Below are 115,970 nucleotides of genomic sequence, written 5' to 3' on the forward strand. Positions count from 1 at the left end.
AGTATGTTTAAATGTCACTGAAAAAATACATAAAATGTGAAGAAAAATATGATGTTCACTTTTCAAGCTTTATTTGTAAATATGCATTGCTACAAATAATTTCTAAAGACAAAACTCCATAGAAGCTATGCATAATCATTGAATAATGGTATATATATATATATATATATATATATATATATATATATATATATATATATATATATATATATATATATATATATATATATATATATATATATATGTGTGTGTGTGTGTGTATATATATATATATATATATATATATATATATATATATATATATATATATATAGTGATTAAAGTTTGTAAAAACTTTCAATTACATTGAAAGCTAAAATTATAGAACAAAGTAACAAAGTCATGATATCAATATTTAAGCAACTATATCTCTATGATTCAGTCACGATAGACATAATCCTTGAATAGAGTCCAAATAATACAATATGTAATACATCATTATTCAGTTAGACACAGCAGACATTGCTATGCCAACCGAATAACACTGTCACAAAACTAAATAGCTTCTTTTGAACATACTATATAAGACAGTGGTGACAAATTATTTTTCTATACAGCACAAAATATATAACAAACGCAAGGCATATATGATTTTGCGTACTAAGATTACGCTTTATACAGTGCAAATTAGTATTAAGTGTCTAACCATCCTGCACCAAGCCTATAAAACTACCAATTAAGCACTCCATGTCCAATTCCTACGCAGTCTATAATGTGGTTAATCGGCATTTCATTAGAATCTTTTCAGTGAATGGCTGGCATGCGCTGAAAGGAAAATGTAGAATGATTATAATAAATTCCCCCTCCTTTTTGCACTTCATTATCTAATAAGGTCATTATTCTCAACTGAACCAAAGCTTCACAAATAACATAACTAATTAAAAACTATAATTTTAGCAAGCTGTATAAAGTCTGTATTCTCCAACAAGAATTAAACGTTATTGACAAAACGGATTAGGCGAGGAATTAATATATAAATTATAGGAGGTAACATAATCATGTAACAGTAAAACGTCTTAAACTCAAAAGGACCTATGTTTCAGGCTTTGAATGTTGAACTTCTTGATTTTAGATGCCATAAAGAGTCATTTTAATGATGTAGCATATCTAAGTTACTGAGTTCCAATTAAGGGCTAATTCAAGCAAAATGAAGTATAGACCCCGTGATTACAAAGGAGCAAAGTAAAAATTATTCAATAAATGAATATTTCATCAATGACATTTTGTTTACTTCTCAAGTTCGTTGACATAAAATCAAAAAAAGTACAACAAATGAAATTGCGCATGGGAAAAAAAAAACAAAAAAGTGTATACAATTATATATACTGTTAAAGTTTGTAACTGAACTTAAATGAATGATGAACTTCCTGAAAGCAAGTGACCTAATGTTGAGCAAGACTTTTAACTGCATTAAAAACATTTTGCCTGGAAAGAGATAAATAAGATTTCTCAACCACCTGAAAACCACTAAAGAGATAGAACGTATTCAGAAACAAACTCTACTCAGCCTTAAGACTGTAAAAGTAATTAATTGAAAATATTGATTAGATGCCAGATGCATGGGAAGTTTTTTTTAAATCTTATCCAAGCCTTGAGACCGCTGTAAGCAATCTTTCACTTAATTGAAAATCTTTAATAGAAGCCTGATGCACGGTAAAGGAAAAAAGAAATTACAGTTTTGAAATCAATGAGTTATTTCTCATCACAGCGTGTGCCTATAAAAAAACAAAACAACCAGCGTATCATATCAGATAACTGACAATACCGTCAGAACTAATCGAAACATACTTCGTAATTGTTCAGAGCATAAACGGTGGCATCTTGATCAAAGGACGAAATGTAAGTGTGCGATGATATCTATGCTTGTTTTCCTGTTATGACGTGGTATTGATAATGATACATTGGAACTGGCACACATTTCTAGTAAAGTTGTGGCTGTAACATAAAAAGGCATATACCACCTACCCATAATACGGTGAGGGTAGCATATACAGATTAATGAAGGAACATGTACATTGTTATAACATTGACACTGACATTAATATACACATCCCAACCCACTTTAATAAATTAAATAGGGATGTTGAATTTTGTTTCCGCAAAGCTGGTTATTTTAGCAATGAATTATAAAAAAACAATCCAAAAACAATTCAACGGTCTCAGATTGAGATGTCTAAAATGAATGAATGATGTCAAGTCTATTATTTGCTGAAGTAAATATGGTAAAACCGTTATCATGTTGTGAAAGAGAATGCAACAAAACAGCTTTAAAAATCTTTGAAAATGATTCGTAAATTAGCCACCATTTTCAGAATATGTGGTTAAAGTAATTTAACAACGACAGCGGATAATGTACGAGGTCAATGATTTTTCGTTCCTAGGCCTTCCAGTCTTTGACAACGATACATAAAATAAGTAAGTAATAAATGAAATGTTTCATAGTGAAAAAGTAGATATCAACACTCACTATCATAAAAGATGTGAACAAGGAGTTCAAAGGACTTGTCACTTTGGATAAATTAGAGCTTGTTTTATAAGAACCATCATTATAACACTAGTGTTCAGAGGTAGCATGCGTAATACGTTGGAATCTGTGGAGGAAATCGAGCACCAAGAATAGAAAAGAATAACACGTGATTGCGGACTCCTTATCCTGTATACTTTTTATAATATCTTCCATAATAAGCATATTCTGCTTTGAAAACATGGTTTGTATATGATGAATCAACAACTATTTGTAAGTTTCATTTTTTACAAATATTCCAAATAATTATAAGAGCGCAAACTCAGCTGCTAAGACCTTACTTTGATAATCACCATTTTGGAACACGCCCACTCTGATTAGTAACTAGTATACAACCAACAGTCAACAGTAATTCCGCGTTCTCTAAAAAGTCTAAAGGAAGCTTATGCTTAAGGAAAATACAGGATGCTTATTGTCCCCAACAAGCATAAAGCATGAATATACTTATAATCACTAATCAATCAATGTATCTACCTACCTACCTACCTACACACACACACATACATTATATATATTGTTCCCAACAAACATAAAGAATCAATATACTTATAATCACTAATATATATATATATATATATATATATATATATATATATATATATATATATATATATATATATATATATATATAAAATTCCCTTGTTTTGACAAAATCGCTAAATTTTACATCAGCGAAAATAGCTCGCTCTAAGGTCAGTATGAAAAGAATAAACAAGAAAATGTACATAGTATTTAAAAAGTAAAAAGTGACCGGTTAGCAAATATTACTCTTACTTTTCATCTAAGTAGTCAAACACACAAGTATAATGTGAAAACTAGATTTATGTAACTAAATTATGATGGAAGAAGTTTACCGAATTCCAATAACAACGATATTTTCTGGTTTCAGAATTCCATATATTGCAGAGTTAATAAACTTAGAAAAGTATGGCAAAAGAGTAGCCTTTGCAATGAGCCGGATCTGAGAAGTTCTGCTATTCACTGAAGATAGAAGCAGTGCGGCCAATTTGAACAAATGGTGCAGAACATTTGTTAGGCATCAGGATCCAATATATGCTTTATTTATATTTCATCGAGTCAGCGCCACAATATACGTACGGACAAAATGTCCTTCCTATCAAAGCCATGGAAATTAGTTCTCGTCAAAATACATAAATTCAGTACTGGTCAATATCTTTTTGGATCATAGATCATATGGAGAAAAAAAACATCCTGAGAAATCAAGGTGGCTTTATTCATTCTTTCAATCGATATGGTACCCAGTGCAGTGAAACTACCAGTCTTTTGCACGCTACCTTTCTCTCATATGTATGATTTTGCGTATTGCATCTCAAAAATGCTAAATAATTAAACAGTAGCCATAGTTGGCCATATAACTGATTTTGCATTTTGTATCAAAATGGTGATTCTGATGTTACTATTATTTATCCGTCAATTTATCAACTGCATAATTCAGTAATCCACTAATGAAGTTGCATATTTTGTGTAAGGATTTTAATACCATTTAATTATATTCCTCACTTTAATGCTTCGTACAGTATATCCATAAGGATTTAATAATCTAATTGATTAATGATGTATTACATATTGTAATATTCAAGGATTATGTCACATTTAGATGTCAGTAAAAGGCTTTTATCAAAGCCGATTCTAGTAAAGTTAAAGATTAGTGGAAAAAGTTTACTTTTTCTAGAAATATGTCATTAACAATATTTTCTTCTTCTTCTGAAAAGTGTGCTGTATATTAGGTTATTTGTTAATGCATTGGATTCGCACTAATGTTTTTTTTTGTGTGTATTTCAGCGACAATGCACATTGAGTACTGAGGCATTTATCATGACACGGTAGTGAAATCTGTAACCCAATGCATGGCGCTTTGTTTATATTCCAGCCTCTCAAAACAATACAAGATAACCTATGACGAACACTTCAACGTGAATTCATTTTTGAAGGTACTTTTGAATAAGGTATGACATTATCATTTGGACACAAAGGAAAGTTCAGTACTGAGAAACAAATATAGATAATGTATAGTAAAATTAATTATGACTTTAGTCCATATACATATTCTGACCTTTAAAGGGAAGCATCTCCAACTTTACGGATGTTCACATTTGTGAGTACCGCATGTCACACTAAAGTATTCTTTTGAAAAGCTTCTAAATTTTCATTTGTTCTGGTTAAAAATGTTAATACTATTTCCTCTGTGTATTTTTGTTTGTTGTATTTTATCCCAATATTTAACAATAACAACAATTGTTCCCTGTTTTTTTGATAGTTTAGCTGTTGGCCATAACATTGCAGCGGAGTACGTATTTATCATCGTAAGCATATACATACATTATCCCAAGATGAACATTTATATCTGAGAATTATCGTCGCCATTATCTTACAGACATATATATATATATATATATATATATATATATATATATATATATATATATATATATATATATATATATATATATATATATATATATATATAATGTAATATGATATTAGTGAATATTCGGTCTGACCAAGGCAATTCAAAAACCAATATATTAATGTCTGACATTTCTAGATTAAATTGAAATGTAGTACTTAAAAATGTGGGTATTAGTAAAGATCGAATTTCTTCACCTTTGTATTATTGGTCGTACAAAGCTACATATATAGAATGACACTCAAAAACGGTAAGAGCCGAAACCATTTGCAGTCTTTAATTCTTCAAGATCGAAATTTTGAATCAGTCGAAAATAGCATTTAAGTTCTAAAAGAGACACATATTCGCGCTTCCTCCATTTTACTATTCAATTTTTCCCAATCTGTTTGCAGTGTTTTGGGAAAGTGCGACTGCGGCATGCCGATTGTGTTTGTTATTACGTACAAGAACACTCACGCGAGCTGATTGTATTCACTTAAATACATAAATGGGAATTGTCCTTTTTCGTTGCATGTGCTATCGAGAATGAACTATATGGAGGAATTACCAACTGCAGACGTATTTAAAGATTCAACTCTGCCAGGATATGGCCGTAATGATATATATGAAGCTAAATTCGTTCTTGTTTGCTTACGACGGATACACGTTCTTGACCTTTTAAGCAATTCCAACTTTACGGATACACAAAATTGTGAGTACCGCATGTCATCAGGGTTTATATAAAATTCTGCCATGAATATGTTGATATTAATTGACATCTTCAGATCTATTTGTCACAAATACTAAAATCCATTGGATGAATAGTTGTGCAGGTCACTCCTTAACACAAATCGTTTAACAATAGAATTTCAAGATTATATTTTATTACTAAATGGTGAATTCATGTCCATTTTAGCCATAAAGATCTTTTTCTTACGGCTCTATTTGTCTTGATTTATGTACACATCCAGTTCAATTGTAGATAACCGGGTCAATTTGTCTTGAAATGCAGTTATAATATATATAATTTCCTAGCCTCTCTACTTCATCGTCATCATCATCATCATCCTACTGTTATATTATTATTATTATTATTATTATTATTATTATTAAATTTATTGTGTTGCTGTTGTTTTTATGTTCCAAAACTTTCTCTTAAATAAATTGATATTTTCGTTTCTCGAGGGGGATGTATATCTGTAACGTAAGCCTAGAAGCAAAATATTAGAGAATATGTACAGAAGGCGCCCAATGAAAATAGATCTCCTCTATATGTCGAGGATAACTTGGTCACGTCAAGCAGTTTTACACTATAAAATGGTAGCTTGCATCCAAACGTTTTCTTCTTCAAATTTACATGAGCAGTCTCTAAACAGATTATCATATTTTGTGTGTGCTTGGACTGCAGTGACTGAAGGTGATCCTTTCAACATCTTTTACAGTGCCTTTAAAACTTTGTCCAGTCTCAATCGCCAATTAATATAATATTGTTACAAGAGCAGGGACGACAACCTGCTTCTTGTATCTACGTAAGTACAGAGCGTGCAATAACTGCTGTTGCTGTTAGACTTTTCCATTGGGATACCATTCTAGGGAAGACTGGAGTGTTTATATGAATGTTGGCTTGCTTTGATAGTTTGACATCTTAGTGGTTGTATAATGCTGTCTTGGAGTACTTGTGTATCAATATTTCATTGCAACAGACGACAACCCGGTGGTATACAGTTTTATACAATAGGACGAAACTTTAAGGAAGCCACCGTTTATCACGAGTTGGCCATTTAAGTATATTTTCATGTCTGTTACAGAGCTTGTGTTAAGATACTTATTTACCAAACTGTATGATTTCTTGTTTTAAGTTTTTTAGTTTAATTTATTTGGTCGCATTCACTATTTCTGTATTCTACTTTAGGTCGTCCGATAGTCGGATATGTATTTTCTTTGGTTCCTAATGACTGTATTTCTAAATTCCTTTGACAATCCCAATGATATTTTGTGTTTATAGTGATAACGTTTATGGTTGTGCCTCATTTAAGAGCTGAATTATACTGTTACACTTAAATATCTAGTGCAATCTACTTTTATAAGAGGTTGGATATGACAATAATACGTTTGTTTACACAGAATTTTCGGAAGGTTGCATTTATAGGGGTGGAAATACGTAACCCATTGTCTTCCTTATTAGACTTATCATGACTGTGACCTTTGGCCTTTAGACCCTGAATATATACGTGTCTGTATGACCCCAAATGTAAATCATCCACATTTTGCGGTATTTGCGGATGGGACCAGGTGAGACACTGTATCGACGTAGAGAAGAACACATAGAATGCAGATATAATTTGCCTGCATCGGCCTTCCGTATCATTTATATGTACGTGTTACCTAAATTCAGCTTTTACTAAATGGAATTCTCCGATTTGTAGAGAGTAAGAAGGAAAATAGTAATTATAAAGATTGCATTATCATGGTTGGCTAATTATTGAAGAATACCTAAAAATTCGCAACGTTAACATAAAGTTCTTCGTGAGTGATTAGGTACAAAATGAATGATTAGGTACTCGATAAATTCCCAACAATGATATATTACTGCTATATATATTATCATTAATAAAAATTAGTATATAAAGGCATGACAAAAACATTATTATTGTCTCTGACAAACGACGACGACACGAATATGTTGACTCATTTCAATAGCAGCAGCATGTATATCGTATCAAGGACAGTTTTTGATATATTCAGTTATCGAAAGAGCACACTCCCGGACGAGAATGATGATGTAGTGATCATTATTCTCCTTTTTATTTAAGTAAAAATGGACTCAAAGGCGAACAAAGATGGTTCACGGTGGGAGGGCATGAACAAAGTGTTGATAGTCCACTTAAACAAATTCATTACTGATTGTTATCAGCTTTTTCCTTTGATATTTCTAGATTTGAAGTCTCATAACAAATTATGAGAATAATTTATTGCAATGGTCAAGTTTGATTTTTGCTCAGGATATATGAAGGTCTGAAGACCTACGGGTTCTAAGCTGTTCGTATTCGTTTAGGATTCAAGACTGTCAGTCATAAATATCGCCATAATTAGAAGTGATGGCTGTGCACTGAAGCCACCAGCAGCATACAATACTATGTTGCATATGTCACAGAGCTAATGCCGATTTAAGTATATTTCCAAGCACTACTGCTACTTTTATCAATAAAATGAGAGATATAACAAAGTTTCATTTACTAGTTTTGAGCACGATTGTCTTCATGTTCAACAATCAGGGGCACTTCTATTCACATTTTCTATTTTAAAAAACAGGATTCATGCCTGACCTAACATTATAAGCTGGTTCGTGAGTTATCAAAGGAGAGGTGTATTAAGCATTGTAATTCTCATAAATGTATAGCCTAGAATCTATATTCCGGATGTACAGATAACTTACACAGCTGTTACAACACATACAGCGCAGAATCTATATGCCGGATAGACATGTACAATGTTGTTACAAAATTATAACCTTCAGTTTATATTCAGGATGGACATGTACTACACACTACTTTTACAAAATGTATAGCCTACAATCAATATTCAGGATGGGCAGTTCCTACATACTGCTCTTACAACATGTATAGCCTAGAATTTATATTCAGAATTGGCAGGTACTGCACACTGCTGTTACAACAGGTATTTGAAGCCATGTTTATTTTTGGATCGCTTGTATTAATATTTATCTATCATAAATAGCAGTACTCAGTGCACAGTATTTTAAATCTACCCGTATTTCTTCTGCTGGAGCTGTTAAGGAAAGAGCAGTTTAGGTTACATATTTTACTCCGCACTGCTCTAATGACGTTTCCTGAAGAAATGATTGGTTTATTTTAATTGATGTATTGTTCAGTTTAAAATACAGAAAGAAACTATAAAAGGAATTAAGGAATTCGACAACATATGAGACAGTATATTCATTGACAGGACAGTGACAAGCAAACTCATTTGTACTTCAAAGGCAATATACGTTTGACAACCCAGCATGGCATAAACACTGCCCATCCTTATATGTATTATTTTAAAAGGATATTTGGTTTTATTCCAATCCTTAAACACTAATGTGCACCAATTGTTTTGCTCATTATAAATTGAATTACGTATTTTTGTTGTGCTATCAAAAGGAAAATAGACTGTGCAATACAGTAACCATTGCAAAGAGTTACTTTCTCTGTTTTACCAATGTCAAATCAGTAAGTATTAATGGAAAGGGGTCGGAAATTTAAATCTATTATTTTCACATAATATTACTTTTAACAAAATCTTGTCCATATTTTCCAGTATTAGACATTTGTAATTTATCAAACGTTCTGGACACTACCAAACGAAAATAAAGACATTATATTGAGGTTGTCAGCATAAAAAGCTAATATAAGTATTACGGTATCCTTTATGGGACCAAAGTATTTGGCCAGTCTGCAAAAATAACTAAACTTAGAGTGGGACAGGTCTAGGAAAGTCTCATTGTGTTTCTTATTTTATGGGATATATTATTTTACAATGCGTTCCTTAACATAATATATATATGTATTATTTCATATTTATAATGGTTGAAACTTACATGTCTAAAAGGATAATTATAATAAAATATTCTTTCTAAAATTTAAGAAATGATAAAGTGACCCCCCCCCCGAAAAATCAACTTAGAATGTAGAACTAAGATAACTTTTGGTTACTTTGGCAAATATACGTTTAACAGCAGCGTATTCCAGTGATAATGAGTTCTCTTTGGTACAATTCCTTACCACTCTCCAACTTTTTTAAAGGGATTTCTGGAAAAGAAAAAGGTTCTGAACCCTAGAATCACTGTTGTTCTCCTTCAGAGTATTAATATAAACTTTTATGTTAAAACTAATTGAAAGTCTGCTATGTAAATTAATGCTAAGAGGTGAAGGAAGATATATCCCCTAACTACAGAGAGATCATCTACAGTCCCCTAAAGTATGTGAGACAGTTTCATTGATAACATGAATGGAAAACAAGCTCCATATGTCAGGAAGTGGCTGCGACGGGACAAAATGTTCAGTCCCGCAAACCCTGCATAAGTCTTTAAAGCTGTCTAATGACCCAGGGAGGTAACCTTCTGCACCACGGCTGTAGGTCACACTTGACGATTTGAGCCTTTTAGGATGAAAAATATTTCAGTTAAAAGCTGTAGAAGTATACCTGGATCTATATCACATGGCATGGATAATAAGAGAACAGTTTCATTAATATGCAGTGTTTGTGGTTATTGTCCTAACTTTGTGAGTCGAGATGAAACAAAATTTGAACTTTATCCAGGATGAAAACTCTGTTGATATGTCATCCTTTCCCTCTATGAGAGCAAGAAGAGGCACGATCTAGACTTATGCAATAGCTTGGTCTTCTCCAAGTACCATTTCACATTTCACACTGGATCCTGCATATGACCTCGAGATAAGACAGGAATTAGTACCAAAGTTTGATTACCCTTGAATGGTAGCCTGTTCTTGGCAACGAAACTGATCCATCTATTCGGAACTGCAGGTAGACTGATTCATCAACAGGACATGTTGTTAAAAAATGCAGTGAGGAGGCAAGACTTGTGCACCAATGAAATTGTTGAGAGCAGTTCAAATTGTGTATTGTTCAGCCAGGTTCGTACACACGATAGATCCCACTTTGGAAAGGATTCAAAACCCCATCTGTGATGCAAAATGAACAAAAGATCAGATAGGTCTTTGCTTTGGCTTGTCCTTTACCCTCTCTTTAATGATAATGCAGCATGACATTGTAGGATTTATTGTGATTAATGCTGTTTCTCATCGAAGAGCGATTGGAAGGTACCTACTGAGATATGGATGCTGCAGTCATATAAAAAAATTGTGCACACCACTGTAAGAATATATTACATTGCCTTAATGTGCTTTAAGATCAAATGGCCATTTCACAAGAGGGATTCTCTACCAGTTGTGAGAACTGTTTGTTCCTAAGGACATATTTTAATAAGATCCGGACATACGAGTTCAGGAACTCCGGGCTGTAATGAAACAACTGATCTCATAGTTTGATATAACAAACAAAGAATATCTCCATTTCTGGTGATTGTGTTGCAAGATTAATGATGATAATCCAAGATTTCCCATATGAGTTGCGTAATCGGAATGAGAAGACACTCCAATTCATTTGCTTCTTTTGGCACCTATGGAATCGGAGGTTTTGGAAAAGTATATACATTTTCCATTCTAATCTAAAGAAAGAGCATCTGTTATCTAGGTCTTTTTGATCCAGGACTGGAGAGACAAAGCTTGGGAATTGGGCATTCAACCATAATTGCCAATAGGTCCATCATAGGTTGACTGCATTGGGCAACTCATGAGTGATAAACTGAGGGAAGAAGAAACCATTCCATTTGTATTAATTGCTTATTGTGGAAATATGCATCTGCCAACAAATTAAATAGCCCAGGAAGTGTCATACTTGGACGTGGATTTGTTGAGGACACCGCTTTAGAAAATCACAAACAAGAATACATAGGTCTGGGGACATGGTTCCACCTTACAGTTTGACACAAGTTACCAGAGTGGAGCGTTCAGACATAATGAGAACTCCATTACCCTGCAAATTCTCTATCCTCCAATGCAAAGCATCCTGAACGGTTTTCATCGCGAGAATGTTGATATGTAATTAATGATCCTGATTGGGCCACACTCCAATGGCATCCCCAAATCGTAGGAAACTTGCTTTTCCCAGTCCTGTGTTTCCATCCACTCAGATTCTAATAGCTGGAAGTAGCTGGAAGTAGTACCTGAAGAGAGATCCCAAACACAAGTTCAGTGAGGTTTTTATACTTTTGAGATAGAACCTCATATTAATCACATTGCATGCTGCTCTTCCTTGAAGTTGTTTTAGTATTATATATTTGGTAAAACTCAAGTTGGTCTCGTTCAAATTTTCTGAATTCGACTTTAAGTCATATGACAGTTTGTTTTTTGATGACTATTTTTAAATACCCTTATTTATTTATTTATTTATTTATTTATGTAGGTAGTGATATCGTTTATAGCTGTCTCGTAGGTTGCATTTATATATATATATATATATATATATATATATATATATATATATATATATATATATATATATGTGTGTGTGTGTGTGTGTGTGTGTGTGTGTGTGTGTATGTGTGTGTCTTGTCCCTGAGGAAGACATTGCCTACCCAATAACTTCAGGTCAAACACGTCGATTGCGCAAATAAACTCCTGGCTCTGTAATGTTGTAAAACTTGGCGAAAATTGAAATAAAGCACTAACTAACTATGGTGAATTATACATAAGCAGCAGATACCAGTATAATAAATATACTTATCCTGATACTAAATTTTCTGCATCCTTTTTAATTGATACTATTATACATTTTATTATCGAATACGGGTACTGGAATTACAAGAATTGTTACAAAAATAAACAGTTATATGTGTCTTTCCATCCCTTCTGTATAATTTCCACTTGAGTCTGCCAGTTCGTAAACTACCAGATGACCTGAAATAGTTGCCTAATGTTGAGTATATCCTCGGTGATATTAGGAATGGAGCCATTTGAACAAGGTGTTTAGCACTTTTAAAAGTGTTACTTTTTCAAATGTTTTTCATATGCATCATTTGTCATATAACCGAAAAGACTGAGCTATTTGTGCCTAGCTCGTTTCAGCTGGAGTCGTGTGTATTAATGTGCGATGAAGGCGATTTATCCATTCACGTTAAGGCAAAACGGGCATTTAAATTCCAATAACACTGCTTTGCTGTCGGTGATAATATAACGATTTGGGGATGTCCCGGGTGCAGATATCATTGCCAACAATGTGTCCATCGAGAACACGCTCATTAGATTCACGGATCACCGGCTCAAACAATCCACCCCAGCAGCATGGCAACGTCGACTATGATTCACACGGGGTTAGCTTTTCTTTTACCACAGCATCCACTTTAGAAAATGGGCAACAACCCATCACTGAAGCTATTAACACCATAAGCTGATACCATGCGTCGTTTTTCTACTTGGTCTTACATTTGCTGATAAATTCTTCCAATTTTTGTTCCAAACTTTTGTCCATTGTCACAATTCTCATAGCGGTAGTCCAATTTTGAACCATTCGGGTTGAGAGCAACAAAGTTTAGCTAATTAGCTTTATTGGTAATATAACATTACAACAAGAGATTCCTCATAAAAGTGTTGTCAAACCGGTCTTTTACTATACTACTAACGATTGTTTGTGCCTTTTTGTTAAAAGGATAACTAAAGAAACGATGAAAAATGTTTTGAATTAAATCAAACTGATCCTGCTGGTTACTTCGCATGCAGCTTGACGTCACAGCACATATTATGTCGTTATATAACTTTTCGTACTCTTGATGTAATAGTTATCTTAGTTTGTGTACCTCACATATATGTTGAGTTGGGGAATATATGAATGACTCGTTTACCTGTAGATAATGCCAACTAGATTAGAACGATATACCACATGCATGTATGTGTTTTACACTTAGAATGTAAAATCTCGACCTTAAAATGTGTCCTTCTGCAATCATTGCGTCATTTGATCAATTGGGAAGTACCGTGTAAGACCACTTACCCGGTAGGGGACGACCATTTTGCCTTTGTCCCTACGACGAGAGACTAATGCTGTCGTCAAATGACCAGAACTCTTGTTTATCAGTTGACAATGGTATGGTACAGTGGATCACACCAAACAAACATAAAAAATTGTATTCCTTTATATGTATGTATGCATGTATGTATGTATGTATGTATGTATGTATGTATGTATGTATGTAATTGCACATCATTTCTGTACCATTATCATGTCAGTATCTTTTTTTTGTGGCGCGATAAATCTCCTAAAGGAGGAAATAAAGATGGTTCAGGCCTTTGAAAAACTCGGTACCTGCTCTATGTCATTTGAGGCCTTTGCAAAACTCAGTACCTGCTCTATGTCATTTGAGGCCTTTGCAAAACTCAGTACATGCTCTATGTCATTTACTTTCGATAGCATGGTAAGTATGAAAGGAAAATAGGTCAGTGTGATGTTTACGAAACATAGCCCCATTATGGTAGCCTTTATACTTCCTGAAAATACCTATGATAAAAAGGGAACAAAACTCTGTTTCTTTTATACTTTACTACGACTGATTGTCCGTTTTAAAACCGAGGATTAAAAACCTTTTAGTCTCAGTCTATATTAGCGATATATATGTTGTCATTGTTACATGGAGATTATATATTCTAATAGTTTTGGTCTATAAATACTAATAATCTATATGGAAGAAAGTCCACTTAACATTTCTTCTTTGAAAGGAAGGATTATTCGTTAGACACACTATCATATAGTCGAAGGATACAAATATACTTTGTGACGCTCACGCTCAGCCCCCTTCTTCCCCAACAGAACTGACAAACTGACACTTTTTACCTTCGTTTTCATTTTTCTGTAACGTACAATCTGTGTTGGTTTTTTTCTTTATTCACAGTGTAAAAATTAAAGATACATGCATAGACGCATTCAAAACAATCAAAGAATTTAAGTCACACAGTGACCAAACAAAGGTTAGAAGCCTGAATGTTAAAGTTTATCTAATGATAATATGACTGATAGTTTCAATGCCGAGTACCTAACCTTTGGAGTGCATTATTGCTTTTCCTTTTACCAGAACTTATGGTCAATGAAATCGGTCGATCATAGACGAACCTCGTACTCTCCCAAAATAACAACGCATTTGGTCCGACATTATCGATAATTACAAATTTTAATGCCTACAGAAGAGTATATCTGCACAAAATATATCTCAAAAAGTTGTTTCCAAAGACAAAATGGTTAAATAGGTGTGGCTGAAATATATTTATTGTGATACTAATAGGAATGGTAGAAGACTATTTGTACTTACATACGCATGTGAGTAACCATGGACTAAAGAGAGCGTGAAATGGTTGAATCTTCACATATTTGCATTATGGCTTGCGTACATGTTATAAGAATCCTTCATTTTCCACTGACAAATACATAAAGACAAAATTGTGTTCCTGAAACCTGACAATTAATGAGAAACTAATCTTGGCACAAAACTCGACCAGACGGACTGATGGTCAAGGGCAACAGTATATGTCCTTGTTATCTTTGTATCGGAGCAGGCATAAAACAATACTTGCTTAAAAACCAACAAATTTATGATTGTGTCTTGGTCTATACATGCTTACATAAGCAAAATAAACTATAAAACCAAACTTGAAAATTGTGCTGATATTTTGCACACATTAACGTAGGACGGGTGAAAAATAAAGAGCAAAAGGATTCGTACAAGTATGAAAAATGTTGGAATAAATACTCATGGAAAGAATGCCTTAAGAAGTTTTGTACGATTTGTTAACTGGAAACAAATTAGTATACGCGGAAATGGTCACGCTTTATACGCTGCGTAGTGCAAACTATAGGTAGATGTTCTGCTTTAAGGACATAAATGCACAAGCATAGCTCTATATGTATAAATATATGATAACCATCCTACACAAAATGTATTCATGTACAAACACACCTCCACATGTGTGATCACATAATAACCATCTTACATCAAGGTTATACATGTACAAGCATACCACTTCACCTGTGATTACATAAACATCCAACACCAAGGTTATACACGTACAAGCATAGCTCTTCGTGTGTGATTACATGGCAACCATCCTGCACCAAGGTTAGACATGAACAAACATAGCTTACTATGTGTGATTACATTGTAACCATCCTACACCAAGGATATACATGTAACAACATAGATTTCAATTTACGATTATACGATAACCATCCAACATTAAGGTTATACATGTATAAGCATAGCTCTCCATATGTGATTACATGGTAACCATCCCGCATAGGAATATACGTGGAAAGCATAGCTTTCCATGTGTGATTACATGACATGTTGACTCTGAAACAGCCTAAAATGCAATCAGTCTACAGTTGGTTAGAATTTGTTCCATGATTGACTGACTACTGCCGTAAGGAAAACGGAGATTGATTTTAATTAATCGCTCCCCTCCTAATCACCCCACCCGACCCACTCCTTTTTATACCTGATAACCCATAATCAAGCCTGTGAAAAATGAACTTCTAACTCCATTATCAATTTTGCTCGGTTCAAACAATGGCAGTCATGTAATCCATTGTACCTGTTGGTTTCATTGGCCAGGATGAAAACTGACTAATATGCAGGTCTCTTAATAATTTGCACAACCAAAATAGAACAATATGTTTTTTGATTGATACAGAGACAAATATATCCTAGTCATAGGGTACAATATTTTACTTCTGCCAAGCTCCGCCAGACAAAAAAATAATATATATATATATATATATATATATATATATATATATATATATATATATATATATATATATATATATATATATATATATATATATATATATATAAAACTCGGAGACAGTGGTTTCTATGTTAAAAAGCCAAACCATACGTAGATGATTTCATATCCCCCATTTGCTCTTTCAAGAGAACGCTTTAATTACAATCAAGAACATCCTGTTGAACATTATAATGTCATCAAAGTGTCTCACCAGATTATAATTTCATCATACTGCCTCATAACGTCTTACCGTGCGCTCCACATATATTAAGTACAGAGTCATAGGTATAAGGTAAAGTTGTTTGTATTTGCAACATGACCAATGGAAAGAATGTTGGCATACTGTTATAAGTCTATGCTCTTAAAATAAGTAGCATAAAATAGTGAAGACAACAAGCTTTGTAAAATTTAACAAATAATTTATTTTCCTAGAATACAAAGTGAAAAAGAGAAAACAGAACATACGGTATTGCAAATTAAATTCTAAATAATCCACGAATTATAAATACAAGTCATATCAATGAAAAGTTCTAAGTGAATCTCAGTTCAGATCCCGATGAAATTTAAGATGGAAGGCGATGACATCTGTAATAACATACAAAGTGCAGACGTGTCAACAGTCTCTTGCTGAATCACATAACATATTATTCCAGTTATAAATTCAGTATAAATTCCAATGAACTAAGACGCAAAACAGGTTCCCGGACGAGGGTAAAAAGTTCATTCTTCTGGACAAAAAAGGAATTTTATTGCCAATTGGTACATTATACTTGTCACGCAATCCATGTATGATCTTGACTCAACTGAACGATTCTTACTCTGAGAAAGTTATAATAAATAAAAAGTTGTTTACCAAAACTGTCACTGATTTTGAAACAAAGTCCGCAACTAGTTACATTATTTCTTGAAGCTATTATTAGTTGTTTACATCAATTAAATTTAAAAAAAAAGTCAATCAGGTCAAACAGAACTGAACTAAATTCTGGACAAGGTCAAGTCCAGTAAGCAATGTTACATTACAATATCAAGAAATGGAATAAAAGATTTAAAACTAACATACGACTAATTAAATAAAATATACATTACAATACCTGTATGCTACCTTTCCTGTACTGTGGCCGAAATTGCTCGAAGTTTGTAGTTGTGGAAATCTTGCACGATTGAAGCACACAGCTGATCGAAATGGCTGTTCTCATGTGTTCAAAAAATCAGACTGAACTTGCCCAAAGTACACCATTGAGAGCAGTTATTGAAATATGAAAACCAATAATTGCTAGAGTAGGCGATACCAATTTCGGAAAGTGCAATGAATTAATTACAAAATACATAATTAGCAAAAATATTTATCGGCTCGTGTTATACATATTACCTTTAAGTCCTATAAGTGAAATGACCAAGCGGAGCTAGTAGTTTATATACAGGTACACAACTGAAATAAGGCCAAGATGTATACTTTATAAATCAAATTATATCCATCAATCATACATCATAAAAAGGGAATTAAAAGTTCTTTGAAAATGCATAATATACAAAAATGTATATTTTAAATATTCGTAATAAACAGTGACGACAATATGGGAAATTCTTTGTTTTAACAAAGCTAACCCTAAGTAAAGTACGAAATTGAAAAGAATGATCTTACCAATCACATGACAGTACGTAGTCTGTCACATGGATGGGAATGCTTTATTCAATATCAAATAATTCACAAATTACATATTCGCAATGAATAAAAAATATTTATTTATAAGAAAGCCTAACAAAATCTTTACTATCGCACAATAACAAAACACTGATATTCACTTTACTCTTGAATGAGAACTATTTAAAATATAAGCAGGCGAAAAGAACACTGATGTACTAGTAAAACTTCTAAAACTAAAAGTGATGCAAGCCGTGAGGTTTTGGGTCTTCAAGCTGTTCAGGTCACGAGGAGGATTAGAAAATGTATTTACGCCAGAACTAAGGTAGTCATTTAAGTGGCGCAGAGTATCCGAATAGCTAATAACTGAATTAAAAAGTTTTAGTTAGATCCCTCTAAAGGCTAAATATAAGAAAATCAAACCAAATTAAATTAAAAGGATACAATGAACTAATTTTCGTGGATTTAAAACGATGTTCAAAATGAATGACATTTTGTTCATTGCTCTGGACTATTGATATAAAATCATAAAGGGTACACAAATTGACTAATAAATCAAACAAATAAGCATTATCTAGTTACTATAATCATTATTACATTACTGATTCCAATAAAATATAAATCAATGCAAATCATTAAAGTAACTTTTACCTCTAACAGTGTTTACAATTTCATGCAAAAATACGAGAATATGTACACAAAGTTATTTTTGTCTTGACAAATACATACACACATATGTATATATATATATATATATATATATATATATATATATATATATATATATATATATATATATATATATATATATATATATATATAGTGTGTGTGTGTGTGTGGATGCGTGGTTTAATTGTATCATACATTAACCAATATATTAATAATTATTCATAGTAAATCACACGTGGCATGTGATTGCACCTGCTGATATTATGTACATTACGACAAAATTTAAAGAGAAACCTGTAGAGTTTCTGTCCCATGAAATTTACTAGTTGAACAGGGTTATACCATATCACTCTAAAAATAATGAGAAAGCGTGTTCGTCTTGATTAACAAGTAAATCAAACTGCCATACAAGCAGTATGTTTAATAATTTAAATGATGATTAGAATCGTGACGCATGATAAAGTAAGAAACAACGTACATTTTATACGTCAGTGATTTTGTTAATAGGTTAGCGTTATTTAATAAATGAATGCATCAAACAATCATCAACACAGGTAAGATGATGGAAAACCAACTACCTAACTATTGAAAGTATTTACTGGTATCATTTAATTATGCCTTCATCATTATGAAAGCATGATTTAAATTGAAGTGCAATGTGGATATTTTAGTGATTTTAATTTAACAAAATATTATTTCCACTAAACATTGGAATTCACATATTTCCAAGGGAGGTGTTATGTAAGGTTTATATGTAGCTAAAATTGTTTGGTAAAGCTTGACAACCAAATGAAATACAGTAAACTAGAGACAAATTGCTGAATTAACTGAGAAACTATATAAGGTGACATCGACATCTACAACAAATGTTCCCTCATCAGACGACTATTTTGAAATTAAAATAGAAATGTTGAATTTGACGACCGTAAAGCGGATTATATTAGCTATCAATTTTTTTTGGCGGTTGGTCGGATTAAATGAAGTAAATGTCGATAAATGTTTGATCATTTTTGTCGAGCTTCGAAATAGAATGCGACAAAACGACTTAAAAATGTATTCAACGAAAAGGTTTATTAAATAAGTTTCTTCTTAGAACATGCTGTAAAAGTGATTAAGCAATGACTTCTGATGATACACGAAGTAAATGTTTCTTCTTTCTTGAGTTGTTACTAACTACGATACAGCACTGTAATACAACAAATCTCTTAAATATAAAATAAATTCAATAGTTTATTGTCAAAAAGTAGAATCCATTAATCACTGTCAGAAATGTTAATGAAGTGTTCAAGGGACCTATCCTTTACTATAGATAGTGAATGCATATTCGGTAAGTACTGGTCTCAAGACACTAGTTATCTTTATTAGCACGATCGGTAGGTTTTAATTTTAAGTGCAAATCGACCGGAAAAAAAACCCAGAAAGTCTTCATGATTGCCTGTATGATAAAGAGAGCTGTTATATCTTCTCTAATTTGTAGTCAATCACATGACCTATTCAGCTTTGTCAGGCATTCGAACATCGAAAGCATACTTTCTACACGCCGAATCAGCAAATACTTCTGGTTATTATTTTTTAAACTTGTACAAATTGTTAAAATGCTCAGAGCAGAGCTATCTTACATCCTAGCTACTTACTCCAACGGTGGCCAGTTTGGTTAGTGAGGAGTATACACTCTACACTTGTGTCAAATTCACAATGTTGATTCTAGCTGTTCGATTAGTCTGGAACGTGTAACACAGTTTGCCTACGGGTAACAAACAGGATCAAAAGAAATTCAAATAGTGTTTATAGTCTCGCAGGTTAACAAAAATAATCTAATATTACATTGCATCTAAACATAAATGGACACATAGATGAATAATCGATTTTAAAACTCAATTATGGAGGCAAGATGTTCCTTAAATTAAATACAGATTTAGTTTATTATATTACATAACAGAACATTTGCTGAAGTGGGTCAAGTTTGCATATGAGTCACAGTGTCAGTGGTTAGGGTCCAAAAAGTCTACCTACCTATCTATCTTAGCATGACTATGGCTAGTAACAGCACCGTAATACAACAAATGTCGTAAGATTCATGGTTCTTTAAAGGTTGTTTTGCTACTAATACGATACTTTTCTACACACAGTTAAAACAAATTGCCAGTCCCTTTCGGGTTTAAGTATTGAACAATATTGTTTTTGGCAAAGCTACAGAAATTGATATTCGTTCAAATTAACGATGTCACAGTACTGAACAACACTTGATCGGGTAAATATACAAACTTAAATCCCCAGATACATCAATGTTTATTTAAGTCAACTATCGCGATAGCGTAAATAAATGCACGTGCACTTTATCCAGCCGTGAAATTACCAGTCTTTTGCAATTTACCTTTATATATTTTTACGATTGAATGACATTACCAGAAACCAAGATAATAAGCTTTATAAAAGAAATCGAAATACTGAGAAGAAATGCATTATTATTGTATCCTCCAAACGTATATTTAGTACCTTGGTAGCGAGACTATATTCATGCTTTTGTGGTGTTTCTCTGTAAAGACTGTGTATAACCATATTAATACCCAAACCGTCCTGTTTTCCTCGATGTTATGTTTCCTTCAGTTCGAACAATTATGTCCAACGTATACTTAAATATACTAACGAAGTCAGAAATTTATATGCCAACTAATTATCCATTTTCAAAACAGATTTTGCACACTTTAATGGCTCGGTGGTCAAAGACTATGTCATTGGCAATGCATGTATAGGGTTTGCAACATTTGGAAAAGGTCAGCTAAGTTTGTTAATTCTCCACTTGTTCACGTTTCATATTTGTCATTCTACTTTCTATACATATATTTGTTGTAACTTTTCTAAATGTCATTGCAATATTTTTTTCTTTATTTTTTGTTTGTTAGTTGCACTCTTACAACTAGAAACAATGGGGGGGGGGAAGCCTTTTATCATCCTGAACATAATTCAGGATTCTCAGAAGAATGCCAATACGGTGTTTACGTAAGGTCGAATTTCATCCAATAATTTCTTATTCGCAAACCGATTAAGTTTCACTACCTGGACGTCCGCCTATGAACTAGTAAAGCTTATGGATAATTGATGATCAAAAGACGTTTAGCAACTAACATAGGCTTCCCTCTAATATGAATTTACACAATATAAATTACAAAATAATATGGCAGAAAGTTAATTAACATTAAAAATAGGACATTAAGGTTAGTATGATTCATGCAAAAACGTATATATATATATATATATATATATATATATATATATATATATATATATATATATATATATATATATATGTGTGTGTGTGTGTGTGTGTGTGTGTGTGTGTGTGTACTGCAAGGAAACGTATGGGTTACATCGAGCCAGACGAGTCTCACGCATGTGATATTCCATAGACTCTCGATTTGTCTGGTTATGCAACATCTATTTTCATCGGTTTTATTCTTGACAATTGTATATAAATGTTGTTGACGTCATAGACTCTTGCATACGAAACCGATTTGAAACACATATTGATAATTACAGTAAATATAACTGGAATCCTTTTTGAGAAAACGATATACTGATTAGCTTTACATTATTTTTTGTGATTTGACTAGTTGTTCGCTTGACATTCCTTCGCATAGTAGAATAATGAGTGACATTTGTGGAAACTCTCAAGTCTTTTGCTTGTCTGAAGCAGATTTTAACACCTTTCCGTACGACATGAATTCTGTTGCATTTTACGTCTGCCTGTAAAATAAACGTTATAAATAGGAACATTATGACTTAAATACTGACCTGTTGATACTAATTGAACAAATCAGGCGTATTGACAGGTAACTATGATGGAAGCGATATACACTCACACCCAAAGGCTCCAGGTTAAGAGATTTGCATCAAGTAATCTTAAACAAGAATTCGAGTTTTCAGAAGACAACAAAGCTCCCTGAATATATTTCTACAGGCATCATAAGTTTGAATTTATCAACGCGCATGATTATAAGTTTGCTTCTGCTTCAGGTATTGTAGTGTAGTACTCCGCAGTACGTAATAACAAACCGAGTAGTCTTATTCAAGATAGTCACCCTTAACATAAAAAGGTGTACATGTGGATAAAGTATCCAACTAGCTCGTGCGATATCGAGCAGACTAGCCTATGCATCAATGTAGAGAACAACAAAATATATTTAGTATACATTTTATGAGATACTATATTACAAAGTAATAGTTTAAGACAAAATTGTATCGCAGCAGTAGCATTATTAGCTATGGAACTTCAATGCTTTCCCATTCCTGAAATAGATCAGCTCCGACGTGTGGTACATATCCATATTCAAGTCTACATTGTTTCTCTTTCTCTCTATTTCTCCATCAGGAAGAACAGATAATGTACATACCAACGCTGAGGAGGTGCTATAAAATACATTTTAAACATACATACAGCAAATAGGATTAAAGTATTAGTTTATTTTAAATAGTTCCCACACGAATCGTGCAAATTGCCATTGAGTTAATTCACATGATCTGTTAATATTCAATATCCGGTGTCACTCATAAACTGTTATACTCAGTGACAATAGGTAAAACATTTATGGCAAAGCTGCAAATTAAATATAATAACAATTGTAAATTCGCTATTTTAACTCTCATCACATTCATGATCATGTTTGAAAATTATTTAAAAGTCTAGGATGGGTGAGTGTTGATTGCAACGCAACATTTTGTTACTATCGAAAAAAGTGTGCAACATCATACCGAACTAAACTACTGCTTGCCATGAACCACCTATGTCATATTTGAATGCAGACAAAAACAAATTCAGTAAGCAAAATCCAACAGGTACCCTCAGGATCACTAAAACCTTCCTTTAAAATTCATACTCTTCAAAGACTGTCTAATCCCATCGATCTGTGACAAATCCACTCCAAGACCAACAATATTTATCATAACATTCCGCGCAACAAATATGTTAGCGAAAATGCTGAATGCTTCCTTTTTATAATTTTAAGCATTATAGGAGATAAATGTGTTAAAAGTCCTGTTCTTTATGATTAGAATACTGAAGCTATTTGAATCAATGTAGTAATAAATGTATTCGTGTACAGAGTTAACCGCATTGGCACAGAATGGAGCAAACATCCACGTAAATTGACGTGGTATGCCCTCAAAAATATAGAATAAGAATAAAATCTACGGAGTTTTTATAAAACATAAAGAAATATTTCATAGCTGCTTCTCCACTCATAACAATACAATGTTTCCGTTCACTCGAGCAATATTTCGTTAACTATATCATAAACAATTCTTTGATATTGTTTATGTATTTTACATGTTAGTTGGTGATTTGGCCAGTCTCTCTTTTGGCAGCTCCTCCCACAGTAGAATACAGAATGGCATCTTGTACAAACTTTAAGGTCAGAAGTTTGCATCGAGCAACTCGAGCATGCCCTTTCAAGGTTTTGTAATTCTTCTATGGCAGATGAATGATATCTACTTGTCTCTTTGTCTTTGATACCTGTTAAAACAAAATAAAATGTGTCGCAAAATTTCCAATACGCACTGTTTCCAAAGCAGGAGAAAATAAGTTGTTAACCTGTCTGACTTTTTTTTTTTTGCAACTGTGAAGCCTGTAATTTTAGTTCGATTGAAGAATATATTTTAAACGCTGAAGAGTGTCATCGTCACACCGTGTGCTGGAAGAACAGATTAAGGCAATTTCCGGTATCATCAAAGTTAGGAAAACAACTTTTAATGCAAATGTGATGTGTTATAACATATTTAAGTAATGCAAAGCTATACACTCAATACTATAATGTAACACTTTGGCGATTGTGTTTTGTGCTTTTCCCAAAAGGTTAAAGTTTGAACGTCTGGGATTCAAATTTTAGATTCATTTTCATAAAAATGGGGACAGTTCTGTTCAGAGATTTCAAAATCATGCAGATACTGCTTAAAAGGCTTGTTTAAAAAAGAATTAGTTTCAGAATAAGAAATTATTTACTTCAGTTCCGGATATAGTGAAACGACCTGAAAATAACTGAGAAGATTCAAATGCTATGAATATTTACACCGAGAGCTAAATAAACCTGAATGAACAATTGCTTAACATGGTAACTCTAGATTATATAAATTCAAATTGGTTAAATTGCCTTAGTTGTCATTGCTAAATGCATTAAAAAATTATAAATAAACAACTATCGCAATATAGACAATCAAGATATCCGATGTTTTACACACAGGACATTGTTAAATTCATATACTCTTTCTGTTAGACAAATAAACTCCGAATATTATCAAATCAGTCCAGAAAGGAAGACCATAACATTACTGGAGAGGAATCGTGCAGATTGATGGCAGACAAATAGACAAATTGTTCAAATCTACATGAATGCTAAAGATTTTACCAATCTCTTGCACGGCGTAGTAGAACTCAGATCGACATCTTATGCTGGCTATCATGCCGGGAATTTTGTAACTCATTTTCGGGATTCATCCTTTTGTGTGTGTGTGTGTGTGTGTGTATGTGTGTGTGTGTGGGGGGATCGTCTTTCTTTTTTAAACGAATTTTCGTTTTGTATCCCTGCTGCTTCTGAGTTTAATAACCTTTCTTCCATAGTCGCAAATATTTTTGCAATCAACGTAGTCGCAATTGAATGAATTGTGTCTTATACTTGTTATTCTTTGTTAAATGTCAAATTTCATTCGATGCAGCCATTCGAAACATCAAACTGTTCATATTGTTTTGGAAAAACCTGCAGTTAGATGAAATAAAACGCATAATTCATTTTTAAATTCAAACGTTTAACCAGTAAATCAATAATCTCGTACTTTGGTCGAGTTTTACCACAAGTAACCAATCACTTTTGCAGGAAATGAAGAGCATGTCAGGAATGATTCGTAGATCTACATAATATATAATACATGGTCATTAGCATTATTAGCATTTTTCCTGAGTCTAGGGTTTCATCAGGGACCTCTTTTGCAAGCAGGAATCCTTTACGAATTGGTACTCCATCCAAGGTGCGGTGGGATCTTTGTAACATCTTCTGATATGAATTACCTATCCAATGATACACAGTTTTTATTATGTATATCCTCTGTCAGTTATTTGTACCATTTGATTTACTTTAGAAACAAACATCGATTTGCAAGTTAAATACAGGCAACAAAGTGTCACAATGAAATAAATTTATCATGCCGGTTTAGAGAATATTTGAACATATCGATCTTTATGACTATGCAAACAAGATTAAATGATACACTGACCTGCAAGCTGTATGACTATGCAACAAGATTAAACAATACACTTGTATACAACTTGTATGACTACAAACCAGATTATAAAAACACCGACCTGCACATAATAGGTATATCTAGCCACATAACCTTGCAATCAGGTTAGAATCAAATGCTTTCCTTGCAATGGTGCAATACTTTTCGTGATGCATGTATATTTTGCATTTAATGGAAACATTAACCTACATATTTAGGATGTGTTAATGTCAATTAAGACTAGAACTACAGCTGGCACTGTGTTGCATAGGGGACACTCAAGTTCTAAAATGCATGAGTAACATAAAATATACGTACCCATACATGTTTCTTTGTGATTTGGCCAGTCTCTTGTTTGGCACTCCCTACCACAATAGAAGGAAGACTTGCATCTTGTACAAACTTTCAGATCTGAATCTTGTCTAAGACAGCTCTTGCATACCTTTTCGAATTGTGTAAGTGTCTCAATAGAGGAAGAATTGCGTCCACATGGCTGCATGTAACGTGTGCCTGCAAAAACAATAAAACATGTATATCGTCGAGTTCTGATTACGCAACTTTGATGAAGTGATAAAATTGCACTTAAAATAAAATAAAATTCAAATTGAGCACTGACCTTAAAGATATATAGAAGAGTACTGTTGACATAAATCTTTGAAAAAGGAACCTTTTAGTAAATGTCATATGGAATTCATTCAAAGGGACTGACATCTTGTACAAGCTCTTGTCTTGCGCTTCTCTCAAACAGAACGAACATATTTTCTTCACTTTACCCCCTTGTAAGCGGCACCTACATTTGTATACACTTAGCTGCACTTATCTTGGACCGGCCTCAGACAAGTGAAGGTCTGTTACTCCATCTTAGTGTGCGATATATATATATATATATATATATATATATATATATATATATATATATATATATATATATATATATATATATATATATATATATATAATACTTTCATCAAAACCTTTATAATGATTACTTTATCATGAAAATAAATTTGAAGATTATATCTGGCACAAAAAAATACTTTTTGATCACATGCACATAACAAAACATTCTCTTGGCAAAGCAAATGACCGATTTTTACACAAGGGCCTCTAGATGTCACAATAATGACTGTTTAATTAAAACATTCTCTATACAAAATAAATGACCGACTGTTACAAAAAAACCTCTAGATGTCACAATAATGACTGTTTAATTTAAATAGTTTATAGTAGGATCCATGGATTGAAAAACATGGATACAAAATACTGGCGAGAAGTGTTACGAGTCTTTCCTCTTAAAATTAGTGAGGAAAAGAGTGAACACAACAGGATTTGTAAAATTTAACACATAATTTATTTTCCTAGAATACAAGGTGAAAAATGAGAAGAAAAAGAGAACATACCGTATTGAGAATTAAATCCAACATAAATTCAAGAATTAAAGACTCAAGTCCTAGTAATACAAAGTCCTGAACAAAACTTAGTTCAAGTACCAAAGAGTTCCAAAATTGAAGGCGATGACGTGTCTGTTATAGCCTAAGATGAAAATATATGTCAACAGTCTCCTGCTGAATCGCATAAATTCCAGGTTTGAATTCAGTATAAATTCCAATGAATGTCTTTATCCAATATTTTTGTCAGCGCACTTTTGTATTTCCAGATAATATAATCACTTGAATTCAATATTTTGAAGAAAATAAAATTCAGCAGAAACTGGTCACAACATGATACAACTTAAAGTGCTAGATGTTAAAGCACGACTAGTAAAATCCTCACAGTCTCAATAGATAATGTAGTTATCTGCTTGACCTCAGGTCACAACTTACCATTTTCTACAAACAACCATTACCTAATGACAAATAACCTTTAAGAATGATCTAATGAGCCTTATGTACTTAAAACACTATAGCCTATAAAATTCAGTTCAGAATTTCTAAAACCCTGACCCTAATCAACATGGTTACCTCAATAACAATTCTGTTAATAAGTTCATAAACATGGAGAATATTGAAACTATTTTTAGTTGTTTACATAAATGAAATTAACAAAAGTCAACAAAGTCAAGCAGAAATTAACTCCATTTTGGACACGGTCAAGTCCAGCAAAGAATGTTACATTACTACAACATGAAATGAAATTAAAAAAAAAGATTTAAGACAGACAAACAATTAAATTAAATATACATAACTGAAGTCACAGATCGAATAGTATGAACATAAATGCTTGTTTGTGTGATATATACATTCTTTCGTTTGATGTTATCCGAATCTCATACACGTGTTTGGCTTAAGCAGCTTATGTAGATTTTCTCGTACTTTGTTTTGAGTATCAATTGCTTGATGATGTACATTACTGTGCGCAAGACCCATGTATTCCCATATTCAGATTTAAGTATACATGTCACTTTCATCAAGTCTTCACCGTTTCTTTAGGAAGAAAAAAAAATATAGTGAAGCTATATTGTGGCTACAATCCTGGAAAAACAACCCGGTATGTTATATCTCCATCAACGCTTAACAAATACAGAAGCCAATGTTGACGTCTTCGCATTTAATAATTTAAAGAACGATTTACGGAGTTTGCTGAGGCTGACTACAGTAGTAAAATGATATGAACTACAATTTTTGGAAGAATATTTCACCATATTGTTGATAATATCTGGATTTCTGTACTTACATTGATATATTTATACTTTCAAGATGCTCACGTATTAAATTTCTTCTTGTATGATAAACAGTTACGTATCGACAAAGTGGCTTTAAATATCGTATCAAACTGCAAAGTATTGACATACAGTAGACAGGAGTGAGATTTAGATATGGTAATTTACTTCCAGAGTTAAAGACCTAGAATGTGTGCTTTAAAATACATATCTTGATTGAAGTTAGGAAGCATAATACAATTAACCATTCATATATACATGATTGTTTGTGATTTGGCCAGTCTCTCATTTGGCATTCCTTTCCGCAGTAGAATGCTGAATGACATCGTGTGCAAGCTCTCAAGAGTGGTGCTTGACATGAGCAGCTTGAGCAAACTTTCTCAGACTTTGTTTGAACTTTCTCCGTGGAGATCAAACTTCGCTGCGTGTCGCTTTTGCCTAATAAAAGATGTTGAAAGTTGTATGCGTTTATTATAAAATCCAAACATATGCGTAATTAAAGATTTACCCAGGCAATTACTGAGATGAGACTGCTTAATTCCGACAACAAGAGATATTAAACGGTTTGAAGACAATAAGACAGTATATGCTACAGAATAATAAAGTAAGGAAATATATCTTGCATTATGATATGCTTATGTATTCTCCGTTAACTTTACGTTGTCAGAATCGCTCAGTATATTACGATATTGCACTCACACATACATCATATTGCGCTCACGTGTGCCCACTAGTGTATGAAGAACTACTTTATAAGCAAATCATATACACTCACATAGTAGGCTCTTTACTTTGTATATAATCTAGCAGGTCAGTGAGTTCTAATTTGTTCTAAAAGCGAATCGAACTCATGCCGTAAGTAGCTATCGTCGAGCTCTTGCACCAGCGTCTAAATCCGCATGGTCATGCACTCGTTACCTAAAAGGGATGGAACAGGATAGAATGCAAGAACGCAGATGCAAGAGGAATCACTAGCTAGGCAAGCAGAATTTAAAACTCGTTTATTTTTAACTCAGCTATAAGCACAAAACCCACTGGACTTATACTGAGAAATACAATTTTTTATTCAATAAATTATACTTACAAATTTATATCTATGTACTAAATATGTTCATGAAACCTTTATAAATAATGAATATAAACTCATGAAAATAAATTACCAAATTTCGTCAAGTCTGCTCCACCGTTAAGAAAGAACACAATCAAATCCCTTGTTATTACAGCAAGTTGCATAACATATTCGATAAACAATCATGATAGTCGATTTTTGACATAGAGTTGCTAGGTTAATAACGGTTAATTCGTCAAAACAATCTTTAACAAATATTTACTAAAAGTTGCATATCAAAATAGCCAGTGTCTTGTCTCTAGTTTGATATTTTTACTGCAGTTGAAAGCATTACAAGATCTTAAGAAAAGCATGTGTGTTGAGTAGCTTACGCAAATCTCCTCACACTAAATGTTCGTTGCTTTAGTAGCAATCGCATGAAGATGCACATCATTTGTCGAGTCTTCCCCCAAATAATAGATTCAAATATACATGCCACTTTCACCAAATCGTCTTATAGATGATTTTAGCAAGGAAACAAATAGAACTGTCACATGGGCGTGGCTGAAATCATGCAAATGAAATCATTTCAGCTTCAGCTGCTCGAAAAGTCCAATTTTTACAAGTAAAGATTGACTTTTGCATTCGATTTTCATGTCAGCCAATACTTAAGAAAAACACATCTATAGTTGATGAAATCTGAATAAAGCACAAAAAGCTTTCTAATTACGAAGTGAGGAAGCCTGTTTACCATATTTACGATGTTCGTATTTTTGTACCTTCATTGTGACAGTTATTTTGCCGACGATGAGTTTATAATTTTAAGACGTTCATATTTTACATTTCTCCGCGTATAACAATCACTTACGTATCTACCAACTGACTGCGTGTATCATGTAACATTCTATACACTATAATGGCAAACCTTTGACTGTAAGAATCAAATTAAGATCAGCTAAATTTACATACTTCAAACAACATCGACCTCGTGTTTGGGCATTACAAACACATCACAAAAAATCTGAATGAAACGTCTAGATCTATTCTTGGAAAAATAAAACAATAAAGAATTTAAGCATACATGATTGTTTGTGATTTGGCCAGTCTCTTGTTTGACATTCCTTTCCGCAGTAGAATGCCAAATGACATCGTGTACAGGTTCTCAAGTGTGGCGCCTGTCTTGAGCAGCTTGAACAAACCTTCTCTGACCTTGTTGGAACTATTTCTGTGTCGATCAAATGTGGCTGCTTATTGCTTTTGCCTTTCAAAAGACATTGAAATTTGCATGTTTGTATCGTTAAATCTAAACTTATTCATAATTAAACATGCGTTCTTTCAGACCCTGGAATGAGACTACTTCACTCCTTTTCCAAATAAGGGTTTCTTTATTTCATGCTTTTGGAAATATCACTCATGTGTGAAATACAGCAATAGAAGATTAAGACGGGCTCAATGTAAAATATTTTATTTCGGAATTCCTGGACAGGCGAGATTCAAGAAAAAATAAAAATATAAATTCTAGACTTTTTGTGGTAAACAGAACTTCACAATTTCTCTATGCATGACTTCACGTGATTTGGGACATTAAAAGTTAACATAAGAATTACACCATAAATACCTATCCATATAAATGTAAACCCAGAAAATGCAATCAAGAATTTTAAAGAAAAAATTCTTAATTTTATAAAGACCACTGTAGCAAAATATATTGTGCAATAGAAATAAAAATTGTTTGAAATACATAATGTTCATATGTTTGTACCTGTATCTTTTTCGGTACCCTTACGCTGGTATCGTGATGACATGCCGTTAAACCATATTAACAAATAGGTATATCAACACATTCATCTAAACCTTCATAGTGAATACATGTAGTAAAAATCAAATTGCAGAGTGTATCGTGTATGATCGGCCACTTTGAAATGACACAAAACTATCGTTATCACACACCAGAAACATATAACATATTCAATCGACAATACGTATAAGCAAGATTTGACTTAGAGTTAGGAATCACATTAATAAGGACTAATTAGTAGAAACAATAGTTGAAATATAGTGACAATAAGTCACGGTTGAACAATGTGAACACAAAGTAAAGCACTTATACATGCATGCTTATTTGTATTATCTAGCCAATCTTTTGTCTGATACTCACGTACAGGTCTACAGAACTGCGTTTGTTCTAAGTGCTAACTCAAATCATTGCGCAATTTGGTTTTGATCATTTTATTGTACAAGTCACTTTCACCAAATTTTCAAGGAGTTGTTTACAGCACGTAGAACCATATTAAAGATATATTGTGAATGAAAGTATGCTAATGCAACCATGTTCATGGAAAAGTAAAACCAATAACTAGTAAAGATTGTATTCTTTACCCGATTGAATTCAGTTGACATAAAATAGTTCAAAGAATGACTGGATATGCTGTAATTGTTTGAGATTACAAAATAGTGAAGTAAGTTTTATTTGCGATATACAGATTTATGTACTTAATTGTAACTTTTACTGCTATATGCTTCAAAGACATATTCATTTTTAGCCTGTTAAAGTATGATACAGTCACCTGACGAGAAATCGACCACAACTCTCGCATATGTATTATATCCCGCATTATATGAACTATCAAAACGTTAAACGTTTAACTTCCAGAAAGGTGGGAGCCAGTGGAAGACATCGACTGTGTTTTTCTGAACGAATCGAGACAAGAGAAACAACTACATAATCTATAATCATTGTAAGAAAACAAATACAATAAACGCTATATACCTACATAATTGTTTATGATTTGGCCAGTCTCTCATTTGGCATTCCTTTCTGCAGTAGAATGCTGAATGACATCGTGTGCAAGCTCTCAAGAGTGGTGCTTGACATGAGCAGCTTGAGCAAACTTTCTCAGACTTTGTTTGAACTTTCTCCGTGGAGATCAAACTTCGTTGCGTGTCGCTTTTGCCTAATAAAAGATGTTGAATGTTGTATGCGTTTATTATAAATCCAAACATTTGCATAATTAAAGATTTACCCAGCAATTCCTGAGATGGGAATGTTTAATACCGATTACAAGAGACATTAAACGGTTTGAAGACAATAAGACAGTATATGCTACAGAATAATAAAGTAAGGAAATATATCTTGCATTATGATATGCTCATGTTTTCTCCGTTAACTTTACGTTGTCAGAATCGCTCAGTATATTACGATATTGCACTCACACATACTTCATATTGCGCTCACGTGTGCTCACTAGTGTATGAGGAACTACTTTATAAACAAATCATATACACTCACGTAGTAGGCGATTTACTTTATATTTAATCTAGCAGGTCAGTGAGTTCTAATTTGTTCTAAAAGGGAATCGTACTCATGCCGTAAGTAGCTATCGTCGAGCTCTTGCACCAGCGTCTAAACCCCTATGGCTATGCGCTCGTTCCCTAAAACGGATGGAACAGGATCAAATGCAAGGGCTCGAATGCAAGAGGAATCACTGGCTAGGCAAGCAGAATTTAAAACTCGTTTATTTTTAACTCAGCTATAAGCACAAAACCCACTGGACTTATACTGAGAAATACAATTTTTTATTCAATAAATTATACTTACAAATTTATATCTATGTACTAAATATGTTTATGAAACCTTTATAAATAATGAATGTAAACTCATGAAAATAAATTACCAAATTTCGTCAAGTCTGCTCCACCGTTAAGAAAGAACACAATCAAATCCCTTGTTATTACAGCAAGTTGCATAACATATTCGATAAACAATCATGATAGTCGATTTTTGACATAGAGTTGCTAGGTTAATAACGGTTAATTCGTCAAAACAATCTTTAACAAATATTTACTAAAAGTTGCATATCAAAATAGCCAGTGTCTTGTCTCTAGTTTGATATTTTTACTGCAGTTGAAAGCATTACAAGATCTTAAGAAAAGCATGTGTGTTGAGTAGCTTACGCAAATCTCCTCACACTAAATGTTCGTTGCTTTAGTAGCAATCGCATGAAGATGCACATCATTTGTCGAGTCTTCCCCCAAATAATAGATTCAAATATACATGCCACTTTCACCAAATCGTCTTATAGATGATTTTAGCAAGGAAACAAATAGAACTGTCACATGGGCGTGGCTGAAATCATGCAAATGAAATCATTTCAGCTTCAGCTGCTCGAAAAGTCCAATTTTTACAAGTAAAGATTGACTTTTGCATTCGATTTTCATGTCAGCCAATACTTAAGAAAAACACATCTATAGTTGATGAAATCTGAATAAAGCACAAAAAGCTTTCTAATTACGAAGTGAGGAAGCCTGTTTACCATATTTACGATGTTCGTATTTTTGTACCTTCATTGTGACAGTTATTTTGCCGACGATGAGTTTATAATTTTAAGACGTTCATATTTTACATTTCTCCGCGTATAACAATCACTTACGTATCTACCAATTGACTGCGTGTATCATGTAACATTCTATACACTATAATGGCAAACCTTTGACTGTAAGAATCAAATTAAGACCAGCTAAATTTACATACTTCAAACAACATCGACCTTGAGTTTGGGCATTACAAACACATCACAAAAAATCTGAATGAAACGTCTAGATCTATTCTTGGAAAAATAAAACAATAAAGAATTTAAGCATACATGATTGTTTGTGATTTGGCCAGTCTCTTGTTTGACATTCCTTTCCGCAGTAGAATGCCAAATGACATCGTGTACAGGTTCTCAAGTGTGGCGCCTGTCTTGAGCAGCTTGAACAAACCTTCTCTGACCTTGTTGGAACTATTTCTGTGTCGATCAAATGTGGCTGCTTATTGCTTTTGCCTTTCAAAAGACATTGAAATTTGCATGTTTGTATCGTTAAATCTAAACTTATTCATAATTAAACATGCGTTCTTTCAGACCCTGGAATGAGACTACTTCACTCCTTTTCCAAATAAGGGTTTCTTTATTTCATGCTTTTGGAAATATCACTCATGTGTGAAATACAGCAATAGAAGATTAAGACGGGCTCAATGTAAAATATTTTATTTCGGAATTCCTGGACAGACGAGATTCAAGAAAAAATAAAAATATAAATTCTAGACTTTTTGTGGTAAACAGAACTTCACAATTTCTATATGCATGACTTCACGTGATTTGGGACATTAAAAGTTAACATAAGAATTACACCATAAATACCTATCCATATAAATGTAAACCCAGAAAATGCAATCAAGAATTTTAAAGAAAAAATTCTTAATTTTATAAAGACCACTGTAGCAAAATATATTGTGCAATAGAAATAAAAATTGTTTGAAATACATAATGTTCATATGTTTGTACCTGTATCTTTTCGGTACCCTTACGCTGGTATCGTGATGACATGCCGTTAAACCATATTAACAAATAGGTATGTAAACACATTCATCTAAACCTTCATAGTGAATACATGTAGTAAAAATCAAATTGCAGAGTGTATCGTGTATGATCGGCCACTTTGAAATGACACAAAACTATCGTTATCACACACCAGAAACATATAACATATTCAATCGACAATACGTATAAGCAAGATTTGACTTAGAGTTAGGAATCACATTAATAAGGACTAATTAGTAGAAACAATAGTTGAAATATAGTGACAATAAGTCACGGTTGAACAATGTGAACACAAAGTAAAGCACTTATACATGCATGCTTATTTGTATTATCTAGCCAATCTTTTGTCTGATATTCACGTACAGGTCTACAGAACTGCGTTTGTTCTGAGTGCTAACTCAGATCATTGCGCAATTTGGTTTTGATCATTTTTATTGTACAAGTCACTTTCACCAAATTTTCAAGGAGTTGTTTACCATAGAACCATATAAAAGATATATTGTGAATGAAAGTATGCTAATGCAACCATGTACATGGAAAAGTAAAACCAATAACTAGTAAAGATTGTATTCTTTACCCGATTCAATTCAGTTGACATAAAATAGTTCAAAGAATGACTGGATATGCCATAATTGTATGAGATTACGAAATAGGGAAGTATTTTTTCTTTGCGACATACAGATTTCTGTACTTAATTGTAACTTTTACTGCTATACATGTATGCTTCAAAGACATATTCATTTTTAGAATGTTCAAGTATGATAAAGTCACCTGACGAGAAATCGACCACAACTCTCGCATATGTATTATATCCCGCATTATATGGACTATCAAAATCGTAAACGTTTAACTTCCAGAAAGGTGGGAGCCAGATTATAGTCTTCGAGGGTACTCCAACAGTGGAACAACAGTGGAAGACATCGACTGTGTTCTTCTGAACGAATCGAGACAAGAGAAACAACTCCATAATCTATAATCATTGTAGGAAAACAAATACAATAAACGCTATATACCTACATAATTGTTTATGATTTGGCCAGTCTCTCATTTGGCATTCCTTTCCGCAGTAGAATGCTGAATGACATCGTGTGCAAGCTCTCAAGAGTGGTGCTTGACATGAGCAGCTTGAGCAAACTTTCTCAGAGGTTGTTTGAATTTTCTCCGTGGAGATCAAACTTCGTTGCGTGTCGCTTTTGCCTGATAAAAGATGTTGAATGTTGTATGCGTTTATTATAAATCCAAACATATACATAATTAAAGATTTACCCAGCAATTCCTGAGATCAGAATGTTTAATTCCGATTACAAGAGACATTAAACGGTTTGAAGACAATAAGACAGTATATGCTACAGAATAATAAAGTAAGGAAATATATCTTGCATTATGATATGCTCATGTTTTCTCCGTTAACTTTACGTTGTCAGAATCGCTCAGTATATTACGATATTGCACTCACACATACTTCATATTGCGCTCACGTGTGCTCACTAGTGTATGAGAAACTACTTTATAAACAAATCATATACACTCACGTAGTAGGCGATTTACTTTATATATAATCTAGCAGGTCAGTGAGTTCTAATTTGTTCTAAAAGGGAATCGTACTCATGCCGTAAGTAGCTATCGTCGAGCTCTCGCACCAGCGTCTAAACCCCTATGGCTATGCGCTCATTCCCTAAAACGGATGGAACAGGATCAAATGCAAGGGCTCGAATGCAAGAGGAATCACTAGCTAGGCAAGCAGAATTTAAAACTCGTTTATTTTTAACTCGCTATAAGCACAAAACCCACTGGACTTATACTGAGAAATACAATTTTTTATTCAATAAATTATACTTACAAATTTATATCTATGTACTAAATATGTTCATGAAACCTTTATAAATAATGAATGTAAACTCATGATAATAAATTACCAAATTTCGTCAAGTCTGCTCCACCGTTAAGAAAGAACACAATCAAATCCCTTGTTATTACACGCAAGTTGCATAACATATTCGATAAACAATCATGATAGTCGATTTTTGACATAGAGTTACTAGGTTAATAACGGTTAATTCGTCAAAACAATCTTTAACAAATATTTACTAAAAGTTGCATATCAAAATAGCCAGTGTCTAGTCTCTAGTTTGATATTTTTACTGCAGTGGAAAGCATTACAAGATCTGAAGAAAAGCATGTGTGTTGAGTAGCTTACGCAAATCTCCTCACACTAAATGTTCGTTGCTTTAGTAGCAATCGCATGAAGATGCACATCATTTGTCGAGTCTTTCCCCAAATAATAGATTCAAATATACATGCCACTTTCACCAAATCGTCTTATAGATGATTTTAGCAAGGAAACAAATAGAAAAACCACATGGGCGTGGCTGAAATCATGCAAATGAAATCATTTCAGCTTCAGCTGCTCGAAAAGTCCAATTTTTACAAGGAAAGATTGACTTTTGCATTCGATTTTCATGTCAGCCAATACTTAATAAAAACACATCTATAGTTAACAAAATCTGAATAAAGCACAAAAAGCTTCCTAATTACGAAGTGAGGAAGCCTGTTTACCATATTTACGATGTTCGTATTTTTGTACCTTCATTGTGACAATTATTTTGTCGACGATGAGTTTATAATTTTAAGACGTTCACATTTTACATTTCTCCGCGTATAACAATCACTTACGTATTTACCAATTGACTGCGTGTATCATGTAACATTCTATTGAATGTAATGGCAAACTTTTGACTGTAAGAGTCAAATTAAGACCAGCTAAATTTACATATTTCAAACAACATCGACCTCGAGTTTGTGCATTACATACACATCAAGATAAAAATCTGAATGAAACGTCTAGATCTATTCTTGGAAAAATAAAACAATAAAGAATTTAAGCATACATGATTGTTTGTGATTTGGCCAGTCTCTTGTTTGACATTCCTTTCCGCAGTAGAATGCCAAATGACATCGTGTACAGGTTCTCAAGTGTGGCGCCTGTCTTGAGCAGCTTGAACAAACCTTCTCTGACCTTGTTGGAACTATTTCTGTGTCGATCAAATGTGGCTGCTTATTGCTTTTGCCTTTCAAAAGACATTGAAATTTGCATGTTTGTATCGTTAAATCTAAACTTAATCATAATTAAACATGCATTCTTTCAGTCACTAGAATGAGACTACTTCACCCGTATTCCAAATAAGAGTTTCTATTTTTCATGCGTTTGAAAATATTACTCATGTGTGAAAGACAGCAATAAAAGATTAAGACGGGCTCAATGTAAACAATTCTATTTCGGAATTCCTGGACAGATGAGATTCAGGATAAAAATAAAAATGTATATTCTAGACTTTTTGTGGTAAACAGAACTTCACAATTTCTCTATGCATGACTTCACGTGATTTGGGACATTAAAAGTTAAGATAAGAATTACATCACAAATGCCTATCCATATACATGTAAACCCAGAAAATATAATCAAGAATTTTAAAGAAAAAATTCTTAATTTTATAAAGACCACTGTAGCAAAATATATTGTGGGATTGCAAGCAAGGATGTATAATTAACCATACAATCTGTACAACAAGGAGGTTTTGCTTCTTCAATATCGAAATAAATAATTTTTGAAATACTTAATGTTCATATTTTTGTACCTGTATCTTTTTCGGTACCCTTACGCTGGTATCGTGATGACATGCCGTTAAACCATATTAACAAATAGGTATGTAAACACATTCATCTAAACCTTCATAGTGAATACATGTAGTAAAAATCAAATTGCAGAGTGTATCGTGTATGATCGGCCACTTTGAAATGACACAAAACTATCTTTATCACACACCAGAAACATATAACATATTCAGTCGACAATACGTATAAGCAAGATTTGACTTAGAGTTAGGAATCACATTAATAAGGACTAATTAGTAGAAACAATAGTTGAAATATAGTGACAATAAGTCACGGTTGAACAATGTGAACACAAAGTAAAGCACTTATACATGCATGCTTATTTGTATTATCTAGGTAATCTTTTGTTTGATATTCACGTACAGGTCTACAGAACTGCGTTTGTTCTGAGTGCTAACTCAAATCATTGCGCAATTTGGTTTTGATCATTTTTATTGTACAAGTCACTTTCACCAAATTTTCAAGGAGTTGTTTACAGCACGTAGAACCATATTAAAGATATATTGTGAATGAAAGTATGCTAATGCAACCATGTTCATGGAAAAGTAAAACCAACAACAAGTACAGATTGTCTTCTTTACCCGATTCAATTCAGTTGACATAAAATAGTTCAAAGAATGACTGGACTTGCTAAAATTGTATGAGATGACAAAATAGGGAAGTATGTTTTATTTGCGACATATGGATTTCCGTACTTACACTGTGACTTGTACTGCGACACATGTATACTTCAAAGACATATTCAGTTTTAGCCTGTTCAAGTATGATACAGTCACCTGACTAAAAATCGACCACAACTCTCGCATATGTATTATATCCCGCATTATACGAACTATCAAAATGTTATACGTTTAACTTCCAGAAAAGTGGGAGCCAGATTAAAGTCTTCCAAGGTACTCCAACAATGGCACAACAGTGGAAGACATCGACTGTGTTATTCTGAACGAATCGAGAAAAGATGAACAACTCCATAATCTATAATCATTGTAAGAAAACAAATACAATAAACGCTATATACCTACATAATTGTTTATGATTTGGCCAGTCTCTCATTTGGCATTCCTTTCCGCAGTAGAATGCTGAATGACATCGTGTGCAAGCTCTCAAGAGTGGTACTGGACACAAGCATCTTGAGCAAACTTTTTCAGACTTTGCTTGAACCTTTTCCGTGGCGATCAAACTTGGCTGCGTGTCGGTTTTGCCTGTCAAAAAGCATTACAATTTGTATGCCTTTGTTGTAAAATCCAAACATTATCATAATTAAAGATTTACTCCTGCATGAAATGATTCCGTGTGAAATTAAAATGTTTGAAGAAACACCTTTTCATCTCTGCGAGTTGGTACGTGACTTATTTGAAGGATTATTAAGTGTATCGAATTTTTGTTTCAGACTTTAATTACTGTTCAGATTAAGATATTCTCAATGTAAATAATTCCCTTATGATAGTAAATTTCTTAAACTGAAAAATCAAGCCAATTCAGAAAACAATGAAATAAAAATGTATAGATAGAATTTACTGAATATTACAAACATCTTACATTAACATTGTTGCTTGTGATTTGGCCAGTATCTTATTTTACGATTCACATCCGCAGTAGAAGACTCAACGGCACCTTGTGCAAGATCTCAACATAGGCACTTGTCTTTAAGTAAACTTTCTCACGTCCGTTTTTACAATTTCATTACCAACAAATTGCATGCCATATATCCTATCCTCAAATCCATCCAATCTTGCATAGAGCATTGCCCTTAAATCATCAAAACTTGTATGCTTATAAAGCAACTTTCAACTCACCTTTTGCATTAAGAATTCGTCCTTATCTAAATGCACCAAAATTATATTTTCCCAAGCAACCACATTGATTATCAACACCCTCCAATTCAGTAACTTGATCTTTGCCAAACAATCATCAAAACATGTATAAAGACGGTTTTAAAAATGGATGCAATATTGGAACTGAAAGTCTTGTCAGACCTTAAGATTCCAAACACCGATTTAAAATATCATAAAAATCTGGAGTTTCTATATACTTCGCAACTCTTTGGAATGAAATCTCTATAACAAAGTTCGAAACACATCGGAGCGTTCCATTCCTCGCATAGAACAGAATTGCAAAGATGAAGGGTGACGTTCTGCTGATCTCGTAGAGGACTCACATTACTGATTCATGCATAAATCCAGAAGTGTGAAACTCAGACAGAGCATATTCCCTGAAAATATCCACTGAATGTGGATCACATTTTGGCTGTGTATAGGTTTCCCCCCTGTGGGACAGAAGTCATGTGAACTCAATGAATTGTACGGTGACGTGCCACCAGACATAGTCGTACAATTATAAAAGAGTATGGTTTATTAACATATTTTGACAAGATATTGTTTGGATTTTATATTTGTAACCTTTATCTTTTATTTTATATACGTTTGAGTTTAAATGGTTTATTTTGTAGTACTTACATTTAAACTTAACTGAATGTTATTTTTTTTAATTCTTTAAATTGATCTTTTAAGAACTTTGCCTTTAATTTGCATCGTATTGCCATTATTGTGTTGTCATGTTGCTAACATTTCAATACCTACCTACTTAACTACATAATGACCAGTATTCTCTCATATGATAGAAAAATATTCAATGGACTTCAAATGCGACAGTAAAGAATAAAATCTTGACAAATATTGAAAACACTTTATATATTCCTTGATGGAAGGCAAAAAGGATGAATGTTTTACCTTTGCAAGATTGCTTGTGATTTGACCAGTCTCTAGTTTGGCATTCCTTTCCACAGTAGAATGCTGATCGGCATCGTTGACATGCTCTCAAGAGTGGTGATGGTTTTAAACATCTCAGGCAAACCTTTTCAGATTTGTCCAGTTTTTCGTTGGTCGACGAATTTTGCTTTGCATATTTTGTGCCTGTCAAAGTTTAAATAAACCTAATATGTTATCATATAATGCGCCTCATGGCGTCACATCTGTGAGTCCAGAGTGGCTATGGGGCTAACACAACTAATTTCGATTAATACTTTGTGTTTGCAACAGTGGCTACAATCAAGTTATTGGTCCTTGTGAGAAATTTATGTTTGAAATTCGTCGATATCAACTTTATGAAAGTTGGCACGTGAATTTAAAAGGAATTCATATTTCTTGGAATAAGTGCAATGTGTTATTTTTAAAAATAAAATTTAAATTAACTTTGATATTAAGGATTTTCGACTTTTTAAGAATAATATTTTATTTTCTCCGTCCTACCAAAAGTATCCATACTATTTATGTCAGGAAAAGAAATTTATGTCAGTAATTGTCCTCTTACGTATGGATTTATAAACAATATAATATCATGTAATATTTATAACCAAGATAATAGATATATTTTGTAGTAGAAAGGAGATATGCATTTTCAAATGAGAAATAAATTTTTTTATGTAATTACAAATTCTAGTCAAGAACTAAATGCTGTTCGATAAGGGCTAAATGTTTCGAACTCCCAGTTTTAAAATTGAAGATATTAAGTAACTTTAAAAGTCAAATATCGATATTTAAGTTAAAATATTAATATCTCATAAGCCCGAAAACCCTGCAAAATTGTATTCTTTACATATTTAAGTAAAAAACCACTGATAATTTTACATGCATTAAAATTGACACAGGAAGAGGAATATTGGGGAAAACAAATAATTGTCGAAGTAGAGATGTTAGCTAAAGGGAATAGCGGAATGTAATAATAATAATAATGATAATAATAAAAAGAAGAAGAAGAAGGAACTAAATTGACTTACGCTAAATATTCAAATAATTTAGTCATCGATGACTAAAACTGAAGGCAAGAACATAAATCCGGACAGAAAAGAATTGCGAATATAATATGCATTACAATACGTTAATGGAAACTTTTGCGGGATCCATTTTCTGTGATATTATGTAATTATACAGAAAGACGAATTATATCACGCCCCCGATTTCTGAAAAAGTTATGGTCAATAACGTTTAAGAAAAAAATACTAGCTTGAGATTTTAATGAGAAAAAATTCTTTAGCTGTCAATCCTATTTAAAAAATATACTTATCCTTTCTCTGCCCGATATTTAACGTTTATCTTCAACAATCGGTAAAACTAATGTTAAAATTACAAAATGTGTTAATTTATTTATGCAATGATAGAGAATGGGTTATTAACGGAAGCTCGCTCTCTTTCTTTTTATTTTCCCTTAAACATCTCAATTAAATATACACTTGTTGCTAAGATCTAGTTCTAAATTATTTTTTAAAATACTTGTAAGAAGCACCAAAGCAAATTAACATTTGGCAGACGTTTCACATCTCATAAAGATATCTTCCTGTTGGACACAATTTAATGACCCTACATGTCACGAAATTATGTAAAATGCTAATTCATTACATATGAGTGAAAATGTATCCGGGTTTCGTTGCCACTTACAGAGTTACCCGTGGGTGGTCTATTTTTAGACCTAATTATTGTAAAACACTGAGTTTTGTTCACCATTGGTAAACCAGATTACCTGGGAAGAAAGAAGAATCAAAACATCTTGGAAGACTTAAGAATCAAAATGCTTAATTAAGAATGAATAGTGAATTAAAATAATCAATATGTGGAACCTATGTTGATCCGCTACCCAGATTATAATGTCCATCACAAATACAATTATTATAGATAGTCTGCAGAAAACATATCGGCAACATAAAATTTTTGATTATTGTCAAAATTGACTTTCGAAAAATTAAATAATACTTACCAATTTCGGATAGGTAATGGAAAAATGTTTCTAGAATAAAGATAAAATAAATCAGACAAAAAAATTAATTTAGCATTTCTGTAGAATCCAATTACCAAAAATATTCACTCAGTCGTAAACAAGTCGAAACATGAGAAGTAGATCAGGGCCATTTTCTGACTAAATTCAAGGTAGTAGTGGTTGTACTCTAATCAAGCACACAGGATAACCAGGAATTGTCCCAACTGACGACGAAAGGGAAGTTTTAAACAAAAACATTTAATGCGGTGAATTTTCAGAACTCAAAATTCTGTAGTTCACCTACATAAACGAAATATAAATTCCAGTAACTGGACATTATGAGTAATCAGAATATTATTTATTTTGTCCGTGTCTCTGTGATGGGTAAGCTAATGTGTTTAAAAAGCGGATATTAATGTAAAGAAACATTTAATGACAGTAACGAGAAACGAAACTTAGAACACAAGTGTGTATTAATAATATGTATAAGTATTTTAAGAATGTACACGTACGGTCAACATATCAGCAAACTGACAAAGAGAATTAACAAAATGAAAAGAAAATTCAAAGATATCAGACTCTAACAAATCGAGGTAAAAATTAGGTGATTTTTTAAAAACACGACAATGATGAAACGGTTGAGAAGTATTACAAAGTGTCAATACACTCAAATGGCTGACAGATATAAGTTCCGGGAGCAGATGATGATGACGTAATCATTCCTATATAACATCAGATTTAAACGTAATACATTATATCTAAGTATATGGAACTAGGAATTGCATATATTATATGTTATTATGACATCATTCGGACATCGCTCTGTTATGAAATACTGTAAAAGGCGTTATCTCGGTATCAACAATAAAATATATAAGGTTATACATAAAGAAAACTTAACAGACAAATTATAGTAAATGAAACCTATTGAAATTATCAGAATTGTTAGACCTGCCGTTAATCGGCCACATCATCGTTTTGCTTCATATTTCCGTAATGACCTGAATACAGAGTAGACACATGTAATCATAACGTACAGGTCTCCGTATGAAGTAAATATAAAATAAGACAAATACATGATCTTCAGCTAGTGATAGCTTCCCGAGCTTAGAAATATTCTTTGGGATACTAAGTAAGGGCATGCGAAAAACGGTATTATTGACATAGTTTCCCTTTTTTTGGAGGCATGTTTTACAGAACCTAATGCAAACCGTTGTTCAGCACCCTATAAATTCCATTTCGTTTTTAAATTCGTTTTGCTTTTAGTAATGTACCAAATATAGATCTTGCTACAGAATTAAATGAACTGAGATTTCGTTGGCGATTTCTTTCTTGACACGACAGTCTTAGCTTCGCTATCTGAACAGGAAATTCGATCATGGAGATCTTTAATATCTGTCTTAATAACGACATCGATACTACTCTATACAACTCGATGCTCACGAGGACTGGTTTGTAACAAATTTTTGCCAGTGATCTAACATCCTTTCCCAAGAAAAATGAAGTGAATGTATACCTGCGGTAATTCCACCCACGAGTCGTTTCATCTCGACATAAGGTTATGAAAACCATGTTAAATTAATTACCCAAACTTTGTTAATATCAATGTGATAGGGTTGCCAAAAAAAATAGCGTTTTCTAGCACCCATGGTAGAGAGAAAAATACAAAACTACACAATCTATGTCTGTTCCTGGCAAATTTGCTAAAACAAGTGTCAAACGCCAATAAGGATTAAATGAAAAATATTGTTTGACGAATTAAATAACATGTCGGATAAGAAAATTTGAACATATATGCGACCACTCAGATGGCCTAATTGGTTAGAGAGTCCGCTTCGGATGCGGGAGGTCGCGAGTTCGACCTCCGGCGAGTCATACCAAAAACTTATAAAAATGGTTCTAGCAGCTACGTCGCTAGGCGCTCAGCATTATGATGTTACTGTTAGGACTGGTCGGCCTGGTGTCAGAATAATGTGACTGTGTCTGCAACATGATGCCCCAGCGCTGGACATCACTATAAACTGCCACACAGCAGACATTGTAGCGACATTACTGAAAAATTGTTAAAGCTACATTAAAAATCCAAATCATACACAAACACATACATACATGTACACACTGAACTTAAATGCCACATAGAACTCTGAACAGGCATATAAATTCAAAAGTACATTTCTTGATGTATTTCATTAGTTGTATCCTTGAAGCAATACGATTTTTGACTACGTCTTTACGCTAATATCTACTGACACCAGTCGCCTAAAAACTCTCTTCTCCTATATACCTGCCATAGCCTTCAACTGTGTCTGATCGACATTGTTGTTATTGATTGTGAACACTGGTTGAAGAAAGGAGTTAAAAACCCATTGGTATCTCTGACCCTCTTGTCGCTGCTTGGACTTCATGGTGTTTAGGATCAGCCATTTTCGTAGCAATAGAGCTTCCTTGAGAAATCAATAATGTTGGAATAATAACAATAGTTAAAATTGAGGTATACGTGTGCATACTGGTATTATGTTAGTTTAAAACCATTTTTCTGCTTGAAAATGAATTATTAAATCATAATGCATAAAATAAATAACAGACAATTTTATTAGAGTTTTACGTCCTTTGTATTCTACTTGATATATCTTTTTCTGCACCAAAAGGATGATTACAGGACCAAAAATGTAAAGAATATAAGTAAATGAAGGAATATGTATTTACATGACTGGTGTCCGGATGACATTATCTAGCCCGTGTCGATACTAACTGATGTTGAAAGGTCACTGTACCAAACATTACGCCTTGAAATGCCTTCACTTAATATATTCATTATGGCACAAGGAAATCGCAGAGTTAGTTTGCTAGCTTTCAAACCTTTCTGTAAATTAAATAGTATACATGCATTCTTTCTTCCAATATAAGATGAACACGACAGGAAACAGGGTTTCACGATTGAGACAACAGTCTAACTCACCTTTTGTGTAACGTCAAAGAGGTGATGTGTCGCTCCAGATTGTCCGCCATGTTTATCGCAATATAAATCCACTTCCCTCTTGGAAATTTTGCCTTCTTTAATGTATAGGTTGACTTTTTCAAAATCAACCCAATCTATGTCAAGAGTCAATATTCCATGCACGATGTGGCATTCGCGAACATGGATGAAAATATCATTGGACACAGCGCCAAACGTCTGGCCATAATGCCTTTCTTTGACACAAATGAAGTAAGCTCTTAGCTGAGATGGGATAAACAAAGTGTCAGAAGGTTGCACAAAAAGGACAATGCCTTGAATCTATATCTATCTATCTATCTATCTATCTATATATATATATATATATATATATATATATATATATATATATATATATATATATATATATATATATATATATATATATATATATATATGTATATATATATATATATATATATATATATATATATATATATATATATATATATATATATATATATATATATATATATATATATGTAACATTTAGTAGCATTCCTTATGAACCATTGACAGTTATTATACAAATTACAATGATAACATTTATGACACGTGTAACTGAGATGCAAGATTCTTTATTTGGTAATTTAGGAGACTGGCCCATATACAGTTTTATATACAGTCATAATCCATCACATGAAACCCACGTATACATATTATGGTTACATTAAATACTGCATCCATTTTCTTACTGACGCTTCAAATGGTATATAAAAAAATCAAATGTGTGAATAACTAAAGCCATACGCCATTCTAGAGATAAATTAGTCACGTTTTATCAAAATACTTTTTTCTTTGATTTTGATAATGGTTACACATAAACACTGCATCATATTCATGTTTATGATAGTCATATGGACAACGTTCGTTTCCATACCAGGGCCCAGCAACGTGGAACGAATTGCCCACTGAACTTAGACACAAAGACACAGTGATCTCATTTAAGAACGCACTTAAAACTCACATATTTCGACTGCAGATTTAAAGACCTAATAATGTTTCCTTATCTTAAATATTTTCAGCATGTTTTATATTTTCTAATTTCATGGTGATTGTTTTTTGTAATCATATCATTATATAAGATTTTTGTAGTTGCTGTCTAATGTTGTAATGCGCTTAGATCTTCTAAAGATTAGGCGCTATACAAAGTCCTCATTATTATTATTATTATTATACAAATGACGAATTCCTGCGATAACAAAAGTTTCATTAACCAGATGATGTGGTAATACCGTCATGTAAAACAGTCTAAAAATAACTTGTTATGACTAGAACATCGGAATCTCGAAAGACCTTTACGGCCAAGAAATGGTAATCGGATGGAAAGAAGTCTCAACATTTAATAGTGTTTTATAATTTTGATAATACCTACATTTTTACATCCGTGTGATATTGTCATACAAGTCTGACTAATGGAATTCGATTACTCTTTGAAAAAATGTTATACCACACCCATTAATATTTCAACATACCAGCGGTCTCAAAATATTTCCTTGTTTGGATAGCAGCGTAGAATAAAACATTCGGTTAAACCTTTGTTTGAATTCACACATAATAGAAAATTACGTACATTGAATTACAAAAAAAATTCTCATCGATACTCTGACACTCCCACAATATACTGTGTTTAATCTTGTCAAACGCTTTAGAAAAATCTACATACAAACAGTAAAATCTCATCTATTGTATACCCACCGTGTCGGCCTATTCTGCGCGTAAGGTAATTCTGTGCAACAATTCATCATTTCTGTAAACATTGGATAATGTCTTGTTTTGGGTTGAAAATCCGATTTTTATCAAGAATGAACGATAGTCCATTAATTGAGGAAAGTGATATTCACAAAGTGGTCAAAAATAATCTACATTTCTATTCTATATGCATATCAAAATGTGATTTCTAAACGTCAACAAGAAGACTCACTCTATGACCTTCTTGAACTTGTAACCCAGAAAAACCTATTTAAAATTTCTCTTTTGAAATCATAAAATTAATGAATTTGTAAATGATAGAAATGTTTACCTTAGAACAATACTACATCTTAATCCAAGTTTCTAATTTTGCAAAAAGTTGTCGCATACCTACTTTATCGTCTGCTATCCAACTTGTCAACTTGCCGCTCGAACGGATTTTAAAAGAAATTCAAGGGTTTATGGCCTGTTTCTAAATTATTTAGAAACTTTTTTAAATAAACGAGACGTTGTAAACACATTAACTCATATTCTTTGCTGTTTTTTACAAACATATTAGCTGATTTTGATAAAATACTGATCTTTTACTAATTTTGTTTTACAAGATCGGTTTAGCTCGCTTAATATCCCTTGCCATTTAGTGGCATTGTTATGTTGAAGTTTGTAAAACTAGCTATAAATCCGATCTAGTTTCCCGGTTGAAATGCTGACAGAAAGAGTCCAAAAATTATGTGTTTGTTTTCCATACCCCGATGTATTAACAGTACATCTTTTCAAAGCCATGCGCAGAACAAGCCGATATATCGCAAGTCGTATGTCCAAAATTTGTATTATTTTGAACAGAATGTTCTTGCGACAAGTGCCTCTTTTCAGATGGAAAATATTGTTGTATTTTATTTTCGTAAATCGGTCGAATTTGGTATGCTTTTATGCTACTATTGGTGACAGAAACCTTGAATGCGGAAAAAAGCTCGACAGCGATATATATATATATATATATATATATATATATATATATATATATATATATATATATATATTCTTTACCAATGGCTTTAATGGATGTTTAATCATTGCAAGTTCCAGTATGCTTAGCAAATGATTGGCAACATTGAAAAGAGGGTCATTCGTCTCAGTTCCCATCCTTTTCCTGCAAGAAAAGGAAAGCATATTTTACTTAGTTTTCAAACCTCGAAGTAAACTTCGAGTTATCAGTTATAATTGTTGAGAAATGGAAAAAAGAAAATAACGAAAGAAACATTCGCTTAAACGACAGCGAAATTTGTTTGGTCAATGTCTTGTCGATTGGCCTAACATAAAGTAGAACACTGAACAATGCGTTCGGCTATTTATTTGGCCTGAATTGTGTATTACGTTCTACGACCATTTCCAGCGAGAATTCCCCGCTGCCCGTGTCAGGTAGGAAGTTTTCTCGTGCCTTTGTCCCTCTGGGACACCTAGTCACCTCCGGTGATATGCACTTTCTGTACAACGCATCCAGCGCAGAAGGCACGCTTGGCAACTGTAGCACTATAATGCTTTCGAAAGTACAAAAATAAAATACGTGACATTTTATTAATGCTCACATTTTAAAAAAATATATAACTAAATTTTCTTCAAGCTGTATAAATATCGAATTAACTATATTGTAGCATAAGCTTTTGTGTTCTTGTACTTTTTCTTTTTTGTAGCACATATCTAAGCATTGTTTTACATATTTATTTTTCTCTTTTGCCTGATGCCTATTTACTTGTGATGTCACCAATAAGGAAAAAGATTGTACCAAAAAGCATCAATTTAAGCTTCAAATCAAGCTTATTTAGTTAAACTCAAGCAATTCTAAATAAGTATACATTTTATAATCTGATAACAAATTAAAAAAAAACAAATGCAAAAATTAAACAGACATTGTCTCATAGGTAAATTTGCTGGAAAGAATCTTCCGAATCTGCTCAGGGGTCTTTGTAACCGTGGGATAGTTTCCTATATCCAAACGTCTGTACTTCAAGATTATTGGGCTGTTATGGAGGCTGAGGTCTTTCGTGGCTGTAATCTTCCAAAAATTATGCGATATGGACCACAGAGTTTGAACCTCTAGTAATGGACAACGGACTCTGCATGTTAATGAATCGCTACAAAAAAAGTTGTAAAAATATTTGTAAGAATGAGAATTAGAATTTAATGCTGATTGGATAAAACTCGTTGAACTTTATTATTCATGCGCATTTACGTGTATTTATGTTCAGCTTTCAGTTTTATACAACAAACACGCCACAATGTAATCAACAATAAACTGTATGTTCTGTTTCGACATTCAGTGCTCTCAAGTAGTGTTCTACTCTGAAATTAATCATCATACACGATATATTTTGAACGATTCACTTACCTTCCACTTCCTATAAGCAACTCAGTCGGATCCGAACCACGTGCAACTTTCAAATTCGAAAGTTCTCCAAGACCGTCGTGCCATTTCAAATGTATTTCATACCTGTCTTCATATTCCGTCACTCTCTGGAAATACAAGAGATCCATATTCCATAACATATGCAGTAACGCGATCGATATCAAAGAAAAGGAATGCCTTTTCGTTTTCTCTATTTCTGAATTTGGATGCATTCATCTACTATACCTCAAATTAACGAGGAAAATAATTTTAAAAATTTCTACATTGTACACAATGACTAATAAACAGGTTATCTTCCGTGTATCTATTATTATCCATTTTTAGTTCATGTTGTTAACCGATATTATTTACAAGAAGATATACCAAACGTCTTGTTTGCTCTTCCTCTATCACTGGTTTGGAGGTTATTTGGAGACATTCTACAATCTTCAATCTTGGATCTTCCTTAATAGCTATCGGTACAAAAGTTAGCTCTGCTGAATCAGACAAGCTAGATATTGCTAGGCATGCCGAATTTCCCAGGGTTTCCCATACATCTGACGGTAACAGAAGTTTAATCTTTCCTGCCATTTCATACGCGATCGTCGTTACAAAGAACCATGGCTCAGTGGGTGGAACCTATGAAAAAGGAGACAAGGAAGCAGTAATGTATGTCTGTAGGTAGGTAGGTATGCGTGCATGTATGCACGCATGCTTACATATATATTTTCCTTCTTTGTTTTATCTGAATATGCAACACTGACAATTTCTAGCCGAAGTCATTTATAAATTACAATATAATGTCTGATGATTTTAGGCACTTTGGTTTTCGGCTGGGCCTTTAACGGCACAGAAACACAAAAGGTTCATGATAGCTGGGCGATATTGCCATCACACACACACACACACACACACGAAGCATGGCACGCATATTATACCATATATTTAGATTTTTGGAACAAAGAATAAAAACTATCAAGAATAGTTATCACAATATGTTTTGAAGTTTTTAGTTTAAAAGATTTAATCTGGGATCAGAATAAAGACAATTACTTATTATGCAGATTCAAAACACAGCAGCCCCAACTGCCACCACCACCACCACCCCAAAACCTTTCAGTTGAACTTGAATTTAAAGTAAAATTTCCCTTAGTCTCATTGCTGACTCACGGATTTAATGTATGTTTATACCCTGAAAACGTCTACTTATACCGATTTTTTAAAATCCGGGACCTAAGTTTGAAAATCATCTAAACAATTTAATTTACAATAGCATTGTTCTGTTGTTTTGCTCTTTTAATTTAAAATAACATTAGTTTATACTTTTGGTATTTTGATTAACAAAACATTATTCTATATTTTGGCATTTTAATTTAAAATAACATTATTTTACTATTTTATTATTTTAATTTAAACTAACATTATTGTATTTTTAACAGCGATGCGTACTTTTTCCTGCAAATTATGGCGTAGGCACGCGATAATAGCATCGACGTTTGTCCGCTGTTAGTTAGCAGATTTAAGTTTGTTTAGATTGTTTGACGGTTAAATATTATAAATCCTCTATGCTATAATCAGTATACTTATCACATTATGACATTTTAATTGTTTGCAATTCTCACAGCAGTGAGCGCCCCGCTTTGGATTTTCGAGATTTTGCGACATAACCCGAGAACGTTATTCTCAGGTATTATTAAACTGGTCTATCGATCGACTGTCGTGAGTGGAAATCAACATATCACTTGGTGATCCTAAGGTGCTGACTTAAACTCTGAACTCAGATTGATCTCCTGTCAAATGGCAAAGCACATGGAGTAGATGCACTACTAGCAGAAGTCTACAAAGCTGGAGGTTTGCACGTGACACAAAAACTGACTGAATGCTTCCGTGCAACGTGGACTCAGGGAATTATACCCGCGGAGTACAAGGAGGCATCCATCATTCACTTGTACAAGCAGGAAGGCAACAGACAACTCTGCGATAACAAATGGGACAAATCCTTGCTGTGACAATTTTGGTCGTACTATCAGTATCAAGAAGACAGAGGAGATACACAATCCTGCACTAGGAGAGCCTTATATATATATATATATATATATATATATATATATATATATATATATATATATATATATATATATATATATAGCCTACCATCACAGTAAATGAGCATGCATTCATGACAGTGGAAATGATCACATATCACGGCAGCACACATTCACGTGCAATCCACATCCTTGAGAGCCCAAATGTCTGAATTGCTAAGCATGTGTGGCCTTTGGAGTCATTTTTGTGTCTCCACCTAAAATATCAAACAAGTCACGATTAAAACTGATGGACAACGTTTGGGTATCCTGAAATTTCATCAGTAAGCGACGAGCCACTTTATGGTACTCCAGGGTGACACTTTTTTTGACTCTGTTCAGGGCTTTGCCAAAGGCTAACTCGAACCTGGAAGTAATGGTGTCCACCAAATGTTGGCCACTAAAATAAAACCCTACCGGAATTTTCAAGGTGTAGATATTGAAGGGTGAATTGTTGGATGGTCTTGTGTCCCCTGAAAACCCGATGTCATTCATGGCTTCTTGTAATTGTTGGTTCAGGATTTCGACGAGGAACATACACTAGAGTTTAATTGTGCTGGTATTCAATTTCTTTTTGTTGTTTAAACTGTGTATTACATGCTTTTAAATGGCATTTGTTGATTATGATGATATCTGTTTCACTGTCCGGTTCAACTCTAACATCAATATAGTCTAATCAAACTTTCAATGTTTTGCTTGTGTCCAATATATGATTTTAATATTTTTCTGTTTGTTGATGTAGGGGCTTAACAGTTTGCTCAAGGATTTCATCATCAAAACTTGTTTAATTTTGTTCTTCTAGTTCAGTGTTTTTCTTAACCTGGTTTCAAGCTCGATTGGTCTTTTTTCCCATGTTCCTTTCTATGCTTGAATTAACTCGACTACCACCACAACTTTCAAATTTCACGAACTTCATCAAAAGTGGTTCCACTTTCCGCCTTTCTTACATTTATTTGCATATTTTCGACAACCTCTTCCTTTTGTGTACTCTACTCAGTCCGCAGTGCGTGCATGCTGCCGATTATTAACTGTTGAGTCTGTAGAGGCTGTGCCTGCTGTTGTAACGTTTTGCTATTGTTTTTTCTTCGCCTAGCTTCATGTCATGAAATTCTGCCGATTTGTCTTCTACCGCGGCTGCTTCAGTGCGGAATTGGGACAAATTACCATTCTTGTTGATTATTTTTTAAATCATTTCTATTTCTAAATGTTCTGTAATTCTTTAATCGGTGTATTTACCACTCACTCACTCAATCAATATGTCCTAGTTCAGTGTTTTATATTATATTATATTATACATACATATATATATATATATATATATATATATATATATATATATATATATATATATATATATATATATATATATATATATATATATATATATATATTATAATAATAATAATGAGGACTTTTTATAGCGCCTAATCTTTAGAAGCTCTAAGCGCTTTACAACATTAGACAACACCTATAAGATAAAAAACATATAATGATATGATTACAAAAACAAACACCATGAAATTAGAAAACATTAAAAAACATGCTGAGAATATTTAAGGTAGGAAACTATATTAGGTCTTTCAGTTTGTTCTTGCAGTCGAAATAAGTGAGTTTTGAGAGCACTCTTGAATGGGATCACTGTGTATTTGTGGGCAATTCATTCCACGTTGATGGGCCCTGGTATGCAAAAGAACGCCGTCCATACGACTTTGTTTTCATACTTGGAATAATGAGTATACCATTATCAGAAGAGGAGCGTAAGTATCTTGCTGGTGTGTACACATGGGTGAGGTCGGATATGTATGTTGGACTAGAGTCCGACAGTAAAACGTAGCACAGAGAACAAATTTTGTGTTTTATTCTGGATCTAATGGATATCCAGTGTATGGTACAGAGCAGCGGGGAGGTGTGCTCTGATCGTGGTACTCTAAGTTTGATCCGAGCACCTGTGCTTTGAACTTTTTGAAGTTACTGGAGCAGATATTGAGATGAACCAGACAAAATTGAATTACAATAGGCCAGTCTTGAAAGTACTAATGAACACACAAATGTTTTAGTGGCGTCAACTGAAAGATATTTGCGAACTGAGCTGATGCGTCTCAGCTCAAGACATGCAGCCTTGCATATGTTCATGACATCTTGGTGCAATGTGAGAGTACTGTCCAGAGTAACACCTAGGTTTCGTACTGATTGTTTGAATTTATTGTTGGTGTTGCTGATATTTATTGTTTGAGGTAAGATATGTGAATGAGAAAGTCTTTGTGATCAGAATGGCCTCGGTTTTATCATCATTCATCTGCAGCTTGTTACATGTCATCCATGATTTCACATCAGAAATGCACCTCTCTACACCTTGGATGGTAGCATCAACTTGGCTAGATTTGTATATTTGGGTGTCATCAGCGTACAATTGGTGAGACACTGGATGATGATCTATGACACTTGAGAGTGACTGCGTGTACAGAATGAAGAGAACAGGTCTAAGAATAGACCCCTGTGGAACACCACAACATAGATCAACTGGGCTGGAGTGTATTCCATTTACAGATACAATTTGTGTCCTGTTGACCAAGTAGGACTTGAACCACACTAAGTCTGTGCCAAATACATGCTGGAGACGGTGAAGTAATATATCATGGTATATTGTGTCAAATGCTGCAGACAAATCAAGGAGGGTGAGGACTGTAATCTTTCCGCTATCCAACGCAAAGAGAATGTCATTAACTACTTTTAGCAGAGTACTTTCAGTACTGTGGCAAGGGCGATATGTAGATTGTACATTGCTAAAAAGACTGTTTGAATTTAGATGCGATACAAGCTGGGATAGAACAACCTTTTCTAAGATTTTTTATATGAATGGGAGATTAGAAACTGGGCGGTAGTTCTTTAAATCGTTATGGTCTAGGGTTGGTTTCTTCAGCAGAGGCTTTACTATGGCAGTTTTGAAAAATGATGGGAATTCCCCGGATGAGAGATAGGTATTAATAACATCAGTTAGTGAAGGCAATACTGGATCTAAGCACTCAAGCAGCAGTGATGTTGGAATTGGATCAAGTTCACATGACTTTGTTACATTCTTCATCAGGATTGTACGTACGAAATCCATAGAGACAGGTCCAAATGCTGCTAATGGTTGCCGCTAATATTCTGTATTCCAACTGTATGGTGAAGACGAGTCAATTGAAATTGTGGTGTCAAGCTTATCTCTAATGGTTTGTACTTTGTCTGGGAAGAAATCTGCAAACATGTCCGGAAGGTCGACTGGAGAGAAGGTAGTTGGAAGTGGTGCAGATTTGTTCCTTGACATTAGCTTGTTAGTAATCTCGAAGAGCTCTTTGCAGCTAGAACTTTCCATGGTCTTAGTAGTATAGTGGGCTGATTTCGCTGCATGGACTATATTTGTGGTATTCTTCTTAGCGGCTTCATAGATCTGCTTATGAATAGTGAGTCTGGTGGAAAGCCAAAGCCTCTCAGCTGTACGGCGGTCTCTTTTAGCAGTGCGAAGCTGGTCCCTAACACTACTATAAAATGGAGAACACTTTTGAATTGATACTCTGCACTTGGTAGGTGGGGCATGTTTGTCAAGCAATGAACGCAGGCAGTTATCAAGTTGTTCTGCGGTAGGAGGTAAGCAAGGTGTTAGGTTAGCTTGGATGTCGTGCATTAGTTTGGTTCTATTTATCATACGGAGATTTATCTTAGTAGCAGATAAAGGTGGAGGGTTAGGGACCGATACGTCAAGATGGCATATAATGCAGAAGTGACCTGATGCATGGTCATGGGATATCAGGGAGGAACGTAGAATGTTATCATCAGGTCTATGAAGAATCCAGTCTAAAATGTGACCATGTTTATGGGTGGGTTGTTTAACTGATTGTTTGAGGTTGAAAACATGAATAGAATCTATGAGTTTTGATGTATTTGGGTTTCTGGGACAGACAAAGTGAAAGTTGAAATCTTCAAGAATAATCAGGTGGCCAATCGAATTTCCATACTCCAGGAGATTCGGAAACTGCTCCAAAAAGAGAGAGTCAGCCAGCTTATTTTTTCTACTAGGAGGGAGGCGGTATAGGCAGAAAAAATGGACTGACCTTTGCTCAAGTGTGAGTGTCGTTTGGACTAGTTCAAACGATGTGTGGTCGAAACTGAATGTTATTGTGTGGTTAAGACTTTTTATCATGGAGTTCTTTGTGATGACAGCAACTCCACCTCCGCGAGAATTACTGGGGAACGACTTGATGGAGTAACCTGTGGGTGGTAGATCCACACACTTGGGCTCATCGCCTGATGTTTTTAGCCATGTTTCTGTCAGGAAAAAGATGTCAATATTCTGGTCGTTGATAAAATTAACTATTTCTGTGCGCTTTTCCGGTGGTCCTGCTGAATGGGCATTGAATAATGCAATGCGTAAAGGTATTTCTTGGATAGTTGACACAAAGGTTGACGAATTAATTGGGATTTGAATTAGGTTATCTAAATTAACGGTCGAACTTTTTTTCAATTGTTGAGCCGAAATAAGGGAGATAACTGGAATTCTTCTTCCTGTTCTACGCCGGCCAGCTTTGAAACAACGTTTCTTTTTTCGCTTTTGTTTACATTTAGGTAATGATGAATGTAGTCCCAGTTCGTTTAGTCTAGAGGACAATGTAGTGTGGAGAGCCAAGGAATGATCATTTATAGTAATTAAGGAGGGTCCATCGTAGCATAAACGGGTTGATTGGAGATTATCACGTGATGGTGATTTGTTCAAAAACAGTGGAGCAAGACAGCCGAGAAAAAGTCTAATTGTTCTCATTTGCAAAACAATGAGATGAAGAAACACATACGAATTTAACAGCCAATACAGGCAACAAGCACAAATATCGTGAAAACGGCACTAAAAAACGGAACAGCTGCTTCAAGCCGGTTAAGCGATAGCAAACATCTTGTATATATATATATATATATATATATATATATATATATATATATATATATATATATATATATATATATATATATATATATATATATATATATATATATATATATATATATATATATATATATATATATATATATATATATATATATATATATATATATATATATATATATATATATATATATATATATATATATTATAATCTTTTAAATTTCAAAATTTTACATTTTTTTTATTAATCTGTCAATATCCGATTATAAAATGCAATAAGTAGAGTACGAATTAAAAATTCTCTAACCTGTATGATACAATTCTAGCATTATCAAGCATTCTTTTGTAGAATCCAGGGATAGGACTTTCCGTTATGCTTGGTAGATTGTAATTCTCTCTCTCTCTCTCTCTCTCTCTCTCTCTCTCTCTCTCTCTCTCTCTCTATATATATATATATATATATATATATATATATATATATATATATATATATATATATATATATATATATATATATATATATATATATATATATATATATATATGAATACCACTTGCATACTGGAATCCCACGTAATGTTAAATCAGATATTCCAATTTCAACGGAATTGGAATGTATAATATAGATTTAGAAATTTCACTATGCACTATCTATCAATCTATCTCTATTATATATATATATATATATATATATATATATATATATATATATATATATATATATATATATATATATATATATATATAGATATGCCAACCACATGTTGATCCCTTGTTAAATGATCTCTAAAATTCATGAAGACTGTTCCTGTCTGTTGTATTTCTTGGCTAAACCCGGCTGCGCGAATCGGGCGTGTTTCAACATCGAGCATCACTATTTTGTGTTCTGCGTGACCTAGATAAAATGGATATTGTTATAATTCATGGGCAGCTGACTCACCACTATTTATTCAGCAGGATTATATTCCCTTTACAAAACTTACTGAGGGAGGAATGTGAATTTTTATTCCACACACGATGAGCTAACATCTACCTTATGTACAGATATGTTGAGTTATTTGTTTAGTGTATATTCATGTTCGTATCATGAAAAATGACTTCTATTGCTATCTACGTCCCCTAGATTAGAGCAAATATACAATCAAGTAGGCAAGAAAAAATAAATAATGTTATAGTTCTTGACGAAATCCTTCACCAAAACAAGTTATGCCGCAATTGTTGCGTTACTTTATGCTTTCCTGTCATTAGTTAGCTGTTATTCAACAACTCGTTGGAGCATATGATACTTTATTTGTGTTCCTTTTGTCTCTAATTTCAATGCTTGCATTGGCATTTAGGTAAATAAAGACTGAGAACCCTTCTTTATGTAACTGGTACGACTAACCTAACGTGAAATAAATACATTAAATCCGACCTGTCATTTGCAACAATAACTGCAAAACTGTTTTCTAAATCTGCTGCATGAATTATTTTAATGAAATATATTACTTCGCTTCTTCTTCTTCTCGATTTCTTTACGAGGGAGGTAATTAAGTAAAATTTTCTATGAAGTTCTGTTTCTAAAATTACAAGACCCTTTTTAAGTCTGAAACAGTCATCTTACAATTTTAAATATCTGCAAATATCAGGTGTGTAATAATCGTCTCAACTGAATAGTTCATTGTGTAATGTTTGCTGTTTATCCATGTTTAAAGAAATAGAAAAGACAGCAACGTAATAACAAAGCGCAAGAACTTTCCAAATCCTATCCCTTTTTGACATCTCTGAGGCACCACCTAAGCAAAGAGTCTCATCTCCGAGCTATATCGTTTTGTTATTCAATTATTCTATGGGTAATTGGTTAGTTTCCTGTCACGTGGACATGGATGTTATAATGTTGATCTGTAGTCAGGAAATGTGCTTAAAATGGGATGTTGGGGGGAAAAAAAGATACCGCACTACAATAAGCAGCTTTGACTGTTATATACAATTTAATGAATTTGTAGTTAAATACAACCAACATCATACTAAGTATCAGATATAACTCGAGCAAGTCGAAAATGTGGACATCATTTCAAGAAGAAAACAGATTATTTTAAGATAAACTAAATCAGGCAGTCTACGCCTTACTTATAATCTATGGGATGAAGGCAAACAATATTCACTGTGTGCATTACTGATAGAACAGAAAATGTCGAATGACCATACACCTAAACCTTGTTTAAGAGTAGATTTGTTAGCTGTTGTTTGTAAATGCCGCACTTTTTGTTCATTGTTTTACCTCCAGGCCAGTCACACCCAAGTTGATCTCTGTATGCCAACCAAGTAACCTTCAAACTGTTTTCGTGGGGATAAAAAACGTAACCAGACTTGGTCTTAAGACTTGGCTGTGAATCAAGGATGATATCAAGCAGGGTTTTTGCTGCAAAATAATGTAACACATAAATCCTAGATGCACTAGCTGGAAATAACTATTTCGAGCCCGTAAAAAGATGTAAAATATAGTAAACCACTATTAGTACGAACACGAAATAATAATAATAATAATAATAATAATAATAATAATAATAATATCCGATTCAGGGTAATTGCAAGTGAATTTGTAAAATCTGATTCAACACTTTATAAAAAAAATTTATCAGGATGTCGTTAAGCGATTAAAAAATGAATATTGGGGTCTTGTGATGTTCATTATGAAATAAATTATACTACATTTCAGTTTTTGAAATTAAATTCGTAACGCGTTTTGTTGATTGCATTTTCTTGATTCGGTACTAAATTAACTATATTAGTGTGCTATGTTCAGCAGACTCTTCAGATCCACAGAGAAATTAAACTGAGAAAACTCGGAATACTTTAACATAACAGTAAACGAATAATGGAGAGACGCTATTGTCGTTGTGTGAAAAACTATTAGAACAAAGGAGGGAAATAAATCGGTATTATTGGTTTGAAACTACTACGTCCATAAACACGTTGATCATGACATGGGTGATAACTTGTCCCTGCAATTAGAAATGCGCTCACTAGCAAATACAAATAATATAACTGTGTCCAAGTTAGTTTTTATCGGAGTGTCCCGATTTCATTATATTTGTCCAAGTGTCCCAATGTCATACTAGTGTCTGTCCGAGTGTCCAGATTTCATACTAGCATTTGTCGAAAGTTTGTTTTGCCCGTCTTTAATAAAGGGATCGTAGATTTCGAAAGCCATATAGCTAGTTTACCTACTTTTATTTAGAATATGTATTCTGGACGATCATTGGTATTTTGGGGAATACATTTTTGGCCCCCAAATAGCTTGAAATAAAAGCTTCTCTCTGGTTCATAGAAAAAAATAATGATTATATCCACTATAGTAGTTTAGCAAAATAAATTATCCCGTGAAAGAAAATAAAAGAAATTGGTTTTAATATATATATATATATATATATATATATATATATATATATATATATATATATATATATATATATATATATATATATATATATATATATAATGGTGGGCCCCATACAGTAGCGACTTGCAAGGCAGAATAGAATCAAGGAAAGTGAGACTTATTTATAAAGGAGGCAAGCACAGATGTGCTCTGTAGTATCCGTATGTTGAGATCGAGAGAAGACATAGACACACAAACAAACGTACACTTTTACAACATGAATAGTTCAAGCAAAACAGAAATATTAAACAAAATATGTGCTAACATGTGTACAACAAACATCTTAGTCTTGTTTGATACAGACCACTTTGGTAACTTTGTTTTGAATATGGTTCCTTTAGATTAAACAGCTTAACTGTTTGACAAATAAAGTAAATGTGCTAACAGTTGAAAACTGAATCATACAGTATTGCATAGAAGTTTTGAGTCTACAATTGCCTTAAACAATAACAAGAGTACTGTTGAACAACCGGAATCCCTCATTATAGGACAATCCGTCGTTGACAAAGCTTGATAATGTTATACCTAGAGTTTGTACAAAGAGGTATTATGTGACGGAACATGAATCACATTCTGCCAGACAGACAGACAAACGTCTTCTAACTTTCATTCAAACTGGACTGATTGACGCCAATGATCCTTTTGAGGATGACGATGGGAAAGAATACCGATGCCAAGAGAAATGACATGACCTGAAAACCTGTAATATTGGCTCTTTAAAGAGGCTATACCATACTTTGTATCTGATATTAAATGATACAGTGTACATATATTACTTACGAAAATGCGTGAATAAAATCTTACTTTAGTTAGATACATTCTGCATGTTTAAAATACAAGCATGATCTGTATTGATTGTCAATCAATTTTTGTATTTTGAGTTGAGGTTATGGCGAAATTGTGCTTTAAATAAAACAGCGAAAAACATGGAAGGTAACAATAAAGATGGTTAAAACGCTTCAGTTTATATACATTGTGACGATCCTATGACATATACATATATACGTATCATTAAATTTACTGAACATCCAACTGATTCTGTTCAATCACAGTGATCGTTTCACATTCACCGAAAGGACACGTTGATGGCCTTTCTGAAGTGACTAGGTAACAACATAAAATTTAAAAGCCTGTTTAATGGGACTCAGGAAGGCCGACTGGTCTAAGGTGCTTCGCTTTTCAGCACACTCACAGATATAATCTCTGTTTGGGTGAATTAGTCTCAGCTCGACCAGCGTAGGTATGTGAGAAAACTTGCTAGGAGCTTTCCGGGGTCTTCCTAAACTCCTCCTCCAGCAAATATAATGGCCACAACGTACTGAAAGATGGAGTTAAACTACATAAAACCAATAAAACCAAACCAAATTCAATTGTTTAATACTATTCAGATGAAGGGAGTATATTTATCGATTTCTGTGAAGTAAATTGTCTACCGAAATGTATTTACTAAAAGGGCATTTGTAACGAGGTATAACACTATCCACAAGAAAATGGATTGCAACATTGTAGTACGAATCTCCCTAATTCTCTTGTTCAACTTCTGCGCGTACATTTTAATTACTAAATGTTTAGTTCAGTGCGCTGCTTTTAGACAATACACTATGGTATTTTCTTTCTTTGTTTTCCATGAATGTGACATTTTTCCCTCATTGTACACATCTTTAGTACACATCTTCATTGCCTTATTTAGCAAAGTGGGAAAATGAGTTACTGAACGGCAGACGTACCCACACGAGAATACATGTGAACAATTAGGCAAGGATATAGTTTTGAAGAGACAAACAAACAGTCAAGTAGACAGACACACAGAGACACACTAAGCAAGTACATACAAGGAGAATAATAATGAGGAAAAAAATGAAATATGGTCGAAGTAAATCAAGTGAACCCATTATTGTATTCATTGAAGTGCAGTGGAAATATGTTCAGCCAACCGTTTATAAAAGTTCATATTATATCACACCTATTATAATCTACGTTCACTTTTGCTGATTAATTAATTTTATTTAAGTGTATGCATGTGTTGAAAAAATAAAAATATATATATATATATATATATATATATATATATATATATATATATATATATATATATATATAGAGAGAGAGAGAGAGAGAGAGAGAGAGAGAGAGAGAGAGAGAGAGAAACAGACAGACAGACAGACAGAGAAGACAGAAAGAGACAGAGAGAGTAAAACATCGATAGACCACCTTTTTAAAAATAAATAATCATTGCTATTAATATCTTGTTATTGTGGAACTATCAATTATTTTCTATCCATGTGTGTGTGTGTGTATGTGTGTGTGTGTGTGTGTGTGTGTGATTTGGATTTTTAACGTAGCTTTAAACAATAATTTCAGTCATATCTCTACGATGTCTGCAGTTTGACAGTTCATAGTGATGTCTAGTGCTGGGGCTTCATGCTGCAGACATGTAGCATCATGTCCCACCCAGTCATACCTTCCAGACACCGGGCCGACCAGTACTAGCATTAGTCTCTTATTGCTGAGCGCCAAGCGAGGCAGCTGCTGGTACAATTTTTATATGTCTTAGGTATGACTCGGCAGGGGTTCGAACCCGCGACCTCTATCCACAAGGATATATTCATCTGAAGTGGAATTCTTTTTGTGCGCAAGTGCGCAAAACATAACAGAGCATAATCATCGGAACAAACAAATAACCTCTGTATTCATTATGACATGTTGGAACCGTACCTCCGCCGACGACGTTATCCTTCATTTTTCTCATGATATGAACAAGTAAGGAGGGAGTCTTGCAAGTCTGACTTGTCACTATGCTCTTTTGGAGTTGTAGAGGCATACAGGTTTGTACAAGGTCCCTAAATGATTTCAGGAACTCTTGGGAATCTAAAAATAAAGTGTGCGTAAAGTTTACATTGGCTCATCTCCACATATTTATTTACCAGTTTGCATTTTTTCCTGTTCCTTCGTCTTTCCTTTACGGAGCCATCAAATGGTACATCATTAGACATATACACACAGGCATACATGCATGCATGCATGCATGCATCCATCCATCCATCCATCCACACATACATACATACATACATACATACATATATACATACATACATCCACACATGCATACATACATACATACATACATACATACATCCACACATACATACATACATCCACACATACATACATACATACATACATACATACATACATACATACATCCACACATGCATACATACATACATACATACATACATACATACATACATACATACATACATACATACATCCACACATACATACATACATACATACATCCACACATACATACATACATACATACATACATACATACATACATACATACATCCATACATCCACACATGCATACATACATACATACATACATACATACATACATACATACATACATACATACATACATACATCCACACATACATAATACATACAATCATACATACATACATCCACACATACATACATACATACATACATACATACATGGATACGAGTAAGCGTACGTGTATGGATACAGCATAAATATATTCACTTACATAAACTAATACTGCGTTAGGTAATGATATTGAAATAAATACATTATCGGGCAAAAAGTTTGTATTAAGTAATAATACTCGATGCAAATTAAATAAAATTAAAACAGTGTAAACATTTTAATAAAATCTGTCAAATTCTAACTTTATTTTCACATACATGTTCAGTGAACCTGGACTCTTGTCAGCACACAAAGGTAGGTCTCTTGAAAAGCTCTTCCCTTTGAAATATCATATCTCATCAGATTCGATTCCAGAAAGTGACAAGATAAGACTTAAATGACAACAGTTTTATACTGAATGTAAGTGGATAAATCTTCCTAGCCGAGAAACCCTATAGACAACATTTGATGGTAAAAGACTAACCGTGTTTTGATAGGATTATTTTAAGCCCGTACAAGAACGTACCACGTAACCGCATTAAAATGGGCGCCCCAAAAATAGGCAGAAGAGATAATTAAATGGAACACAAAACATATTTGACAATAAACAAACATATTACAATGAAAGATTTTACCCCACAATACAGTGAAAAGGTAGAATCTAACTATATTTTGTAGACAAGGCCTTACAGCTTTATATATAATTTTTTGAAAACTAAAAGTAAGTGCTGTATATTTTTTAACAATTTGAATATTTACGTTTTAAATGACAATCAAAATATGTTCTGCATAGTTAGGTTTTAACAAATTGAAGCAAATATATTTGGCATCAGTCGGTAGTTAATTGGGCATAGTCAATTTATATCATACTGACAAAGATATTCCCTGCTAGCCTCTGAAGCTGATAAGATAAATTTGTAACTGCCATGCACATAGATGCAATTTCTCTGAAGTTATTATTTTATATTCATATTTTTTCCATTCGCTTGTAATGGAAAATATGTATATATAATATTTAACCAATGTTATACGCTGTGGCTGTGTAATTCACATGATTTTCATATGTCGTAATGTTCTCTGAAACTTTAATCATGTATCCATTATCAAATTATATATATATATATATATATATATATATATATATATATATATATATATATATATATATATATATATATATATAAATCATTGAGTGGTAGGAGATTGTCACCATACGGTTTGATCCAAAAGTTCATGGATAGTACTTATGGAGATCTTGTTTGCCAAGATAATGAAATAAGCATATTGTACACATACTAAATGCGAAAGAATCTTTAAAATATATAAGATAATCACATCGTTTTATAAACTATATTTATTATTTTACGGTGATGGGGAAACCTGAAACAGCTTTGAACATCCGTAAACTACACTACCTGATGTTAGGTCGAATAATTTCAAGAGCATTCTTCCTAAATTTTAGATGGCTTTTGGTTGGCTATTAAATGCACTTTAAACATATGATCGGACCTATGTTGCCTAGTAAATGAGAGCTAGGTGATTTTCCAAACGATGCAAAGAGGCATTCGACCCAGACCGACTCGGGCGAGTACTGAACTCGCGTTTCTTGGATTACGATTCCGACGTACAACCAGCCGAGAGACGAACTAGCTTAAGATACATTGTCATGATTACCTGATACCGTGATTCCCTGGTACCGTGATCCCGTGATTCCCTGAAACCGTGATCCCGTGATTCCCTGATCTCTTCAATATCCATGATAATAGCCTCCACCACTGTCTTAGGCGGTCTTATAATACATATGTCTTTAAATTAATTTAAATATTTTGTTCTTGCAAGCAGCTTCCCTTGACTTTCCATGTCTTCAGTGGCAGATTTACCTTATTTCCGTGTTATCAATCTTAGGAAAGATAACTGTAATAAAATAGTTTGTCTTACCTAAATTGATCTTACCTATCTTGGTTTGCTCCTGCTTCAAATACCAACAACTATCAAAGAGTTTAAAGAAAATATATTTAACTCTCTGTGGAATTCTAAGGGCGATACACACAGTCGAGATATAATTGTCCAGAGCAGCAGGGAAGTTGAACAGACCAGTGCGTCCAGCCAAAATAAACCTTCCTATGCGAACTTTCTCTGTAGAAGCCTCAGAATTAAAAAATAAAGCCTTCTACGGGAGCTAATTTTCGTGCATTTCAGACCGAGTGCATCGGGTGGTCGCGCCGTGTGTGTTAGTAAATATAGCGTCCAGGACAGGAAAATAAAAATCAGGGAATTTTTTTGTTGCAACCTGGGGCTGCTTTTTCATGAATAAATTTGATCAAGACCAATTCGATACCGACTGCGTGGATCGTGAAGATTTATCGTGATGTTACGTAAATAACATCGGTGTTCTTGTGTCTGCCACGCGAGAATATCCTAGCCGGATTGGTCTGCTTGTCCAGCATAACATCGTCGAATACAACAAGATTATTAACATCACCGTCCAAATTCTCCACGGATGGAGCTTCATTGATGTCTGTGATGAATTCGATTGTGCCCTCATCGGTATTGTCACTAAATTCTTTTAACACTTGATAACATCGTTGATCGTCAACGGATGGTGCAACCAAATACAATTTGTCCCATTTTAGCCATCGCATGATCAAATTCAGTAACAATTGTGTCTTACCAGATCCAGATGGACCAATTATTATCATTCTAATCGAATTCGGTAATACCGCATGATGTTTCACTTGCTCGCGTCGTTTCGTGGCTGAAAAATCAATTACATTCATGTTACTAAAATACATGGATCTATATTGTGTTAAGTGTCGCACACACACAGCTACAATAAATCCAACCGAAATCGTTACACGCAACAACAGGAACGCAATTGCAGGAGAATGCGAAGTTTGCAAGACACGCAAGTTCAGATTTGTAAAAAAAAAACTAGAAGAACCGGAGGAGACATTGCCGCCTCCTTGACAAATCTACCTGGAACGCCCTGGGCAAAATATCCCGGAGAAAAGCATCTACCTGGATATAATTATTGTGGACCCGGAACAAGGCTCGATATCAGACTCGACGATGATAACCAACCATTTCAGGGTGAAAATCCGGTAAACGCTATCGATAAAGCTTGTTACTACCACGATCTCGCGTATCGCAGCGGAGATTTACAACAAAGGCATCTCGCTGATATCAAGCTAATTCACGCATTAGACGCGATTCCTAATAAAAGTTTCAAAGAGAAATTAGCAACCTGGCTGGTAAAAGGCGCGATGAAAGGTAAATTAGTACTCGGCGCTGGTAAATAATATGGAGCAGATATATTATTCTCCGCGAGGATTTTGGCGAGGAAAATCAGCGATTGCCAAACTTGCCAAGGCCGCTAAAGTAAAACAATCCGTCGCTGAATCGTGGCTATCGAAACAGGCAATTTGGCAAATATATCTTCCTCCGCCTAAGAAAATACCATACGCAAGTTTCACTGTCAGTGTCCCTAATGAGGTCCATCAAGCGGATCTTATGTTTCTTCCTCACGATACCGTTGACGGCGTCACGTACAAATATGTTCTGACAATCGTTGATATCGCTAGTAGGTATAAAGAAGCAGAGCCGTTATCGAATAAAACAGCAACGGAAATTGCCAAGGCATTTAACGAAATTTATTCACGATCCCCGTTAACATGGCCGAATCTTCTCCAGGTTGATCCGGGTCGAGAATTTCTTGGTGCGGTTACTTCATTGATGAAAAAGAATAATGTCAAAATCCGTCGCGGTATTGTAGGTGTTCATCACAATCAAGCTATCGTCGAAAGATTCAATAAAACGCTTGCAGAACGATTATTCGGATACCAATACGCGCGTGAATTTATTCAGAATAATCGATCTCACGATTGGGTATCAAGATTGCCTCATGTAATCAACGCGTTAAATAACGAGACAACTCGAACAATAGCAATGAAACCCGCAATTGCAATTACAAAATCGAATATACCCCTAAAGCGAGATTCCACAATTCAACCTGTACTAGGTAGCGTCACAGTCAGATATTTATATAAAGAAGGCGAGGCTGAAGGAGGAAGAAAAAGAGCAACCGACCCAACCTGGAGCGTTACAACACACAAAATATCCGCTGTAACAAGATCGTCAGGAAGACCAGCTATTTATATCCTAGATTCGTTAGCGCCTCAACGCGGATTTACCAAGGAAGAATTACAAATAGTACCAGAAGATACTCAACTACCGCCAGCGTCACTAAGATAATTTACTCGAATTCGTCCTAGTTGAGATAATTTTCTTACTCTCGACACGGCCAAATATACCAAATTTGACCAAGAAATTCTATCATCGACGATCCAAACTTGGCCATCTACGGTCAATCCCTGCGATGAGTGTATCGTTGTTGCGTAGCCTAATTTCCACGGTGATTTTTCTGCATTTATCGCGTCATTAACGAGACTAATATCAACAAAGATAATATCATTTAGGACCAAAATCTTTTCCTTCCCACATGGCAAAATAATATTAATATTTTGTCGTCGAGTATCAGTGGGCCTGTAGCATAACGGTACCTGCAACGTGGGAAATTTCTCGCAATGCAGCTTGAATAACATTTCCTGAATAATATCACGAACAATTTTTCTACTAGCGACGATCAAATGATTGGGACGCCACAAATTTAGAAAATCGCTCATCGGAGTCTCGTCGATTATTTTCCTCATGACGTCACATTGAATCTTATTCGGCTGTAATCGAATCAATTTTTTGAATTCTGTTAGTAAAGTATCCGTCGATCTATAATCAGCGTCGATTTCCTCGTAATAATCAACGAAGTTTCTGAGCCATTCGTGAGGCGATTCGCCATCAATAGGATTAGGTTGGCCGTGATCGCCGCACATTATCACAGCGGTATTTTTCCCTTCCAACCAAGTCAAGATCGATTTTAAAATATCTAAATTCACTGTGCAAATCTCATCAAATATAATGATCTTGTTGATATATTTATCGCCCATACGCACCGAGTCCCATGATCCACCGCTGTATTTGAAATAACTGTGATACGTGCACGAATTAACGCCACGCTGCTTTATTTCTCGCGCTAATCTATGTGTCGGAGTCAATACAATCATATCGGAGTTCGTAAATAAATTTATTACTCGCGTTGTTTTACCGCTACCACCAGGACCATTTAGGTAGACGAATTTGCTGCGTGAAATTGGGTCAAATGCAGATGCGGCTATCGAAGATTCCAGAATCGAAGATTCTCCAAATTTACCTTGGTGAAATTCATCGCGATCTTCAATATCAGTGTCTTCGCAATAATCTAGAATATCCTCGTTTTTTATTCTCCACGTCCCCCAGGAGCTACCATCGGTGATTAAATTTTTCAGCTATCTTGGTATTTTTTATCGATATAAAACGAATCTGTTGCGACTCTTACCGCGATATCAGAAAATTTGTTTATCATCGAGAGCAAATTTATACTAACATAAGCGAGCATCGATGATCGTAAATGCGTATATTGCGCTGATTCTCCGTCAAGGTAGCTAATCACGGTACCTAACTTTGCTCCATCAATCATAATATTCTCTCTATTACAAAATATTCCTCGTGATACCGTATCGGCGATTATAAAATCCATCTCGGCGTCGTTGATAAATAATCTAGCGTGCCTGTGCTTGTGATCAACAGATCCACCTTGAGTAAATTTGCCAATTATTTTTCTTCCTATATCTTTCGCGTTGTCACAGTCTGTCGGCAGCCACACATCGGTCTGTTTTCTGTAGGATATAATCGCCTCGCTCACCGTCAACGATACTAACATCGAAGAATCTAGCATATATCTCAATAACACCGTAGGAACCCAACGGCGCTGAGATAAATGCCTGCCGAACCAAATATAGCAAATTTTATGTAAATTTTCAGCAAACTCGAATGACGTGACACAAGCGAATCCCGTCATGACAAAATCAGGCAATGGTCCGTTAATCGCTACTCTTGTCATTTCGCTGGTAGGATGGCCGAATTTAGCAAAATAATCTGCACAATCGCCATATCCAAGGAAACTTCCAGGATAACACGCGCTCATGTCAACGGAAATCATATCTTCGAAATCGTACTTGGTATTCCACAATCCGCCATGGCCGTATTCGATACAACTAAGTTGAATATCAGCGAGATATTCATTCCTCGTAGGCTTCCATGAGTTTTTTTCTCTAGCGGCATGAGCGGCCACAGACGGAACTGTAAAGCAATTCGTTAGCAACTGGTCGGGATTCGACGAATATTTCACCGCGAGATTTTTCATCGACTCGTGTAATATTTCGTCCCTGTAAATATCACCGCATGGTAGAATAAATTGATCGTATTTTTCTTCACTCGAAAATAACCATATCGATATTGGATCAGATGCGCTTAATTTTTTGATAAATCTGAACATAGCATCGGAATTATTATTCTCAACATCCGCCGTGGAAAATTCCACGGGATAAAATTTAACAATACGATCCCGCGGAAATATCATTACCGACTGCGACCACGCATGTGAATTATGATCGACAATCTCGATTGGTGCTCCTCGGGATCTATACGGCGACGAGTATAATATTTCTCCCGATAACGTTTTCACGGTAATTGGAAATTTAAGTTTTTTACTCAACGCAGCTACATCGTCCACCGATGCACCATCAGCGACAGTCTTCGCCCACGCGTTAATTTTATCTAGCCTCAATTGAGTCAAACCAGATCCACGTCGAGCGTTTTTCATATGTTCGATAACACGCTCAGCCACGCAATTTATCTTCGGCGATTCTTTCATCGCAGGTAGATTTTTCACATCCGGATTATTATTTAGCCGATAAATTCCATAAACAACTGCACTAGATGGATATGCCCTAGCATAATAAGGACCATCGATTCCCAATAACAATCCGGGCTTAGAAGTCTTATCGAGAATAACGTTTTTCTTACCGCCACGCACTGGATCTCGTTTATCGCGAATAATCCAAGTATCGTCGGGCATTTGTGCGATAAATTTTATTCCAAAGATAAATCTCTCTTCTTTGTGTTCGGTTTTTATGTACTCGATTATTTTCTTAGCTCGCTCCAGGTTCATCGTGGCATCGATGGAATTTGTTTTCCATGTCGACCAAGTGTGAACGGCTCCGTCATCGAAAAATTCTTTCTTCGCCAGATCAGCCTCAGGTATAATATATTCTGCCTCATCAAGATCAAATACATCCATGATTATATTTTAGACAAATGTTTAAATTATAATGAATCAATGCAAGTGGATATTAATCGGCTCAACAAAATTCTGTGACAAATCCTGCAGAGGCGATTATTGCGGCGCTCATATACATGCGATTCGACGTGGCAGTAAAGGACCACAGCGATGTTTAGTTTGTCAAGTTGGCACGCGAGGAAAAACTCGGTTGTGTTTGGCCTGCGGAGGAAAGAATTATCGGGAATTGCGGCGATATTATGAAAAAAGATCCTCGTCGGTGATAACATGTGAAGAAGATTATATTAATCGATTCAAGGCAAATAACGATTTAGACATATAATTATTATATAATGAACTTGAAATCAGTGATTCCAGAAACAACAATGACATGCGAGTTTAAATCTCATCCAACGATCGAGGGATACGAGGCGTCATCGGATGGTGTTGTCAGACATATCAAAACGAAGAAACATGTTGGTAGAGTTGGCAATTCGGGTTATTTGATATGTACCTTCAGCGGGGGTAGAAAAGGAAGATACACAAATTATACCCTTCATAGATTTGTGTTCGAGTGTTTTCACGGACCCATCAAGAATAATTTGGTAATCGACCATATTGACGGAAATAAACTTAACAACAAACTGTCCAATCTTCGCGCGGTAACTCAGAGTGAAAATTGCATATCCGGCAATACCGGCCGCGGATATCGCGCTGTGGATTATAGGTTTATGTCTGATATCTCCGTACCATCCTTCGTCGGTGGTAAAATCTGATTTTTTTGGCTCCGGTGGCTCTGGAGGAGCTTCTTCGTGCCAACCTGGAATAATAAAATCAGATTTTTCTGGTTTTTCCAGAGGTGGGTTTTCAGGCCAACCTAGCACTGTCCTAATCGATGATTGGTAAATATCGACGATATATGGCGATTTTACCTCGATTATCGATGACAGCGTTGGTTCGTGTGCTAATATTTTTATTCCTGGATTAGCATCGCCGGTTATATTTGATATCCTACTGGTAAATTCCTTATCTAGTTGCTCAATTTCGTAACTGCCTGTTGGTATGCCAACGACGATCCAATCGGGAGTTCCATCGGGGCGGTTTTTATTGGCAAAAACAAGCGAATTATTCGACGATAATCTACCGAATGATTTCGACCTAACATTGGGCCAGCTGTTATAGACGCGTAACTGTGACAGCGCAATTTCCTTGACGCTAATTGGTATTGGAAAATCGATACTAAATTCTGGCCTGGTTGAGCTTGCCGATATCAGCGTTGTTATCGGTGGTGTCGTGTTTGTCACGATTTGAGTTAGTTCCGACATTATTGATATTCATTTGTTGAATCTCAGAATAGATATTTACCATCACGGAAAATTCGAGATCGGATATAACGCCGTCGTTGAGACTCTCAGAAAGCAGCGATGATAATTTCGAATACGCCTCGTTGACCTGGGATAGTTTACTCGTGTATAGGGACAATTTTTCATTTGTGCATGAGGATATTTTTTTTGCGATAATATTGAGAACACCGGCGATTGTCGTTGTCGACGAGATTATTATCGTTGCTATGATCGGCGCGATTGTTGTTACCGCGGATAAGATTATTCCCGCACCGGCGATTATTGCACTTACCGCGTACACAGCAACATCGATGGCAATTAATCTGCGTTGATATTTTTTTATTTTTACCCGATACTCGTCGAGGAGCTTTTTTAGCGAATCCTGCCATAAACGCGCCTGATTGTATCGGTAGTCCGATGCAGTCATTTATTAGTTAGGTTATCTAACCAATTGCGTGTATTCCGGATAAATATTCGAAAATTACTTGACAATCGGCCATCATCACGGTTCTAGTTGGTGGTTCTAGCCTAAAAGTTTTCGTTTTATTTTTAAATATGGTCATAACAAAAAACCCAGGATAATATTCACGAAAATCATAACCATCGTCTATTGTTACATTGAATTTTGTCATCAAGGAGATAATATATACTCGATATACGCCAGTAATTGGCGAGGTAAAGCTAAATGTGTTATTCTCAGGTGTCCACTCAATATCTTGTATTTTTACCACAAATGGTACATTGCAGGGAAGATTTTTTGTTTCTATCTCGGATGGTATCGAAATGCGCGCTAATATTCCAAGATTCATTGACGATATTTTTGTGTTAATATCGCTAATTTTTGTTGTTGCGTCGAGAAGTTTCGTGTTCAAATCTCGAATTTCTCCGTCGTACACAGATGTATCGACTTTTTGACGCGCCAATTCACGCACCACGTTAATTTCATCGTTATTTTTGGCAATATTCTCGTTGATTTTTTTCGTTTTCTCGCTGAGATCATCGTATGATGTTTTATCGCTTTTCTGACTCATTACGATATTTATTTCGGTAATATCGGCGAGAATATTAGTAATATCCTCGTTGATTTTTCTTACTCTCTCGTTGAGATCATTGTGCGATGCTTGATCGGCTTTTTTCTTTGCAAGCTCGTTTGCGGTGGTGGAGATATTATCAATAGATGTTTTTATGTCCTCGTCAATTTTTTTGCTAAATTTAGTTAGGGTATCGTCGAGTTTTTTAAGATCGTTATTTAGCCTGTTAAGTCTCTTTGTCAATCTGTCCTGAAGATCGTCGTATAATGTTTTATCGGCCTTCAGAAGCAACGTTGCTGATAGCTCGTTGTCTTTTTTTTCCACATCAGCGATATTGGCCTTCAGTGGCAACTTCGCTATAATATCGGCGATATCAGCGATGGATTTTGATACCGAATCTGACAGGCTAGTAAATTGATTAATGCGATCGTTATATTCGTCTCGCTTGATTATATCAGTTATTTTGACGTTGCTTGTTTGTAATCTCCCTTCGCGGCTCTGAAAAATAGCAACTTCGCCAGGATCCACTTCTGACAGCGATAGAAGATTGTTAATATCATCCCTGGTTGCGAATTTTGATAGATCGACGTCAGTCACTTCTGCTTCCTTCTTCCTGTAGATAAATCTACCGTAAATATCAACCATGATATTTATCTACGGCGTATTTAAATACGATCCTATGATACGGGTCGGATGATTTTGAAATTGCATCAAGGACATTAATTGATTCAGGACCGCATATCGGTGGATCCATTAACGTCTGCGTCGGAAGTGTCGAATACCAAATTGGAATATTTAACTTTGACACGTAATCGATAAATTCTTTTGGTGGAGCTAGTCCGTACGAGTCAAAATAAACAACTTCGCGAGGATTAATCGCGTAGGCGACCCAGTGTGTGCCAGGGCCGGTATTTGAATCGAGATTTATTATTCCTGTCTCGGTGGGGTTTGGTTTTTCTGGTAGTTGATCCCGCATAAATACGCCTCTGAAAAATTTTATTTTTTTATTTTTTGCTTCGCTGAATAAATCTAAATTTGAATAGGCCGTGCTAATCTTAGGCCGGATCCGTATGGGGGGCGTCTTAGATAAAGGCCGCTTCCCTTTTTTTTACCGTATCGCCCTCCCATTACTTTGTGTACTAGTTTGTCGCCTACAGCTCCGGCCGCACCTAATCCTATCGCTTTTGCAATTGCCGGAAGAGCCCCGGAGAATAATCCAGGAATAGCAGCTAGGAAAGGGAAAATTCCGCCCGTTTTGACCATGTCTCTGATGGCACCTATACTAAGATTCACATGAACGCCAGAATTTGCTGATTTGGCTTTGGTAAAGCGTTCACGTTGACCCCTAGTTAGCGACAGTTTGTTAGGACCGCCCTGAATTTGATCATTTTTCAGGGTTAATTTCACACCGCATCGCTTTGCTGTTGCTGTTTGGAGTTTTTTCATCTGACCCGGGGTCAGAGTTACGCTGACGTGTTCGTATGGCATATTAATAATCGTTTAATCTAAATTTAGAAATCTTAAAATCTTCGATTTTAAAGTTACATTTTCTCGACAGGCGCGTCGATGACTCTCATTCTACCACTAATTCCCTCCAAGATCATTGTTCTATCGCTGAGAATCACCGCGATTGCCCTAGCTGGTCCAGCTGTGTTAAGTCTGGCTTTGAAATGAATATCAACGACGGATTGTTTTACCAAATCGAGATGTTCCAGGGAAAAGTAATAGATAGGATAAAATTTATTGAAATCCAGCTGCGATATTTGCAATCCGGTATCGATATTTTGATCGCGACCCATGAAACACAACAAGCGATGATATGCGCGGGCCGTCGAGTAATTTTCAAAATCAATCGATATTTCCTCTGATGGTTCTTGTTGCCCGTTTATCCTCAACGACACGTTTGTTGCTGCGAATTTATCGAATATCATGTGACTGTGAGTTTGATCGTATCTATTTGCGGCATGAAGAGCCACAAAGATGTGTCTAGGTGCCGAGACGCCTTGCTGTGACGCAATTCGCCAAGTAAATATTCCGTTAATATTAACGTCGATAGAGTCGGTCGTAGTTGTTAGCCAGGACATAATAGACTTACCGCCCTGATTCATGAATGACAATAATTTTTCCTCCTCAAGCATCGACGGAACTATCGCTGGCATCCACAAAGTAAATTTGGTTAGTAATATTTTACCTCGATCAGCTGCCACACCCACTTCTCGCCAGATGGCTTTGTCATTGCCTGTGTCGTCTCGAACGAAAGAAATCGTGCGTTTCGCTCCGTAAATGACTTTCCTGAAGTGCCTGCAAAATCCAAAAATATGAGATAGCGGAATTGCACAGGAAAATCTTCGATCATCTCCCTTTAACATTTTTTTTCGTATGTCAAATCCGAGGTTGTAATTGTCATTGGCGCCGAGCATTACACCAACGTTTGTGGCGTCAGCATTATTAGCGGCATTTCTCGGTACACCGATGTTATACGGGAGATGATCAGCGTGATCAGAGTTATCCTTGGCAAACATCATACTAGGACCAGCCGATCTGGTAAAATCATCCGAGTATCTAGCTAGGCCTATTATCGTCGTTGCTATATCAACGTTGCCCGTGATTGACTCGATTTCTCTTCCATCGATCATGTAAGTGGCACTCTTGAATAATGCCATGATGCCGTTGTTGACAAATCCGACTTTAAAATCTGCGCCATAGTCGGTATTATCCGCCTTCTTAATTTCCCCAACAACTTCGATATACGCCTCAGATGGAATAAAATATCTTGTTGTATCGTGAACTTGAATTTCCAAGCGATTAATCGCATTTGGTGTCACTGTGTCGTACGAGAAATACTGGAAATCACGCACGGATGTGTCTCTACCTACAGGCTCGTCCATGTCGAACACTTCGTTTGACACTTGTGCGAACATTTATTATTAAGAATTTCATCTAAAACGAAGACCGCTGCCCGATATGAAACTTGTGTTTGCAACTTCCTGTGCTAGATTATTTGCGAAATTTGTGTTAGCAACTTCCTGTGCTAGGTCATTTATTTTTTTATTTGCTGCGTCGTTTATAGCTTTACTGACATCGGGGGGCATTTCGCTGGTGCTAGGTAATTTGACGGGCTGCTTTTTTTTACGCACCAAATTTGATATTTTACCTTTGACAAAATCGAAGCCTTTACTGGCTAAATTACCAATATCAGAGATGACAGTCTCGCCAATTTTTCCTATTGCTTTTGATGCAATTTGCTTAGCTGCGGGTCCGATTTTAGGGACTACTCGCGTGACAAGGCTTCCAACGATATCGCCTAATCCGTTACCGTGAATATATTTATATACAGGCAATCGAGAGTTAACTATGCGGACCTGTCTAGGTCTGCGTTGATGTTTGTGAACAATCATGTTATTTCAATTATGTTGTTTTAATCGATGAGTTCGTCAACGAGCTCTTTGTAAATGTGGGAGTTAATAACACCGCCGCGGAATAATCGCTGGCAAATATCTGAGGCCTCGTTGATTATTTGATGAGAGTTATTTCAGGCTCGTTTTCCTCCGATTAATATTTCGAGGCGAGATACATCGTTGACGACACTGTCAGGGCAAACGGTATATCCGCTTCCTATTTTTGTATCTTGTGGTGGTGGCGTACCTGGTCTAGGATAAGGATCTCCCCATGTTATCCCGCTAGGATGTTGTGGAAATGATCTTCTTTTTCCAAGTATTTCTTGATATTCATCGAGCTCCTTTTTAAAATTTGAATATCCGATATCGAATAAATCCATCGGCTTTCTTAAGCTACCAAAATAAATTAACTGCGGCCATGTTCCTGGTCCAAATGATTCAATAAATTCTTTTTTCAAGTAATATCTTTTATTCGCCAAACTATAATTCGCAGCTACATCTAATCGTACAGCATCATCTTTGAGCTCATCGATATGGTCTTCTCTCAAATAAATATCAGCAGGTTTACTATAATCAACTTTTCCTCTTAAATGAGATGCAATTTCCTCATCAGTTAATACTCGATCTCCCTTGTCCGCAGGTTTTTTGTAGTCGCTTGGTTGAACTATTGGTTCCTGAGGTTGACTTCTTACTTTTGGTCTGGCCCCTAATTCCTGTGGTTGAATATCTTCTTCTTGTGGTTGAATATCTTCTTCCTGTGGTTGAACTTTTTCTTTTGGTTCTGTTTTCCTTCTTCGTGAAGTTTTAGGCTTTTCTTCTTTCTCCTGTCGTCTTTTTTCTTTCGCTTGTTGAATTTCTTCTTCCCTTTGTCGCCTTCCTTCTTCCGCCTGTCTCCTATTATAATTATACGTTTCCTTTGCGGCTGTTAAAAATCTTCTGTAATATGGATCCGTTTCTCTCGCCTGTGATTTTCCCGAGTAAACTTTATATAACATATTATACCAATTTTCACGGTTTGCGTATCTTTTTTCCCCTATATCAGTCAGATATCCTCTTCGAATATCAAAATAATTTTCCGCAAATTCACCAAATTGATCTATATTACTATACAACGTCGAGAGCGGCTGTGATATTATTCCCCATCCCTCCTCGGTGAAATTTTCTCTTAAATTCTCGAGATGGAACGCTTTTCTTCCTATAGGTGGTTTTCTTCCTCCAGGTTTTGCTTTACTTATTTTAAAACCAATTGCAGGGGTTCCTCCTCCTGGTTGTTGCCCGTGTTGTTGTGCTAGTATTGCTAATCGTTCCGGTAATACTCGTGAATGTTCCTCGATACCTCTCAACACGGGAAGAATTCCACGTTTCCTGATATCCGGATCTTTTATGTCACCAAAAAAGACTCGCTCGGTTGTTTCGGTAACTGGCTTTAACCATTTTGACGATATCTCGGTAATTCCATATTGCGTATCTTCGTGCTCACGAACTTTTTCCTTGAATAATTTTTTTACTGGAATAAGTTTCTTTAGTGCCGCTAATTGTTCTCGCGCTAATCTAGCAGAATGAGGCTCTCCAACTGTACTAGTTTTCGAACTCATATTATTTTCAAGTATATTATTTTAATGCGACGTAAAATGGACCAAATTCCCTGATTTTTATTTTCCTGTCCTGGACACTATATTTACTAACACACACGGCGCGACCACCAGATGCACTCGGTCTGAAATGCACGAAAATTAGCTCCCGTAGAAGGCTTTATTTTTTAATTCTGAGGCTTCTACAGAGAAAGTTCGCGTAGGAAGGTTTATTTTGGCTGGACGCACTGGTCTGTTCAACTTCCCTGCTGCTGTCCAGTATTATAATTTAAGGTGAACGATACATTTTATAGATAGAGCGATTTATATTTGCTAAGAAGGTCAGTTGTGTAAAAAGGACAATGAATGAAAACAAAAAAGGTCGATGAAAACTGACTTTTTATTAACATGTTACGACCAGCTATGAATGCTTACCTGGCAACAATGAATCGAGGATATGCACATATGGTTCGTTGGCAAATTCTTCTCACAAACATGCACCCGATTCGTATATGCCAATAAACGAACGTCTCTGGAGACCAAGGCGTGCTCTGAAATGACCTAATTGGTGTATCAGTGAAGGGTTCTCTATCTTCACTGAGCGTATCATTTGTGGACTACATTATGTATTCCTTAAGTCTCGATGATACTACTCAAGGTTATTTCTTTTGATATGGGTTTTCTTTCACGGAGGAGCATTGAAGTAACGAGGTAACATTATTAGTAGCGATGTAAATATATGGGAAGGCCCAGACCCATTTATGTAGCTAAGAAATCTTTGTAGGTCTAACCCAAGATGATTGATAATATATTATCTGAACATAATAGCTAAGATATAAATTTAACGACAATGTTCCAATCTGAAAGGACGAGTTATTCTACCAACATGTGTTATCATACACTAAAGTTTACAATTAGGATTTACTTAAGTTGAACGATTTCAATCTTGAATGAAAAGACATAACTTGTAATGGGGAAGGTCTACATATTTACTGACTTAACTTTTCGAAGCATTCAAATTCAGTAGATAGTGCTGTTGTTGTTTGGGGTTTAACGCCATTTATCAGCGCATGATGGGCTATACAGGGCGGCTAGTATAGCAGATGAAGGAAGAACCCGGAGAAACCGCCGGTAAGAATCACCGACCCACCGGAAGCTACTGACAAGCTTTCTCATATGCCCATATTGTAAAGGCGACAGCTTTAGAACATTCGGCTACCCGTGGCCCTCATTCGTTATTAACCCAGCGTATTTTGGGGTTTTCCAAGCATGTACAGACCTTCGAAACCAGCAATGCTGTTTTTCTGGCTGATATAGGACAGACGGGACTAATTGTATGGAAAAATGGAAACCAGCCTGGAAATAGGTTCACCTAAAATAGAGTACATATGGGTTTGGCTGACCAGGATTGGTTAATAATGTAAGTTATGTTATAGGAAAAAGAATCTTTTGAGAGCTTATCCTAGCTGTAAGTGAAACAATAGCGACATTGTTTTATGGATGGAATTTCAGTCCTTTAACAGTCTTGAGCTTGGAACAATCATTACTAAAATTAGCACCTGACTCTTTGGTGCGGAAGTGAAAGCACATGTTTCAAACACATGCAGGTCCAGAAAATGCCGTAGCTCATATCCTTTCTTCTATACAGAAGCTGACATCTAGGATTCATCTGTACCGATAAATATAGGTTTGATCATGAGCACTCAAATATTTTAAGTTATTGGCTTTTTAATATCATATTGTTGCATAGTATTTTACCATTATGCATACTGTTTGTTTAATTATTGATCTCATATATGACATTTTAAGTGCGGAGAAACGTCAGACCCTCTGGGACAAATGTCAAAAATTCTGGATATAATAAGTCGTGGCAAATACAAATAATATAGCAGATCGGAAGGTCTTGCCCGGCTATACAAGGCATTAGTGATTTCGAAATTTAATTATGACTCGATTTGTTCGGATCAGTCTGTACGTTTGAGTTCCAAATGCTTAATCCGATACACAGTCAAGGACTTTGTATGGATGCATTTAGCAATTTCCATAAGAACGTCTATTTGTTGAGTCAAACTAGCTGTCACTTTATCTCAGACGAACAAAACCGGCTTTACAGAACACTAACAAAGTATCATCTAATCCATCTAATCACGCACTTGATCTGTCTTGATGCCCAAGTACCAATCTCGTACACGCAGAGACCAAACTACTAAGTCTTCCTCACTTAGAAAAAAATAAATGCTGGAAATTCAGTAAAATGAGGTGTTTAAAAATTACCATTTTCTTTATCAACAACCAAAATTATATTTGATCTTTGCCAATTTATAAAGTTTTGACAATCCTTTCTTTTTCTGGAGAATAAAAAAAAAACAACAATGAAATTAGAGTCTCATATCGTAGTCGTCCGCCCCTGTATAAAGACAGTTCGAGAAATCGAGTCAAAGTTGGAATTGCAATTGTGACATCCCAATGGTACCATCGCAAGTCAGATATCGGATAAAGCTAAAATTTTGCTGCAGAAATTACAGCCATACTAAAAGCTTTTAAATATATTGAAACCTGGCAAAAACAAATTTTATCATCTTTTCAAGCCACCTTTCCATGTTCAAAGTCTTGCAAAATCTTAAATTTGGCATCCAGTTAATATCGCAGATATTATAAAAACACGATTTTTAAAAAAAATCTTTATTCTGATGGAAGGTGCTACCCTGATTACTGATCAAATCAATGACTTTGAAATTTGTATATCCGTTTACCCTACCATACAAGCTATCAACGAGATTTTGCGAAATACCCAACTCTTAAACTGAAACTTGTGATCACAATAAAGTTTTCAAAAACTGAAAGGTTTCGATATAAAGAAATCAACATGTGTTGACAACACACCTTAAAAAATATTCTCAAACTATGCTCGCCAGTTTTATAAGCAGAAATTGGCATACTGTTCAATAATTTTACTGAACAAAAGAAATTCCCAAATCGTTTCGAAGAAACAAAAGTAACCTCAATTTACCAAACATATTTCATCCCAACGAAAAGGACACCTACAACCATGCACTTCTCATATCTGAAATGTTTCTGTGTAATTAGTTCCAGATAATTGCATGCTTTAGTTAAAGTGTGTGGATGTTAAAGCACATTACTGAAAACGGCGTAGGACTGGAGAGGCGTCCTCAACAATAGCTCCAAATGTTGTGAGAACTATGTGAAAGTTCATGGAGTACATGTTAATAGTCAGTTCAGTTTAAAGCTACGTGCAAAAAGACGTATATGCCAAATCATCTGAATAAATCTGTACCATGAAAGATGTTGGTCTTAAGCACAGTTGGTTTTCGTTAGATCGTCATTTCATCACATTATGAGCAAACTAATTTTTCTCTTGATGTGAGAAACCCGGCCATTTTTCACATGTATACGAATTAACCCGATGTTGATTTGATGACGTCACTGTTGTAAGTATAAGAAGCTAACACAACGCTATGTCGGATTGTGTATAGACGTAGTTTGCCTTTCAATGTGTATCACAACGCTATGTCGGATTGTGTATAGCCGAAGTTTGCCTTTCAATGTGTATCACAACGCTATGTCAGATTGTGTATAGCCGTAGTATGCCTTTCAATGTGTATGTCGGATTGTGTATAGCCGTAGTTTGCCTTTCAATGTGTATCACAACACTATGTCGGATATTGTATAGCCGTAGTTTGCCTTTCAATGTGTATCGCAACGCTATGTCGGATATTGTATAGCCGTAGTTTGCCTTTCTATGTGTATCACAACGCTATGTCGGATTGTGTATAGCCGTAGTTTGCCTTTCTATGTGTATCACAGATCTATGTCGGATTGTGTATAGCCGTAGTTTGCCTTTCAATGTGTATCACAGCGCTATGTCGGATTGTGTATAGCCGTAGTTTGCCTTTCAATGTGTATCACAGCGCTATGTCGGATTGTGTATAGCCGTAGTTTGCCTTTCAATGTGTATCACAGCGCTATGTCGGATTGTGTATAGCCGTAGTTTGCCTTTCAATGTGTATCACAGCGCTATGTCGGATTGTGTATAGCCGTAGTTTGCCTTTCAATGTGTATCACAGCGCTATGTCGGATTGTGTATAGCCGTAGTTTGCTTTTCAATGTGTATCACAGCGCATCAGCTGATCACCAATATTTATCCGAGTCTCATTTTTGTGCAATGCACGCTTTTTTCTTCTCAGATTGGCTTTAAAAAAGCTGGAATGCCTCTGTTCATTCCCTCCCGAATCAATTTGTGCGCCACGAGCGAATGTTGTTATTAGATTAATCACTAATGGAATTTGTCGACTGTATTGCATCACTGCTGTTGGAGCACTCTCGTAAAGGAGGAGAAATACAAGCGACTTCGTTGGCACCTCTTAATTCTAAACTGAATATATGAACATCGCTTAAACCTAATATCTTGATTGTTTTATAGAACGGTTTATTTGAAATAGATTTTTTTTTAAACAATTCATTCTTTTCCTTCTAATCGTGAGTTTGATTGGACGAATGGTGAAATTTATGATCACGGCGGCATAGGGGCTTTAAGAACCGTACATCTGTCAAAAAGCAACAATTCAATTAAGCGTATTGCAACGTCTCAACCGCTATTTTCCACTAATATTAAAGTGCCAATGCTAAAGTTTATCATACATTTTACCATTCTTCCATTCTAACTAACGTTTGGAACGATGGAAATAATTTGCAATGTTTAAACGACGTTCAAATATTCAGTTTAGAGTTAAGAGGCGAAATCGCTCGTAATTCTGTTCTTTTTCGGGAGTGTTCCAAAAGTAGTGATGCGATACAGTCGACAAATATTGTACTAAAACTAGGGTATGCATCATTTGTATTTAGCACTCCATTTTATAGATTTATTAGATTTTAGTGATTAGTTGTTTGATTATGGGAAGTCTGTGCTGGGGAAATATTCCTCAGCCCGAGTAATTAGCTAATATATAGGGGCAAACGTCAAGATGGCATAGTTAAGTTTCGTCGTTGAGTTCAGGTAAGAGCCGAATAAATGAGCATGAAGCCAAATTGTTCCTCTTTAAATTTAAATGTGTTGGTTAATTGTGTATCTCAATGAGAAATATTTGTGATAGGGACTGACATTCTGCACAGTGGAATAACCGAGAAGGGGTTGTTCATTATCTGGAGACACCTTTTATTGTTGTTATGAATGTAAATATGGGAAAGCGTTCCTGCTGAAGTGAGGATCTAAATCGTGGTTCGACAAACCCAGGGATAGCGTAGAAAAATAGTTCCCTGTATTGGTGTTTGAGTTGTATTTATATTTTCGTCGTGTGTAGTACTGGCGCTACGTTACGGAATCCTAAGAAGGAAAACCATAAAGGTGTGAGGTTGCCATGCAATAGTGAAGTTGTGATGCAAATGTGAAGTTGGGATATTTTGTGGTCATTGATCAAAGGAAATTTATTTATAAGCTTAGCGCTTAATTAGTACCTCCAGTTGACAACAGCTGTTGTCCATGGAAGTAAAAGGAAAACAAGGAGCTTAGAGCAGGGCTCGCGCAAGTGTTAATAAATTCGCTCGGGAAAGGGACCCCTCTGCATATAACAATATATATATATATATATATATATATATATATATATATATATATATATATATATATATATATATATATATATATATATATATATATATAATGTTCACTGTTTTCTTTATTACGCTTATGTAACGTTAATGTACAGACAGACATACTTCCGGTGACATAGTTTCGCATAGAATTTATTCGTTGTTTCGCTTTTCAACTTTTTTTTATAGCAGCATTCGTTGGATCAAATTACGCCTCCTTCTAAAAGATTTAAGTTACAACGCAAACGCGTCGTCCATTGATACAATACTGTATTTGTTCTGATCATGATTCTCATTAACATGAACAAATCGTAGCATCGAAAAATTGCCTATCGTTAAAGTTGAACTGTGTCAACCATTCTAACATGAATTGAAACAGAATATTTTCATAAAATTCGTATTTATTTTGAAATTATTTATTTAACGCACCGCGAAATTTCATTTATGAAGTTATTTTTGTGTAGTTTATATGCAGGGTTCAAAATACTTTTGGATCAACCCTCGTGCAGTGATGTCTGCAGATGCCTTGCTTTCGATGCATTTTGTATTCCAGCTACTTTGTTACTTTGCATCTACTTCACCTTTATAATGTGATTCACAGGTAATTCTTTGCGTACCTCAACAACATCAGAAGAAATCTGTTGCAATATACATTTAACGCCGCCAATGCGTCATTCTAGAGTATACAAAAGTAAGGATATTAATAAACAATATTAAGCAGAAAAATCCATTTCCATTTCACTCACCATTGATATCGATGGGCTCCGCTGCCTTTCCAGCTTCAAGCCAACGAATAGTAACCCTGTCTGAACCAATGTGGAAACTGATGCCTCTAGGCTCACTGAATAAATGACACCAAATATATGTTGGAAACATGCGTGTAACGAACGCTATGATTTCTTTAAATATGGAAACTAAAACAAATATTAAAGTCTGGAAATATGAATATTCCACATTTTGTTCGAAGAAATCAAATCTTTAATGGCATCAAGAAACTTTGAAAGAATTTCAAATCTCGTTGAGAAACAAATTAATCTGCTTATATGTGTCATCTTGTGAAAGAAAATCAAACTATAATTACCTGGTACCCATTTCGAAGTCTTCTGCTAAACGAAGACTAAACATGGTGGGGAAGAATGAGGACGGTACCCCGATGCAGATATTTAGATAGTGCTCCATGGAATCAAAACATGTATTCCCATGCATTGTTTCTGTTGTCAGTACCCCAGATCTGGCAATTAGAATTGGAGTGAATATGGAAATATATCAAGCGACTTTAGCAGGAAAAATAAGAACGGAGATAGAAAGTTAGATGGAAAATCTAATCCTGCACGGTTATCTATTCATAATGTGATTGTCAGTATTTCAGATTTGACGACAGAATCGTCATGAATATGGACAGAGTATAAATTGCACAAAAACCAAGCATAGGTAAGCCAATTTCATTGCGCCGCTTTCTAAAACAATTTCTTATTCATAATAATCCCAATTGCAACATTTGTTTAGGGGTAAACGGTGCTAAGATCATTCCTTTCATCTGCGTGCGCTCTTGAAGACGTAGCTTTTCTTGTTTATAATGTATGGCATCTGCTCTTACTGCGCTACGGAAGTCTTTCAGCATGATATTTTAACCGTTTTGCAAGATGTGTGATAGTTCTGAAGTTCGATTAGCGGCTGTGTAGTGGAAATAAAGTATGCTATTTGAGACGAATGCAATGATGGTAGAAGACCTCAAAACAAGAAAAATATACTACAAATTACATTTGCAAATATTACATCCCTTGCACACAACCTCCCCCACCCCCCACCCCACCCCCCAACAAAAACGCCGTAGAGACAAAGTTGCTTTTCTGTGGTATTCCAGTTTATTTCCTTGTTAGTTATTTTTTATTTTTATCGTGGACAGTATTTGTGAATTATATTCTTTATTGGTAAAGCCGTTCTTAAAGTTGACACTTCTTGAAATATTGCAAAGTTAAAAATTACAAACCTTTATTTATTCTCGCAGAACCATTAACTGGCCAGTGCATCGCAAAGTCCAGCTGATTCACGTCGCATAATTTCCTTAATTATCTCTAACAGGGTATACGCACCAGTAATCGTTAAGGCCACCTACTTATTTGGAAGGAAACTCAACAAAATCAAGAAGCCATTCCATTTTTGAGAAATACTCGAAGCTTATGCATGTATCAAAATTTCAGGATAAAGAGCTGACTTTGGATATTTTCAATGGCATTAGTATAATAGATTTTACTGATTCACTAGAAAGAAACGACGAACCAAAATACTAACTAAAATAAATTTTAAAAAATAGTTTTGGCTTCATATCTAGTAGGGTAAGTAACTTTATTGTGAATTAAAAGATTGATGATTACGGACTTCAGTATCTCAGAACGATAAATATATCTTATACTGTACTCGTGGCTTCCACTTTCATTAAACAAATATCGCATTCAAACACATTTAGATAAGTATCCAACAAAGATCATTGTAACAGTTCGAAGTTCATTGTGATAATTCTTTTGATATGTCTCTCATTAATTTGAATATTAAAATATATCTTTGTTTTCCCGTTTGTCTACATCCTATTAAAGAATGTTATCTCTCGTACTTACGGTTTCAATAGCCCTGAGCAGGATACAAGAAGGTTTAGCAAGCCCACGTGATCTGCTATGTTGGACGTATCAACAAAATCAAACTTCATATCTGATGGTAAGGCATGATTGCAAAGCGTCAAACAGTGACCAAGCCACATGAACACCTACAATGCAAATGATGTTAAATTATGTTGTTAGAAAGTAATTTTACTTGTCACATAAATTTAGACGAGATTACTAAATCGTGTTGCCTTTTATTTCACTTTGAGGTTACTATAAGTATGATTGTCATTATTATTACAACGATTCGACAGATTTACAACCGCTCCGGTGGCCTAGTAGTTAGAGCGTTCGCCTTGGATGCGGGAGATCGTGGGTTCGATCCCCGGTCGAGTCATACTTACAAAAATGGTACTAACATCTAGCTCACATGGCATTAAGAGGGTAGTGTTAGTGCGGCATGATGCCCCAGTGCTAGACATCACTATAAACTGCCACACTGCAGACAGCGTAGCGATATGACTGAAAAATTGTTTAAGTTACGTTAAAAAATCCAACACACACACACACACACACACACACACACACACACACATTTAAATAAACGTTTCCTAACGTCTTACTTCGTTAAAGGCACAATTTATTTTCATTTTCTTTTTCAATTTCCATTTATCCTCTGATGTATATCATATCAGGCACTTAAAACCTAACATCCTTGGGGCCTTCTCCACCTTTCCTCATTATTTGCTTGTAAATATGAAAAACAGTTCATTTTCTAAGAGCTTATATGACGAGCGAGCGAGCGAGCGAGAGAGAGAGAGAGAGAGAGAGAGAGAGAGAGAGAGAGAGAGATTAAAGTAAAGAGCTTGAGATTTTGAATATTTTGGTCCAGCTTGCCTAAACTTTTGTGTCAGACACAAGATATTCAGTTTGTCAAATTGAAAGGACGCTTGTTTGCATCACTGTTATTTTCAAATTCATTATCGTAGAAGTCCATTTTCTCGAACATCTGAAAAAGTAGATCAGGTGGTCGTTCTGACATCTTGACATATTAGTGAAGACAAATGACAGTCAGGACTATTTAAATACATGCACGTAATAATTTTTCTCCAACAAAAATCAATTGAATTAATCTGGCTTTTAGAATACTGTTTTGTCGTTCTTCGTCGGCAAAGCATCAAAAGCGAGGTACAATGCTTGGTTAATAAAACCCTGATATTTTCGAAACACGTTTCTATTGATCATGTATATAAATTATTATCATCAATCCTAATTTTGTTATAAGCAGATAAACATTACATTTTTGAATGGCTTACCTACAAGCATTTAGTTATGAATAATTCTCCTTAAAAACCTGGCACATTTTTTGGTGCAATTTTGAAGTGAGTTTTGAACTGAGGTTTTTTTTTTAAAGGGTAAAGTTGAAATTTGGAGTGAAAACGTTTCGGTTTACTGGCGATAAAAGTGATATTAAAGAAGGAGTCTTCAGAGAAATCTGGTATAGTGAGGTTTTGGTTTTGACGATTACCAATATATATATATATATATATATATATATATATATATATATATATATATATATATATATATATATATATATATATATATATATATATATATATATATATCGAAAGACACATCGCAATGATCACTCCAATATCTGAGTGACCTCTGGTCTGTGATTGTTTTGCAGAATGCTTATGTGGATTATCTGGATGCCATTCTTGAGGATCGACTTTGATCAAATAGAGCTAAATTATTCTAATACATTACCTTTACATTACTATCATTTCTTGAAGTAAATTTCCTCCACGCTCGAACCATTGTCTTCAACTGGGATAAGCAATTATGAAAAAGGCTCTGTCCTTCAACCAGCCTGCATGCAAACAAAGAATAGAGTGAACGAACTATTATTGCAAGTAGTGTTTTAACGACGATAATATCGAATGTGGTCAATTTGTTTGCAAGATTATCCACTGATAGCAGGAATTCATCCTGAACTGTAAGATTTAATGTCTTAAATTTTCCATTTCCTCCATTTGGAATAATTTTGCCTTTAAATAGACATTAGCTATAAGGTTCTACAAACAAAAAAAAGAACATTTCTAATTAATGTATTAACTATGTAATATACACTAATAAACCGTAATGTATTTAGTACAAATAAAGTGGCTGATGTGGGTGTGGACAACCCTTTGCTCTATGTAATATGACGTTAGTTATCGTCATCATATATGTGGTACATTAGATTAGACCCAAACAAAATTCAGTCCGAGCAAGGGCAGTCTTGTACATAACGTTATTTGCCATAGGCTTTATTGTACACCGTACTCGCCAAAAGGTAAACTCACGACTAAATTTTTGATGTTGAACATTTGTTTGTATTCAATTTTCAACTTTTCTCACAAAGTATAAATACATGTTGTCTAAGATACGTAGGTCTTTGTTTGCTTTACCTTCGTTTCCTCATTTCACTTTGATATGTATATATAATTTATTTTGTATGCTTGATTTTGTCCATGATTGAGGACAGAGTTTTTTTTAGTGCATATCTTTTATATTTTGCTTGTAAGCTAACAAAAGTTTGTTTATTTAGGCTTGAATTCAAGACCCAGCTTTGATTATGGCCTTATGAGATTCGAGAACGAATATATTTACAGTTTGGGGTCATTTTCCATTTAGAGCATTGCGTTTTATTCAGATAAGGTTATTGCGACATAGCTCAAGCTGGGATATATATCGGTTTGAAACATACAAGGTTATTTATTCCTATGTTAATACCAGGCTTTGTGGAATCAATTTTAGTTGTGAGATGAATTATTTCTTTAAAAATTTTCGTTTGAATTACAAAGCGCTCATTGGCATATTCCACAAAAAAAATTTATTGGGGATTATTGTGAATTATTTCAGAAAACTTTAGAGTTTTGGACTTTGGATATAACTTTTAGGATTATTTGGGATTTAATTCACAATACTGTAAGTTCCTCTTAAATTTTCATTTAATAACTTAGAGAATTAATTAGTTGAATTTTACGTAATTATTGTTTTTTTGTTTCTTTCTTTCTTTAAAGCTAAAGATTCATAACAACTTATTCATTTAGCTTCAAGAACGCTTATCATAATTACAATACCCTCAGACAGCTCGTATTAACTGAAGAGTTAAAAATTACGTCCATCGTGACGTCAGGACCTAATATGATTAGAAAAAAGTAGAAACAGTGGAAAATGCTTCTCGTATAGCTGATGGTTATTCCTAACTCACAAAGTTTCATTTTTCAATAAATCTTCCTCTCAGCAGTTTTTTGTTAACAAAAGATTGTCTCTGTCTCATAAGAGGACTTTCAAATCCAAATCGGGCACTTCTAGAAATCAATCGTCTGATAATACTGATCAGAAATCCTCATTTCTTATTACATACACTTATTGTAAGAAGAAAAGGCATGTCATTGCTGATTGCTACAAGTTTAAAAATAAGCAACATAATAAAGAAAGAGCTATTATAATTGTTCTTATATGAAAGAGGTCAAGGTCATTATCTTGTATTGAAAGGAATACATTAGTTAGTTACAACAAAACCCCATTCTAATTTTATTATGGAGAATTACGAAACATTCACGTCGAAAGAGTTTACTAAAACAGCTGTTAAGTGAACATGAGCAGATGTTTTTAGATGTTCCAACACGTACAGATAAAATCATTGATGACGTTGAAATTGTAGATTCTACACCTGTGACACAGCATCCTTACAGGATGAAGCTTCACAAACAGAAATGTTTAGAAAAGAAATTCAGTATTTGCTGGCAAATGATTTTTTATAGAACCAGGTAAAGTTACTGAAATTCACCATGACGTCTTGTGCCGAAACCAGATAATTGTTATATGTACTGTGTATAAAAAAAGTCAAAAGTGTCAGCATTATAGATTCATTTCCAATACTAAGAATCTATTATTGCCTTTATAAAATTGGAAATGCAAAATATGTCACCAAGTTTGGCCTTTTGAATGTATTCTATCGAATTCCGCTCACGGAACGTGCAAAAGATTAGAGAATACCATCTCCTGAAAGTGCAGCAAATGAATTGCAAGATACATCTAAAAGTGATCGAAAATTATTGGCTCGTGTTTGCACCGTTGGAGTCCAGAAAGTGGAAGCGATAAAGCGGAGTTTGCAGATGCTTGGTAGATGCACATCTGAAGAAAAGAAAAGCTGGATACTCAGTGGCCCTAATTAAACCAATCAAACATATACCATGCCATATAAAGAGAATTAAAAGTTCTCATAACAATACCTAAGATTCGCCAGGACAACTAGTGAGGAAAACCTGGAAAATATATTGTGGACGGTCTGTTTAAACATGTATTAATTAATTGCACAATCTGTTAACTATAATAAAGCCAAACTTTGGTTTTCGGGTATTTAAACAAACAAATACCAAGAACAAAACATATTTCATGCGTGGCTAAATAAAACTAATCTTAAAATTAAAGTTCTACTTGAATAATAAATGGAAAAATATCTTACCCATAGAGATTGTACGAGTGGAACGGAGTTCCATTAGGATGAGCCCTCCATCCATTCACATGAGGACAGAAAAGTGTTGGGTTTGTCTTAAGATTAACCGGACCTTTTAACGTTTCTTTGGAAGTTGATCCTCCTTCAACAAAGTTATAAATTTCCTGTGCCCATTCATTAACTTGAATCTCCTCATACATCTGACGTGGTATGATATTAGTTTCTGACATCTTTGCTAGCTCCAAACGTTCTTTAATAGCTTCAAAACGTTTGTTTTTAGCGTTCTCGATGGTCATATTTACTTTGAGCCAGTACTTAAGAACACGTTTTATTTCATCCTTGGTCTCCTTTGTCCTATACTCAACCCTTAAATTAGGGTTTTGCAGAAGGTCCTGTATGATATATACCAGTCTCTTACTGTATTCTTTCGGTATTATCATGTCGTACCATACGGACCATAAAAAATCCATGTCCTCGTCTTTGTCAGGATCAATACTGTCCAACATATTGAGAAGAACCAAATTTCTGGCGAGAATGACATCCTCGAAGTCATTTAGGTGAAAATAAAGATTTCTACACTTTCCCTTCGCGTCAACTAAAGTTTTAATTGTAAAGAGAATGTTACGAATATCACCACACCCTAGTAGCAGAAAATCAAGATCGCTATTTGTTTGACAGCCTCTAGTAAGATCTGAAGCTGGCGTATTACCATATGGGTAAAGATAGCTGTGATTTAGATAAAAACGGATGGTTTCGGGATTTGATGCTATCTTGTAGACTTTGGACATTGTTCCTAAACAAAATATAAAGTAGTCACTCAGCATATGTGTATGTCAGCATTCTGAATTTTTCTATATATATATATATATATATATATATATATATATATATATATATATATATATATATATATATATATTTGAAAATCTAAAATGAAAAAAAAGCAGACAGGAATAGCAAACATAACTTGTCTAAGTAATGGTACGCTGCTCTGTTCACTTTAATTACTGAGAAACTGGATTCTTCGAAAGAGGCAAAAACTTCTGAATATTAACTTGTTGGATTCAAGTTCTTTCCACGTAATGCTAAGAAGTAAATATTAATCCATACAAGTAGACTACCACCATTTGTGCCTTCTTCTTATAATTGATTACTGAATACTACATACATACCATATACATACATGCAAGGGTATTTGAAATTCCTGGATATTTTATAATGTTTTTTTTTTCTTCTTCAGATTTTCAATAAATATAATGCCTGTAGATAGGCAATGATCTTCAGCTACAAAAGTACGATACCAGACATCTTCAGATGTATGCGTGTGATGTGACACAAGTAAGCGATAGCAACGTAAGTATGTCGGAGAAGGAGAACAATTCATCTACTGTGTAATAAGCACGCCGGAAAATCCGGCGCTCTTAGGGTACTCTCTGATTCATATCAAACCTGAACTGAAGAAAGTGTATGTTTGTATGTATGTATGTATGTATGTATGTATGTATGTATGTATGTATGTATGTAATTATCTGTCATATCCTACAAATTTGAGAAAGTTTCATCGTTGTAAAAATGGATGCAAATCTATGGAAGATGACACAGGTTCTAGAAGACTCTTAGCTGCGTTTTGTGAGCGGGTGGTGGCTGTTACGAATAAAAACACTAATGAAGATCCTCGATACATGGTGGAAGATTTTGTTATTATCACATATATTATTTCATCAGCTGTTTTAATATAATGAAAAATTACTTAAAGATCAGAAAAATGTGTGCAAGATGGGCCAAGCATTTGTTCACGGCTGATCAAAACCAGAGGATGAAATGTTTGATTCGGGTTGTCATAGGTAGTGATACATGAAGATACTTTCTTAACCGGGCTCAAGAGAAAATAGTAAAGTTTGGAAAGGAGAAACGAGCAGAGGCCACAAATCGCTCTACGTAGTCGAACACTTCCGAACGACCCGTCCGCTCTCTGGTACCTAAGGTATCCATATAGTACAAGACAAAGCACAGGCGCAAATATCCGCCGTCCTGACGGACTCCCTGTATGAGCAAGCATTCATACTTTGTTACATCTTCCATACAGTTTTGATTTAGCTCGAAGTTATTTCTGTATTCATTCCACTATAGAAGATCTGGATTTGAAAGCAGCCACGCGGATGGAAACATAGTTTTTTATTGGATGAGCACCACACCATACCAAAAATAAATTCAAAAAGGTCATCTAATAATTGGTAATCAGACTCAGACTGTGCATACAGCTGTATTAGAGAATAGTTTGATATGATACACTGCCATACTGTTCATTAATATAGAAATTTGTTGTGTAGAGAACTAATATTACAAAATATGTATATCTGCTTCTCTGATTTATCTCTAAAAGTAAACTCATGACACAAATGCAAAAAATATAGCGTATCCTTACGTCTGTTAGAAGAAAGAGAATGAATTAGGACAGAAGCAAATTAGAATAGTCTGGGACAGAAGCAAATTAGAATAGTCTGGGACAGAAACAAATTAGAATAGTCTGGGACAGAAGCGAATTAGAATAGTCTGGGACAGAAACAAATTAGAATAGCCTGGGACAGAAACAAATTAGAATATTCTGGGACAGAAGCAAATTAGAATAGTCTGGGGCAGAAGCAAATTAGAATAGTCTGGGACAGAAACAAATTAGAATAGAATAAATAAGAAAAAAAATCAGATGAATGTATTTCAGTACACTCTACAAATCCATGTAGACATAAATTATCAGTCTCTACATTAGGGGTTTATTAAGTGTACATGTTTGATCTGTATAACATCAGATGGTCGAATATTTGGAAGCCTCATGCCTAAAGTCTGCATTTGCTACCCCTGCTTTTGAATATATATATATATATATATATATATATATATATATATATATATATATATATATATATATATATATATATATATATATATATATATATATAGATATATATATAGTTTCTGCTCTGTCTTAAAATAAGTGACAAATAAGAATGAAAACCAACAGGCTTTGTAAATTTCAATGCACAATTGTTTTTCCTAATATACAAAGTGAAAACTGAGAAAACAACATACAGTATGATGAATGGAACCCTAAACAGTTCTAAAGTTCCATCACAATTCCCAGAAGTATCGAGTATTTCAAATGATTTCCATTGATGTCTTTTGCGCTGATGTTCCAATAGTCCTGATGAATCATAAATATATAATCCAAAACGTTTTTAAATAAATTTACAGTAATTCCAAAACAGCTACGAAATTCTAAAGTCTGAGCACTTTGTAATTCAGATGAATAATGGAAATAAATAAATCAGATCCACACATCTATTTGTTTCTTCTGTTTGTGCCAGGAATACGTCATTCACAGATAAATTATCACTTAAATGAAAAACTAAGATGCAATTTCAAAACTAGGACGAGGTTCAAGGAATCATTTCGAAATCACTTTGTCAACAAAGTCAAGTTCTTTTCCAGCTTACCAATCAGGAATTAGGTCAGCTGGGTTTTTATGGGGAATCCCATGACCTGAACTCATTCCATCAAATTGTCGCCAAGATTTCTTCTTACAGCCTCCAATGTCAAAAGGACACAATAGCATCCTTAATTAAATTTACATCCCACTATTTTGAACCTATGTAATGTGTTTACTAAAATGACATTATTTTAAAGTACATCGGAAGCTATAAAGAAACGTAGCATTTAATATGTTATATACTAAATGACCCTTACAATCGATAGACATGAAAATTAACACATATAATATTGATATACATAACACCTCTCCTCATAAGAAAAAAGAAAGATGTAAGAATAAAGCTTTCTTTTACATATTAATCAAATATATACATAATTAATATTGCATAGGAATACATATTATGAATGATACAACATATATCTACAATATAAAGCAATCTAGTACTTCTATACAAGTGAAAGTGCGTCAACTGACGCTTTAAATGACTGACTAAAAATAGAGCTAAAAGAGCTGATAGACAATGGGTATTCCGAGAGAGGGTTGACCTTAATCTCAAGTTTTATTTGATGGTGTCACACATGTCCTAATAATGCAAAACAAGCTCGAAAAAAGTAATTTTTCCCAAATAAATTGTCGAATTTGCTTCACTGAGTTCATCAAAGAACTTCCGAATGGTTTACAAGTGACCTTTAAGGGTGTCATTGTAGATTATAACGTCATGGATGCAAGCGTCACAATTTTCTAGTTCAACAGTTGTCATGAAGGCGAACGGTTCTTCGCAAACGGCATCACTTTGTTGGTCAATGTTGTCATTGATTCTTAGTATTGGAAATGAATCTGTTTAAGTGACACTGTTTACTTTTATATAATCAGTACACATACCGAAAGTATTATCAGGCTTCGGAGCAAGAATACATAGTGAACTCAAATAATTTTTAATTGGTTCTAAGAAAACATTCACCGGCAAATAATAAATTTCCGTTTTCAGCCATTCTTTGTTTAGAGGATTCATCATGTAAGGATCTTGTTTCGTAAAAGAAGAATCTACAATTTCAACACCATATTAGATGTTCTTTGTTCCTGTTGGAACATCTGGAAACAAGTGTTCATATTCACTTAATTTGCTGTTTTCGTTCACACTTCCTTTATGACAGGAGATACAGAAGCTTCTGGTCCTGATTTTCATTATTTCTTAATAATGATTTCACGTCATTGTTCCAATCCTTAATGTGTGCAACAGTTACAATTAAATTGATACGACGATTTACAAGGCTATCTCTCTCAACATATTCCTTTAACATATTTAAAATGGCAAAGGTGTTTCTCTTTTCGCCCTCTAGGAGTATTAAGAATACATTTAGCTCCCTTACATTTTATTTTACTATATAAGGACCATAACACGTAACTGAAAAGGCTCTTGAATTGATTTCCTAACAACTAACAACAACAACTACTGAACACACTCGCCCAATCGTTTCCTGTAACAAAACATTTCGAACAAATCATATTCTTCAAAATTTGATGAAATCTTTCCAAGCTCCTTGACTCTCAGGGTGATAGACAGGAGATTTAAACAGTATAATGCATAGTTCGTGCAATAGTGCCGGAAACTTCCAGATATAAAGTTTGAGCCTTTATCATATTGGACAGATTTGGGAAGGCCTAAAAGTGTGAAAAAACTTTACCAAATCTTAAACTTTGTTTCTAGTTTTAATATTTTAAGTATTGGTTCCCTGACTTGGTCTTAGGTAAAGGAAAAACACAATCTACCATTATTCAACTAAATGGTTCATCACAAACTGAAATAGGTTACAAATGACCTTTATGTATTGTCTGCTTATGGTTTTCCACCCATTTGACAAGTATGACAAGATCTACGGTATCTAGAAACATCACTCTTAATTTCGGACAATAAAATGATCAAATATCTTGTGATACATCTTTCTGGATCTTAAATCACTAAACAGGGTAGTTTCATTGGCAAGATTAAGAATTACTTGTTGATATGCCTTAGCAACAACAATGTGATAGCTAACTGACCATTAGTCACTACCGAGTACCTATTTTGGTCTCATTTGTCTCGTAAGGACCCGATTTGTAACAAAATAACAAGCTGGTGCTTTTGGAGCTTCAGTTTCGCTAATATCTCTTTGAAACAAACATGATTTTTCAGGATCATTTTCTATGATACTACTAGTGATTAGCTTTTGTCACCAGGAGTAAAATTATAAGAATGAGTAGTAAATAGAGGATCACCGTGATCAATACCTCTCCAGCTAGGTCCTTGTCTAGTAATAAAGCAATACCCTCACTGGTCAAGGAAGTCACCGCTCTTTTATTCATGGGTCCTGAGACTAATTCTGACGAAAAGTTAACTCAAAGGAGAGGGACATGGACAAAGCAGCTTTCAACTCCCTGAATAAGAACACTTTCACTGGAAAAATACTTCATAGACAAAGTCAAAGTACTTGATTATAGAAGACCCTGGGAAGCTCTGTGCCCCTGAAATATTTTAATAGGGATCATCATCATCATCATCAATCTCTTAACCCAACAGGTGGATGGGACACCACAGTTGACTTTACAACCAATTTTCTCTATATTTCCCTGTTCTCTATACTGCTCTTTTGGAATCTCCAAATCCCATGCCTGTCCACTCCTCAATGTTGTCTTCCCATCACTTTTTTCTGTCTGCCTCTTCTTCTGCACCCTCGCACTGTGTCTTGCAAGATTATTTTTGCCATCCCAGATGATCTTGAGACATGACCGCACCACTTCAGTTTGCGCTTTTTTTTTACAATGGTAAAGAGGTCTTCATATGGTCCTATGGCTCGTTGGATCCTGCTGTGGACCTCTTCGCTGGTTACATGGTCGATGTATGAGATGCCCAAGATCTTGCTGCAGTATCTCATTTCGAAGGTTTAAATCCTTCTTTGTAGAAATGGTGTGAGTGTTCGTGTTTCACAAGCAATCAGAAAGACGGATATGACAATAGAGAGTATCAGTTTTATTTTGGAATCAAGAGCAATGTTAGTATCAACCAAGTCAGCCAGTTCCTTTTCATCTCCTGCTAAGCCATCAGTATCATCTGCGAAGCGAAGGTTGGTGATTGTTCTTCATCCGATGCTGACAGTGCCCCTGCGGTCATGCAAGGCATCCTCTGTGATTATAGGAAAATATTTAAGAGTGTAGGTGACAGTATACATCAATGTCTGACTCCAACTGTTGCTCCAAACCAACCTACTCTGCTGCCATTGAAGAGGAGAGCGCTGGTGGCTTTGTGATATAGGTGCTCAACAACATGCACCAGGCTTGCGCTGATGTTGTTCTTCCTCATAGTTGCCCATAAGGCTGCATGATATACCCTATCAAAGTTATAGATTCTGCTGATGCTGATGGTATTTCTAGAAAAGGAGTATGAGATTGAAGATTTGTACTGTGGTGTTCCTTCCTGCTCGGAAGCCTGTCTGCTCTTCAGCAATAATTTTCTCTGCTTGAGGCTTTAGTCTCTTGAGAAATATCTTCAGCATGACTTTGCTCTGGTGACTGATCAGACTGACGGTTCTGTAGTTTTGACATAGCTGCAGGTTTCCTTTCTGGGGGGGTGGGGGGTGGGGCACGATGACCAAAGATTGGGTCCATGTGGTGGGCCATTCTCCTGTCTGCCATATCTTGTCGCAGATTGTTGTTAGGACAGAGATTATCTCTTCAGCTCATGCCTGAATGAGCTCTGCTCGTATGTTGTCAACGCCAACTGATTCTCCTTCCTTTAGTGACCTAACTGCAATCTCTACTTCCTCACAAAGAATGGAGTCGTCATCAATGTCTTCTGGCTGAAGGCAATTTAGTAATGCTGTATGTCCTTGGGTCTCAATGTTGTATCATTCTGAGCAGTAGTCTGTCCATCGTTTAAGGTTCTCTTGATCTTCTGTGAAGCATTGTCCTGATTTGTCTTGGATGGTGGTGGTTTTCCCTTGCTTATGGGTTGTGGGATCTTTCACTGGTAGATGTGCCATTTTGCTTTCATTTCTACTCAGACTGTCTTCGATTTTGCAGGATTGTCTTTCTATCCAGAATTCCTTTGCCTTTTTCATGCTTTTCCTGATCATGTTGTGTATCTCTCTGCATTTTCTAGCTCATTCATGATCTCCTTTTCCCCTTTCAGTTCTCGTCTTTTGTCTCATAGTTTCTTTGTTCGACGATTTTGCCAATGATCTCGCTATCTGTGATAGTCACAGCTGTGTTGAATATGGTTGTTAAGGACTCTAGGTCGGCGTCTTGGCTGTCCAGGGTTATCAAAGGTACTAACTTAACATCCATCATTGCTTCGATTGCGTCTTCAACTTTTGAATCTTTCAATTTTTCAAGGTCAAATCTGATTCTTGGTTGGTTAGGCTTTTTGATCATTTTCAGGTGGAGGCGTAACGTTGTCATTAATAAATCATGGTTACTTCCAATACCTGTTCCTGGAAAACATTGTGTTCTGGGATATTCAGCCCTGTGCGGAATCGTTTTTTCACCAAGATGTAGTCAATCTGGTTTTGATGTTGTCCAGCAGGAATGTGCCAGGTTCATCATCTAGATGCTTTGTGAGGGCCGAACGTGTTGGCTAGCACAAGATTGTTGTAGGTGACAAACTCCAAGAGGCTGAGTCCTCTTTCATTTGTTTCTGCGTTGCAGAAGAGTCCACCAGTGCTTTGCCTGTTTTTCTCTGAATCAACTTCCATTTTTGCATGCCAGTCTTCCTGGTATAAACAGAATGTCCTTCTTGGGTGAGTTGTCAATGACATATTGCAGTTATTATATAAATTCTCCAGTTCGTTGTCATCATAGTTAGATGTGGGTGCATAGGCCTAAATGATTCTGATGTTGAAGGGAGTCGCCCTCACGCGGGTTGTAATGAGCCTGCTTGAGACTGTGCAGCAATGCCAATGTGAACAAGAAATTCAACGCCATGATTGTGTTTGTCCCCTCTTCCGCTGAAGTAGAATCTTTTGTTATTTCGTCCAAGTTTTTCCAGCGCAATTCGCAGAGACCAATAATGTTCCAGTTGTACCTCTCCAACTCATGTGAACGTTTTTTTAAAACTGTTTCATAGCCCTCAGTGTTCTAACGTTTCATGCACCGATGATGATGTTGTCTCGTCCACGGTTTTTGGTAGTAGAGGCACCAGTAGCATACTTGTCACCTCCGCCCTGGTGTGCAGCAGAAGGAAGAATTGTTAATTGTCTTCGTGTGGTGTGTCAAGGGCACATTATAGCCTGGCGAAACACCATCTCTCTCCAGACTAGATGACCACAGCCGGAATCCACTGATATAATATGGCACACCCTGGTCCTAAGTACATGGTCTTTGACCTCATCTCGGAGCTGTTCCGCCATGGGCGATGACTTCATCGAGGAAGACGTCCGTCCAGTGATGCTTTGCTATCATCACACTATTTTACTCGTAGCCTGGTGACTTGTAGGGGCGGAAGTGTCTTATTCCATCCCATACTAATCCAATGGACCTGTATCACTGCCTATTTAATAGCGATAGTCTTGGCAAAATCACCAACAAATGATATAGAACCTTTCGACATGAATGGTTCATAATTCTCCAAAAATAAAAGCACACTGTTTTGTTACCCAACAATAGTATTGCTTTCAGAACAACACCGTTATCTTGACATCTTCAAACTATAGCATTTAGAATAACTCTGTCTCTATTATGTTGCTTATATTTCAACCGTAGCAATACAAAATAACGTGACCTTTCTTATTTCAATAAGTGGCTGTAGGAAGAGAATGATTTCTGATCAGTCTTATCAGAAGTTTGATTCCTTAATGTTGTGCTGGGTTGAGATTTGGAAGTATTCATATATATAGAAAATGATTATTTACCATAAACCTGCCGAGAAGAAAATTTATTGACAAATGCAACTATGTGAGCCAAAGAATATTCATCAGCTGTACTAGCAGCATTTTCATTTACTCATCAAGTTGGTCTTCACGTAAATATGGACGCAATTCTTAAAATTTTCAATCAGTATGAGTTGTGTCGTTACTGAAATCGTTACTGAAACGAATAAGCGTTCACTATGCCATATAATATCGAGAATTTTGTTAGATGGGTTAGAGTCTTAGAAAAGAGACGAATTGTTTAAGCTTGCCAGTTATTCTTATCTTTCTGAAGCGAAAGCATCTTTAATAAAGCAAGACAAAAAATATTTTGATTCAGTATTAGGTGGTAAGTAAGAAAATTCTGAGAGACGATCTACCGGTGAAAGTGTTCTTATTGAGGGAAAAGAGTGCGACTTTCTTAATTGTCCTTCCATTGTGTTAATCTGACATTTGATCTTTTCTCAGAACCCATGACAGTCGGAACAGTGACTTATTTACACCTTTCGAGTATTCATTTATTACTAGGCATTGACTTAGCTGGAGAAAATGATGTGGTAAATCCAGTTGTAACTCAGAAACCTTGTTTGGATCAAAATGGTGATCTTATTAAAACTGAAATACCTGATTTATACCCTGATTGTGCAGTTACCAGAGCTATTGCAAAAAGAGCTCTCGGAAATGATGTTGATCAGGAAATTATTCTTTTAGCTGATAACATCGATTGGTCATTCTTTTGATGAGGTCACGTTTGTTCCTCCTAGTACTGATCAATCAAGAGGTATTAATCACAATGACACTATTTTACTAATCATTTAATAATCATTCTCTTTATTCTACTCAGGGTTATAAGAGACTCTTCGAACAGGAACAAGATTCTGAGATCTCCTGTTTGTTTCAGAGGGCTATTAGAGAAATTGAAGCCACACATGTAACAGCTTTTTATTTTGTGAAAAATGGGTCCTTGTGAGCAAACGGAGACCGACTGATGTAACAACTGGTGAAGAGTGGTCAATGAGCTATTAAATTGTTGTTACTAAGTCACACCGATAGGATATTCTTAGTCTAGCCCATGAAACCCCATAAATCAGTAAGAGTTATCACTAGACTTTAATTGATTTTCATTGGCAGAATATAAAATGTGATACTTATAAACAATGTACAAGTCGTCACACTTGTCAAATGGTAGGAAGACAAAATCATAAAATACTAATGCATGGTCTTAAAACAAGTAATAGAAAAGAGTGAGAAGCATTAAGCTTTGCAAAATTCAACAAATATTTATTTCTTATATAAATATGTTACATGAGTATGGTGATAGATATAGCATAGTTAATTATTCAATCAATTTAGTTGTAACTGTCCCACACAGTGATGACCTCAACGATGGAATGTAATCTAACTATTGACTCTGATTTAATAAATCTTCGCAATTCATAAATAGTATACTATCTGGACCAGAAACTCTCACAATATGAAAGGAGTGCAATAAAACAGCTATTATATGAATGTGCCTATTTGTTTCCTGATGTTCCAGCATGAACAAATAAAATCTAAAATGAAGCCGAAATTGTAGACGCCACACCTGTGCAATAGCATCCTTAAAACAGCTGTTATATGAATATAAGCACTTGTTTCCGATATATAAAAAATCTATGATTACGTTGAATTTATCGATTCTACGCTTAGGAAACAGCATCCTTACAGGTTAAATCCCATCCAGCAGGAATGTGTGAAAAAAGTACTCACACAGAAATTTTGGAAAGACATTGCTTACTAGTTTAATTTGGATTTCCAACACCGGGGTGCCATTTTTCGTATTTCTACAAGGAACTGTAGATAAGCACAGTACTGATTACAGCATACGCCATCGTCATCCATCTTGTATTTTCCATCAGGATTCGAACTTGAAATTATTAGAACATTTGTAACATAGGACTTTTGCAAAATAATTCGTGGATTATTCTTAGATTATTTTAAGATTTGATTCTTGAAACCATAAGTTCTTCTCCTTTTTATTCATTTTCACAGAACTTTTCCAGGAAAATAAATTATTTGTTAAATTTTAAAAAGCTTGTTCTTTTCACACTTTCTGTGTTGCTGTTTATTCGAGCCTAAACACGTAACATAACATCTGGTCTAGAGGACTGTGGTAATTACATCTACGACGTCTTCATCTACAACAGTATCTGGTGAAAGAACACATGTAAACCATCCTGAAATTCTTCGATCGACTCAGTGACACATATCTGACGGTTAATTTAGGTAAAAGTGAGTTCTGTCGTGCTTGTGCCACATATTTAGGACTTATTGTGGGATAAGGTCAAGTGTAACCTGTTGAAGTTAAGGTCAAAGCTATCTCTGAATTCACAGTGCCTATTAGTAAAAAGCAACCGATGCAATTTTTTATGGATATTATCAAACATTTTGCTCAAATGTTTCCATAACTGCCGAAATTCTGTCAATGTTGTTGAGTAAGAAATGAAAGATACATTGGTGTGAAAAATCTCAGGAGACTTTTGACAAATTAAAGGCCGTACTTACACAGGTACTTTCAGCATCAGATTTCAGCGAATTATTTAAAATGAATTTTGATGTAAGGTACTCAAGTGACGAACAAGCTTCAGAAATTGCTTAGTGGAGAATGATGCTGCAAGAACGATGAAATTAGACACATCAAAAAGGAAAAGATAATGTGATTGTAGATGTATAGACGTACTATATTGCTTTATTTTGTGTATAGTTTATGCAGTTAACCTGAGTGGCATTCATAAGACATGTTTCTGTGTAATTGAATTATTATGGTTTTTCATGTATATTTGACAAATACGTAAATGAAAGCTTTATTGCATAAATCTTTATTTTCTTAATGTGGAGAGGTTTAATGTATATCTCTATTATGTGCTCAACTTTTGTCAATGAGTGTATATTGTACTTTAAGATCATCGTCATTTGTAATTAGAATGTTTACATTGATAATATGTTTCAATGATTGTAAGTTGAAAATAAAGTTTGTACGTAGAAGTTCATGGTCAGTCTCGTTTACAGTTAAACTAAGTTATTCCGTTGGAAATCTTCAGATTCTATTACGTTATGGGTCAAGTGAAAATATGTATAAATAGGCATTTGATCAACAAATAATTCATTAATTTTATATATCTGACTGTATGATTTGTGTGTGTCAGTGATGAGAGTTTGCAGTTGTGTTAAAACATAATTTTAGAGGAATTATGTATTTAAAAAATTCATTTGAATTACCAAAACTCTCATTTGCTTTTTTGGATTAATGTGAGATCATTCAACGACATTCTGGATTACATCATTACGCTTAACCAGGATATTCAAGATTATTGGAATTCATTCGGAACATTATATTTTGGACTTGTAAATAGGATATTTATGATTATTTGGGATTTAATTCACAATAATGTGTGTCTTTCATTTTCCCATTTTATTGTAGACAAATAAATAGCCTTTTGAATTTACTTATATTGTTGATTTCAATTCTTTTAGTTACATATTTTAAGATCTAGAGTTTTAACTATATATATATATATATATATATATATATATATATATATATATATATATATATATATATATATATATATGTATATATATAACACATCTATTAATATATAGATAGAGACAGAGAGACACGTTCTTCATGAAAATAACATTAACACAGAAATAAACACAGAAAGACTTTAAACATTTATAAAAGATCATTTATCGATTTTATTTTTATGTAATTTCCAATAACTCGAAAGTTTTTAAAGATTTGATTGTAACGGTACGTTAAATCTAAATTTCTTTGTATAGTTTACTGATTGCAAATTTTCTTTATGATTAAGGTCTACTTATAATAGCCCTTTTGTTGATAACGAATTACTGAATCTAGATGGAGATAATTTTCATTTACACAAACTTCAGAGTTGTACACTTGATAAATCTCCTGCTTCAGGGACATAAAGAAGATACCCAATAACAATTTCATGTAAACCAGGCCGCGATAATGTTGCCACGTACATTATTAATGAAATACTTGTTATGAATATATATGGAAGTTTCATGACAACTTTACAAGGTCTGTTCTTATGTAATGTGTTTAGGCTCGAATAAACAGTAAAACAAGAAAGAGTGAAAAACAACAAGCTCTGAAAAATATAATAATTTATTTCCCTAGAAATATTCTGTAAAAATGAAAAAATATAAACTTACGGTTTTAAGAATCAAATCCAAAAGGAATCCAAGAATAATCCACGAATAACATTTTAAAAGTCCCAATGTTCTAATGAATTCAAGTTCGAGTCCCAACGAAGAATCCAAGGTGGAAGGTGATTACGTATGCTGTAACTTGTACTGTGTTAAATTATACAGTTACTTGTAGAAACACAATAATTAATCCTCCGGTTTTGGAAATCCAAATAAATTGTTTAGAAGTGTCTTTGTTCAAGAATCCTGTATGAGCACAAAATATTTCCAGAGAAACGAATACATCTTTAAGAATCCAAACAATTAAATAAAACTCAAAACTACAATAGTGTGCTTTGTTGTTGTTGTTGGGTTTAACGCCATTTTTCAGCACACGATAGGCTATGCATGGCGGCCAGTATTAATGGTGGAGGAAGAACCCTGGAAAACCCCAGGAAGAACCACCGACCCACGAGAAGCTACTGGCAAGCTTTCTCACATACCCACATTAGCCGAATCCTAGACTCGAACCCACGCAGACAGAGGCGAGATGGCAGTGATCCGTAACGGAGAGCACTTTAGACCACTCGGCCACTCGGGACCCCCACAATACTAAGCACAACAGAAGAAATCGAATTGACATCAAGTGTCTAAAAGCCCCAAAACTCTCTCTCTCAAGATCACTAATAATACTAAGTATTTCGCAATTATGGAAATGACTAATTTTACTTCGAGAAAAACTTGTTTACTTGACCATCAGTCAAGGCCAGTAACTAAGTCAAAAATAGAAACAGTTTTTCTATTATTAGGTATTTATGGAAAGATTCAGGTCAAACAAAACTTTCTGGAAAATATCAAATTCCTAGTAAACAAAATTACATTACTATGACATTAACGAAAACAGATTCCAAAACCCACAAACTATATAATCAAATCAAACACAAATTAAATCAAATATAAATCAAAAAAAATATACGTAACACTATTCAATCTGTTTCTAGTAGATGCTAATAATTTTGTTAAGTTGCTCTCCATTTCCAGCACGACCTTGTACACTTGAGCGCTGCTTCTAACTTAAATTTGATAGGGTAATTTTACATGGTATATACGGTATTCAACAATTTCAGCATCAGCGGTCTCAGCAGAGGTGGAAGTGATAAGTGTATGTACCATACTGCCCATTAATGTTTTGAATCAACACCTTCAGCACTCAGTGTCAGCCTCCTAAATGTCATTTTAACACGACAAAAACAGTGGTCCATATGAATTTCAAAGGACGTTACATTTCAAAGTTCGTTTTTTGCCTCTTTCTGAACGTATAAAGGAAAAGGCTATACTACTCAACAAAGACACTATATCACACTACCATTGTTATTACCTAGATCTAAAGTGTATAATGATAATTTATTAAATTTTAGTTTATGCACAACTTGATGATCTTGAGTTATTTTAGGTACACATTGCCAGTGTTGCAATGGGGTTTGTCTGATAATGACCACTGAGGGAGGAATTGTTGGTGTGGTAAGATGATGTCATGCCAAATTATAAGGCTTCGTCAGTGGCTAACACTTGGATAGGAGTGTTGTACATGTACCTTGAAAGTGAAAGGCAGACAGGGAATTATGCAAAAGACTATGCAATTATGCAATTAGCATCTTACTTGCTGTTTTCGTGGGGCTTGTTGGAGGTGGGGTTATGATTAGAACTATTCCTATTGGTTGGCATTGACAGCAGAATTCAAAGAACCAACCAAATTAGATAATCTTATGTAACATTGCACGATCATATAGAGTACCATGTGATCAGTCAATTATCTGGTTTTTCAAATGTACAGACAATGAATGTAGTTTCACTTCTCTGGGTTTTCAAAGGTACAGAAAATGGATTTTCAGTCTCCTCATCAAACTTTTGTTATGGATCTGTGCTGGCCCGCCACCATCCCAGTTACCATCCATTAATGACTACATCGTAGGTTGTGCCCTTATGTTGTTTATATGCATGGGGCTACCATGGGATAGGATATTTTTTCACCCAATCAGATACTCATAATCGATACTAGTAACGTAAATATCATGCCCATTAGATACACTTCTTTTACAGTTTTAAATAGGAAAAATATAAGAATATTTTCTTCATGCTGGGATCAGCCTAGCTCTATTCTACAAATCTGGGATCAACCCAGAATACATTAGCATGCTGGGATCAGCCTAGAACATAGTCTACTTCGGCTGGGATCAGCCCAGAATACACTTGAAGAATGGGATCAGCCTAGCACAGATTTTACTTGAGCTGGGATCAGTCTAGTACAGTCCACGGAAGCTGGGATCAGCCCAGATTACACTTTAATGCTGGTATCAGCCTAGCACCAATTATCCTTGAGCTAGGATCGGCCCGTAATATAGAGTAATGCTGGCATCAGCCTAGCATAGATTTACTTGAAGATGGGATCATCCCAGAATATACTCGAATGATGGGATCAGCCTAGCACCAATTCTATTTCAGTTGGCGTCAGCCCTCAGCCCAAAATATACTGTAATGATGGTATCAGCCTAGCACCGATTGGTAATCAGTCGTTTACATTGCGCTGTGATCAACCTAGCCCCAATTCTATTTGAGATGACATCAGCCCTCAGCCCAGAATACACTGCAATGCTGGGATCAGCCTGGCACCTATTGGGACTCAGTCTTTTACAATGAGCTGGGATCAGCCTAGCACCAATTCTATTTGAGCTGGCGTCAGCCCTCAGCCCAACAAACACTGTAATGCTGGGATCACCCTAGCACTGCTTGGGAATCAGTCTTTTATATTCATTCAGCGGCATTTTCCCCAATCGGATACTCATAAGCTACACCAATAACGTAAAGGTCATGCCCGTTAAATACATTACTTTCACAGTTTTAAACAGGAAAAATATAAGAATAGTTTCTTCATGTTGGGATCAGCCTAGCTCCATTCCACTAATCTGAGATAAACCCAGAATACACTCTTATGCGGGGATCAGCCTAGCATAAATTTAATTAAGATGGGATCATCCCAGAACACATTAGCATGCTGGGATCAGCCTAGCCCATAGTCTACTTAAGCTGGGATCAGCCCAGATTACCCTGTAATGCTGGGATCAGCCTAGCACTGATTGTGAATCATTCTTTTATACTGAGCTGGGATCAGCCTAGCACCAATTCTACTCGAGATGTGATCAGCCCAGAATACACTGTAATGCTAGGATCACCCTAGCACTGACTGGGAATCAATCTTTTACATTCAGATTATAGCCCATGAGAAGCCCCCACAGAGAGTCAAATATTTTTACAATTTGATGTTGTAGAATATTGACAATAATTAATAGTGGCATGTTTGAGAGAAATTAAGTACAGAGTGAGTGAAACAAATGCATATACTCATGTATCCTATATTTCTTACAATGCATGTATTAAATCATTTCTCGTACAATTCAGTATTGTTTTGTTGTTCATAAATTGGATATATGAGTAACAAATGTAAATGCAAAATACGGATTAACCTTTAACAAATGCATCATCATTAAACAATGTAAATACTGTTACGATTAAATCTTACATATTCGCAGTCAGCACTTGATGTTAGAAAAAAATCGATTTTCAGTACAATGCACGATTAATCTCTGAAACTGATTTTCACTTTTCAGAAAAAGGTATGCTTTCAGATACTTTCTTATTTGCACAAGAGATCCTGTAATGACTGAGACGACAAACATTGTATGCATGTGTGTGTGTGTGTGTGTGTGTGTGTGACAAAATACTCACATGCTTTAGTGACATGGGCCGTAACATGAGCAATTATTTGAGAGGTACGAAGTCCAACATGATATCGAACAGTCCAAAGCGTTACAGTTCTCAAGATTTCAATGGCGAACAAATCACTGACCTATTTTGTTTTATTTCACGTTTTCGATCAGTCAAAAATCATCTAGTCACTCTCCCTTCTACATAAAACACCTTACAAACTTACAGAACAACTACTTTGACCATGTTTATCACAATCATTCCTGTCTTATCTAGATGCTGCGATTGGTTCCTTAAAATATGACAATAGGCAGAAAACCAATTGCAGCAAAGTAAAAGTTCGGCCGAGAACTTTCTATTTAGCTTCTGAGAAATGCTATTTTTAGCTGAAAATTTCCAAATGTCGAACGTTTTCGGGAAAACGTCGATCGATATTTTTTGCCATGAATCCCTACTTCATGACGTGTTTTCTCTTGTAATAAATCCACACATTAAAACTTTAGCCTCTTTGAATGCAATATTTGTCGACTTATCTACATGGTTGTACTTAAATATCGAGTCTAGATTACCTGGTCAGTTGTTATTGCATGTGAACGTGTAGGCGATATGGAGACACCTATCACTGGGCGTGACGCTTCGCTTGCAAAAACTAATGATATATATTTTCTTTAGATAAAGCCCAACAAACACCTTCATATATTATCAACTATTCCTACACTATATCTGCATGATCATTTCGACCAGAAATATTTTTAAAGTGATTTGTACAGAACCGATCGAGAAGTTTGTCGATTATGACATGTATCGTCGTTGACGAAAACAGGAGTTCAGGACCCGTCGATCTATCCGATTTACTTTTCAGAATAAGACGCTATGCACTACGTTTTTTGCAGGGAACACTGGACAGGGATTGGAAATACTATTTGTCTTGTAAGTTTTCAGGTAAAGAACTACCAGTCTCTTTCTCGTATCTATGATGCATAGGCCAATGCGATAGAAGGAAAGTAAAGATCAAAGTCAATGGAATGGGCTGGTTAATACTGTCAGATGCACACAGGAGTCTAAGGAATGTACGGTACTAGATCGTAGATCGTATTATGCACAGCAGTCTGACGTTTTATCAACAAAGTACGGCGAAATCTCTGACAATATGAAATCCCCTTATCGGTAATATAAATTTTATCAATAAAGTACGGCGAAATCTCTGACAATATGAAATCCCCTTATCGGTAATAAGGGGATTTCATATTGTCAGAGATTTCGCCGTACTTTATTGATAAAACGTCTGACTCCTGTGGTATTATGGTATCGTACATCCAGAGTAATATAGGGTGGCTTTACCCGAAATATTAACTAATTTGCTTAATTGTTTGCTTTTCAGTTTTCGATTATAATAAATTAAAAACGTGCAAGGGTACAGCGTTTGGGATAGTATAATATAGTGCGGGGAAATGAATAGTAATCAAAAGTAGGTATATAAACAAAAGCTGGTGTCGGAAAGTACTACAAAAATGTGTTGCTTTGTGCTAAAAAGTAGTGTTTTATATATTAACAAAAAATTATGTCATGGAAGTACTTATCCTCAGTTTTAAAATAGTTCTTAAAAATTTTATTTGCACATTTTCAATACTTTTTACTCTCGAATCATCAAACGCTGCATCCATAAAATAAAATGGGTAGATTAGTAGTATGATCGAAAGGATGCAGTTGCGTGCTTTTGAGATATTTGAAGTGTTTTATTTTTCGATAAAAGTAGATGAAATTTTTTATGAAATTGATACGCAATGCCCATAGCGTTGAATATTCGTAAAGCTCTTTTAAACTTTGTTGGAACGATTTTCTTCTCTGTACCAACAACTAATGTCACCTGCGTAAATCAGTATGGAATTTCGAAGACAAAAAGACATAGAGTGATCAGAAAATTGTAATTGTACCCTAGTGCACTCGTTTCCTAACATATAGTTTTTTAAGTCATTTAGGTACATGATAATTACAATTGGCGACACAGTTTGACTTTGTCTCATACCCATGCTACATTGAAAGAAAGATGATTGCTCCCCCGCAAACCTGACAATAGAGTTTATTTTATGATGTATATTATATATTATTTTAAATTATTTCCCATTTACATTGTTATATAATAGTTTCATTAATAAAAATTGTCAAAAGGACTACGATACTCAATAAAAACACAAAATAGTTTCAGTTGGAGCGTGAAAACAAAATATAAGGTCCGTAGTTGAATAACCTGGACTTGGTTTTCTTTAAGAACATCGTGAAAATCAAAAAACCTTCTGAAGTCTTTTTCAAGTTCAGATGTAAACAGCTCAAATTCGTAGTAAGTCTATAATTATCAGGTGAGCTAGTGCCCCCTTTTTCTTTATATAAGGGTCTGATTATTAGATAAGCCAATCGTCTGGAATCAGACCAGTGTCAAATATTATATATTGAAAAAAAGAGACATATAAGGCATCAGCATATCAAAACCATGTATGACTGTGTTACTGTTATGTTAATGAAACAAATTGTTTTGAGTAGGCTAGTGTTTGTTTTAATCTATCTCTAGATACATCCCAGTGCCCCGGAATAATACATAATAAACGACTACATCTGATCCAGCAAAATAGAAACCAAAGGCCAAATTCAGCAATACCGGGGGGGGGGGGCAGATGCTCAAGACTCTGGGGCACTCAGCCGTGAGTTAAATGGCTCACGTGTTTAGGGACCACGAAGGAAGAGTAGCAAAAGAAGAGAATTGCAAGTTTAAGAAGTGGATGCAAAGATTGATGGCTACTTGATACAGACTCATTCATTTTATTTATCATTTGGCTGTAGGGATCGTAATACATAGGTTTATGATAAAGATGCTTGTTTACTAGAATTTACTTACTACTTTAAAGCTTAAAACTAAACCACAAAGTTATGATATATAATCATATGTTATTAAATTCCAAATGCTATGCACATTTAAGTTGATTAAACATGTGATCCATTGCAGTGCAACACGTGATGAGATTTGCAATTGTAACCTCTCTTCAGATTATATTATTATGAGCTAAAACTTAATTGTGCTTTTAATATTTTTCTTTTGCATGGATTAAATGAAGCTGGATTAACAAGATTATCTGTGTGTCTATTTAAATATGAAAACGTTCCTGTGGGAATAACCACGAACAGCTAAAAGACATAGAAAAGGGTTAGTGAATGAATCTTCATAATTCCAAATTTTAATTTGTTGATCGAGTTTTACGTGTAAATATGTTCATATAATGGCAGATAATGAAACATGGCTATCGCTTTGACGCTAATGGCAGTGCAAATTATTGCATCACTGTGAGCGGTTGTGGTCTCTTCAATATTTAGATTTTCATGTACGATTTTATAAATTAGCCATATACTGTAATATGCATTAGAGACTTGAAGCCTTTTTAATACGTCATATACACTGAAATATGCGTAATAATCCAGGTGGCAAGTGAGACCAGTAAATGTCTTTGGCCAAGCCTGTTGTTGATATTAAGAACATTGTTCGCAAACATTGTTCTTAGGTTGAGGACTCAGAGCACCTCCGAAGTAGGAGTGTATGAAAACAATACCATTCCGAATGCAATGTGCCATGTTTGTTCTTTCAACATTAACTCTCGATTTGGCCCAGATCAAGATTGGGACAACATACATTTCCACCCATTAAATTCTGGCCAACTTCGTGCAGAACGCCATTACCTGTAGCTCTGGCCAGCACAGTGAACGTCATTTTGTATGCAATATTTGACAGAACTCAGGAAATCCAGTTTGAGAGAAGTGATCATAGACAATTAGAAGAAAAAAAAAGATCGAAGAACCCACGGAGATAGGCGATGAATACACAAAATTGTCCACAAACCATGGAATCTGAGTCTGGCATTGGTCTAGGATGAAAACAAACCATCGCAAATCATATCCTCCTGCATAATTCTAGTACGAACTACTATGGCTGTCCTTGGTACCTAACTGCTTTGTGGACTCATTCGTTGTCAGGTATGATCTAAAATAATTGTTTTCTTGGGCAAATTTAAGTTCAATGTGTCTGGTACACAATTGCTAGCCACTCGAGTGACTTCTCTTGGACAGGTTGAAGTGAAGGAACTCGAAAGGATTTTGTTCGATCGCTGCTTTCAGGGTTGCAATGTCGAAGATGCTCATGATCAATCGTTTGGGTAGCTGTCCTTGGAAACATAACATTCGATCTTCGCTCGGAGTCTACAGACAATGTTGAAGGTTTTTATGTCCACTTGGATGTCGTTCTACTCAAAAGTTGACGGATGTGGTTTCCCACTTTGTCTCTGACTTTCACACGGTGCACGTAATGTCTGGCTTCAGCGATGATGGTTTTGTACTCGTTAGGGCCATGAAATGGATCATGGTACTACTTTGGTTCTGTCGTAGGTGTACGTTCACTTGGTCCAACATATATTTGTCTTGCAAGCAGATGTCCAAATGCAAACGATCCATCAGTTCTAAACTGCGCCCCTGTTTGATGTTCTTTTAGCGGTCATTAATTCCAACATTACTGTTTGCGTCATCATCTGCAATCAAAGCTGTGCCTTTGAACTTGTCTAACATGTCAGATTTTCATACCACGGAACCATCCATATGAGCATTTTTGGCTTCTTTTCTGCACGTCAAGAATTTTCCAGGTAGTCCAGGTAAGGGTAAGAATCCATCTTGCTGATCACTGGTTTGTTATTTAAGTAAATCCACTTTGCTGAACAGCGAATGCATGAAATTGTTGACGGGAGTTACTCTTGGACTTTGAAGATTTTGGTATTCAGGTACAACTTACTGTCATTCAGATCACTGCGATCTTCAGGTTGTCCCTTGATGTCGAATTAAATTTCCCAATCTGATCGTTAAAAGTTACTGCAATCGTTTCGACCAGAGTTTTGGGTATTAAAACAATATCCAACAGAACTTCTTATATTTTGGGTAGTCGATGGACGATTGATCAGTGATAGTTGTTTACAATTCGTAAATGAGAGGATCATTTTTGTCTAACCGTTCTTGAACTTGTTCGTTCTAGATATCGACGATGAATATGATTGGATCATGTTGATATTCAGGGCATGCATAGGACGAATGATTTCTATCAAATCAACATTCCAATGAGCTTCGTGGTTCAATTATATGGCTTGAAGTAATTAGACCGTGAAACAACAAAGGCTATGGCCTAGAAACGCATCCACATAACTGTCACTCGGTAAAGTTTAATAAATTTGGTTAATAATAATTTGATGGTTCTGATTTCCAAGGACTAATTCGATGTCATAGGAGAATGCTTTTCCAAATGTTCCATAAGAAAGTGGCTGCTGTTGTGACTGGAAGAATGGTAACTGGCGTTGTCCGCAAGGCTACTGTTGTTGTTACATCTTCTTTTACTTCCCACGGATGAATTGGGAAGAAGAAAACAAACACAACTGCTTGTTGCAAACTCAGATTAGCACTGGTGGCTCTGATGACACAAAGATTTGGCAGAAAAAGACGATATGAGTTTTACTCACACGTTCTCCACATCATACCCGTAAAGGTTGTTTTTGTAATTCTTGAAGAGTGGAACTCTGAGAAGTCGTGCGATAGAGACAGTGTTTTACGGAGTGATTGTTATTTCATAATTTTATATTCGATGATTTGTGAAGCGTCTATCCAAAAATCAAAACTAGGTGGATATCCCATCCAACGCACTTTTAGTTCTTCAATTCAGTGGTTGCCTATTGTACGTGTTCTTCGATTGACGATGTTTTCGATATCGCACACTTCTTGTTTGGTTCCTCGATGTAATTCATGCAAGAAAATGGTTCTTTTTAAAAATTGTCCATTCATGTCTTTAAATCATTAGACAGGAGGATCACATCCACATACGTGACCAGTGATGTGAAACAATTTGGTTGTCCAGTTAGGTAAATAACCTAATTCAAATGTGCGTTTGGTTTGCTCCAATGCGAACACAATCTCCAGCCCTTAACATCACTTCTTTCTTTGGGGTAGTAAGTGCCGTTATAAACAGTCAAACAAACACAACCACTTCGTTTTCATGGGTAAAATATTCTTTGCATGATTGAATTTAATCTTTGACGAGACGTGGTAGCACGTTGATGTACTTGATTATTATAATAATTGGCAACACATTCGTAAACAGCTATTTATAGACCCTATGTAACTTCCGCTCTTAAAAGACTCAGGTCACAAAGACAAAATCTAACTAAAGACATTCAGTTACAATTTACAGCAATCAATAAAAAATACAAAATCTTAAATAAAATCATATACCAAAAATATAGATAAATAACACCTCCCCTCATAACGAAAAGAAAGCTTTCTTTTTTCCATATTAACAAAATACACAAATGATAATAATGAAAGTACACATGACGATGTATACTGAAAAAAATGTATCAAATAGAGCAATATTTAACTGAATTGTGAAAGTGCATCTGCGTTTAAATTTTCCTTTCCTTTGATGTACCGAATATCGATGTTGTATTCTTGCAACATCAAACTTCATATCAGCAATCTTTGATTTTTATTTTTCATTTTGTTGATGAAAGTAAGGGGATTATGATCAATGAATTCAAGAATCCGAGAAGGCGCAGAATTAATATACACAAATGTTGTACAGCCAAAAGCAAAAGCAAAATACTCCTTCTCGATGGTGGAATAATTTCTCTGGAGTTTATTCAGTTGGTTTTAGAAAATTAGCACACTGGACAATCCACATCATTTTCAACTTCCTGAATTAATAATCCACCAACCCCTATATCAATTGCATCAACAAATATCTGAAACTATTGGTTCAATTCTGGAGCCAAAATAATTGAGGCACATTTAAGTATGGCCTTTATTTTATCGAAATCCTACTGATATTTGTCAGACCAATAAAACTTGATCTTCTTACTTAATAAATTGGTCATGGTCTCAGCAAATATCAGAAATATTTTAGCAAAATTTCCAATAATATCCAGTCATAACC

At 34.9% G+C, this 115,970-nt stretch overlaps 1 protein-coding gene across 5 annotated transcripts; it reads right to left on the reverse strand.

Annotated features, from left to right (window-relative positions):
- Positions 1 to 16,782: 16,782 nt before the first annotated feature.
- Positions 16,783 to 109,297, reverse strand: LOC149802245 (uncharacterized). Of its 5 annotated transcripts, XM_089956668.1 has the most exons (27): positions 108,989 to 109,289; positions 91,655 to 92,438; positions 88,906 to 89,008; positions 87,151 to 87,296; positions 85,617 to 85,766; positions 85,282 to 85,376; positions 63,655 to 63,807; positions 59,779 to 59,919; positions 58,277 to 58,413; positions 50,904 to 51,158; positions 50,523 to 50,647; positions 50,044 to 50,268; positions 49,184 to 49,286; positions 46,409 to 46,669; positions 45,734 to 45,893; positions 43,450 to 43,479; positions 41,430 to 41,612; positions 39,723 to 39,902; positions 37,917 to 38,096; positions 36,046 to 36,225; positions 34,312 to 34,491; positions 32,443 to 32,622; positions 30,750 to 30,929; positions 28,879 to 29,058; positions 26,280 to 26,471; positions 24,019 to 24,204; positions 16,783 to 22,439 (listed from the first exon to the last, which is right to left on the reverse strand). In XM_089956668.1, the coding sequence occupies exons 2-27, from the start codon at positions 92,431 to 92,433 to the stop codon at positions 22,393 to 22,395; spliced, it is 4,731 nt and encodes a 1,576-aa protein (XP_089812794.1). In that variant the 5' UTR covers positions 92,434 to 92,438; positions 108,989 to 109,289; the 3' UTR covers positions 16,783 to 22,392. The 5 variants fall into 5 exon arrangements, 4 of the variants coding, with proteins under 4 accessions (XP_089812794.1, XP_089812795.1, XP_089812797.1 ...); XM_089956669.1 differs by lacking the exon at positions 39,723 to 39,902 and having other exon boundaries at positions 108,989 to 109,290; XM_089956671.1 differs by lacking the exon at positions 91,655 to 92,438 and having other exon boundaries at positions 108,989 to 109,286.
- Positions 109,298 to 115,970: the final 6,673 nt, after the last annotated feature.

This window comes from Sinohyriopsis cumingii, chromosome 4 (genome assembly GCF_028554795.1).
Source record: "Sinohyriopsis cumingii isolate HCF-2022 chromosome 4, ASM2855479v2, whole genome shotgun sequence".
Classification (NCBI taxonomy): domain Eukaryota; kingdom Metazoa; phylum Mollusca; class Bivalvia; order Unionida; family Unionidae; genus Sinohyriopsis; species Sinohyriopsis cumingii.

Bases quoted from the DNA above. Each gene is read 5' to 3' on its own strand.
- LOC149802245 (XM_089956668.1), bottom strand. From the start codon at position 92,433: ATGTCCAAAGTCTACAAGATAGCATCAAATCCCGAAACCATCCGTTTT. The intron at 89,009-91,654 runs GTAAGATATTTT...GTTTGCATGCAG, and splicing joins CACTCGTACAATCTCTATGG to GCTGGTTGAAGGACAGAGCC. The intron at 87,297-88,905 runs GTAATGTATTAG...TTTGCATTGTAG, and splicing joins GAAATGATAGTAATGTAAAG to GTGTTCATGTGGCTTGGTCA.